This window comes from Phyllobates terribilis, unplaced genomic scaffold (assembly GCF_046119375.1).
Source record: "Phyllobates terribilis strain yellow unplaced genomic scaffold, ASM4611937v1 Scaffold_13__5_contigs__length_258822181, whole genome shotgun sequence".
NCBI classification, from domain to species: Eukaryota; Metazoa; Chordata; class Amphibia; order Anura; family Dendrobatidae; genus Phyllobates; species Phyllobates terribilis.
Genome location: NW_027362773.1, coordinates 113215278 through 113346616, shown reverse-complemented (window position 1 = coordinate 113346616; position 131339 = coordinate 113215278). Strand labels below are relative to the sequence as shown.

At 41.9% G+C, this 131339-nt stretch overlaps 2 protein-coding genes and 4 non-coding genes across 7 annotated transcripts; 1 reads left to right on the top strand and 5 right to left on the bottom strand.

Moving 5' to 3' along the window:
- The first annotated feature begins 3649 nt into the window (after positions 1-3649).
- On the top strand, positions 3650-11572 carry RCE1 (Ras converting CAAX endopeptidase 1). Its single transcript, XM_073658462.1, has 8 exons — positions 3650-3829; positions 3914-4016; positions 5137-5220; positions 5303-5381; positions 5483-5650; positions 7704-7775; positions 7922-7984; positions 10587-11572. The coding sequence occupies exons 1-8, from the start codon at positions 3708-3710 to the stop codon at positions 10820-10822; spliced, it is 927 nt and encodes a 308-aa protein (XP_073514563.1). The 5' UTR covers positions 3650-3707; the 3' UTR covers positions 10823-11572.
- Positions 11573-21796: 10224 nt separating this feature from the next.
- Positions 21797-21869, bottom strand: TRNAV-UAC (transfer RNA valine (anticodon UAC)). The gene has a single exon. It is a non-coding gene; the product is annotated as a tRNA-Val (tRNA).
- A 797-nt stretch (positions 21870-22666) lies between these two features.
- Positions 22667-22739, bottom strand: TRNAV-UAC (transfer RNA valine (anticodon UAC)). The gene has a single exon. It is a non-coding gene; the product is annotated as a tRNA-Val (tRNA).
- A 1931-nt stretch (positions 22740-24670) lies between these two features.
- TRNAV-UAC (transfer RNA valine (anticodon UAC)) lies at positions 24671-24743 on the bottom strand. The gene has a single exon. It is a non-coding gene; the product is annotated as a tRNA-Val (tRNA).
- Positions 24744-33566: 8823 nt separating this feature from the next.
- TRNAV-UAC (transfer RNA valine (anticodon UAC)) lies at positions 33567-33639 on the bottom strand. Its single transcript has one exon. It is a non-coding gene; the product is annotated as a tRNA-Val (tRNA).
- Positions 33640-39865: 6226 nt separating this feature from the next.
- LOC141173913 (serine/threonine-protein kinase D3-like) lies at positions 39866-124107 on the bottom strand. Of its 2 annotated transcripts, XM_073658460.1 has the most exons (19): positions 123895-124107; positions 107984-108612; positions 80433-80571; positions 78564-78692; positions 74366-74550; positions 72047-72230; positions 70211-70294; positions 66985-67120; positions 65863-65974; positions 65362-65439; positions 63434-63677; positions 61078-61106; positions 60427-60499; positions 59346-59452; positions 58559-58720; positions 52301-52399; positions 48683-48950; positions 43767-43852; positions 39866-43394 (listed from the first exon to the last, which is right to left on the bottom strand). In XM_073658460.1, the coding sequence occupies exons 2-19, from the start codon at positions 108122-108124 to the stop codon at positions 43215-43217; spliced, it is 2436 nt and encodes an 811-aa protein (XP_073514561.1). In that variant the 5' UTR covers positions 108125-108612; positions 123895-124107; the 3' UTR covers positions 39866-43214. The 2 variants fall into 2 exon arrangements, with proteins under 2 accessions (XP_073514561.1, XP_073514562.1); XM_073658461.1 differs by lacking the exons at positions 107984-108612; positions 123895-124107 and adding an exon at positions 87182-87299.
- Between the last annotated feature and the right edge of the window lie 7232 nt (positions 124108-131339).

The following is a 131339-nucleotide window of genomic DNA, read 5'->3' as shown; positions in this document are numbered from 1 at the left end:
ATTCTATGTAGAGACTGAAGATCCAACAGGAACCTTCAGGTTACGCGACATGAGACCGGGCAACACTCATGAATATATGTAAAGCCTTTTTCAATCAGTTTGGAAAACACTTTGGTTTTAAGCTGAAACGCGTCATATATCTGATGTTTTGAAGATTCTATGGAATAAAGTCCTGAATTGATTGCAGTATATGTGAGTATGTGAGTGCCGGTCTTTACATACAGCGCTGGCCAAAAGTATTGGCACCCCTGCAATTCTGTCAGATAATACTCAGTTTCTTCCTGAAAATGATTGCAATCACAAATTCTTTGGTATTATTTTCTTCATTTAATTTGTCTTCAATGAAAAAAACACAAAAATAATTGTCCTAAAACCAAATTGGATATAATTCCACACCAAACCTAAAAAAGGGGGTGGACAAAAGTATTGACACCCTTTGAAAAATCATGTGATGCTTCTCTAATTCGTGTAATTAACAGCACCTGTAACTTACCTGTGGCACCTAACAGGTGTTGGCAATAACTAAATCACACTTGCAGCCAGTTAACATGGATTAAAGTTGACTCAACCTCTGTCCTGTATCCTTGTGTGTACAACATTGAGCATGGAGAAAAGAAAGAAGACCACAGAACTGTCTGAGGACTTGAGAAACCAAATTATGAGGAACCATGAGCAATCTCAAGGCTACAAGTCCATCTCCAAAGACCTGAATGTTCCTGTGTCTTCCGTGCGCAGTGTCATCAAGAAGTTTAAAGCCCATGGCACTGTGGCTAACCTCCCTAGATGTGGACGGAAAAGAAAAATTGACGAGAGATTTAAACGCAAGATTGTGCGGATGGTGGATAAAAAACCGGGTACAACAGTGTCAACCCGTACTATCCGTCGGCGTCTGAATGAAAAGGGACTGTATGGTAGGATACCCAGGAAGACCCCACTTCTTACCCCGAGACATAAAAAAGCCAGGCTGTAGTTTGCCAAAACTTACCTGAGAAAGCCTAAAACGTTTTGGAAGAATGTTCTCTGGTCAGATGAGACAAAAGTAGAGCTTTTTGGCAAAAAGCATCAACATAGAGTGTACAGGAAAAAAAAGAGGCATTCAAAGAAAAGAACACGGTCCCTACAGTCAAACATGGCGGAGGTTCCCTGATGTTTTGGGGTTGCTTTGCTGCCTCTGGCACTGGACTGCTTGACCGTGTGCATGGCATTATGAAGTCTGAAGACTACCAACAAATTTTGCAGCATAATGTAGGGCCCAGTGTGAGAAAGCTGGGTCTCCCTCAGAGGTCATGGGTCTTCCAGCAGGACAATGACCCAAAACACACTTCCAAAAGCACTATAAAATGGTTTGAGAGAAAGCACTGGAGACTTCTAAGGTGGCCAGCAATGAGTCCAGACCTGAATCCCATAGAACACCTGTGGAGAGATCTCAAAATGGCAGTTTGGAGAAGGCACCCTTCAAATATCAGGGACCTGGAGCAGTTTGCCAAAGTAGAATGGTCTACAATTCCAGCAGAGCATTGTAAGAAACTCATTGATGGTTACCGGAAGTGGTTGTTCGCAGTTATTTTGGCTAAAGGTTTTGCAACCAAGTATTAGGCTGAGGGTGCCAATACTTTTGTCTGGCCCATTTTTGGAGTTTTGTGTGAAATGATCAATGATTTGATTTTTGCTTCATTCTCTTTTGTTTTTTTCCTTGCAAGCAAATTAAATGAAGAGAATAATACCAAAGAATTTGTGATTGCAATCATTTTCAGGAAGAAACTGAGTATTATCTGACAGAATTGCAGGGGTGCCAATACTTTTGGCCAGCACTGTATATTTATGAGTGGGAAATGAGCACCACCATTTCTCTAAGTGCCGACTGGAAATATATGTGAAATGTGACCGGGCAACACAGACCAGGGTATGCAGGCAAGAGTGATGCCATTACACTGTGTTTGGGGCACTGTGGGTGCATCATACTGTGTATAGAGAGCTGTGAAGGCATCATACTGTGTATGTGGTGACATTAGAATGTGTGTGCAGCACGGTGGGGGCATCATACTGTGTATAGAGAGTTGTAGGAGCATCATACTGTGTATAGAGAGCTGTAGGGGCATCACACTGTGTATAGAGAGCTGGGGGGAATCATACTGTGTGTAGAGAGCTGTGGGGGCATCATACTGTGTATAGAGAGCTGTGGGGGCATCATACTGTGTGTAGAGAGCTGTGGGGGCATCATACTGTGTATAGAGAGCTGTGGGGGCATCATACTGTGTGTAGAGAGCTGTGGGGGCATCATACTGTGTGTAGAGAGCTGTGGGGGCATCATACTGTGTGTAGATAGCTGTGGAGGCATCATGCTATGTATAGAGCGCTCTGGGGACATCATACTGTGTATAAAGAGCTGTGGGGGCATCATACTGTGTGTAGAGAGCTGTGGGGGCATCATACTGTGTGTAGAGAGCTGTGGAGGCATCATACTGTGTGTAGAGCGCTGTGGGGGCATCATACTGTGTGTAGATAGCTGTGGAGGCATCATATGGTGTATAGAGAGCTCTGGGGACATCATATTGTGTATAGAGAGCTGTGGTGACATCATACTGTGTGTGGTACTGTGGGGGCATAATACTGTGTACAGAGAGCTGTAGGGGCATCATACTGTGTATAGAGAGCTGTGGGGTCGTCATACTGTGTGCGGTGACATTAGACTGTGTGCACGGCACTGTGGGGGCATCATACTGTGTAAAGAGAGCTGTGGGGGCATCATACTATCCATAGACAGCTGTGTGGGCATCATACTGTGTATAGAGAGCTGTGGGGACATCATACTCTTCGGGCATCATACTGGTTTTAAAGAGCTGTGGAGGCATCATACTGTGTATAGAGAGCTGTAGGGGCATCATACTGTGTATAGAGCTGTGGGGGCAACATACTGTGTATAAAAAGCTGTGGGGGCACCATACTGCGTATGGAGAGCTGGGGAGGCACCATACTGCATATGGAGAGCTGTGGGGGCATCATACTGCGTATGGAGAGCTGTGGGGACATCATACTGTGTATAGAGAGCTCTGGGGACATCATACTGTGTGTGGTGACATTAGACTGTGTGTGCAGCATCATACTGTGTATAGAGAGCTGTGGGGGCATAATGCTGTGTATAGAGAGCTGTGGGGGCATCATACTGTGTGTAGATAGCTGTGGAGGCATCATATGGTGTATAGAGAGCTGTGGGGGCATCATATTGTGAATAGAGCGCTGTGGAGGATGTCATACTCTGGTGAGGTGTCTGTGGTTCTGTATACCGTGTGTAGGGGCTGGAGGACAGTATATTGTGTGTGGGATGCTGTGAGAACATCATTCTGTATGGTGAGCACTGTGGAGGCCATGAAAACTGTGTACTGTGTGGGAACACTAATTGTCCTCACTAGCAGCTATATCTCGGTGTGGGCGCACATAACCGTTAGGGCTTAGTGTACACTAGACGTTGCTGCGGCTCTCTGCCGCCTCCGCCTTTCACACTCGGGGTCTGTAGATCACACCGGGCTCCGGGCACAGCGGCTCCAGCCTCCTCTGCTCGCTTTGCTCAGGCTCACACGGGTCTCTCTCTTCTTCCGGGCGCTCATCATGCAGTATAAGTACACTGCCTGGCTCCTCCCTCACACGTGACTGGGCACATGGTCATGACATCAGCAAAGGTCCTTTCCCTCTACCATCTCTAACCTGCCATGTCTGAGGCTCACGCTGCGGTGTCAGCCTCGGGGCTGTGCGCGGTGTCCGTTCTCTGCTGCCTCACCCTGGCGTGTTCTTACGTGGGCAGCTTGTATGTGTGGAAGAGCGAGCTGTCCAGGTAGAGTAGCGGGTCCGGCGGTGGAGCCGCCTCCCCGGGTGAAGCACCTGCTGTGTGTGATACCTGTCTGTTTCCTGTCCCCAGAGATCACCCTGCGGTCATTAAGAGGAGGTTCACCAGTGTGCTCATCGTGTCCTCCCTGTCACCTCTGTTTCTATGGGTTTGGAAAGAGTTAACGGGCATTAAGGTAAGTACAATAGTGTGGAGTCCTCACCTCTGTTATCCGCCCCTGCCGGAGCGCCGTTGTCGCCCCCTCTGCCGTTATCCGCCCCTGCCGGAGCGCCGTTGTCGCCCCCTCTGCCGTTATCCGCCCCTGCCGGAGCGCCGTTGTCGCCCCCTCTGCCGTTATCCGCCCCTGCCGGAGCGCCGTTGTCGCCCCCTCTGCCGTTATCCGCCCCTGCCGGAGCGCCGTTGTCGCCCCCTCTGCCGTTATCCGCCCCTGCCGGAGCGCCGTTGTCGCCCCCTCTGCCGTTATCCGCCCCTGCCGGAGCGCCGTTGTCGCCCCCTCTGCCGTTATCCGCCCCTGCCGGAGCGCCGTTGTCGCCCCCTCTGCCGTTATCCGCCCCTGCCGGAGCGCCGTTGTCGCCCCCTCTGCCGTTATCCGCCCCTGCCGGAGCGCCGTTGTCGCCGCCCCTGCCGGAGCGCCGTCGTCGCCCCCTCTGCCGTTATCCGCCCCTGCCGGAGCGCCGTCGTCGCCCCCTCTGCCGTTATCCGCCCCTGCCGGAGCGCCGTCGTCGCCCCCTCTGCCGTTATCCGCCCCTGCCGGAGCGCCGTCGTCGCCCCCTCTGCCGTTATCCGCCCCTGCCGGAGCGCCGTTGTCGCCCCCTCTGCCGTTATCCGCCCCTGCCGGAGCGCCGTTGTCGCCCCCTCTGCCGTTATCCGCCCCTGCCGGAGCGCCGTTGTCGCCGCCCCTGCCGGAGCGCCGTCGTCGCCCCCTCTGCCGTTATCCGCCCCTGCCGGAGCGCCGTCGTCGCCCCCTCTGCCGTTATCCGCCCCTGCCGGAGCGCCGTCGTCGCCCCCTCTGCCGTTATCCGCCCCTGCCGGAGCGCCGTCGTCGCCCCCTCTGCCGTTATCCGCCCCTGCCGGAGCGCCGTCGTCGCCCCCTCTGCCGTTATCCGCCCTGCCGGAGCGCCGTCGTCGCCCCCTCTGCCGGAGCACAAAGATGTCAGATCTTTTCTTCCTACAGGATTCTTTTCTTCTGTTTCTACTATTTAGGGAGTTTGTTTATTCAACCTTTTCCAAAAAATTGCTCCATTTTCTCCTACGTTAGAGACTCAGTGTGTGCCATTCTGTGTCCTCCTCTCTAGACAGAGGCGGCCATCCTTTCTCTCATGGGTTTCCGCTTAGACGGGATCTTCACAGCGACCGTGTTACCGCTGCTCCTTACCATGGTAAGATGACATCTTGGTACTCGGCAGCCTCACGCTTCACCTTCATGTTGCATTTAATACATTTTCTTGTCTTCACATGCAGGTTTTGTTCCTTGGCCCTCTGGTCCAGCTGTCCCTGGATTGCCCATGGGGTCTTCTGGATGGCTTGAAAGTTGCTTTTGGTGAGTAATCCTCACTGAGTGTGAACGTGGCTCTAATGTAGGAACACACTGTTCTGTGAATGGCTCTTTCATCCTAGGTCTTTTTTGTTTACAACCTGCAGATCCCCGTTTCTGGATGCTTTGTATCACTGACATGCGATGGCTTCGTAACCAGGTGATCGCCCCTCTTACAGAGGAGTTGGTCTTTAGAGCCTGCATGTTGCCCATGTTGGTACCATGTACTAGTCCAGGCACAGCTATTTTTACGTGTCCGCTATTTTTTGGCATTGGTAAGAATTTTATATAATTCTATAATGTAGTTGCAGATTTTACCTGTTGCAAATTTTCAGATTTTTCCTGCAACACATTTTACACTGATTTTAAAGGGAATTTGCATGTAGGTCATAGGAAGCTGAATAATATGATACCTTGATATCTGTCATCTTTTTTTTTCCCAGGTAAATCAATGTTCTTTTTAATATGTAAATGATCTGTTAAGATCTATGGGCTGGACATAGATCTCCCTGAGAATCTGCCTCCAGAGATTATTCTAAATGAAAGGAGGAGTTACCAGTGTGAGACATGTAATGACTGACAGTCGGCTCTCCTGATCTACATGTCTCACACTGGTAACACCGCCTTTCATTTACAATAATCTCTGGAGGCAGATTCTCAGGAAGATCTATGTCCGGCCCATAGATCTTAGCAGCTCATTTACATATTAAGAAAAAGATGGATTTCTCTGTAATAAGACATCGGATCGCAGATATCAAGGTGTCATATTATTCAACTTCCTATGACCTACATGCCCATATAGACGGCTTAGGAGGGTGGATCCTATTGACAGATTCCCTTTAAAGAGTGACTGAACTAACTATTTTTTTTTTTTTTTTTTTCAGTTTTGTCCTAGCATGGAAAGTTCTGAAACTTTCCAAAACGCTTTATTAGAGAATTTGTCTTCATTTCTGTTAAAACAAACAAAACCCCACCTGTAAGTAGCTTACAAACACTTACTTTTTCCCAAACTCTTTGTCTGCCTTCAGCTACATTGCTACCAGAACATACTTATTTGGAGCACAGATGATGGCAGTGATGGATCAGCGCCAGACTCCTCAAGAGTGCTGTTCTTATCAGAGTGACCTCCTGCAGCAGCTTATCACCAGAGTCAGTGACACAGGCGCTGACCCATCACTGCCATCATCTGTACTCCAAATGAGTATGTTCTGGTAGCAATGTAGCTGAAGGCAGGGAAATAGACTGGGGAAAGCCGGGGTTTGGCAGCCGCTTCCAGGTGGCGAAAGCCGGGGTTTGGCAGCCGCTTCCAGGTGGCGAAAGCCGGGGTTTGGCAGCCGCTTCCAGGTGGCGAAAGCCGGGGTTTGGCAGCCGCTTCCAGGTGGCGAAAGCCGGGGTTTGGCAGCCGCTTCCAGGTGGCGAAAGCCGGGGTTTGGCAGCCGCTTCCAGGTGGCGAAAGCCGGGGTTTGGCAGCCGCTTCCAGGTGGCGAAAGCCGGGGTTTGGCAGCCGCTTCCAGGTGGCGAAAGCCGGGGTTTGGCAGCCGCTTCCAGGTGGCGAAAGCCGGGGTTTGGCAGCCACTAGCATGCCGTTTTTTACAGGAATGAAGACTAATCCCTCTAAAAAAAAAAGTGACTTGCTAAGTTTTATAACTTTTTTTTTTTCTCCCCCGATGTTAGCCCATGTGCTAGTGCACAGGCCAATACTGATCTAAGTGCAGTCTGTTGCACACACGGACCAAAGATAAGTTTCTCTGAACTGTCAGGGTAATTTCAGGGAATTATTTTTCCAGTCTGTGTGCCGTCATTATTATCCTGTGTGCTAGTGCACATGGGTGACTTTCCACAAGAATCTTCAGTCTGCGTGGGAAAAAAAATCGCTACTATTGTTTGTTTGATTTTTGCACCATCTCATGTGCAGCCGCTCACACAGACCAGCCACCTTCTCAATTTGCGGATGATGGACCGCAAAGTTGATTGCTTGTCTGAATTAAACCTAAATGGCAGGAAAACACCTGCATAATGTAAAATCCGCTACTAAGAATGATAATGCATTTTAAAACCCCGACTGAGGCCTTAGACTAGTTCCCACGATGAGTTTTTGGAGAGTTTTTACGCTGCATATTTTTGAAAAAATGCAAGTAACCTATTTTACTTAATGGACGCAGAAAATCTGCAACATCAAAAACTCATCGTGGGAACGTGGCCTAACAAATATTTGCACGCACCTTCTGTGAACCCGGTTATTGTCCTTCTTGGGTCCGTTCAGGGCAGGATAATTGCTTTGCTTAATTCTTGAATGTATAATTGACTATTTTTTTTTTTTTTTTCCAGCTCATTTTCATCATGTCATTGAGCAGCTGAGGTTTCGGCAAGGAACCGTTCTGAGCATATTTCTGTCTGCCGGTATGTAATGTTGCATTTTCAGACTATCCATAGAATTTATTTATTTTTTTATCTACTTTTTGATTTGTTTTGCATGTCTTTGTTTTTTATTTTTTTTATCTTGTTTCATTTGCACAATTGAGGCCATTTTATTTGTTTTCTTGTAGCTTTTCAGTTTTCATATACTGCTGTGTTTGGAGCATACACCGCATTTATCTTCATAAGAACAGGTGAGAACGTGTGGCTTTTAGGCCTGATCCATACTTTGTCTTTCAATGTCATTTTTTTTTAAATATTATCCCATAGCTAGTAATGGATTAAAAAATAATGAATATACCATATTTCTTCAGATTATAAGACTCACTTTTTTCCCCCCAAATTTGGGGGAAATAGGGGTGCGTTTTGTAATCTGAAATGTAGCAGCTCTGGAGCTTACTGGCTGCGGTGGAGTGGGGTCCCAGGGCCCTGGCGGAGGTGCAGGCTGGAGTGGGGCGATGCTGCGGACCCCAGCCCAGTAGGATGAGGTGTTCGGCTGTGGGTTCGCCGACATTTTATGAAAGCCCAGAGCCCAGCACTCTCCATACTCTTCAATACGATGGACTTGGGGAAAATGGCCACCGGAGACGGCGCATGCACAATTGAGATCTCGGTGCCGAGAACTCATTCTGCACATGCACCACCTCTGGCAGCCATTTTTCCGGAGTCCCCTGCATTGAAGAGTATGGAGAGTGCTGGGCTCCGGGCTTTCACAAAATGTCAGCAGAGCCACCCACGGCCGAACACCCCATCCTACCAGCCTCGGGCCCGCAGCATCACCCCACTACTTCCCCTGGCGAACACCTCGTCTTACCTGCCTGGTGCCCACAGCATCTTCTGCCTCTGCCAGCTGCGACCCTGCCAACTGGGACCCTGCTCCGCCACCCCCCAGGTAAGCTACTGTAAAAGCGGATTATAACACGCACCACCATATTATTAAAAAAACCATTTTTTTTTCCTGTTTTCCTTCCCAAAATTTGGGGTGCGTCTTATTATCCGCAAAATACGGTAAATGGGAAAAACCTTCAGTTACTTATCTTCTCTTTTAAGCTTTGTTCACATAAGGGCAAGAATCCAAGATTGAAACTCTTGATTTCTGTCGGACATGCACCAGTGACTCAGTGGGGCTGATCCACCGCTGTTGTGACAGTAAGACTTTGTGCACACAGCATCTTTTAGACGTCAATTTAAAAATCTGCAGCATGCTCAATTTTATTTATTTTTTCTGGATTTTCCCGGGGAGCATGTGCTAAAATACTCAGTTCTCTTACATTTCCGGCAGAATTTCAGCTGTTTTGGTAAAGATTTTATGCGGAGAATCCATGCTTAAGTCCTGAAAATGTGAGCACGTCCCTAGGCTTCTCAGAACTTCTTATAAAACTGCTCCATAGTGCAAAGTGTGAACTGACCCCCTGGATTGTTATTTTTTATATATTGTCGTTTTATGTTAATTTGAACTTCAAGTGAGATTTATCACAACGTGTGTGTTGTGGTTGACAAGCAAATGGCAAAAATTCAGATACAGTTGGATATTTTTATTTTTTTTTGTGTCGTGGTACCTTAGCTGCAATGCAACCTCATTCACTTGTATTGTGCCACAAAACAGTAGCAGCAGCAGCATATTGTGATCTTTGGGCTTGCAATGAATATCGCAGCCAAAGCCGCTGTGTAGTTCCACCCTAAGTGTATGCAAAAGGTGTTTGTAGTCAGGCTGTGGGATTTCCCCCACCAATTCACAGCTTTAAAATATATTATATATATTTTCCTGTCAAATTTAGTGATCACTCCAATCCTTTTAGAAAAGAGACCATCAGTCGAAAGATTTTGGTCTCTTTTCACATCATGAAGTTTTCCAGGGGTCAGACTTGGGTTCTCTTTTAAAATCTATAGCCCAGACCAAAATGACCAAATTCAGGGTGTGTTTCCAGAATAGCCCATTAGTTTTCCCGGGCAGCTGTACATGTAAATCATAGAGGGTTTTAAAGATCTATGTAAATGAAGAGTGCTACCTTCTTCAAGGATTCACAGCCTGAGAGAAAATCAAAAGATGAAAGTTGGGCTGGTTCCACATTAGTACGGACCGGCTGCCGGTCTCCTGACCCAAACGTGAGAGCCTCCTATATGTCTGAGGATGTTGATTTTTGGATCAGAAGATCTGCAGTCGGCTCCATATTTGGATCTAGAAACACAGATGTGTAAAACCAGCCTGAGGGTAGTGTGCACACGACACAAAAGAACCCCATAACATGAACATAGTTCACCGCAATGTCAAAAAGATTGCTGTGCACATGCTCTGTCTTTTAACTGCTTTAGGATTCGGAAACCTTGAAGTGGTTAAAGGGAATGTGTCACCAGATTTTTGCAATGTAAACTGAGAGCACCCTGATGTAGGGACAGAGACCCTGATGTAGGGACAGAGACCCTGATGTAGGGACAGAGACCCTGATGTAGGGACAGAGACCCTGATGTATCACTTGCTTTACTCGGTACAGCAATTGTGATACAAAGTTTGTAGATGTAGCAGAGCTGAGAAAGCTAACCCTGCCCATACCACAACTCTTTATGTACATTGTATAGTGACAATAAGCTGCTGATCAGTGGTTGGGCCGTGGATGGACCAGGAACCATGATGTCTGGCAGTGATAATCTTCTGCTGATAAAACTCTCATTGTAATGAAACAGCAACACAGCCTAATAAGTGACACATTGCTGGAAGATGTTTACTTTATTTTTTTTCTACTTTCTTTTTGCATAGATTATATCTTTAATGATTGGCCTGTCTGGTTTCTTTTCTAGGACACTTCATCGGACCCGTTCTGTGCCATTCCTTCTGCAATTACATTGGATTCCCAGCCATTTTTACAGCTTTGGATCACCCGCAACGTGCAACTATTGTCTTCTTCTATGTGCTGGGGGTCGTCATGTTTTTCCTGCTGCTATATCCCATGACGGATCCCACCTTGTACGGGGACATCCCTATCTGCTATATACTGGACAAGAGCTCCACAGATCATCGCTCGCTCTGTCTATGACCATAAACACTGTCTTTGAACTCTACGGCCGTGATAATCATGGCTGGGAAAAAAAAAAAAAAAAGAACGAACGGGTCTATTTTGGTGAACATATTTCATTTATTGGTAATATTTTTGCACCGAGCGAACATACCTGATACCTGATCGGCAGTGGTTAAGAAGAACAACTGTTTTGTGTGAGACGTCTTTATATTATTAAAAGAAAAGCTCTTATTTTTGGAAGACGCACTTGTCCCCCCCCCCCCCCCATTCAAGCAAATAACTGAACTTGCCTAACTATTAACATTTTTAGGACTAGGTGTTTGTTTGCCACCAGAATATCGTATATTTTTGGATGTAAATTTATTTCATATTGTTCTATTTTTTTACATTAGACATTTACCCAGATGTAAAATTATCAGCTTTTTTTGGTGAATAGGGGGGGAGAAAAAACAACAAAAAAAAAGACCAGCTGTTGACTTTACACCACTACTTCTTTCTGGTTATTACAGGAGACCTCGTATTTGTACTTGATCTAAACTTTTAATGATGTTGGGAGTAAGTTTATTGAAGAAGAAAGTTGACTTATATTTTTATGCAAATGTTTAAAAGCTGCTACAGGATCTCGCAAACTAAAGGGATAATGCATTTTTAGCTCAACATTTGGTTGTAGACATTGAAAACGGTGCATCTGCTGCTACTAAATGTCTTTTTTAACCTTTGTCTAGTGGAACTGCATTGACATAAAAGCAATATTCTGTTTTGTTTTTATGCATTTATCACTTTTGTTACTTCATCCAAATATCTCAGATTTATGTTTGGTGTCTTCTCATGCACTGTCTGTGCCGTAAATGTATGGCTTGGTGAGTGGGTGCTTGCTATTACATGCTGTGTTAAAAGTGTTCGGGGCGCTAGCTGTGGCCGAGGTACTCTTCTTCCATCCCCTTGTTCCCTACAAGGAAATTGGGGTCATGTGCGTGTGCTCTTGCTACCTGGGTGGTACAACTCTGCAGCCTGTATGGTGCTGCTTCAGGTACATCTCACTAAATTAGAATATCATCAAAAAGTTAATTTATTTCAGTTCTTTAATCCAAAAAGTGAAACTCATATATTATATAGAGTCATTACAAACAGAGTGGTTTATTTCTGTTAATGTTGATGATTATGGCTTACAGCCAATGAAAACACAAAAGTCATTATCTCAGTAAATTAGAATACTGGTACCCGGCTGCGCTGACTTTGGTGTTGATAAAACACAGTGGACCTACACCAGCAGATGACATGGCTCCCCAAACCATCACTGATTGTGGAAACTTCACACTAGACCCCAAGCTGCTTGGATTGTGGCCTCTCCACTCTTCCTCCAGACTCTGGAATGCAAAATTTACTTTGAATTTACTTTGTGTCAATGACTGCCTTCTGGACATCTGTCAAGTCAGCAGTCTTCCCTATGATTGTGGAACCTACTGAAACAGACTAAAGCACCCTTTTAAACGCTTAGGAAGCCTTTGCAGGTGTTTTTTGTTAATTATTTTAATTTACTGAGATAATGACTTTTGTGTTTTCATTGGCTGTAAGCCATAATCATCAACATTAACAGAAATAAACACTTGAAATAGATCACTCTGTTTGTAATGACTCTGTATAATATGAGTTTCACTTTTTAGATTGAAGAACTGAAATAAATTAACTTTTTGATGATATTCTAATTTTGTGAGATGCACCTGTATATCAGGCAGGCCAGGACCAGATGTTAAGGTATGCCTTTGCAGACTGCATGGTGCTGCTGTAGCGGGCAGGCCAGGACCAGATGTTAGAAAACTAATTGAGGGAGACCAAAGTCCAAAAATAAACTTTTTTTTTTTTTATTAAACATGAAGTTGATAAGAACTATCAAATAATAGGTACATTTCTTCATAAAGGTTTCTCTTGCTATAAGCAGACATGGGCACTTCTGGTTACATTTAATACTTCATTTCTCTTGCATCTCATGACAATTCAGCAAACTATTATGGGAGACTTTGTCTTCCCTGGAGATGGCTGCATGGGTCGAGGTGTAACTTTGGCTTCTGCCAGCTACTCTCTGTTCTCAACTTACTAATGAGAGGACCCTACTGCTTGGGGTATGTCGGTACAACTACTCACTAGAACCATGAAAGTCCACTGCTCCCTGTAGGAGAATTGAAGTCCCAATATGGTGACCAATTAGTCCTTTCAATACGCACAGTTGAGCTTCCTTTCACTGTCGATAACTATTCACAATCCCCTTTTAATCCCCTTTTTCTGCTTTCAGTCCCCCTTTTCAGTGGGCCTTCTACTTCTTTTTGGGCAAGGTTCTGTACCGTTTAGATGGCCTCTCTGCCCTGGGTTCCAATCTGGCAAATGTGTCGTACGTTTCCTTGGTCCTTATGATGTATTTTATCTGATGTCCTGTGGTCCTCCCTCTTCACATAGCACACTGACATGTCAGTCTGCCAACTGTCACACTTTAGGTCTGTCTCTACTGAACACTGGGCTCTAACTGACTCACTATCAGGAAGTCATCTTCTGTCTTCACACATAGCCCCTTCCCAGTCTGGGCTAGTCCCAACTATTATCTCTATCTGTACCCAACTAAGTGCATGCAAACTACTAAACAGACAAACTCACATTTAAAACCGTACAATGCTTTATATCACAGCACATCTCTCCAAGGGGGGGGATGTGGGCAGCACATCCACTTACTTACAGTTGCACAGTTCCCTTTCCCTGCCCGGCAATGAATTACTATGGATTATAAAGACCCACTGTGTTTTCAGATGATATATTAAAGGGGTTGTTCTTTCACTAAACTTCTGCCTGCAGCCTCGGGTGTAAGAGGAAAAAAACAAAGCACCTCAAGCTTTACTTGCTCTCCCCAGGTCCAGCGCTTTGTCTGTGCTATTGCCCCAGACTGGTATTTGCCTGCAAAACCTACAAAAGACAAAAAATATATCTCATACCCTACCATCATAATATATAAATGTAAAGCAAAGTTGCATATTAAATATAGGGTACTTGGTGAACTATTTTTGATCAAAAAAAGTATACAAGCCGTCCCACCAGCGACAAGGTGACCCTAAATTGGGACGGTACCTATACTGCCTATATTAAAAACCTTACTGTATATCAAAGTTGAAGTAATGCATATAAAAGGGTAGACAAATAGGACCGGGTCCCAACTCCAGACCACCTAGGCCCGTGTTAAGCTACATATATACTAACCAGCTCAACAAAGGGGATGCCACACCCTTAATTTGCACAGAATGCAAACAAGACAAAAAACCAAGCAATGTGAACTGAGGTCTAAGATGGTACACATGCGAGAAATAGGAGCATGTTCACACTAGCAAAAAGAAGCAAAACCTACAAAAGACAAAAAATATCTCATACCCTACCATCATAATATATAAATGTAAAGCAAAGTTGCATATTAAATATAGGGTCCTATTTGTCTACCCTTTTATATGCATTACCTCAACTTTGATATACAGTAAGGTTTTTAATATAGACCGTGTAGGTACCGTCCCAATTTAGGGTCACCTTGTCGCTGGTGGGACGGCTTGTATACTAAGTACCCTATATTTAATATGCAACTTTGCTTTACATTTATATATAATGATGGTAGGGTATGAGATATATTTTTTTGTCTTTTGTAGGTTTTGCTTCTTTTTGCTAGTGCGAACATGCTCCTATTTCTTGCATGTCTACCATCTTAGACCTCAGTTCACATTGCTTGGTATTTGCCTGCAGTAGTGACGTCACAACCTCACCGCTGCAGCCAATAGTTGATTTCACTGACTTGTTCTGCATACATGGTCAGAACAGATGAGTTCAGTGATGGGCTGCAGCGCTGAAACCAAGCAGAAATTGGAGTAGCGGCAGAGACATAGCGCCGGACCTAGGGACAGTAAGTAAAGCTCAGATTATTTCTTACACCTAACTGAGCCTGTAGGCAGCAGATTGCCGAAATTAGACAACCACTTTAAGGGTATTTTTTTTTTTGCGTTTGGTAAAAAAAAATTGTTTTTAAGGCATAAAACACTATTGGGGTTATTTTTTTTCTTTACAGTTTTGAAACCTTGAAGTGTTATGTTTTTATGTGAATTAAGCATCTTTTGAGCATTTCCTAAGAGCTTTTTTTGTCATTTTACTTCCTACTGGTTTTATTTAGGTTTTTGGGTGTTTTTTAGTGTTTTATGGCATTTTTTTATTCCATTTTTAAGCAAAACATGTTGTTAAAACACTCCAAAAAGATGCTTCTTCAGTCTTCCCATTTACTTCTATTGTAAAGTATTGTGCTTCTTGCTATCCGAAAACCCCAGAAGAATGGAGTAGTGCTTCCTTTTAAATGCTTGGCGTCGTTTGAAAGCCTGAACATATGAACAGCAAGTTTATACATAGAAATGAATCAGTCTATTCTTTTTAATGTGCTTGGAGCTGCATTTTCTGTTCCAAAAACACTGTCCAGAGCCGCAGTGTGAACATAGTCTAAGGCTGCATCAACAAGCTCTTCCTTCCAAGCTCTTTTGTGGTTATGGACTGGTGAATCTTAAATGGATTTGTCCACCAAATCCCATTACTGCACCTCAGGAAGTGAGCGGTGATTGCGTATTGTCTGCAGGATAACTTCCGATCATGCACAGATTCCAGTAGGTTCTACCAGAGCTTTAACCAGAACCCAAAACTCCATAGAAGTCAATGGGGACCTGAACTTTAGTGTTGTAAAATGCTTGTAGGAAGTCTTCCGGGAGAAGTCTGTGGTCGGAGTTCAGCACTGGGCACTAGCTGTCCTGTCCGAACCCTGAACTTTAATATTCAGCTATGCTCATCTCTAGACATAAGTTGAACTTGATGGACCTTTCGTGAAATCGACGGAAAAAATAAGTGGACTTCTCAAAGAACCAAAAATTCAGCCTATACTGGTTGATAAACTTACAGTGTGAGCTCAAGCTTAGGACAGATATGATCCGGCAAGATCTGACTTATTTTAATCAAGAAGACACAACACTATAGAGGCTCCAAAAGGTTTAGGTGGATTAGAGATCTGCACAATACACCGCGTGCAGAATTATTAGGCAAATGAGTATTTTGATCACATGATACTTTTTATACATGTTGTCCTACTCCAAGCTGCATAGACTTGAGAGCCAACTACCAATTAAGTAAATCTGGGGATGTGCATCTCTGTAATGAGGAGGGGTGTTGACTAATGACATCAACACCCTATATAAGGTGTGCTTAATTATTAGGCAACTTCCTTTCCTTTGGCAAAATGGGTCAGAAGAGAGTTTTGACGGGCTCTGAAAAGTCCAAAATTGTGAGATGAACAAATAAAGTAGCACACTGTAACACTGAGTATATAGATATGAAATATGAATAGCATAACTGCTGTAGAAAATAGAAATAAATGAAAAAAAAAATTTGAAATTTTTTTTAGCGCATGTAAATATGAAGTATGGAAAATGAATAGCATTACTGCTGTAAACAAATGAGAAATCTTAGCGCATAAATTGGCCAATTCATGTGTACCTGACAGCCACGGTAAGGCGTTTCTCGATGTCAGGACCTATCAATGTGAATACCTCTCTAAGAGACCTCCGTCTGCTTATGTGTGGGAAAGACAGATCCTGATGCATTTAAAACCACCTGCGGCATGGGGGTAGGGGTGGAGTGCTCAGTCATCGCTGAATCTAGTAACAAAGAAAATGACGGCACTTCCACTACAAAAACTAGGTGTGAACAGGTGCTTACTAAGAGCAGCTACCTCCATATATAATGACAGGATTTTCAAAAATTTTTTTTCATTTATTTCTATTTTCTACAGCAGTTATGCTATTCATATTTCATATCTATATACTCAGTGTTACAGTGTGCTACATTATTTGTTCATTATATATGGAGGTAGCTGCTCTTAGTAAGCACCTGTTCACACCTAGTTTTTGTAGTGGAAGTGCCGTCATTTTCAAAATTGTGAGATGTCTTGCAGAGGGATGCAGCAGTCTTGAAATTTCCAAACTTTTGAAGCGTGTTCACCGAACAATCAAGCGTTTCATGGCAAATAGACTACAGGGTCGCAAGAAGCGTGTTGGCCAAAAAAGGCGCAAAATAACTGCCCATGAATTGAGGAAAATCAAGCGTGAAGCTGTCAAGATGCCATTTGCCACCAGTTTTGCCATATTTCAGAGCTGCAACGTTACTGGAGTATCAAAAAGCACAAGGTGTGCGATACTCAGGGACATGGCCAAGGTAAGGTAGGCTGAAAAACGACCACCTTTGAACAAGAAACATAAGATAAAACGTCAAGAATGGGACAAGAAATATCTTAAGACTGATTTTTCAAAGGTTTTATGGACTGATGAAATGAGAATGACTCTTGATGGGCCAGAGGCTGGATCAATAAAGGGCAGAGAGCTCCACTCCGACTCAGACGCCAGCAAGGTGTAGGTGGGGTACTGGTATGGGCTGGTATCATCAAAGATGAACTTGTGGGACCTTTTCGGGTTGAGGATGGAGTGAAGTTCAACTCCCAGACCTACTGCCAGTTTCTGGAAGACAACTTCTTCAAGCAGTGGTACAGGAAGAAGTCGGTATCGTTCAAGAAAAACATGATTTTCATGCAGGACAATGCTCCATCACATGCATCCAACTACTCCACAGCGTGGCTGGCCAGTAAAGGTCTAAAAGAAGAAAAAATAATGACATGGCCCCCTTGTTCACCTGATCTGAACCCCATAGAGAACCTGTGGTCCATCATAAAATGTGAGATCTACAGGGAGGGAAAACAGTACACCTCTCGGAACAGTGTCTGGGAGGCTGTGGTGGCTGCTGCACGCAATGTTGATCGAAAACAGATCAAGCAACTGACAGAATCTATGGATGGAAGGCTGTTGAGTGTCGTCATAAAGAAAGGTGGCTATATTGATCATTAATTTTTTTGGTTTTGCATGTCAGAAATGTTTATTTCTAAATTTTGTGCACTGATATTGGTTTACCTGGTGAAAATAAACAAGTGAGATGGGATTATATTTGGTTTTTATTAAGTTGCCTAATAATTCGGCACAGTAATAGTTACCTGCACAAACAGATATCCTCCTAAGATAGCCAAATCTAAAAAAACCCACTCCAACTTCCAAAAATATTAAGCTTGAATATTTATGAGTCTTTTGGGTTGATTGAGAACATAGTTGTTGATCAATAATAAAAATAATCCTCTAAAATACAACTTGCCTAATAATTCTGCACACAGTATAATAGTCTAATGGCCCTATTTAATCCAACTATCCAAGATACATTGGATGGATCCTTAACTTTTGTTTCTACATGGACAAAGTTAATAAATTCTCAACCTTTCTGATCTCCAAGTTAATAGATCTCAAGACGACAAGATAGATTGAGAAAAAGAGATTTTCTCATGAGTAGAACATTCAGGACATAAAACACTGGAAGGAGATGAATTGATTAAGATTACAAATGTTGGAACTTTGGCTAAAAATTTGGCAGTAGCTTAGTAAGACTATGTCAATATGGAAGCTGAAGATCAGAGCATGGAGTTCCCCTTATAGACCTGGCAGATGTTATGGCATATTTTTGTGGGACCTCTTCCATAGGTTTGAAGGAAAATCATAAATCTTAGTTTACTAGGAGGGGAAAGGGGGAGGATGGTGACTCTCATATTAGCAGACTGTTTCAAGACCTCTTACCAAGGGTTGTAATGTTAAGATTTGTTTTGTTACAAGACTGATGATGGTACAGGTGCATCTCGCAAAATTAGAATATCATCAAAAAGTTAATTTATTTAAGTTCTTCAATACAAAAAGTGAAACTCATATTATATAGAGTCATTACACACAGAGTGATCTATTTAATGTGTTTATTTCTGTTAATGTTGATGATTATGGCTTACAGCCAATGAAAACACAAAAGTCGTTATCTCAGTAAATTAGAATACTTTATAACAACAGTTTGAAAAATGTTTTTAAAATCTGAAATGTTGGCCTACTGAAATGTATGTTCAGTAAAGGCACTCAATACTTGGTCGGGGCTCCTTTTGCATCAATTACTGCCTCAATACAGCGTGGCATGGAGGCGATCAGCCTGTGGCACTGCTGAGGTGTTATGGAAGCCAGGTGGCTTTGATAGCAGCCTTCAGCTCGTCTGCATTGTTGGGTCTGGTGTCTCTCATCTTCCTCTTGACAATACCCTATAGATTCTCTATAATAGATTCTCTATGGGGCTAAGGTCAGGCGAGTTTGCTGCCAATCAAGCACAGTGATACTGTTGTGTGTAAACCAGATATTGGTACTTTTGGCAGTGTGGACAGGGGCCAAGTCCTGCTGGAGAATGACATTTCCATCCCCAAAAAGCTTGTCGGCAGAGGGAAGCATGAAGTGCTCTAAAATTTCCTGGTAGACTGCTGCGCTGACTTTGGTCTTGGTAAAACACAGTGGACCTCCACCAGCAGATGACATGGTTCCCCAAACCATCACTGATTGTGGAAACTTCACACTAGACCTCAAGCAGCTTGGATTGTGGCCTCTCCACTCTTCCTCCAGACTCTGGGACCTTGTGGAGTGTGTCAATGACTGCCTTCTGGACATCTGTCAAGTCAGCAGTCTTCCTCATGATTGTGAAGCCTACTGAAACAGACTAAGGGACATTTTTAAATGCTTAGGAAGCCTTTGCAGATGTTTTTTGTTAATTATTTTAATTTACTGAGATAATGACTTGTGTTTTCATTGGCTGTAAGCCATAATCATCAACATTAACAGAAATGAACACTTCAAATAGATCACTCTGTTTCTAATAACGCTATATAATATATGAGTTTCACTTTTTGTATTGAAGAACTGAAATAAATTAACTTTTTGATGATTTTCTAATTTTGTGAGATGCACCTGTAGGTCCATGCCAGCCGTCTTCTCCCGAAAGCTAAGATGGAGAGCATACATTCCTTAGGACCGAAGAGACATTTGCACTGCACAAATATTGATATCGAGCAGGAATCTAGCGCCAATCAAGCAGCAATGGAAGGCGTAATGAGTGGACCTGAGCTGGGGAGGCAGAGGATCGAAAAATGCTCATGCCCAGAGCAATTGCAGCCTGCTGTCCATGCTGAAAAAAAAACTGACAGCCAAGCTCCTCTTGTAGCTCCTGAGATCTTCACCCACTATGATCCGACTCTTTAACCGCTTTATACGCCGTAGTCAATAGCCAAGAAGTTTGACAGCCAGAAAGCCCTCAAATTATTTTGACCTGGAAAGAAAAAAAAGACAGAGAAAGTACTTTGTATATAGAATTTCCGATGTCCAGGTGCTTGGTAGACTAGCAGCTCTTTATAGGACTTCCACCGACAGGCTTTGTGTTAGCTTCTCTGTCAAGCAAATCCCAGGGACCTGACCTTCAACTTTAAACCCTGTATAGGCGTCTGAACTTACATGGGGCACCCTGGGTGGGGTCCAAGGAGTGGCTGCTGGACGGTAGAGCAAAATGGCAGAGGATTATCAGAAAGCCAAGTCAGTACCAAGAGAACAGGAACAGAATCGTCAGGCAGCCGAGTAGTAACAACATGGGCGGAGGTCAGAAAGAAGAATCAAACTAGGGCTGGGTAGTGGCAGAGAAACACATTAACCAGAGTAAGTTAATTCATAACTGGCAACTAGCCAGGTGTTTATATAGTGTGAGCCCTGCAAAGGAGGGAGGTAATTAGCTGACCAAGATCATGAGTTAACTCCCAAGCTTCTTGCCTTGACAGCACCATTAGCCCCACAATATTAACCCAAACCGCTGCTTTGTTACCGAGCTTCAAGACAGCGCAGACAAGTGACAGTGCCACTGTATTACTCTTGCCTACTTATTTTACAGATGCAGTGAAGTATGTTCAATGCTCATGAAAAGATATGTCATTGGACATTATCAGGCCTTGCTCCTTTTCTGAAGTCTATTTTATGTGTTATTTTTTTTTTATGTTCGTCAATATGGACACTGATTTTGTTTTCCAGAAGTTTGCAGCCAATTAATCCATTGTGACTTTTTAAACTGTCTCAAACTTTTTTTACGCAAATATACTCCACTCCAGTCTGCCCCAAAGGGATTTTATGTGCGTCTCAAATGTTTGCATGAATTTTAATGGAATCATGCAATTTTTTCTTTTTAGGCCCAAAAAGGTAAAAGACCGAATTAAATAGCATTTTTGATTTTGTGCAAAATTCATGAACCATGTTCGCCATTTTTAATAATTTGGGACAAAAAATGTAAACGAATACCACAAGGGTAAAAAAAAAAAAGAATAACGACTTAAAAGAAAAATGCAAATAAAGTATGAGGCCTTGTGTGTCCTCAGAGGGCCAAAAGTTTTGTACTTTCTTTTAGTCTTCATAAAAAGAAAATTTTCCCATGTAGACGTCAATGCCTAGTTACTCTGGAAGTCCCGGCCCAGAGTTAATCAGGTGGAAGAGGATGCATGTGACGCGGGAAGACAAAAAGAAGAGACGCGGAGGACCGACAGTGAACTGCAGGGGCGGTGGGACAGGTTAGTGGTAAGGTGAGGATTTATTTTTTTTATATACCTTTTGCTGGCTCTGTTTATCCAGAATTTGAGGAGCATTCACTTATACTTGAATAAATTTGCTCATTTCAAGTTAAAACATTACATTCAAACAATTTAGAGTTTTTTATAGAGCTAAATTACAAACCTTATTTTTTATCAATTTCTTCACTTAAAAAAAACAAAAACTACTATATATTCCCTAGAACAAATCTTTATTGATATGGATGATACATTTTTAACATCGTTTGGTAGTGAAAACGATAACACAGGCAATATATCATATTGGAAAAAAAGTTGTGAGATACAAATTTGACTGCCATCGACAATTTTACACCTAGTTGAAGATATATATCGCCAGTGTAAATCACTTTTCCTTCGTTACGTACATAACAGGTCCATAGGAAATAATTTGAAAATATAAAACTTAATGGTTTCACTGGGGATCGAACCCAGAACCTTCTGCGTGTAAAGCAGATGTGATGACCATTACACTATGAAACCTGATGGAGCTCTGCAGAGTGTTGGCTGTTGGAGCAGAATGTTGGCTGCTAGGGACAGTTTTATACTGGAAGTGATTAAAGTTTGGTTAATGACAAGTTCACTATTTCTTGTTATTACATGAACAACAGCTTCACATGAGTGATTTTGCTTGAAATTAAGTTAATATTGAATGTGTTACTTTGGTTTCTACCTAGTTTGTTCTTTCTGTAAATCAGTTGTGACTATTTTGCCATGGAATTGGTTTTGTTTTTTGAGGAACGATATATTTTGAGAATGAATTCAACACGATTGTTGTAATATCGGGTGATTTTTTTTCTTCTAAAATGTTTTGAAAAATCAAGTTCATGGTTTCATTGGTGATTGAAGCAAGGACTTTGTCTATCCGGCAGCTATAAATGTGACCACAGTATAAAAAACTCAAAGGTGAGAAAGTGACATTGTTTTGTTTTGCCAAAAAAAAGAGACTGCTACAGACAATTTTACACAGGGAGTAATTTATGTTTGGAAAGTAACAAAGTATTTCTCTGCTTCATGTGAATAGCAGGTTCTTGTGAAATGTAATAAAAACATTGTTTGGTTTTACTTGGATTTGAACCGAGGACTTTCTGCATTTAACGTCAACAATATGATGAGAACATAAAACCTGAAACAATGTGATAGAATTAAAGTTGTTGATATAAATCACTAGATTACCAAGGAAAACTTATTCTAAGTTATTTATGACCAGTATTAAATATTTTACCTTCGTTACATATATAGCAGCTTCATAGGAAATAATTGAAAAACCTAAAAGTTAATGGTTTCACTGGGGATCGAACCCAGGACCTTCTGCGTGTAAAGCAGATGTGATGACCACTACACTATGAAACCTGACGGAGCTCTGTAGAGTGTTGGCTATTGGAGCAGAATGTTGGCTGCTAGGGACAATTTTATATTGGAAGTAACTACAGTTTGTTTAATGACAAGTTCACTATTTCTTTTTATTACACATTTTACCAGTTGTATTCCAACAGAGATTTTGCTTAAAGAGAAGCTGTCATCACTATTTTGCATGTAAAGGCATGGCCACAATGGTGCTGTTATACAGATTCAATAGATGCCTTTAGTGAAGAAATTCACATCCTGGTTGTTGTTTATTCCGCATTTGCACTTTTGGTTTCATAAGTTTTTGGTGCACAGGGGTGAGACTGTGTAGGGTCAGAGGCGTATCTAGGGATTCAGCTCAGGTGGGGAACATCTGAGTGGGCCCCTAACCAGATAACCGCGTGGACATCTACAGTGGTAGACGCTAATCATAGGTATAGAGAACCTCAGCAGATGACCGCGCTGTTACTGAATATCTCTATACTATACATGTCAAACTCTCGCCCGCAGAGTGGTTTTATTTAGCCCGTGACACCAGAACCACCACCCCTATGTGGGGGCCATTATTCTGTATGAAAGACTATGTGGGGGCCATTATTCTGTATGAAAGACTATGTGGGGGCCATTATTCTGTATTGAGGACTATGTGGGGCCCATTATACTGTATGGAGCACTATGTGGGGCCCATTATACTGTATGGAAGACTTTGTGGAGCCATTATACTGTTTGGAGGACTATGTGGGGCCATTATACTGTATGGAGGACTATGTGAGGCCATTATACTGTATGGAGGACTATGTGGGGCTATTATTCTGTATGGAGGAGTATGTGGGGCCCATTATTCTGTATGGAGGAATATGTGGGGCCATTCTTTATGGAGGGCTGTGTGGGGCGATTATTCTGTATGGAGGACTATGTGGGGCCATTATTCTGTATGGAGGACTATGTGGGGCCATTATTCTGTATGGAGGACTATGTGGGGCCCGTTATTCTGTATGGAGGACTACGTGGGGCCATTATTCTGTATGGAGGACTATGTGGGGCCGTTATTCTGTATGGAGGACTATGTGGGGCCATTCTTTATGGAGGGCTGTGTGGGGCGATTATTCTGTATGGAGGACTATGTGGGGCCTTTATTCTGTATGGAGGACTATGTGGGGCCATTCTTTATGGAGGGCTGTGTGGGGCGATTATTCTGTATGGAGGACTATGTGGGGCCATTATTCTGTATGGAGGACTATGTGGGGCCATTATTCTGTATGGAGGACTATGTGGGGCCCGATATTCTGTATGGAGGACTATGTGGGGCCATTATTCTGTATGGAGGACTATGTGGGGCCATTATTCTGTATGGAGGACTATGTGGGGCCATTATTCTGTATGGAGGACTATGTGGGGCCCCTTATTCTGTATGGAGGACTATGTGGGGCCATTATTCTGTATGGAGGACTATGTGGGGCCATTATTCTTTATGGAGGACTATGTGGGGCCATTATTCTGTATGGAGGACTATGTGGTGCCCATTATTCTGTATGGAGGACTATGTGGGACCATTATTCTGTATGGAGGACTATGTGGGGCCATTATACTGTATGGAGGACTATGTGAAGCCCATTATACTGTATGGAGGACTATGTGGAGCCCATTATACTGATACTGATTGGCCCGCAACTTTGTCCAAGTTTTTCATTTTGGCCCTCTGTTGTTTGAGTTTGACATCCCTGTACTATTCAAAGACCAACACTGATATTACCGCCATATAGTGACCATATATTGGTAGATACCAGTGTTGCAGAACATACAATTGATGACTTACACTTGACTGCCATTGGCAACAAAACACCCAAGTGAAGCTATATCTTGTCAGTAGAAATTACTTTTCCTTTGTTGCACATATAGCAGGTTCATATGATATAATCTGGAAACATAAAATGTTATGGTTTCACCGGGGGTCGAACCCAGGACCTTCTGCGTGTAAAGCAGATGTGATGATCACTACACTATGAAACCTGATGGAGCTCTGCAGATTGTTGGCTGTTGGAGCAGAATGTTGGCTGCTAGGGACAGTTTTATACTGGAAATTTGGTTAATGACAAGTTCACCGTTTCTTTTTATTTCACATTTTACCAGTTATTAGCTCAAAGTCCCACAACGGTATCCTATATATAGTGATTTGATCACAAAAACTCAAACAGCAATTAACAACAATTTTCTAAAGGAAAATAATCCACAGAAAAAAATGAGTATATTAGATCAATAAAAATAACTTGTTAGAGAAAGATCATGATTAAAAACATTAAAACACCAGAAGCTTCACAAAAATGGCGGGTATCGTCAATTCCTACATGGATCACACACATCATCAGGAAAATGATATAAAGTAAATGAGAAATTTTAAGGATTAAAGATGTAGACTGGGTAAAGTGGCTATATAAAACCAATATAAGAGTATGCACACAATGTGTAATCTTTGAATAAAATAGCACACTTATTCCTCAGGAAACCAAATCCTAACAAAGTGCAATGATGAACATACCCCTAAGCACCATATGAAATATATAGGGATAAGTAGGGATGAATACGAGTGAGCATTACCTGATGAAGTAAATGAGTGAACCCACAGTACGACCCACCGCCCCGACGCGCGTTTCGTCAACTTTCCTCAGGGTGCGCCTACATTTTACAAGTTGTTTTCCAACAGAATGTTTTTTCTTAAAGGTTTCATGGTGTAGTGGTCATGAAGTCTGCTTTACATACAGAAAGAAGGTCCTGGGTTTGATCCTCAGCAAGTCTGTTTACTTTTATGTTTTCAAATAATTTCCTATGAACTTGCTACATATGTAACAAAGGAAAAGTAATAGATACTGGCGACATATATCTTCACTTAGGTGTTACATTGTTGATGACAGACAAGTGATTTGACATCTATACGTTTAATTCTATTATGTCCTTCGGTTTCCATATCAATGTTTTCAGTACATTACAGAAGAACCTGCTGTTCACAAAGTAAATACTTTCTTACTGTCCAAACATTAATTACTCCCTGTGTAAAATACCACGAAACCTGATGAATCTCTGCACAGTGTTGGCTGTTGGAGCAGGGACAGGAGTGTTGGCTGCCAGGGACAATTGCAGACTGGAAGTAATTAACGTTTAGCAAATGACAAGTTCACTGTTTTTATTACACATTTTACCAACTGCTTAACAGGCAATGCCATACACCAAAGACAACTGCTTAAAGGGCAATGCCATACAGCAAAGACAACTGCTTAAAGGGCAATGCCATACACCAAAGACAACTGCTTAAAGGGCAATGCCATACACCAAAGACAACTGCTTAAAGGGCAATGCCATACACCAAAGACAACTGCTTAAAGGGCAATGCCATACACCAAAAACAACTGCTTAAAGGGCAATATCATACACCAAAGACAACTGCTTAAAGGGCAATGTCATACACCAAAGACAACTGCTTAAAGGGCAATGCCATACACCAAAGAAAACTGCTTTACAGGCAATGCCATACACCAAAGACAACTGCTTTACAGGCAATGCCATACACCAAAGACAACTGCTTAAAGGGCAATGTCATATACCAAAGACAACTGCTTAAAGGGCAATGCCTTACATCAAAGACAACTGTTTAAAGGGCAATGCCATACACCAACGACAGCTGCTTTACAGGCAATGCCATACACCAAAGACAACTGCTTAACAGGCAATGCCATACACCAAAGACAACTGCTTAACAGGCAATGCCATACACCAAAGACAACTGCTTAACAGGCAATGCCATACACCAAAGACAACTGCTTTACAGGCAATGCCATACACCAAAGACAACTGCTTAATAGGCAATGCCATACACCAAAGACAACTGCTTAAAGGGCAATGTCATACACCAAAGACAACTGCTTAAAGGGCAATGCCTTACATCAAAGACAACTGCTTAAAGGGCAATGCCATACACCAACGACAGCTGCTTTACAGGCAATGCCATACACCAAAGACAACTGCTTAACAGGCAATGCCATACACCAAAGACAACTGTTTAAAGGGCAATGCCATATACCAACGACAGCTGCTTTACAGGCTATGCCATACACCAAAGACAACTGCTTAAAGGGCAATGCCATACACCAACGACAGCTGCTTTACAGTGAATGCATACACCAAAGACAACTGCTTAAAGGGCAATGCCATACACCAAAGACAACTGCTTAAAGGGCAATGCCATACACCAAAGACAACTGCTTAAAGAGCAATGCCATACACCAAAGACAACTGCTTGAAGGGCAATGCCATACACCAAAGACAACTGCTTAAAGGGCAATGCCATACACCAAAGATAACTGCTTAAAGGGCAATGCCATACACCAAAGACAACTGCTTTACAGGCAATGCCATACACCAAAGACAACTGCTTTACAGGCAATGCCATACACCAAAGACAACTGCTTAAAGGGCAATGCCATACACCAAAGACAACTGCTTAAAGGGCAATGCCATACACCAAAGACAACTGCTTAAAGGGCAATGCCATACACCAAAGACAACTGCTTAAAGGGCAATGCCATACACCAAAGACAACTGCTTAACAGGCAATGCCATACAGCAAAGACAACTACTTAAAGGGCAATGCCATACACCAAAGACAACTGCTTAAAGGGCAATGCCATACACCAAAGATAACTGCTTAAAGGGCAATGCCATACACCAAAGACAACTGCTTAAAGGGCAATGCCATACACCAAAGACAACTGCTTTACAGGCAATGCCATACACCAAAGACAACTGCTTTACAGGCAATGCCATACACCAAAGACAACTGCTTAAAGGGCAATGCCATACACCAAAGACAACTGCTTAAAGGGCAATGCCATACACCAAAGACAACTGCTTAAAGGGCAATGCCATACACCAAAGACAACTGCTTAAAGGGCAATCCATAAACCAAGGACAACTGCTTTACAGGCAATGCCATACACCAAAGACATCTGCTTTACAGGCAATGCCATACATCAAAGACAACTGCTTAAAGGGCAATGCCATACAACAAGGACAACTGCTTAAAGGGGAATGCCATACACCAAAGACAACTGCTTAACCCCTTAAGCCCCGGAGCATTTTTCGTTTTTGCATTTTCGTTTTTGCTCCCCTTGTTCCCAGAGCCATAGCGTTTTTATTTTTTGGTCAATATGGCCATGTGAGGGCTTATTTTTTGCGGGACGAGTTGTACTTTTCAACGCCATTACTAATTTTATCATATCCTGTACGGGAAAACGGGAAAAAAATTCCAAGTGCGGTAAAATTGCAAAAAAAGTGCAATACCACAGTTGTTTTTTATTTATTTTTTTTACCATGTTCACTGAATTCTAAAACTGACCTGCCCTTCTTATTCTACAGGTCACTACGAGTTCATAGACACCAAACATGTATAGGTTCTTTTATATTTAAGAGAGACAGAAAACACTGAATCTTAAAGCACAGGACACAGACCATACTATCACCTGTAGGCTGGCCTGGTCAAACTTATGTCAAGTGCTTAGTGTATGGACCAATAAGGAATGGCAGACCATTCGGTAACACACATGGAAAAAAGAGAACCACCGAATGATAGGTCCAATCATACAAAGGATTAAATAAATCACTTTATTTATGTAAGGGTAACAAGTGGCACTACATGCAAAGAGAAAGCCGCATTGTAGAGTCCAAAACACAGAAATAAATACAGAGTAAAATTACATGATGAGCTGCATAATAAACATAATGATAATGCAACAGGTACAAGTATTAGAAATATATATATATATAGAACGAGTCCCCCAAGCATCCCCTAAGAATCTAGGAGAAAGAGCAGAAGTATGCTCAAGGATACAGAGCAAGAAAATGGACAACCAATATATATAGAAGTACTATGTGTACTGTAATACTGACCATATCTATATCAAATATCCAATATATACGTACAAGCAATACCAAAGGGACAACATACAATCAATTAGAAGAATATGTGTGGGAGAAAGGTGTGTAGCGTACCTGTGTAAACAGCAGCTAGTGTGAGTGGCACTCCGCGGCAAACCCCGACGCGCGTTTCGGACACCACGTCCTTCGTCAGGGGGTACCGTCCATATGAACCACCATGTATTTAAGGGGGATGTGACCAATTGTGAGTCATGACATATTTGATTAATGTGACCCGTAATCGGAATCACATGGGGACGCGTGCGCCCGGCTGTATGCCGGTGGATGGAGACAGGAGGCGTTAGTGATGCGCGCATGCGTCGTCAGGAGGAACTGGAAGCCGCGGGCGCCGCGTCATGCATCAGCTGACACCGGGTCAAAAAAGGCCCGAGTCACATGATACATAGAGACGCGCGCACCACAGCTACCCGGAACACAGACAGGGCATGCGCGCGACGCCGGCCAGATCCCCATAGCAACTAACACGTCATGAAAGGAAGCTACCGTATGGGATACACAGTGACTGGAGACGAACCAGACCAGCGTAAGAAAGATCAAAAAGCGGCGTTGTGATGCAGGAGATCCACCAGAAAAAGGAAAAGGGAAAGTATGGAATAACACAGAGGAAATGAGCAGGGGGAATGAAAGGTATGGACAAGATAAATAACACAATGAATAAGGAGAGATAGCAAAAATGTGAGTAAGATGCGCACAAGCAATGACAGAAGAATGAGCAACGTGAAGATAAGGAAGGTGAAGATAAATTAGTGGTGTATATGAATGTATGTGAATAATAAGGATGGGAAGAAAGGGAAGGAAGGAAGGGGGAGAAGAAAAAGAGAGAAGGAAAAGAAGAATAACACGATCGATAATAATATAAATAAAAAGCAACGTACACGTATAAATAAGGTGTATGAGTGTAAATAAAAGACCACTCAAAAGAGTGGAATGATTAGTGACAAATGTGACGTGAGAAAATATATATATATAAGCCACAGGATTAAATATATAAATAAATACAATATATCAATATAACACTAAATAATTACATATCATATGTTAAAAACGTAAAATGTTAAAATATATTGTACATTTTATATACTGTGACAATGTGTAGGATCATGTGAAAGTGAACATTAAAAAGAGGACAGAAGAAAACCAGAAAAAGGGAATAGAAGGAAGAGAGGGAGAAGGGGAGGGGGGGGGAAGGGGGGAAGAGGGGAAAATATTAATTATTTAGTGTTATATTGATATATTGTATTTATTTATATATTTAATCCTGTGGCTTATATATATATATTTTCTCACGTCACATTTGTCACTAATCATTCCACTCTTTTGAGTGGTCTTTTATTTACACTCATACACCTTATTTATACGTGTACGTTGCTTTTTATTTATATTATTATCGATCGTGTTATTCTTCTTTTCCTTCTCTCTTTTTCTTCTCCCCCTTCCTTCCTTCCCTTTCTTCCCATCCTTATTATTCACATACATTCATATACACCACTAATTTATCTTCACCTTCCTTATCTTCACGTTGCTCATTCTTCTGTCATTGCTTGTGCGCATCTTACTCACATTTTTGCTATCTCTCCTTATTCATTGTGTTATTTATCTTGTCCATACCTTTCATTCCCCCTGCTCATTTCCTCTGTGTTATTCCATACTTTCCCTTTTCCTTTTTCTGGTGGATCTCCTGCATCACAACGCCGCTTTTTGATCTTTCTTACGCTGGTCTGGTTCGTCTCCAGTCACTGTGTATCCCATACGGTAGCTTCCTTTCATGACGTGTTAGTTGCTATGGGGATCTGGCCGGCGTCGCGCGCATGCCCTGTCTGTGTTCCGGGTAGCTGTGGTGCGCGCGTCTCTATGTATCATGTGACTCGGGCCTTTTTTGACCCGGTGTCAGCTGATGCATGACGCGGCGCCCGCGGCTTCCAGTTCCTCCTGACGACGCATGCGCGCATCACTAACGCCTCCTGTCTCCATCCACCGGCATACAGCCGGGCGCACGCGTCCCCATGTGATTCCGATTACGGGTCACATTAATCAAATATGTCATGACTCACAATTGGTCACATCCCCCTTAAATACATGGTGGTTCATATGGACGGTACCCCCTGACGAAGGACGTGGTGTCCGAAACGCGCGTCGGGGTTTGCCGCGGAGTGCCACTCACACTAGCTGCTGTTTACACAGGTACGCTACACACCTTTCTCCCACACATATTCTTCTAATTGATTGTATGTTGTCCCTTTGGTATTGCTTGTACGTATATATTGGATATTTGATATAGATATGGTCAGTATTACAGTACACATAGTACTTCTATATATATTGGTTGTCCATTTTCTTGCTCTGTATCCTTGAGCATACTTCTGCTCTTTCTCCTAGATTCTTAGGGGATGCTTGGGGGACTCGTTCTATATATATATATATTTCTAATACTTGTACCTGTTGCATTACCATTATGTTTATTATGCAGCTCATCATGTAATTTTACTCTGTATTTATTTCTGTGTTTTGGACTCTACAATGCGGCTTTCTCTTTGCATGTAGTGCCACTTGTTAACCTTACATAAATAAAGTGATTTATTTAATCCTTTGTATGATTGGACCTATCATTCGGTGGTTCTCTTTTTTCCATCTTTTATATTTAAGTGGTGAAAAAAAATTCCAAAATTTGGTAAAAAAAAAAATAAAAAAATAGCGCCATTTTCTAAGACCCGTAGCGTCTCCATTTTTCGTGATCTGGGGCTGGTTGATGGCTTATTTTTTGTGTGCCAGGCTGACGTTTTTATTGATAACATTTGGGATAGATCCGATGTTTTGATCGCCCGTTATTGCATTTTATTGCAATTTTGCGGCGACCAAAAAACGTAATTCTGCCGTTTAGAATTTTTTTCTCGCTACGCCGTTTACCGATCGGAATAATTCTTTTTTTATATTGATAGATCGGGCGATTCTGAACGCGGCGATACCAAATATGTGTATGTGGGGTTTTTTTTTATATATTTTATTTTGAATGGGGCGAAAGGGGGGTGATTTAAACTTTTATATTTTTTTTTATATTTTTAAAAACTTTTTTTTTTTACTTTTTGCATGCTTCTATAGTCTCCATAGGAGACTAGAAGCAGCAACTGTCCGATCGCCTCTGCTACATACAGGGGACGAGCAGGTCCCCTGCATGCAGCAGAAATGGTCCTGTGCTATGAGCGCCGACCACTAGGTGGCGCTCATAGCGACAAGATCATGACAACCGCAGGCGTCTGCTGCAGACCCTGGGTTGTCATGCACGCCCATCGGCGACCCGCGATCACGTGACGGGGTCGCCGGTGGGCGGGGCTTATGACGCGCTACCCGGAAGCGCGCGTTAAATGCTGCTGTCGGAGATTGACAGCAGCATTTAACTGGTTAACAGCCGCGGGTGGATCGCGATTCCACCCGCGGCTGTTGCGGGCACATGTCAGCTGTAAGAATCAGCTGACATGTGCTCCGTTCAGTGAGGGCTCAGCGCAGCAGCCCTCACTGAACGGAGGGTACGCAAATATGCGTACTAATACGTCCCCGGGGGTTAAGTGGTTTGCCATACACCAAAGACAACTGCTTAAAGGGCAATGCCATACACCAAAGACAACTGCTTAAAGGGCAATGACATACAACTGCATAAAGGGGAATGCCATACACCAAAGACAACTGCTTAAAGGGCAATGCCATAAACCAAGGACAACTGCTTAAAGGGCAATGCCATAAACCAAGGACAACTGCTTAAAGGGCAATGCCATACACCAAAGACAACTACTTAAAGGGCAATGACTTACACCAAAGACAACTACTTAAAGGGCAATGACATACAACTGCATAAAGGGGAATGCCATACACCAAAGACAACTGCTTAAAGGGCAATGCCATAAACCAAGGACAACTGCTTAAAGGGCAATGCCATACACCAAGGTCAACTGCTTAAAAGGCAATGCCATACAGCAAGGACAACTGCTTAAAGGGCAATGACATACACCAAAGACAACTGCTTAAAAGGCAATGTCATACACCAAAGACAATTGCTTAACAGGCAATGCCATACACCAAGGATAACTGCTTAACAGGGCAATGCCATACACCAAAGACAACTGCTTAACAGGCAATGCCATACACCAAGGATAACTGCTTAACAGGGCAATGCCATACACCAAGGATAACTGCTTAACAGGGCAATGCCATACACCAAGGATAACTGCTTAACAGGGCAATGCCATACACCAAAGACAACTGCTTAACAGGGCAATGCCATACACCAAGGATAACTGCTTAAAGGGCAATGCCATACACCAAAGACAACTGCTTAACAGGCAATGCCATACACCAAAGACAACTGTTTAAAAAGCCCCTTACTGTCCAAACATATATTACTTAATTGGTAAAATTGTCTATAACGATCGCCTTTTTTGACACAAACAAAACAATGTCACTTTCTCGCCTTTGTGTTTTTATACTGTGGTCACATTTATAGCTGCTGGATAGACAAAGTCCTGGCTACAATCACCAATGAAACCATGAACTTGATTTTTCAAAACATTTTAGAAGAAACTAAATCACCCGATATTACAACAATCGTGTTGAATTCATTCTCAAAATATATCGTTCCTCAAAAAACAAGACCAATTTCATTGCGAAATAATCAGATCTGATTTACACAAAGAACAAACTAGGTAGAAACCAACGTAACTCGTTCAGCATCTACTTCATCCTTATTTTAGAGAGAACTAAAGGTTGAACTTGATGGACACTGGTCTTTTTTCAACCTTTGTAACTATGTAACTATATATATAGCAGGTTCATAGGAAATAATTTCAAAAGCATAAAACTTGGCTTCACTGGGGATCGAACCCAGGACCTTCTGCGTGTAAAGCAGACGTGATGACCACTACACTATGAAACCTGATGAAACTCTACACAGTGTTGGCTGTTGGAGCAGAATGTTGGCTGCTAGGGACACTTATACTGGAAGTATTTTACCATTACTACTATGGAATTACTTTGTTGGTATTATTTTGGTATTGTATTATTGTATTATAATAATAATAATTTTTATTTTTATAGTATCAACATATTCTGCAGCACTTTATGCTTTATTTTGCTGGTATTATTTGGGCATTCTATGGTGGTATTTATTTTGTTGTTATTATATGTACATCAGTATTATTTTGTTTGTAATATTTGAGCACTGTACATAGGTATATCTTGGTATTATTTGGACACTGTATGTTGGTATTTGGCTGGTATTTGAGCACTGTAAATCAGTATTTGGTTTGTATTATATAGACACTGTATGTTAGTTTCATTTTGCTAGCATTATTTGTCCACTGTATATTGTTAATTAATAATAATTGTAATTATTATCATTGTTATAGATGGCGAATGCCCTCTGATAGATCACGCCCTAGATTTCGGAATAATTCCTTTTCTCACTCGAGATTGACATCAATCGCTTCAACTGCTTCAAATGGGGACCATGCACCATCGGATAACCCCGGCGCCCGGTACGGACTGGAGAATCAGCTATTACCAAGAGTCCAGACGAGACCTACTAATAGGAGAAAGCGTACCACTCCTTATCAGGTTACTGATCCCTGGGGAGGGCTCCGTGTCGTGAACTTATCCACCCATGTACTAACCAAGGCACAGATGGAGGTCCTAAGTTTAGGTCTATCCTTTGCACCCACCTATGCATTTAATTTTTTCATTACCTTGAAGGACCTCCATCTGTTCGCATGGAAACTCATTCTTAAGAAACTTTATTCCAGTTGTTTAACAAAAAAGTGTGAAACAACTGAGAATATGTCTTATATTCTAGGTTCTTCAAAGTAGCCACCTTTTGCTTTGATGACTGCTTTGCACACTCTTGGCATTCTCTTGATGAGCTTCAAGAGGTAGTCACCGGAAATGGTTTTCACTTCACAGGTGTGCCCTGGCAGGTTTAATAAGTGGGATTTCTTGCCTTATAAATGGGGTTGGGACCATCAGTTGTGTTGTGCAGAAGTCTGGTGGATACACAGCTGATAGTCCTACTGAATAGACTGTTAGAATTTGTATTATGGCAAGAAAAAAGCAGCTGAGTAAAGAAAAACAAGTGGCCATCATTACTTTAAGAAATGAAGGTCAGTCAGTGCGAAAAATTGGCAAAAAACTTTGAAAGTGTCCGCAAGTGCAGTTGCAAAAACCATCAAGCGCTATAAAGAAACTGGCTCACATGAGGACCGCCCCAGGAAAGGAAGATCAAGAGTCACCTCTGCTTCTGAGGATAAGTTTATCCGAGTCACCAGCCTCAGAAATCGCAGGTTAACAGCAGCTCAGATTAGAGACCAGGTCAATGCCACACAGAGTTTTAGCAGCAGACACATCTCTTCAACAACTGTTAAGAGGAGACTTTGTGCAGCAGGCCTTCATGGTAAAATAGCTGCTAGGAAACCACTGCTAAGGACATGCAACAAGCAGAAGAGACTTGTTTGGGCTAAAGAACACAAGGAATGGACATTAGACCAGTGGAAATCTGTGCTTTGGTCTGATGAGTCCAAATTTGAGATCTTTGGTTCCAACCACCGTGTCTTTGTTTGACGCAGAAAAGGTGAACGGATGGACTCTACATGCCTGGTTCCCACCGTGAAGCATGGAGGAGGAGGTGTGATGGTGTGGAGGTGCTTTGCTGGTGACACTGTTGGGGATATATTCAAAATTGAAGGCATACTGAACCAGCATGGCTACCACAGCATCTTGCAGCGGCATGCTATTCCATCCGGTTTGCATTTAGTTGTACCATCATTTATTTTTCAACAGGACAATGACCTCAAACACACCTCCAGGCTGTGTAAGGGCTATTTGACCAAGAAGAAGAGTGATGGGGTGCTACGCCAGATGACCTGGCCTCCACAGTCACCAGACCTGAACCCAATGGAGATGGTTTGGGGTGAGCTGGACCGCTGAGTGAAGGCAAAAGGGCCAACAAGTGCTAAGCATCTCTGAGAACTCCTTCAAGATTGTTGGAAGACCATTTCTGGTGACTACCTCTTTAAGCTCATCAAGAGAATGCGCAAAGCAGTCATCAAAGCAAAACGTGGCTACTTTGAAGAACCTATAATATAAGACATATTTTCAGTTGTTTCACACTTTTTTGTTAAGTATATAATTCCACATGTGTTAATTCATAGTTTTGATGCCTTCAGTGTGAATGTACAATTTTCATAGTCATGAAAATACAGAAAAATCTTTAAATGAGAAGGTGTGTCCAAACTTTTGGTCTGTACTGTATATATATATATATAATATATATATATATATATATATATATATACTGTATATATACTGCTCAAAAAATAAATGAAATACTCAAATAACACATCCTAGATCTGAATGAATGAAATATTCTCATTGAATACTTTGTTCTGTATAAAGTTGAATGTGCTGACAACAAAATCACACAAAAATCATCAATGGAAATCAAATTTATTAACCAATGGAGGCCTGGATTTGGAGTCACCCCCAAAATTAAAGTGGAAAAACACACTACAGGCTGATCCAACTGTGATGTAATGAGGCTCAGTATCGTGTGTGGCCTCCACGTGCCTGTATGGCCTCCCTACAACGCCTGGGCATGCTCCTGATGAGGTTGCGGATGGTCTCCTGTGGGATTTCCTCCCAGACCTGGACTAAAGCATCCGCCAACTCCTGGACAGTCTGTGGTGCAACGTGACGTTGGTGGATGGAGCGAGACATGATGTCCCAGATGTGCTCAATTGGATTCAGGTCTGGGGAACGCCCATAGCTTCAATGCCTTCATCTTGCAGGAACTGCTGACACGCTCCAGCCACATGAGGTCTGGCATTGTCCTGCATTAGGAGGAACCCAGGGCCAACCACACCAGCATATGGTCTCACAAGGGGTCTGATGATCTCATCTCGGTACCTAATGGCAGTCAGGCTACCTCTGGGGAGCACATGGAGGGCTGTGCGGCCTTCCAAAGAAATGCCACCCCATACCACTACTGACCCACTGCCAAACCGGTCATGCTGAAGGATGTTGCAAGAGCAGATCGCTCTCCACGGCGTCTCCAGACTCTGTCACGTCTGTCACATGTGCTCAGTGTGAACCTGCTTTCATCTGTGAAGAGCACAGGGCGCCAGTGGTGACTTTGCCAATCCTGGTGTTCTGTGGCAAATGCCAAGCGTCCTGCATGGTGTTGGGCTGTGAGCACAAACCCCATCTGTGGACGTCGGGCCCTCATACCACCCTCATGGAGTCGGTTTCTAACCGTTTGTGCAGACACATGCACATTTGTGGCCTGCTGGAGTTCATTTTGCAGGTCTTTGGCAGTGCTCCTCCTGTTCCTCCTTGCACAAATGCGCAGGTAGCGGTCCTGCTGCTGAGTTGTTGTCCTCCTACGGCCCCCTCCACGTCTCCTGGTGTACTGGCATGTCTCCTGGTAGCGCCTCCAGACTCTGGACACTACACTGACAGACACAGCAAACCTTCTTGCCACAGCTCGCATTGATGTGCCATCCTGGATGAGCTGCACTACCTGAGCAACTTCTGTGGGTTGTAGATTCCGTCTCATGCTGCCACGAGTGTGAAAGCACAACCAACATTCAAAAGTGACCAAAACATCAGCCAGAAAGCATTGGTACTGAGATGTGGTCTGTGGTCCCCACCTGTAGAACCACTCCTTTATTGAGGGTGTCTTGATAATTGCCAATAATTTCTATCTATTGACTATTCCATTTGCACAACAGCATGTGAAATTGATTGTCAATCAGTGTCACTTCCTAAGTGTACAGTTTGATTTCACAGAAGTATGATTTACTTGGAGTTATAGTCTGTTGTTTAAGTGTTCCCTTTATTTTTTTGAGAAGTGTATATATATCTATGTGCATGTATAGGTGTATGGATATATGTATTGAGTGCATGTATGTGTGTATATATATGTATATTAGACATCCTTTGCCCCCTGGTTCCCTCCGGATGTGGTTTTCTTGCCCTAGGATGGGTGTTTGCTTTATTTTCAGGTTTTCTTTCCTGTGTTTTTTTTCTGTGCTTCATGCTGCAGTAAATTTGTTTTTGAGGCATGACTTACATTAATGTCTCTTCTCCAGGATATTAGGATAACACCTTGTGTTCATTGTTCTGTAGGGGGCGATTGTTTAGCAACTTGGACAAACACATTGTTAAAGTTTGCCTGTAGAATCAATTGTCCATTTGAAACAATTTTTTTTTCTACAAATGTCACCTTTTCTTTTCACCAATTAAAAAAGAACCTATACATTTTTGGTATCTGTGAACTTGTACTGACCTGAGGAATCACATTGTCAGGTCAATTTTAGCATTTAGTGAACATGGTAAATAAAAAAATCCCACAAAGTGGAATTGCACTTTTTTGCAATTTCACCGCTCTTGGAATTTGTTTCCCGTTTTTCAGTACATTATACGGTAAAATCAATGGTGTCATTCAAAAGTACAACTCGTCTTGCAAAAAACAAGCTCTCACATGGCCATATTGACAGAAAAATTTAATTTAAGTTTAATATTTCTGCAAATGTTAAAAGCTTAATGGTACTTAGCTAGCGTTTTTTGATCAAAGAGAGCAAAAGGTGTGCGGGCCCTATTTTTTCTTTATTGTTCTCTGCATGTCGGGGGGGGGGTGTGGCCCCCTCCAGGGCTCAGCACCCTTATCCACCAATCTTTCCCACATAAGGTTGTAATTGCGAGCTACTCATGGTTTTATTTCACTCTCCATTCACATGAAGCTGTTTTGGCACATGGAGAGGTAGGACATATAGTGGTTAGAGACCATCCATATTAAAAGGTCACCTTGACGTGGTTGAATGGCTTTTGCACTCTTTGATGAGAAAAAGTTAACTAAGTAGCTTTATGTTTTTAATATTTACAGCAATATTGTTATTCATCAATCGCAGTGTGCCGACGCATCGTGTATGTAACCGTATATGTCTGTATATTGGCCACATAGAGTATTTATGAACATGTACATTAATTTAACAGGTGTGCATGTCCTATTTTTTCTATTTTTTTTCTCCCGGCGACTTCTGGGAGAAAATTTTTTTTTTCCTGGTGCCGCACTTTCAGTACAGTAACCAGCATCCTCCATAATGCTAATAACCTGCCAATTAACCCTACATCTGCAGGTTAATAGTGTTATTGGACCTGTCAGGTTCCCTTTAATCCATAGTGTTTCTTCATTATAGTTGTTACACAAAGGTCCCAGCTATCTCGGGCTCTGCTTCCTTCACCTCGGTCCGATGCCCCCTGTTGTGCTCCACATTGGGTTTTGCAGGTTGCCTGGCATTGCTCAGTGATGTAATCTCTCTAATCCTATTTAAGACCCATTAAGACTCACACCCATGTTTTAGGATTAAGACTCTAGAGTCCTGTGTTCGGTGTTCTCCGCAGTTTTTGCTCCAACTTTTTGGTCCAGCATACCCCCAGTGCAACATTTTAACCCTCATTCTGCCATCGCTGCATTCATGCACTGCACCTGTACTTCTGGTCCTGAATCTCCTGATTGTACCAAGTCCTCACTTCCCTTGTGCCTTCCCACCTGCTGAACCAACGCACGGGCCATGTGTGCCCACCCGGATTTGAGGCTTAGGGGGTCCACTTCCATAAATGTATCAACCAGAAGATGCTTTTACTAATCTATGCACACATCATGGAAACTATTAAAACTCTTGCTCTTTTCTTTCCCCCAAAGAGTTTGCATCAGATTTACTAACAGGACACGCAGAAGCCAAATGTGGAAAAGTTTTGCGAAATTAAGTTTATCTCACTTTTTCAAAAAGTTGATATTTCCGGATGATCGGTATGTAATCGTATAGTTTCTGAAGTTGGACAGAGTAAACTAACGGACTTTAGGATCTCCGTAAAAACATGATATTGCTAGAGAAATTCCAGAAACTATTTTACTAGATGACACGGACACCTGAATGTCGTCATAACTGAGGATTGGCTCCTAAGATCCTCTGGACACTCCTGCTGGAATTGGGGATTTATTCAAATCAAGAGATATAGGAATCCGTTGCAGATTGTCTTATTACTTACATCTGAAAACCATTTTTTATCTCTTTCTTTGAACTGACATTAATGTTGGAAATAAAAAAAGATTTGCGAAAAAAAAAAGGCTTTTATTAAGTAGTTAAACATTCAACTGTAAGAACAATGGGACAAACAATGGGAGAAATAAAGCTGAGCACAAGTGAGCGGACACTAATAACATTGTGACAATGCAGATCCCAACAACAGACAGACAACAGTAAACGTATATTATTGCTTCACGTGTATTTATGAGATGGTTGTGTGGTTCGATCTTATGGTAGGTAGTTGATCATATGTGAAATCGAAGGCTATGGGGTTATAAAGTTTCTAAAGAGAACCCACAGGGACTACAATTTCATGACGCCGGTGCTTTCTGACTTCCCACCTGACTGGTTCTTTTATCCTATATAGTTGAACAATTTTCTTAGGGCAGGTGCAGACGACCATATTTTTGGTCCAAGTGTGATCCATCGGCTCACACTTGGACCAATGTTTTTCTATGGGGCAGTACACATGCTTGATTTGCATTCGATATTCGGATTGCTATCGACCATGCAAGTCAATGCAAGAGGAAAAAAAAAAAAGGACTGCACTTAGATGACATCTGAGTGCAATCCAATTTTCATGGACTGACACTATGGAGAAGATGGAGAATTTTTTTTCCTTCTTCTGAGAAAATCGGATCTCCCTCTAATCACACTCTGATGAGTGTATGATCAGTACTATCGGCCTGATTCTATCAGATGAGAGAAAATACGCCAGTGTGATCCTAGTCTTAGTCTACATGTAGGCCAGTCGGTTGCTCTCCATAACTGAGGAAGCTGCTGTGATAAGGGTGGTTTTGATTTTGGCGGAAGGGACCCAACTGAGTATCAACTGGGTAGTCAATTTGATTTTATTCTTTCTATCTGGGAGGCTGGGACCGGAAACTTTTTGGATGTTTTGCCAACTATACTTTTGTATTTCCAGCACAAATCATCCCTAAGAAAGTTTATTTTTAAGTGCCATCATCTAGTCAAGGTTTCAAAGAAATTGTATTGTATCTGGATCAATCTTGAAAACCCACGAAATTGCCCTTTCTTTAACCCAATTGGCACACTGGCATCTTGATCGTGTGGTCCTGATGTTTGCCATGGCAGTTCATAGCCAAATAAAGGCCTTAGAGTCTGCCGGCTATAGTGACCTGCTCATAAGTTCTCAAAATTTAGGTGGTAAAAATAAACTTTTTCATTCCTTTCATGTCACTTTGCATTAATTCCTGAAAAGCATCTGAAGGGTTAATGACCTAACTGAAAGCAATTTTGAATACGTTGAGGGGTGCGGTTTTTAAAATGGTATGACTTTTGGGTGGTTTCCAATATATAGGACCCCCAAAGTCACTTCAAAACTGAACAGGTCCCTAAAAAAAAAATATGTTTTGTAAATTTTCTTGAAAAATTAAAAAATTACTGCTACATTTTTAAACCTTCTAAAATGTTAACAAAATAAAACAACATTTTACAAATGGTGCTGATGTAAAGCAGACATGAGGGAAAAGTTATTCATTGATGTTTTTGTGTGGTATGACTAGCTGGATTAAAGGGAGAGTCATTCAAAGTTTCCAAAAATTTAATTTTTTTTTTTTTTAAATATTTGTCAAATTTCTGATATTTTTATAAGTAAACTCAAAACCTATCAACCTAAATTTACCATTATCATAAAGTATAATGTGTCATGAAAAAAAAACAATCTCAAAATCATTGGGATATGTTGAAGCGTTCCAGAGTTATTACTACATAAAGGGACACTGGTCAGATTTTAAAAAATTGGTCCGGTCACTAAAGAGTTCCCTTCCATGGCAAGTAAGAAGCCGGGCTAGTTAGGAGAATTTTTGAGGATGATGTTGTGTTATATTTTTGAAAGAAGTTCTCTCTTGGGGAAAATCCATCCATTTTGTTTAAATGGCCAGATATAGCACTAAAATACCTATTTCCTCCAACCTTTCCCTACTGTATACGGTAAGTATAATTCCTCTTTTAAATAAGCTTCAGAAACAACTCCAAAGCTTCTCGTTCCTTGCCCATGGCTTCATGGATGGGCAGGAAAAACTATCTAGAGATGTTTTATCTGTTCCCAACTGCTTTACATACTTTAGGCAGTACCGATTTTTCTACCTAAACAATTCTGTAATAAATTCATAGAATCTTTCACTACTTTTTCTGGGGAACTAAACACCCAAAACTCTCACCCGGACAACTTATTATTAAAAGAGGTTTTTCCCAGTAGAAAGTAGGTAGATGGACCCTAGTGGCCAGGAAAGACCATCTAACAGCTCACATAGATATTGAAAGACAAATACTAGGGTTGTCCAATCTTGACCTATTATGTTACCCACCATTCCCAGACTGTAATAATCCCATTCATTAAAAGTCTACTCTTATTAATACACAAAAACTCAATCATGGATTTTCCCTTTTGTGCCTCCATTATTTTCTCCTTCTGGTCTAGATTCCATCATCTCACTATCGTAGAGCCCTTTGCTAGAGCCAAGATCCCCCAAACATCAATTCTATCCTTCCCAAAATTTACCAAACAAATCTTTCATTCATACATTAGAATTTCTCAGATGTGTGTTAATCTGTCAGTGGGATTTTGCTATGTAATCTGAGAGAACAGCATGATGTAGGGGCTGAGACCCTGATTCCAACAATGTGTCACTTACTAGACTGTGTGTTGCTGTTTCAATAAAATCAGTGTTTTATCAGCAGGAGATTATTACTAGAGGACTAGGTGTCTGGTACCTCCTAGTCCAACCACTCCCCCACCACTGATTGTACACAGAAAGCAGCCAATCAGGAGTGTGGGTAGGGTTATACATAGCTCAGTATTCAGAGCTCTGCTAGATCTGAAGCAGAGAAAACATTGATTGGAACAATATAACAGCAAGCAGGCCAATAAGTGATACATCGTTGGAATCAGGGTCTCATTCCCTACATCATACTACTCCCAGATTAATAAAAAAAACAGGTGACAGATTCCCTTTAAAATATTCTCTTCAAATTTAACTCTAAACATGACCCTTATTGGTTGGAGGCATTTTCGGCTACTCTAACTACATTTTAGTCTGATCTTATTCTTTGTTGAAAGTTTTTAGATCTAGAAGATGAAATTTGGGTAGAGTGAATTTTAGAACATGAACTTAGATGAAAATATGGTTTTGGATTTAATAAAATGAATATTAAACCTTTTATGGTTGCAAATATAATTTTATATATAATGAGAAATATATTACTGTCCATTACAGCTCCTTATCTAACAAACCTTCCATGGCACTGAACAGTAGAAAACTGTGACATACGAAGCATTAAATCTATTGCCCGGAGTGCGAAGTCTTTGGCTTGACCAAGAAATAATATTAAAAGATCCAGAAAAAAACATTTATTCTTCATCTTCCTCTTCGGTTTCGTCATACTGAGGTCCCATGACAAAATGTTGTGGATATTGAATACCACAATCCTCTGCAAATCGCTGCCAGCGCGCGTCATCACTCTCATGAGTAATGTACCTTTGCCCAACTTTGGTCTCTAACTCTCGAAGGTCCAACCATGTCTGAAAATCCTGAAATTGAGAAAATATATGGGTTTTTTTTTTTGGTAAAGTAGCAAAGAAATATTGGCTTCCTTTTCAACTTGGATGGTACATTTCATGATCGATAAATTTATAAGGTTGTGCATTACGAATGAAAAATGACCGAGAAAACAGACGAATTAGCTGGGTAGAAAGGCAAAAGGAGCAATTGTAAGAACACAGAGTTATATAATATGATGATTGCAATATATTAAGAGGATAAAAATTTGGATGGGAGGAGTAGTAGTTTGGTTTTTTTTCAACCGCAGAATCACTTTTGAATATTGGTCACAATCAAGTGATGGGCGGATCATACTATTGTACTCACAAGGATAAACCAAGAAAATGAAGAAAAACCTGTACCTGCATCCACGGGTGACTCAACGCCTTGTCCACACTGAATCTTCTTCTGATTTGTACTTGTAACAAGCTGCTAATAAGGGCGATTGCTAAGGAGAGAAACAAACAAAAGAAATGTTCCATACTTGCATGACAGCATGTTCAAAGAATGTAAAGACACATTTCAGATAACACCTGTGACTTTTAATCTGAGGAAATTGTTGCAAAATTTATTTTTCAGAGGCATAAATATGCAAATTGTCTCTTCAGAGAGGAAGAGGACTAGAACTCTAGCGCCACCTACAGGAAGTAGCGATCCTAAAAGTCAATAACGACTCATTAACGAGCCTTGCAATATGACTTAGGATAAAAGCCAAACCAGAATCTCAATTTGCAAACACGATGTTTCAGGGTTTTGCCCCCTCATCAGTGCAAAATTTGAGATCTAATTTGGTTAGAAGGGGGACCCTGGACTGGGATGTAAGGGTTAACTTCTCTCCTTGTGGAGAGTGAAAAGCCAAGCCTGGCATGTCAGAGTGAGGAGACTTATAAGCCATGCATGCTGAGCATACATGGTTTATAAGTCTCCTCACTGATATGCCAGGCCTGGCTTTTCACTCTCCACAAGGAGAAACGTTACCCCTTAGACCTCAGTCCAAAGCCTCTCACCTACCCAAATCAGATCTCATACTTTGCACTGATGAGGGTTAACACACAGAAACACCGTGTCTGCAAATTGAGATTCTGGTTTGGTTTTTATCCTAAGTCATATTGCAAGGCTCGTTAATGAGTCGATATTGACTATTAGAATCTTTGCTTCCAATAGGTGGCGCTAGAGTTCTAGTCCTCTTCCTCTCTGAAAAGATAATTTGCATATTTAGTTTCCTAGAGGAGCATGCATGGCTTTTAAGTCTCCGCACTCTCACATGCCAGGCTTGGCTTGTCACACTCCACAAGGAGAAACGTTACCCCTTTTTTCAGAGGCAGAATGATTAGATTTCCACTTAGTCTACTTAGAATAGTCCGTTCAAGTATTGCATTTTTCTTCCTAATATTATAGTACACTGTGTGCAGAATTATTAGGCAAATGCGTATTTTGATCACATGATACTTTTTATACATGTTGTCCTACTCCAAGCTGCATAGGCTTGAGAGCCAACTCCCAATTAAGTAAATCTGGTGATGTGCATCTCTGTAATGAGGAGGGGTGTTGTCTAATGACATCAACACCCTATATAAGGTGTGCTTAATTATTAGGCAACTTCCTTTCCTTTGGCAAAATGGGTCAGAAGAGAGATTTGACGGGCTCTGAAAAGTCCAAAATTGTGAGATGTCTTGCAGAGGGAGGCAGCAGTCTTGAAATTTCCAAACTTTTGAAGCGTGATCACCGAACAATCAAGCGTTTCATGGCAAATAGACTACAGGGTCACAAGAAGCGTGTTGGCCAAAAAAGGCGTAAAATAACTGCCCATGAATTGAGGAAAATGAAGCGTGAAGCTGCCAAGATGCCATTCGCCACCAGTTTTGCCATATTTCAGAGCTGCAACGTTACTGGAGTATCAAAAAGCACAAGGTGTGCGATACTCAGGGACATGGCCAAGGTAAGGAAGGCTGAAAAACCACCACCTTTGAATAAGAAACATAAGATAAAACGTCAAGAATGGGACAAGAAATATCTTAAGACTGATTTTTCAAAGGTTTTATGGACTGATGAAATGAGAGTGACTCTTGATGGGCCAGATGGATGGGCCAGAGGCTGGATCAATAAAGGGCAGAGAGCTTCACTCCGACTCAGATGCCAGCAAGGTGGAGGTGGGGTACTGGTATGGGCTGGTATCATCAAAGATGAACATGTGGGACCTTTTCGGGTTGAGGATGGAGTGAAGATCAACTCCCAGACCTACTGCCAGTTTCTGGAAGACAACTTCTTCAAGCAGTGGTACAGGAAGAAGTCGGTATCGTTCAAGAAAAACATGATTTTCATGCAGGACAATGCTCCATCACATGCATCCAACTACTCCACAGCGTGGCTGGCCAGTAAAGGTCTAAAAGAAAAAAAAATAATGACATGGGCCCCTTGTTCACCTGATCTGAACCCCATAGAGAACCTGTGGTCCATCATAAAATGTGAGATCTACAGGGAGGGAAAACAGTACACCTCTCGGAACAGTGTCTGGGAGGCTGTGGTGGCTGCTGCACGCAATGTTGATTGAAAACAGATCAAGCAACTGACAGAATCTATGGATGGAAGGCTGTTAAGTGTCATCATAAAGAAAGGTGGCTATATTCATCACTAATTTTTTTGGTTTTTGTTTTTGCATGTCAGAAATGTTTATTTCTAAATTTTGTGCACTGATATTGGTTTACCTGGTGAAAATAAACAAGTGAGATGGGATTATATTTGGTTTTTATTAAGTTGCCTAATAATCTGGCACAGTAATAGTTACCTGCACAAACAGATATCCTCTTAAGATAGCCAAATCTAAAAAATAAACACTCCAACTTCCAAAAATATAAAGTTTGGATATTTATGAGTCTTTTGGGTTGATTGAGAACATAGTTGTTGATCAATAATAAAAATAATCCTCTAAAATACAACTTGCCTAATAATTCTGCACACAGTGCATATCCTAGTTGCAAAAAAAAATGGTTTCCCTACTTTCCTCACATATGATCTAAAACGATTTTTGGCAGAAAATAAATACTCCTTACAAAATCCATTCATTTGGAAGTTTAAGTACAGCTAGGGCAAGGTCAAGCACAATAATTATCTCTTTCGAACCAAAAAAACATTATCATGAATTTCTGATATTTATTTTGTACCAAGGACTAAAGTTAAACAAATCTCCTGAAAAACGTTTCAGGAAGGGTGCAAAAATAGAATAAAATGGTTAAAAAAATAAAGGGTTAAAAAATAATACAAGATTATACTCTCCTGTCCTAGGCCCACCACTCGCCTGTCCTAGGTCCACCGCTCAGCTGTCCTGCCGTCACACCTCGCCGCTCAGTACTCTGCTCACTCTGACTCAGTCTTTAGTTTGGTATTTGGATTGGTCTTTGGTCGGTCTTCTGGATCTTTTGCTGTTGAGAAGGCCTCATGTTTGGCACTACACAGGTCAATCCCCATGCTGTCAAATGGGGCGAAATGCACATTATTGTCAATTAATGACATGCATGAACACATGAGGTCTAGTCAACATCAGAAGAACCAGACCAAAGACCAAAAAGAAGACCAAACGGAAGACTGTTCCGAAGTGAGTGGAGGACCAGTTGGGGATCTGCAGTGGTAGGACAGGTGAGGGGTGAGGCTAGGAGAGGGGAGCATACTTTTTTTTATAATTTGTTAACAGCCTCCCAGCTTTTTTTGTTAAATCTTGAAAATTTCAATTCTTGGCAAATCAGAATTTTTGGGGGAAATTCATAACAAATTCAATTAGTTAGAAATTAAATATACTCACCAATCGCTGTTTTCTCCAGAATCCAGCGATGGTCAGCTCTTCTTCAGTGTCTGATATGTGACGCTCGCAGCCCTACCCTGGGAAGATGGGGGGTACTCGGAGCCGGGTCAGATGTTTGGTGGGCTGTAGCCGTGGCATGGACCCGTTCCGTGCCCAGGGCCGTCACATTTAAAAAAGGGTGTAATGGGCTGACAGGGTTAGTGTTCATCGAGTGGTGAAATTGACTACGCCACCTGTGGTGTCTGGTGATGGCCACTAGCGCTGCGGCAGTCCTCTGAGGCTGGATGTAGTGGCAGCAGGAGATGGTGCTACTCCCCACAGGCGGAGCAGGGCCTCAGGGCAGAGAGGGAGTTGTAGTGGAGGAGTTCTGGTGCTGTGCTGTGCGGTGCAGAAATAAAGAGACCGGAGGCCATAGGGGTAGACTTCCAGGGTTTTTTACTCATGGTGGAGCATGCAGCTGTAAGGCTTCTCCCTGCTCCTCACAGGGCTCTGCGGCCACCAGGACCGGGGGTCCGACAACCTCCGAGTAATTCAGGTGCTTTAGCCAGGACCCCGCACCAAAGTGTTCCTAGACTTCAAACTAAGTCCTCTCCTATCCGTGTGTGTAGAAAGGCCGGGTCTCCCTCTGGACTATGCACAGAACAAGGGTACGGGTGGCGACTCCGCTCCGTTACCCAGTGGGATCCACTGGGCCTCCGGGCTTGTCCGACTGAGACATAGAGTAACAAAGTCAGACATCGGGGGCCGGTACCCCTTTTGCAGCAGGAATCCCTCTGACTAGGCCAGAATAGCGAGGACAGGTGGCGTATGCCGCTCCATCTGCATCCTCCTAGGATCCTTTTGCGGTGGAGCAAGACTCCTCTGCTCCAGGCCTTCTTGGGTAGGGACCTTGACCGGGTAGAGACAGCCGTTAACTCTTGCCCGCTCCTCGACTCAAGGCCAGAGTACGAGGACCGTGTCCCCATCAACTGCAGGTTCACCCAGAAGCCACGTTCTGGCGATGGAGATCACAATCAAAAGACCATGAGCCCAAGATGGCTGTTTATTAAATATGAATTATTAAGTGTAACCTACATGTGCGTCCTCCACCCTCACCCACTACATGGTTCCCCCTATCTCTTGGTTCCCCCATCTCCACTTATCCCGGCTGGGGCAGCACACTGGTGCCTATTAGCCCCCTCTGCAGGTGGGAGAAGTGTAGTGTTGGGTGCGAAGGTGGGGTCCTGACAGTTGCACCATCCTTACCTCGAAGGAGAGATACCACACCCCATTAAAGAGGTGCAGTATCCCTGTGGCGATCGAACCCCCAGGGGCGCCACAGATACATGCTGCCTGTGGATCAGGCGGCATGTATCAGCTGTCTAGTTCCCTTACGACACTACCATTTACACGGGTTTAGGGACTAAAAAAAAATAACGGGAGTGGCGGGTGTTCAAATGCCCCTAAGGTTTTTCTCAATCTCTTTGTGAATTTGATTCTCACCATCATTCGAAATCTCATTCCATGGGTTCTTAGGATACATAAATGCTGCATTTCGTATCTGATCATTAATATCTTCATCCTCATTGAAGGGAAAGGTGCCACTAAGGCTGACATAGATGATCACTCCGACAGACCACATATCCAGTGACCGATTGTACCCGCTGTTCCTCAAAACTTCCGGGGCCAGATATGCCGGAGTTCCAACAACTGACCTTCGGAAAGACTTTTCACCGATGATGCGAGCAAAGCCAAAGTCACAAAGTTTTATCTAAACGGTAAATATAAGAGAATATTAACATTAAAAACATAAAATAAGTAATAATGATCAATCAGGAGAAACTGATCTACTTATAAATAGATTTATTTCGCATACAGTTGTGCTCAAAAGTTTACATTCCCCGGCAGAATTTTTCCTTTCTTGTCCTTGTTTCAGAGAACATGAATAATAACAAAAAAGCTTTTTCTCCCCTCATGGTTATTGGTTGGGTGAAGCCATTTATTGTCAAACTACTGTGTTTTCTCTTTTTAAATCTTAATAACAACCAAAAACATCCAAATGACCCTGATCAAAAGTTCACATACCCCAGTTCTTAATACCGTGTATTGCCCCCTCTAACATCAATGACAGCTTGAAGTCTTTTGTGGTAGTTGTGGATGAGGTTCTTTATTTTCTCGGATAGTAAAGCTGCCCATTCTTCTTTGCAAAAAGCCTCCAGTTCCTGTAAATTCCTGGGCTGTCTAACATGAACTGCACGCTTGAGATCTCCCCAGAGTGGCTCAATGATATTGAGGTCAGGAGACTGAGATGGCCACTCCAGAACCTTCACTTTGTTCTGCTGTAGCCAATGACAGGTTGAGTTGGCCTTGTGTTTTGGATAGTTGTCATGTTGGAACATTCAAGTACGTCCCATGCGCAGCTTCCGGGCTGATGAGTGCATATTTGCCTCCAGTATTTGCTGATAACGTGCTATATTCATCTTTCCTTCAACTTTTACCAAGTTTCCTGTGCCTTTGTAGCTCATACATCCCCAAAACATCTGCGATCCACCTCCGTGCTTTACTGTAGGAATGGTGTTCCTTTCATCATAGGCCATGTTGACCTCTCTCCAAATGTAACGTTTATGGTTGTAGCCAAAAAATTAAATTTTGGTCTCATCACTCCAAATTGCCTTATTCCAGAAGTTTTGAGGCTTGTCTCTGTGCTGTTTGGCGTATTATAGGCGAGATACTTTGTGGCATTTGCGCAGTAATGGCTTTCTTCTGGCGACTCGACCATGCAGCCCATTTTTCTTCAAGTGCCTCCTTATTGTGCATCTTGAAACAGCCACACCGCTAGTTTTCAGATAGTCCTGAATTTCAGCTGATGTTATTTGTGGGTTTTTATTTGCATCCCGAACAATTTTCCTGGCAGTTGTGGCTGAAATTTCTGTTGGTTTACCTGACCATGGTTGGGTTTTTACAGAGCCCCTGATTTTCCATTTGTTAATCACAGTTTGAACGCTGCTGACTGGCATTATCAATTCCTTGGATATTGTTTTGTATCCCTTTCCTGTGTTATACAATTCAACTACCTTTTCCCGTAGATCTGTTGACAATTCTTTTGCTTTCCCCATGACTTACAATCCAGAAACGTCAGTGTCTGGATGAAAGATGCAAGAGTCTGTCTGGATCCCAGAAACTCACTCAGCTTTTATGCACACGCACTGATTACAAGCAAACAAGTCACAGGTGAGGATGTTACCTTTAGTAGCCATTCAAACCCATTTGTGTCAAATTCTGTGCATGCTATCAGGCTAAAATGACCAGGGTATGTGAACTTTTGGTCAGGATCATTTGGATGTTTTTGGTTGTCATTAAGATTTAAAAAGAGAAAACAGTAGTTTGACAATAAATGGCTTCACCCAACCAATAACCATGAGTGGAGAAAAAGTTTTTTTGTTATCATTCATATTCTCTGAAACAAGGCCAAGAAAGCAAAAATTCTGTCAGGGAATGTAAACTTTTGAGCACAACTGTATAATACAGAATAAAAATGACCCAAAAGTTTAGGAATTTACAAAAAAAGTTTGTTTTGTCTCTTGCATTCAATTCAATTATATTTTTTTAGACTACTTACCGGTAACTATTTTTGGCGTAGTTTAGCTGTATATATTTTTTAGACATTATTTTCAGGTCAAGCTAGAGAAAAAAAATAGAATAGCGGAATTGCTCTCTTATGCATTTTCCTATAAAACAAACTTTAATTAATAAAGTAATTCCGTTATTTTTTTTTTTTTTTTCTTTTTAACAGCATTCACCATTAAACTGAATTGAGACGATAACTTTATTGTACCTGTTTAGACAAATGTGATATATTACAATGAAGTGTCTTGCCACTTTGATGAAATAAAATACATCTATAAAAAAAAAATTCATTGCATTGTAAACAACCGCTGATTAATGGGCCCAAGATGGAAAAAAATGATACCTTCTGGAGTAAACGGACCCCACTCCTCCATGCTTAGAATTGTGTCCCCTGCCAATCTGCTGGGATGAACATGTCGGTGGCATCACATGAGCACTGCTGTCATTCAGTAGCCACTGATCGTTTGCAGCGTTCACATTTCATTCGAATGGAGGAAACAGTGCTGAGTACAAATGAGGTGTACCAGTCCAGGAGTTGAGTGTCAATTTTTTTTCACCTTCTTGCGCAAATTAAAGGTTGTTCACCACCCAGACATATCCCTCTGAATCCCCCCAGTAAAATAATAACACTTATACTCACCCCTGGTGCCATTCCAGCGGTATAGGCACTTGCTCTCCCAGGGATTGTGTGACATTGTTATGTCATGCAATCCCTGCAGTCAATCAGTGCTGACTTCACTCTCCCCTCATTCGGAGATATGAAAACATCTGGAGGAAGTGAGAGCTGGTGATGTCATTTACGTTGGTAGGAGAGGAGAGTGAAGCCGGTACTGATTGGTCGCAGGGACATTAGTCTCTCTGGGAGAGCCAGTGCTGACAACGCTGGAACGGCACCGCCACTGATGGTGAGTATAAGTGTTGTTATTTTACTGGACAGAGTCTGCACTGCCCAAGGTTCAAAGATACTATCACACACGAAGGTAAAGCGTGAATGCCGTTTATTAGGTCAACGCGTCTTCATCAGGACCAAACCACAATTTGGTGCCTGCATAATCAGTGGTGGTGACATGACATACTGTATATGTATATCCTTGTGCGTGAACTACGTCTCGTTGATTACTTACATGTATGTTAAGTGGTTAAAAAATATTGCCTTTGTCAATACACTGATAAATGCGTCAAATGTGATGATCAGAATTTGACATATGTATGTGAGGTGTGATTTTTTTTGTAGACGATTGATCTATGAGCCCAACTGTGTGCAGATTCAGGACCACATGCGTGTACACTACAATACTATGACAACCATTAGGCTACGTTCCCAAGATGAGTTTTGGTGAGTTTTTGATACTGCAGATTTTATGCACCCATTAACTAAAATAAGTTACTTGCACTTTTTCTAAAATACGCAGTGGAAAAAACTCACCGAAAACTCATAGTGAGAAAATAGCCTTCCTTGGCAATCCTCTTTTTTTCATTTGCTCCGACTCTTACCTGTGGGAATGGATCTTCCGTGGCCAAGAGAACATTCTCCGGTTTGAGATCACAGTGTACAATACTCCTTGAATGAAGGTGGCGTAAAGCTACCAATATCTATTAAAAAAAAAGCAAATTTATTAAACTTTAAATGTATCATATACAGTGCCTACAAGTAGTATTCAACCCCCTGCAGATTTAGCTGGTTTGATAAGATGCAAATAAGTTAGAGCCTTCAAACTGCAAACGAGAGTAGGTTTTATGAACAGAAGCATAAATCTTACAAACCAAAAAGTTATGTTGCTCAGCTGAATTTTATTAAATTTTAAACATAAAAGTGTGGGTCAATTATTATACAACCCCTATGTTTAATATTTTGTGGAATAACCCTTGTTTGCAATTACAGCTAATAATCGTCTTTTATAAGACCTGATCAGGCCGGCTCAGGTCTGTGGAGTTATCTTGGCCCACTCCTCCATGCAGATCTTCTCCAAGTTATCTAGGTTCTTTGGGTGTCTCATGTGGACTTTATTCTTGAGCTCCTTCCACAAGTTTTCAATTGGGTTAAGGTCAGGAGACTGACTAGGCCACTCCAACACCTTGACTTTTTCCCTATTGAACCAGGCCTTGGTTTTCTTGGCTGTGTGCTTTGGGTTGTTGTCTTGTTGGAAGATGAAATTACGACCCATCTTAAGATCCTTGATGGAGGAGTGGAGGTTCTTGGCCAAAATCTCCAGGTAGGCCGTGCTATCCATCTTCCCATGGATGCGGACCAGATGGCCAGGCCCCTTGGCAGAGAAACAGCCCCACAGCATGATGCTGCCACCACCATGCTTGACTGTAGGGATGGTATTCTTGGGGTCGTATGCAGTGCCATCCAGTCTCCAAACGTCACGTGTGTGGTTGGCACCAAAGATCTCGATCTTGGTCTCATCAGACCATAGAACCTTGAACCAGTCTGTCTCAGAGTCCTCCAAGTGATCATGAGCAAACCGTAGACGAGCCTTGACATGACGCTTTGAAAGTAAAGGTACCTTACGGGCTCGTCTGGAACGGAGACCATTGCGGTGGAGTACGTTACTTATGGTATTGACTGAAACCAATGTCCCCACTGCCATGAGATCTTCCCGGAGCTCCTTCCTTGTTGTCCTTGGGTTAGCCTTGACTTTTCGGACAAGCCTGGCCTCGGCACGGGAGGACACTTTCAAAGGCTGTCCTGGCCGTGGAAGGCTAACAGTAGTTCCATAAGCCTTCCACTTACGGATGATGCTCCCAACAGTGGAGACAGGTAGGCCCAACTCCCTGGAAAGGGTTTTGTACCCCTTGCCAGCCTTGTGACCCTCCATGATCTTGTCTCTGATGGCCTTGGAATGCTCCTTTGTCTTTCCCATGTTGACCATGTCTGAGTGCTGTTCACAAGTTTGGGCAGGGTCTTAAATAGTCAGAAAAGGCTGGCAAAAGATCTTTAATCCACACATGTGAAGCTCATTATTCTTGGTGCCTGAACTACTTCTTAATACTTTTGGGGGACCAAACAGAATTCTTGTGGTTTGAGGGGTTGAATAATAAATGACACTCTGAATTAACTTTTAACGTTTTTTTAAAAAAAAAAAATTTGCTGCAGTGCATTTCCCACTTCCAGGCTGATCTACAGTAAAAATGTCACAATGCCAAGTTAATTCCGCATGTGTCAACCAGCTAAATCTGCAGGGGGTTGAATACTACTTGTAGGCACTGTATATAGGACTGTTCAAAAGTCTTAGGCAGGTGTGGCAAAGAACACTGAAAAGTAAGAATGCTTTAAAAAATAGAAGTGTTAATAGTTTATTTTTATCAATTAGCAAAATTCAAAGTGAATGAATAAAAGAGAAATGTAAATAAAATCAAAACCGCCCTTTGCCTTCAAATCAGCATCAATTCTTCTAGGTACTAGTACTTGCAGACAGTTTTTGAAAGAACTCGGCAGGGAGGTTGTTCCAAACATCTTGGAAAACTAACCACATATCTTCTGTGGATCCTTCTGTCTTTCCATGTAATCCCAGACAGACTGGATGATGTGAAATCAGGGCTCTGTGGGGTCCGGATCATCACTTACAGGACCCCTTGTCTTCTTTCCTCTGAAAATAGTTCTTAATAACATTTCTTTCATGTTTCCATTTGTGGACTACTTCGGATTCCCAGGACTACTTCGGATCTTAATTTTTTTTTATTTCTTAAATAAATTGGTGAAAGAGGGCTGCAGTCGAGGGGTGTTTTTTAAAATAAAATACTTGAGTGTTTTTTTTTCTTTTACCTGGTTAGTAATGCAGGTGTCTGATAGACACCTTTCCATTATTAACCCCTTGGCTTGATGCCAGCTGACATTATAAAGCTGACATCAACCCCATAAACCATTACACAGATTGCCACCGCACCAGGGCAATCAGGAAGAGCTGGACCAAGCATCAGAATTGGCGTATCTAAAGTGAAGTGCCAATTCTGGGGCGGCTGTGGGCTGGTATTTTTAGGTTGGGAAGGGCCCAATAACCAGGGACCTTCCCAGCCTGATAATATAAGCTCACAGCTGTCTGCTTTACCTTGGCTTATTATCAAAAATAGGGGGGGGACCCCATGTCATTTTTTAAATTATTTATTTAACCCCTTTCTGACCTTGTTAGTAATAGTACGTAGCTGTGCCCTGGGACTTATGGACCAGCTACGTACTATTACGCGCGCTGCAATCGCACCCGCACACAAGCGGGGTGATTGTCACAGCTGAAACCCGGTGCTATGTGCAGGGAGCGGTCCCGCACCGCTCCCGGCACATTAACCCCCATCGATCGCAGCATTGCGGTGGCAAGGGGAGGTGATCGTTATACTCACCTCTCCTGCCGGCGTCCAGCGATGTGTGCGTCAGCTTCCGGATGTTGTCATGATGACCTGATGTGATCATGACAACATCCGGGTCACCAGGAGGCAGGACGTTACTTTAGTCATGCACAGTGCGCGACCAAAGTAATGTCTCCCCTGTGTGCAGCGCTGACAGGCTGCATGACAATGGGAGCTGCTGCTCTCTATGCCATGCAGCCGATCAGGCTGCAAAAAGTGAAAGTCCCATAGTGGGACAATGTGTAAAAGTAAAAAAAAAAGTAGAAAAGTGAAAAAAAAAAAAAGTCAAAAAAGTTGTACAAATATAAAAAAAAAGAAAAAAAATAATCCCCAAAAAATAAAAATATATTGAACCCATAATATTTATTTATTATGAAAAAAAAAAATGAACCAATAAAAGTGCACATATTTTGTATCGCCGCGTCCGGAACAACCTGATCTATAAAACTGTCCCACTAGTTAACCCCTTTAGTGAACACGGTAAAAAAATAAATAAAAAACGAAGCAAAAAACAATGCTTTATCATCATACTGCCAAACAAAAAATGGAATAACATGCGATCAAAAAAAGGAATGTAAATAAAAATGGTACCGCTGAAAACGTCATCTTGTCCCGCAAAAAACAAGCCGCCATACAGCTCCGTCATCCGAGAAGTAAAAAAGTTATAGCTCTCAGAATAAAGAGATCCAAAAAAATTATTTTTTCTAGAAAATCGTTTTTATTGTGTAAAAGCGCCAAAACATAAAAAATATATAAATGCGGTACCGCTGTAAACGTACTGACCCGAAGAATAACGCTGCCTTATCAATTTTACCACACATGGAACGGCAAAAATAAAAAACAGTTCCTGAATTGTTGGTTTTTATTTATTCGGCCTCCCAAAAAACAGAATAGAAAGCGATCAAAAAATGTCACATGCCCGAAAATGGTACCAATAAAAACGGCAACTTGTACCGCAAAAAACAAGCCATCACATGACTCTGTCGGCCAAAATATGGAAAAATTATAGCTCTCAAAATATGGTGATGCAAAACTAGTCTTTGCAAAAAAAAAGCGTCTTTTAGTGTGTGACAGCTGTCAATTATAAAAACCTGAAATGAATCTGGCATCGCTACTCACTTATACCACAAGAGGAACGGTGTAAAAAAATAAACTATAGGGTTAGGGTTGTGCTAGGGTTAGGGGTTAGAGTTGGGCTAGGGTTAGGGTTGGGCTAGGGTTAGAGTTGGGCTAGGGTTAGAGTTGGGCTAGGGTTAGGGTTGGGGTTAGGGTTGGGCTAGGGTTAGGGTTGGGGCTAGGATTAGGGTTGGGGTTCGGCTAGGGTTGGGGTTGGGGTTAGGGTTGTATTAGAGTTGGGGTTGGGGTTGGGATTTTTTCAAAAGTAAAGAAAAAAAAAATGATGACAATATGGCGACCAGTGTTGAGCGCAAGTGCTCGCTACTTGAGTTTGCATCGGGTGCTCGGGTATGCACTGAGTATCGCGGGTGTTCGAGTGACATGCTCGAGTCTCTGCCCCATATGCTTCGCGGCCAAAAAAAACGTTGCTGGGATCAACTGCCATGCATGAGCGATCCCCACATGGTTTTTTTGGGTGTCTGATAACTGTGAAACATGTGGGGCGGGGACTTGAGCATGTCACTCGAGCACCCGCGATACATGGTGCATACCTGAGTAACCGATGCAAACTCAAGTAGCGAGCACTTGCGCTCAAGACTAATGACAACTTATTCAATATGATGACCTAATGTTATCAAATTCTGTCGTACCTTTGGGTTCAAAATGTACACTATACCCCTTGATAAAATCCTTGAGGGATCTAGTTTCCAAAATGGAGTCAATTGTGGGGGGTTTCCACTATTTCGGCACATCAGGGGCTCCCGAAATGCAACATGGCGTCCGCTCTTGATTTCAGGCAATTTTGCGTTCAAAAAGTCACACAGTGCTCCTTCCCTTTTGAACCATGACGTGCGCCCAAACAGTGTATTTTCCCCACATATGGGGTATTGGCGTACTCAGGAGAAATTGCACAACAGTTTTTAGGTTCCATTTTCTCCTCTTACCCTTGTGAAACTAAAAAAATTAGGGCGAAAAGATAATTTTTGTGGAAAGAGTTAGATTTTTTTTTTTCACAGCTTCATGTTCTAAACTTCTGTGAAGCACCAGGGGGTTAAGGGTGCTCACCACACATCAAGATAAGTTCCCTCAGGGGTCTAGTTTCCAAAATGGTGTCACTTGTGTTTTTTTTTCACTGTTTAGGCACATCAGGGGCACATCCGCTAATTATTCAAGCAAATTTTACATTCAAAAAGTCAAATGGTGCTCCTTCCCTTCCGAACCCTGCCGTATGCCCAAGCAATGGTTTTCCCCCACATATGGGTTATTGGCTTACTCAGGAGAGATTGCACAATAAGTTGCATGGTGCAATTTCTCCTGTTACCCTTATGAAAATGCAAAACTGGGGGCTGAAAAACATTTTTGTGGGAAAAATGTGAAAATTTTATTTTTACGGCTCAATGTTATAAACTTCTGTGAAGCACCTGGGGGGTTCAAGGTGCTCAATATACATCTAGATAAGTTCCCTGAGGGGTCTAGTTTACAAAATGGTGTCACTTGTGGGGGGTTTCCACTGTTTAGGCACATCAGGGGCTCTCCAAAAGCAACATGGCGTCCGCTAATTATTCAAGCAAATTTTACATTCAAAAAGTCAAATAGCGCTCCTTCCCTTCTGAGCCCTGCTGTGCACCCAAACAGTGTTTTTTTCCCAACATATGGGGTATTTGCGTGCTCAGGAGAAATTGCACAACAAATTTTGGGGTCCATTTTTTCCTGTTACCCCTGCAAAAAAAAAAAAATTGGGGTCTAAAGTAACATTTTTGTGAAAAAAAGTTAAATGTTCATTTTTTTCTTCCCCATTCCAAAAATTCCTGTGAAGCACCTGAAGGGTTAATAAACTTCTTAAATGTGGTTTTGAGCTCCTTGAGGGGTGCAGTTTTTATAATGGTGTCACTTTTGGGTATGCTCTGTCATGAAGGCACCTCAAAGTCACTTCAAATGTGATGTGGTCCCTAAAAAAATGGTTTTGTAAATTTTGCTGGAAAAATGAGAAATCGCTGATCAACTTTTAACCCTTATAGCGCACTAATAAAAAAAAAATTTTGGTTCCAAAATTGTGCTGATGTAAAGTAGACATGTGGGAAATGTTATTTATTAACTATTTTGTGTAACATATCTCTCTGATTTAACGGAATAAAAATTCAAATTTTGAAAATTGAGAAATTTTCAAAATTTTCATCAAATTTCCAGTGCTCGATCAATGCTATTTAACTCCCAAACATTTAAGGCTTTTGTGAGTTGACTTGATACTAAAATAACTCTTTATATTAATAATAAAAGTAATAAGTACTTTACCTGGGTGGCAATAAACCTTGTGATCCTTTCAGGAAGTCTACCTTTGTCACTTGACAGGATCATTTCCAGCATATCTCCATGCAATTTCTCCATAACCACATAAATACGTTCAGGGGTCTCACACATGGCTTCAAGGTCAACAACACCAGGACATCGCAAATTCTGAAAAATAAAAACAAGAAGTAATCCTACGAATTGTGGTAAATATGCATTGTCTTCTTACTGATATCAATATTATATATGAAAAAATATTGGTATATATTGGGACAAAGGCTGTCAATGTAGGGGTGCATATATCCTGACCACAATCAGACCCAGCCATGGAGCTGGAGAAGCAGGACCATAATGATCGCGGACCGCAATGCACGGACTGGCCGAAGGTCTCCCAAACGGAGCATGACAGTTTCATATATTTCTATGAGGCTGGGATCTAAGGAGTAAGGTTTCTCCTTGTGGAGAGTGACATGCCAGGTCTAGCATGCTAGTATAAGGAGACTTAAACGCTCCTCTGGGAAATTAAATATGCAAATTGTCTTTTCAGAGAGGAAGAGGACTTGAACTCTAGTGCCACCTATTGGAAGTAGCAATCCTATAAGTCAATATCGACCCTTTAACAAGCCTTGCAACATGAGGCTGTGACACTCGGATTGGGAGAACTGCAGCCAGTCTGTGCATTGCGGTCCGAGATAGAACCGATGTGTACAGACGTCTAGATGAGCCCTTACTTAGAGGATACATCCCAGTATATATGATAGTAACATACCATTGAGCGATCCTTATTTTTTACCTGCAATATGGCCACCTCGTTTCTGAGCTGATTTTCTTGCCTACTGGGAAATCTGAGTTTATCGATGATTTTTATTGCAACGTCTCTTCCGGTTTTCCGATGCTTTCCTGAAAGAACAAAATAAAGAGCTATATAATGAAAAACAGTGACAAAAATATAGAAAAGTAACATATAAATCTTACACCTTAATAGACCAGTAAGTCATCATCTAAGTGGAAATGTGCTTTTGCCTTTACCTTGGCAAAAAAATGATACTTCTTGCAGTAGAAATTTAATGACTACAACAACAAGTGGTAATTCAAAGAGGTTGGCCACTAGTGGGATATTGATAAGTCATCAATATCTGATCGCTAGGGGTGTGACAGCCGATCGGTGGGGGGTGTGACAGCCGATCGGTGGGGGTGTGACAGCCGATCGGTGGGGGTGTGACAGCCGATCGGTGGGGGTGTGACAGCCGATCGGTGGGGGTGTGACAGCCGATCGGTGGGGGTGTGACAGCCGATCGGTGGGGGTGAGACAGCCGATCGGTGGGGGTGAGACAGCCGATCGGTGGGGGTGAGACAGCCGATCGGTGGGGGTGTGACAGCCCATCGGTGGGGGTGTGACAGACGATCGGTGGGGGTGTGACAACCTATCAGTGGGGGTGTGACAGCCCATCAGTGGGGGTGTGACAGCCCATCGGTGGGGGTGTGACAGCCGATCAGCTGTTCCTGACTTCCTGGTGCTGGCGGCAGCCAGAAGTTCTTGGATGCTGCTGGAACGCAGCAGCTCCGTCATCTCCATAGTGGCTACTGCTGATCCACCCTTTGTTCAAATGAATAGGGCGTAGATCTGCAGTACCAGGCCGGGGCCACTATAGAAATTATGGAGCTGCTGTCTTCGGGCAGCATTAAAGAACTTCCTTCCCATTGCCAGCTGATCGGCGGAGTGCTGTGTCTCGAACCCCAACCGATTACATATTTAAGCCATCAATAAAATTTAGTGGCCAAACCCTTTAAGTTTTGGACAAAACATGAAAAAAACACAGAAAGAAAGACAAAAAAGTCACACAATCATACAAAATAATAAAATATTATAATACCTCCATAAACCGTGCCGAATTGTCCAGATCCTAGAACTTCATCTATGAAGATCTGATACATATGACTGATGTCCTAAAACGTAAGAAACATTTGCTTTGAGAATGTTTGTTGGAAGGAGGAATGTGGTAGTGATATTTATCCTGTATTACTGCCTAACCTTCCCCAATTGTTGTGGTCGATGAATAAAATGATTGGACATGCTGGATTTTAACAAGCCCAATGTTTTGTGCCCATTGGAGCGAATTGTTTGCCTGAAAAGACTTGTTTGGCCAACAGCTACTGAGTGTGTATGGCTGGTATAATCAGTAAATGAGGTATTGATTCAATCAAGTTTTTATAGTTTTTTTTCAAATGCTAGATAAGATATATATTTTTTAAGAATTAATGCTTATATTTTATGTATGCATGTTGTCTATATGGAAAAAAAAATCCGAAACTACAATTATTTTCACATTGCAACTGAGCTTCATAATGGACTGTCTAAAGGTAGAGAAAAAGAGAGGAAGAAGTGGCTCATAAGTGGAGAAAGAAGGTTTCTCTAATAGGATTTTGCCTAATGGCAAGCATGTGGTCTCACAAGTTGCCTGACTAGTCATTAACAATTCCAGACTACAATCCAAGTAAAGTGAAAAATTCAGCAATTCACTTACCAAATTATGCTGTGGTTCAAGAGAAGCTCCTAAAGAAAAGGAGGCATTTATTCAATATAAACTAAACGTATGCTAATTATTTAAATACAAAATATATACAAAGAAACTTATTTTATATTGTTATCCTGCCGGATTTGTCCATGTTTATGAATCTTTTCAAATACAGATAAATGAATCATATGATTGATCCAAAGAGTTGATAAGATTCCAGCACCTGGCGTAAAAATACATGTAGCCGTGTGCCGCGGTCATGAGTAGGGCCTACGCGTTTTGGGTGTGTCCATCCTTAATCAAAGCTACAAAACAAATGTTCCAACAAATATTTATAAAACAAAACAAATATTTGTTGTAACAATTGATCAATAACGAATTCTATGATAAAGGGTGGACACACCGAAACGCGTAGGCTCTGTTCATGGCTGCAAATGTTTTTTTTACTATGGTTCAATAATGGAACAAAATTTGTCTCCCACTCCCACTGGTCCCCTGCCATCTACATTCAAGGGAAGGGGGAAGGAACGTCGCATGACTGCTGCTGCCAATCAGTGGTCTCTGATTGACCACAGTCCTTGCATTAATTCCGAGCTTCATTCTTCTATGTGGACCTCATGGGAAGGCTGCAGCTAATCGGCATTGGATCATTGGCTGCAGTGGTCACCTGATGATCCTAGTAAATGTTGATGCCAGAGTGAGGAAGAGCGTCACCATTCTGGGAGGTCCACTAATATTACTCCAGCCTGGGTCCACTAATATTAGGTTTTTCAGTAATGGACAACCCTTTTAAGTCTACCTCAATTTTTTTTTCTTTCTTTTCTTTTTGCAGGACACATAGGATTTGTATTATTTCAAATTGGAGCTAAAATTAAATTTTGTAGGTCTTATTCAGAGAACACTAGAAACATTAAAAGACATATTTTTTGATAATTTTTTAAAGTTCAATCAAAAATATTTACTCGCAAAAAAAAAAATTGTCCAAGTATTAATCCCTCCGCGTCCATTCGTGTTCGCATTTTTCGTTTATTTCCTCTTCTTCTTCTTCCAAAATTTCATTTTTTCCCCCTCTTCTTCCAAGAGCCATAACTTTTTTTTTTATTGTTCCATCCACATAGACATATGAGGGCTTGTTTTTTTTTTTTTTTGCGAAACGAGTTGTACTTTTGAGTTGACACCATTCATTTTATCACATGATGTACTGGAAAGTGGGGGAAACGTTTCAAGTGTGGAAAAATTGTGATAACAGCACAATTCTGCAAATGTTTTTTTTTTTTTGGGGGGGGGGGGTTTATTTACGGTGTTCTTTATACAGTAAACTACCTGGCAATATGATTCTTCCGATTAATATGATCATGGAGATACCAAATATTAGTAATTTGGTTTTATTAAGTGGTGAAAATGAAATTTGGAAATTTGTAAAAAAAAATATTTAGCTTTTGTCACCTTGTGAGACAATCCTTTTAAGTAAATCATACAGTGCTAATAATACTTTTCCAGTGCTATGATATTGATGACCTATCCGTAGGTCATTAATATGATATCCGGCACCCCTCCAATCAGCTGTCACCAGCTCCAGCAGCGGCCAAATGTAGACTGTAGGGAGTGGACAGCACAGGTCTGTCACACTGTTTAGTGGTCACTGCTATTCAAATGAGGATTAGGTAATTATTTATTTAGAGCCCCCTGAGGAAGCTGAAACTCGGCGATACGCCTAGAGATTTTCCTGTTCCTCGCAGGGATTTTTTCTATTTCATATATTACTCTTCTTCCCTGGACTGGTATTTGTGCTTTGATTATGAGCTATGTTCTAAACAAACACAATATATATATATATATATATATATATATATATATATATATATATATATATATATATATATATATATATATATATATATATATATATATATATATATATATATATATATATATATATGTATATATTTATAATTTTTTCTTATTTGTTTACCATATGCTCTTTCTTTGTGGTCATAGTTTTTTTTCCGACAATTTTTTTATATAAGCAAACATATATATATATATTATATAGTGGCATATATCGTACCATTATTTGAGCTTAGACTTTTTTCCTATTGAGCACATTGTCTTTTGCACATTTTAATTTGTATGCAATTGTATGAAATATTTCTTTATAATAAAATGTTGATTTTATTTTTTTCATTTTTTGGCATTTGCCTTTTTCTAGCACAGTTTTTTTTCAATAATCCTTACCTCTTCCTATGCATAATGTGCAATGTGCTCCCCATTATATTGGTGTCCGCTATGTGCATTTTTTTTAACTTAGGGCAACATAACTAAGGGACAGATCTAGTGGAATACACTTATACTGACATTATCTTACCAGGAAGACTTGACTGCACTGAATGTTTGGTGGTCGCACTCTCATCCATACCCGGCATCAGGGCCTGGCGAATCATCCTGTACCAGGTATCTCCAGCGTGTGGGTGGGGGCGCTGCTCCCCAACATAATACACCAAGGTGTCAGTCAGCAGCTCAAAGCAGTGAGGGGTCTCCCCATCTTTTGTCAGACCATTGACATTTCTGTTAAAAACCTCAATGTGAAGGATATCAGAAAGGGGCAGTTCCTAAAATGTAATGTAAATGGTAAAAGTTACACATTTTTATTTATGATACATTTCTGTGTATTGTTACATTGTCTCATACAATAGGCTCTTTGATAAAAATAAATTGCATTTCTTTGTTGTTGTTTTTTCTGTCACTGTGTTTTGTGATGTCCCCAATTTCTATTTCTTCTTCCCATTATATTTTGGTTCTACTAATTCGTTTTATCTTCCCTTGTACATTTCTCTGATCTTTCTAATAAATCAATACATGAATAAAAAAAAAATTCTTAATAATATTCTATATAACTCTGTTGTATCCAGCAATATATTGGATGACTTTTTTTTTCCTTATCTTATGACATTTATATCTCATAAAGCCATTTGGGACTTTTTCATCAAATTTTTCATATTGAGCTGGACACATAATGTAACTGGCTGAGAACGAAATAATTTTTTTTTTTAATTTCGCCTCTCTGTTGTGGACATATTAGCAATAAAATTATTTGGCACCTAATGAGTTAACTTTAGTTAAGTCCAAGTGGGTGTTATCCCCTCCGGTGCTGATCCAGTGGTGTCAGCACTGCCTGTCCCAGGGCTCGCGTGACATTATGTTATGCAAACCCTGCTGCTAATCAGCAGCCATGTCACTCTCCTTTACTTTGGACATAATAGACATCCGAAGGGAGGGAGAGATCTGGCTTCTCTCTCACTTGCTCTGGACGTCTGATTTGTCTAAAGGAGAGGAGAGTGACATGGTGGCTGATTGGCCACAGGGATAGCGTGACATAATGGGAGATGATTTCAGCTACACATAGCAGGGTTGAAGCCCTGCTGTGTGTAGCACAAGCGATCGGAAGATCGCAGCTGGGGACTATCGAAGCAAGTAAAAAGCAGAAATAAAATGTTTTAAAAAATATAAAAGAAGTAAAAAAATATAAACATTCAAATCACCCCCCTTTTGCCTCATTCAAAATAAAACAATAAAAAAATGTGATACAAAAAATAAAAATACACATATTTGGAATCGCTGTGTTCAGAATCGCCCGATTTATATAAAAAAAATTAATCTGATCGATAAACAGCGTAACGAGAAAAAGAAATCAAAACGCCAGAATTACGTTTTCTTGGTGGCCGCAACATTGTGATAAAATGCAATAACAGGAGATCAAAACATCATATCTACCCCAAAATGGTATCAATAAAAATGTCAGGTCAGTACACAAAAAATAAGCCCTCACCCGGCCTCAGATCCCGAAAAATAGAGACGCTACGGTTCTCGGAAAATGGCGCAATTTTTTTTTTCTTACACACTTTGAATTTTTTTTTCACCACTTAAATAAAAAAGAACCTATACATGTTTGGTGTCTACGAACTCGTAATGACCTGGAGAATCATAATGGCAGGTCAGTTTAATCATTCAGTGAACGTGGTAAAAAAAAACCTCAAGAAACAACTGTGGAATTGCACTTTTTTTGTAATTTCACCGCACTTGGGTTTTTTTTCCAGTCTCAAAGTACACTATATGGTAAAATCAATGGTGTCATTCAAAATTACAACTCTTCCCACAAAAAATAAGTCCTCATATGGCCATATTGACTGAAAAATAAAATAGTTATGGCTCTGGGAAGAAGGGGAGCAAAAAATGTAAGGAGTGCAGTCAATTCACCTGACAATGCAGACACACAAACCCGCACAGTGAACTCACCTTGTAAAACTTGCCACCGGCTTCATTATGAAATAAGGTTATATATTTACTATCCAGTTGCCAGTAATGTTTTTTCCTCTGTAAAATTAATGAAAAACCACGTTACATATAAAATCTGAAATATTTTTTTTTAGAAATATATTAAATTAAGAAATATTAAAATGTTAATTTGACATTTCTTCTTTTTTTTTGTGGCTATGTATGATTCTATAGTACATGGTTCGATAACAGAATATTGACATCCGAGTGCAGTCCGATTTTCACAGAATGGAGAAAGATGTAGAATTTTTTTTTTTTAAATTTCTCCACGTATGAGAAAAACGGATGACACTCGGAGCACACTCTGATCAGAATAATCGGTCCATTTTTCTCATACTTGGAAAAAATCAGACGTGTGAATGAGGCCTTACAGATGTGCAATGTTTTGATGTAAAATGCAAAATGTAGTGCGATCAGGAAAAACAACTGTGTTTTCCAAAAAAAAAGTAATTTTCTACCAACCATACTGTCCTTGCTGGTAAAGTGGACAAGCCAGCCTTCCATCAGCACACAGCTGTTTTTCTTCTTGTTATACCGCACAGACTGTACGACTCTCATAAGTGGGATGAAGTTACTACTCAAAGGAAAAACAATGTTTATGTGTCATAGGTAGTCTGGCAACCGGCAGTTTTCTAATGCTAATAATCCGTGATTGTTAAAAGGTTGATTAAAAGAGGACTGTCTAAATGAAGCACTGGGCTTGGTGCACCCTTGGTGTGACCAAATAACTCCACTCAATTGTTTTCCATCTTACAAATCAATCCACCTTGGCACCTATTTGTTTTTTATCTATGTCCATCCTCCTTTTCTCTGATTGACAGCTTTGGTCATACAAGAGCAGAGATAGATAAAAAACAAGTAGGTGTCACGGGTGTGTCAGACAGTCATTCTGGATTCAGCTGTAGAAGGTCATTGCGCTTGGCTCTGCAGTTTCCTTCTTGATCCTTTCATCTCTGTAGTGTAGTGATATCTCTCTCCCTCTAGAACCTAGCAGTGACCTCCGCCTTCTGCTGCTAATTGACACACCCTTGCTAGATGTTTAAATACCTTCAGTCTCTCCAGAGAGTCGCCGGTGATAGCTCTATTTTCCTCTGTCCAGACTTGAAGCACTAGTAGTCGGCTAGTGTCTTCTTGGAGTTCCCTTGGAGGATAGTTGGCGTGATCTCTCTGGCGTCTTCTCAAACTAAGTGTATTCCCTTGTCTGTTTACCTCTTTGTCTTTAGTTGCAGTGGGGCTGACTAGTGCTCACCCCGTCCCCTCCTTATCCAGGGCCTATCGCTAGGGGCAGTCAGGGATTAGGTTTCCTGCTATGCGAAAGGTGCGGAACCTATTTAGGGGCTTTTAGGGGAGACAGGGTGTTGTCAAATCTGCCTAGGGGTCTCCACTCCCCCTTTCCCTAGTGTTTGGGCTTCCTCCCCCTCTTCCCATCATTGTGCACTTAGTCTTTCCCTCACCTTGTGTGACAGTAGGTGAGAAGGTGCATTGAACTGTTTGGCCGCGTCAAGGGTGCACTGAGCACCTGTGCTTGGTTTGAACAGTCCCTATAATTACATAGTTTAAAGAATGCAGCAGTGACATATTTACCTATCGAACATTGGGTTATCACATGGACAAACTGTGCTTTCAGTGCTTTTAACAGAAATCTCCTCCTCCTCTTGTGCGCTACTACTGAGCGGGAGTAGTCTCTCAGTCTCATCTTCTGTGCTACAATTTTCTCCATCTGTCAGATAAGGAACAACAACTTTAGCATTTTGGGTTGAAGCACATATTCTATTATCTATGGAACAATGCACTTATTTCATCATTTCATGATGATGTTCCCTTTACATATACAGTACTGTGCAAAAGTTTTAGGCACGTGGGGAAAAAAATGCTGCACAGTAAAAAGCTTTCAAAAATAGAACAAGTGTTAATAGTTTAGTTTTAGCAATTGAAATGCAAAGAAAATGAATAAAAAAGAAATCTAAATCAAATCCATATTTGGTTGGATCGTTCTGTGTCTTCAAAACGGCTTCAATTCTTCTAGGTGCACAGTTTTTGAAAGAACTCAGCAAGGAGTTATTTCTCAGCATTAAAGGTAATCTGTCACCAGTTTTTTTCCACTTAATCTGAAAACAGAATAATGTAGATACAGAGACCCTGATTCCAGCGATGTATCACTTACTGGGCTGTTTGCTGTAGTTTTGAGAAAATCATTGTTTTATTAGCAGGAGATTATCACTAGAAGATTAGTAAACCTGCTACCATGTAGACTTCCAAATTCATGACCTCTATATTGCCCCGACCCCACCACTGATTAACAGTCTTCTGCCTATGCACAGTGTACACAAAGAGCTGCCTATCAGTGGTGTGGTCGGGGTTATACAGAGCTCAGCATTCAGAGAACTGCTAGATCTGCAGCAGAGAAAACAGGGATTGTATCAAATTATAACCTCCTGCTGATATAAGTGATTTTATCAAAACTGCAGCAAGCAGCCCAGTAAGTGATACATAGCTGGAATCAGGGTCTCTGCCCTTAAATCATGCTGCTCTCAGATGGGCAGCAAAAACATGATGACAGACTCCCTTTAAACTTTACCTAATTCCTATCTCCGTTTGCTGAAATGCAGCCCCAAACTTGCAAGGGGCTTCCACCATTCTTCACTGTTGCATCTAAATAGTAAATACTCATTACTGCACCGCTCTCCAGCCCTATTGTAAACTCCTTGGTCCAGAGCACTTGATAGCATTTTTATGCACTCAAGGTCCTATGCTTTTGTGCATGATTGAGTCACTTGCCCTTGTCTCTATGTCAAATATATGGCTTTTTGGCTGCAATTCTTCCATGAAGACCACTTCTGGCCAAACTTCTCTGAACAGTAGATGGGTGTAACTGGTTGCTGACAGTTCTGAGCTCATGGCACTGCTGGACATAAGTATGTTGTGTCTTTCATCCCCTCCACTAAATTTCCTTGGCCAACCTTTGCATCTACAGTCCATAGTGTTTCTTCTTGGTGCTTCTTCAAAACGGCCTAAACAACACATCTTGAAACCTCAGTCTACTTTGAAATCTTTGCCTGAGAAAGACCTTGCTGATGCACTATAACTACCTTGTCTTTTGTGGATTTGCTCAGTCTTGCCATAGTCTATCACCTGTGACATGAAACAGTCTTCTACAACCTCACCTTAGTATCAGAGGTTGTCTGTTCCTCACCCAGTTTTTAGATTTCTACACAGTAGTTTCTGTTTCAGCTAATGATTTATTTCATATAAAATTGGCTGCATTTGTTAAATATGAAAACGATGATCATTTTGGCACAATTGCAATCTGCAATTTTTCATCCATTTTTGTGATATCCAGTTTGCAGTCTGCTCCTATTTTCAGACTTGGCTTTTACGGGTGTTTTCTTCCCAGTAATAAATGCTGGATATAAGTTTTGTGAATCCAAGAAAGCTGCTGCCCTCAATAACTCTCAACGTTAATCCATCAATGCTTTTCTTTTTTGTAAAAAGCGCTAAGGCATATAAAATTCAGCAATTACTACCTTTATTACAGTCCTTGCAAAAACGCAACGTGTTTCGACGACATGCAATGCATCTTTTAACATTTTTTTTACATTTATTAATTTTAAATTAAATATACATGCATGTGCACGCATGCGTGTGTTCATGTGTGTGCATGTATGTATATGTGTATGAATATATACTTTTATTTTTCAATTATTATTTCTTAAATAGAGGTGTTTTTTTTTGTGAAATATAATATGATTCATGGTATCCTATATGCTGGTTTGTGTTTTCACACGCTGGCTTGCAGACAATATTAGGGGCTTAAATTACTGATTGTTATTATGTCATTAATGAGCGGTCCAATCGGTTTGTTTTTTTGATCCTATATAACATTCCTGAGGTCATTTCCTTGTATCACCTGATGAAGACGGCTTGCATGCCCTCGAAATGCGTTGTGTTTTTACAAGGACTGTAATAAAGGTAGTAATTGCTGAATTTTATATGCCTTAGCGCTTTTTATCACCAGCTTTTACCTTTTGCATTTTCCACATTTCACCCCTTTGGGGTTACTGGTGAGCTGCTCATGGACTGTTTGCCCCTCATTTTGACATCCTAGCGCTTCTTACTACCAGCTTCAACCTCTTTTTTTCTTTTCTTTTTTGTGGACACTGATACAGCACCTTTGTGACCCCTCTATGCGCTGCAGACACTGCTGCTGCAGTCCAGGGGTGGATGTATCATTGATGCAACCTCTAGGGCCCAAGAAGTGGGGGGGGACAATTTCTACCTCTAATATAGGCGGAGTTTTGCATTATGATGAGATATTGGGCTGCAAAGGGTCCAAGTACTATTCTTCCACAAAGGCCCTTTCCTTTTCTCTCCTCTCTTCTCTGGGTCCGCCAGTGTGGTGATGCTTGTGATTCCCCTCATTTCTTTTAGACACCACCATGTGTACCTTCCTTCCTCCCTGAACTCTAATACAGCCTGTGTGATCCCTATCTTTTGCATGTCTGTATGTGGGTTCTTTCTCCCTTCCCAGTATTCAGTGTCCTGGAATTATCACCTTTGTTATCATTTAAAGCAGATAAATGACTTCAACCCTGATCAAACAGCAGCTAGGAGAAGTGTAACATCAGAACTAGCATCACAGCCAGCTATGTACAACAGTAGCACAGACTTTACAGCAACAATTTGATAAGAAATAGTTTTTGAAGTCTAAATAGAAGTTGCTTTATTTTGCATTTAGGAAGCAATAACATGAAAAAAAAAACTTTGTGGCAAAGGTGTAAAGGTGGAAGAATGTTTTATGCAACAAACATACCTTCTCCATCAATATTCGTTATCTCTCCCAGGCATTCATCTGGTACATCTGGTACACATCGTCTGTGGCAATTAAAGCGGCAGTCTGTAAAGAATAGATCTGCAGATTAGTACTTATTTTAGGTCTATGCGTGCACTCCTTGATGCAAATATGGAAGACAATGTTTTATGCTATCTTTTTACGCCTTAACTACAAAAATTAACATATGGGATCCGGATAGCAAATTTATGGCAACTGTAATGGTTGAACTCTCCATAATTTATCATTTCTTTTTGCAATTCTAAAAATATCACTTGGCTACTAAACATCACCTAAAAACTGAATTATATCTGTGTTTTATGCTTTTTTGGACATGGCCCCACTATCAGTATTTGGTCAGTATTCGCTCAGTATTTTTTCTCAAGAGTGGGAGCCAAAACCAGGTGAGAAACAATGAGAGAAAAGGTATAATAGAAACAAGTCACTAATTCTGCTGGGTTCTTGCAGAGTGCAGCGTGAGTACCGGAAGAAGCTGGAGATCATCGTGGGACCTCCATTTGGATTACGGTGGACCGGTGTGGATTATTATTTTTTAATAAATTCTTTGAAAGAAGGAAATTGTCGGGGAGTGATTTCTAAAATTTCTACAAATAAACGACTTTTGTGTATGTGTGTTTATTTCTTTTGACTATGGGGTTAGTAATGGGGGTGTCTGGCAGACACCTCTCCATTACTAACCCCAGGGCTTGATGTCAGCGCCAGCTGCTGACATCAACCCTACAATCCCATTACTCTGATTGCCACAGCACCAGGGCAATCGGGAAGAGCTGAGGGTAAAGCGCCATAATTGGCGCATCTAATGCATGTGCTATTTCTGGGGCGGCTGAGGGCTGGTCTTATTAGTCTGGGAAGGGGCCAGTATCCATGGACCTTCCCAGCCTATTAATATCAGCTCAAAACTGTTTGCTTTCCCTTAGATGGTTATTAAAAATAAGCAGAACCTCAAGCCATTTTTTCATTTATTTATTTATTTTTTAGCTAAATACATGTAGAGTAAACTACACACGCACCGCACTAATAATGTATCTCACGGATATCTTTCTTTCTATCTATCTATCTATCTATCTTTGCACATCTAACACCTAAACATGTCATTTCTATTCTGCATTCTATTCCGGTACGTGTCACATGGAAGGCACACGGATGACACACTTTATGTCATCCGTGTGCATGCGTGCAGGACATATTGAAGTCCGTGCTGCCAGAAAAAAATGGACATGTCCAGGTGTGGGTCACATGGATACACGGTCCATGTGAACAAACGGACATATGGCGCAGCCCCATATATTTAAATGGGTCTACGTGTGTCAGTGTCTCCAGTACATGTGAAAACTGTCACCACATGTACCAGAGACACTGACCTGTGAAGGAGGCCTTATTCCTCCTAGGAGCCACCGGCTTTCAGTTATAGAGGCGTGAACTGAGCGGGTACAGTCACTGCCCCAGCACTTTGATTGACAGCTCGCTCTGCCGCCCGGTGTGTGCCCTTTAATGTTGACTGGCTTCAAGTTGCAATGATCCAGAATATACCAATGCATTCTAAAATGATAGTAACATAAGTCCATTGTAACTTCAGAGATCTCTATACAGTGTCTTTTTCTTTTTTTTTCCTCATAAAGGATAAGCATATGTCTCAGAGTTCAAACCACAGCTGTTTATGAAACATAAAGCAGTCTGTTGTCGGCTTCAGAAAAATAAGTCACTGATCGTCCATTATGACTTGTCAGGTGTTTGCAAATACAGGGATAAATCTATAATTTAATGCGATCTATCAAAAATGGAATAACACACATTTACCTTTGCACTGCATGCCCTGTCTGAACAGCCCCTTAAGAAGACGTCGGCAGTGCTGACAAATTGTGGGACGTGTGTATGTGTGGACTTGGAATGTGTGGGGGACCTTCACTCTGTTCATGTCCTGCCAATCTTTCCATATAGGTCGCCCCTTGAAGGAGGGTACACGAGATTTCTTGGTGGTACCCTGTCGAAATCATATAATAGAGAAAAAAAAAGAATTATTGTAAGGAAATGTATCATGACAACAAATCTTGTATGTGCCTGTTTATAGAATGGTAGCTTTATAGCACAATGTAGATAGAAACAAGGCATAATTTTTTTAAAGGTATTAATTTTTCTTCTAAAACAGTAAGGGCCTGTGGACACGTTAAGTATTTGCCGCACTTTGGCACATTTTTTCCATGCAGTTTTTCCACAAAAGCAACTTCAAATCTGCAGTAAGAAAACACTGCAAAATTGCATATATTTTACACTGTCAAGAGATACGTTTTTGGTGCATAAATGCTGCAAACAGTTAGGGTCCGTGCCCACGATGCGTTTTTCAAGCGTTTTTGCTGCGGAATTTTTGCAGCGTAAATGCTTGGAAAACGCTTGGTAGTCCTTCCCCCATGGTCCCCAATGTAAATCCGCAATTTCAATGCCCATGCTGCGGAATTTTCTGCAGCGTTTTTGATGTGCGGAAAATTCCGCAGCATGTCCATTATTTGTGCGTTTACGCATGCGGAATTGCCTTCTCAATGCATTAGAAAACGCAAGGCAATTCCGCACGTCAAAAACGCGTGTCAAATTCCGCACGCGTTTTTCCGGGCAAGGACATGCAGAAATTTTCCGCTTCATTTCTGCATCGTGGGCACATAGCCTTAGCCTTTTCTTAAAAGAATTCCTTCATTGATCCAGTAGTATAAAATGCACAAAAATGGTTGGACACAACAACACAAAAATTAAAAAAGTAGAAAAAAATATCTGCTGCGCTTCGTGGGCCCTTCTATTTTGTTAGGTAACCTAATGTTAATAGGACGGGTGCCTTTCAGCATGTGCATAGGAAGAGGCGGCTCACACCCTGTCTTTCTAAATGCTTAGCGGCTGCTGTGACCTAGAGATAATCTAATAGTATAATTGGTGCCAAAGGCAGGAAAAGGATTTTATGAAGTATCAGAAGTCCTTTTCAAGAAAGCTATGTGCACACAAAGTTTTTTGAGGAGTTTTGAAGCTTAGCAGTAATGCTCCAAAATCCTCCTCCAAATCTCAGAAAGCCTTAAAAACGTTGAGTTTCTGCTCAGTTTCTGCTCCAAAAACTCAACAAAAAAAACTTTGTGTGCACATAGTCTGAGAAAGTTTTTCTTGGTCTTCCGGTATGGTTTCCTATCTCTCCTTACTACTAATTATTATGCATAAAACCATAATGAAGACATGAATATGACCCCTTAGTATGCTAAAACTAAAGCTTGCAGACAGTTCATATGAGCAATCATTGTATCAGTAATCAATCAGCCTAAGATGTTTTTAAAGTGTATATAAGGAACGCTAATGACTAAGGTTATACTGTGTACGATCAGCCACATAATCAGCTGTGACTGTGCTGACTCTGAAGTGAGCATGCTTCGCTTTCTGAGCAGCATTGCACGAGATGGTGATCAATATAGAAGTCAACAGGTGTTATGAAGGATCGCCACTTCACCTCATATGCCGATGAACAGTTGTTATGGTACTGGCGTAGTACTGCTGGAAACCAGTGGCCGAAGAAGCACAAGCAGGAACAGCAAGTAGTAGTAGAAGTTCTTGAAGTTAGCAAGGAGTAGATAAATTAGAACAGTCTGGGTAAAAATGTTCAGGAGCTGGAGACTGAAATCTAGGCTAATAGCTAGACACAATACTCAAGCAATGAGTGAGAGGTCCATGTGGCTTTAAGTAGGCCCAAACAGGAAACAAGATGGATTCCATAGATTCAGACCCCGCCATCTTGGTAAAGGCCAATTGCAGAACAAAACAGCAACCTCCAGTGGTAAGGAGTGAAACTGTAGCACAATTATCAAAGAGAACAATAGCGGCCACTAGTGGTCAAATTGTATAAGGCAACAGAAATCCTGACAGCAGTGCAGCTGGGTGTAGAATAAAGCGTGTACTGCTCTCTGAGGAGCGTTGCACACGATTGTGATACTTAGCAGGCACAGGCAATTTGAAAGAGCTACACCAGAGATGAGTAGTGCTGTGGTAGCTGTGCTGGGTGGGCCCACCAGAGAATTCTCTGCTTATCCGATGGGCCAGTCCAACCCTGATTATATGTTATAGCTGTGATGGCCATAAAACAGCACATTTTACCTGCGGCTCCGAGTTATGTCCTCCCAGGTCCTCCAGACTGCCTCCAGTTGGTAATGTCACAGCTCTTTGTTTAGTGATTGAACTTGCTCCTGTAAATGATCTGCTGGAAAGATGACTTCTTTTTACCCCTCTGCAATTGTTAGGTATCTTAAAAGCACATCTCTTGTGATAATTAAGACCACAGCCTGAAAAAATCAGAAAGTAAAAAAAATATATATCACAGATTAACCATCAATTATATTAATGATATTTATTTGAATAAAACTAAGAAATATAATTTCTGTCCTTTATCTTGCACCATTTCGCTTTCAGGCCTCAAATTTCGGAGAAACTGTAACCCTTATATAATCTCTGACCTCATCTAATCATTGAAGAACTAATCATGGTTGCACACACACATTTCTATAAAAATAGGAACAGACCTTTGTATCCGGTGTCAGACAAGGCTTCCTTGGAACCAAAAGAGAAAAGATCTTCAATGTACAGTACAGACCAAAAGTTTGGACACACCTTCTCATTTAAAGATTTTTCTGTATTTTCATGACTATGAAAATTGTACGTTCACACTGAAGGCATCAAAACTATGAATTAACACATGTGGAATTATATACTTAACAAAAAAGTGTGAAACAACTGAAAATATGTCTTATATTCCAGGTTCTTCAAAGTAGCCACCTTTTCATTTGATGACTGCTTTGCACACTCTTGGCATTCTTTTGATGAGCTTCAAGAGGTAGTCACCGGAAATGGTTTTCACTTCACAGGTGTGCCCTGTCAGGTTTAATAAGTGGGATTTCTTGCCTTATAAATGGGGTTGGGACCATCAGTTGTGTTGTGCAGAAGTCAGGTGGATACACAGCTGATAGTCCTACTGAATAGACTGTTAGAATTTGTATTATGGCAAGAAAAAAGCAGCTAAGTAAAGAAAAACAAGTGGCCATCATTACTTTAAGAAATGAAGGTCAGTCAGTGCGAAAAAATTGGGCAAACTTTGAAAGTGTCCCCAAGTGCAGTTGCAAAAACCATCAAGCGCTACAAAGAAACTGGCTCACATGAGGACCGCCCCAGGAAAGGAAGACCAAGAGTCACCTCTGCTTCTGAGGATAAGTTTATCCGAGTCACCAGCCTCAGAAATCGCAGGTTAACAGCAGTTCAGATTAGAGACCAGGTCAATGCCACACAGAGTTCTAGCAGCAGACACATCTCTTCAATAACTTCAAAGAGGAGACTTTGTGCAGCAGGCCTTCATGGTAAAATAGCTGCTAGGAAACCACTGCTAAGGACAGGCAACAAGCAGAAGAGACTTGTTTGGGCTAAAGAACACAAGGAATGGACATTAGACCAGTGGAAATCTGTGCTTTGGTCTGATGAGTCCAAATTTGAGATCTTTGGTTCCAACCACCGTGTCTTTGTGCGTCGCAGAAAAGGTGAACGGATGGATTCTACATGGCTGGTTCCCACCATGAAGCATGGAGGAGGAGGTGTGATGGTGTGGGGGTGCTTTGCTGGTGACACTGTTGGGGATTTATTCAAAATTGATGGCATACTGAACCAGCATGGCTACCACAGCATCTTGCAGCGGCATGCTATTCCATCTGGTTTGCGTTTAGTTGGGCCATCATTTATTTTTCAACAGGACAATGACCCCAAACACACCTCCAGGCTGTGTAAGGGCTATTTGACCAAGAAGGAGATTGATGGAGTGCTACGCCAGATGACCGGGCCTCCACAGTCACCAGACCTGAACCCAATCGAGATGGTTTGGGGTGAGCTGGACCGCAGAGTGAAGGCAAAATGGACAACAAGTGCTAAGCATCTCTGGGAACTCCTTCAAGATTGTTGGAAGTCCATTTCCGGTGACTACCTCTTGAAGCTCATCAAGAGAATGCCAAGAGTGTGCAAAGCAGTCATCATAGCAAAAGGTGGCTACTTTGAAGAACCTAGAATATAAGACATATTTTCAGTTGTTTAACACTGTTTTGTTAAGTATATAATTCCACATGTGTTAATTCATAGTTTTGATGCCTTCAGTGTGAATGTACAATTTTCATAGTCATGAAAATACAGAAAAATCTTTAAATGAGAAGGTGTGTCCAAATTTTTGGTCTGTACTGTATGTATATGGCTATTTCTCTGCTGGTATATATTTATGCAGCTTCTCTACTGTATACATATGTCTGTGGTTTATTCACTGGTGTTATTATTTTTTATGTATGCAGTTTAGTGTGGTATATTCAGTGCTGGTATGTTTGCAATTAATTTACTTATGTTATACATATATATATATATATATATATATATATGCTTTATTCACTGCTTTATGTATGGAGTTTATTCACTGCTGGTATATATTTATATGTGCGGTGTTTGTGTATATGTGTATATATATATATATATATATATATATATATACAGTACAGACCAAAAGTTTGGACACACCTTCTCATTTAAAGATTTTTCTGTATTTTCATGACTATGAAAATTGTACATTCACACTGAAGGCATCAAAACTATGAATTACCACATGTGGAATTATATACTTAACAAAAAAGTGTGAAACAACTGAAAATATGTCTTATATTCTAGGTTCTTCACAGTAGCCACCTTTTGCTTTGATGACTGCTTTGCACACTTGGCATTCTCTTGATGAGCTTCAAGAGGTAGTCAACGGAAATGGTCTTCCAACAATCTTGAAGGAGTTCCCAGAGATGCTTAGCACTTGTTGGCCCTTTTGCCCTCACTCTGCGGTCCAGCTCACCCCAAACCATCTCGATTAGGTTCAGGTCTGGTGACTGTGGAGGCTAGGTCATCTGGCATAGCCCCCCATCACTCTCCTCCTTGGTCAAATAGCCCTTACACAGCCTGGAGGTGTGTTTGGGGTCATTGTCCTGTTGACAAATAAATGATGGTCCAACTAAACGCAAACCGGATGGAATAGCATGCCGCTGCAAGATGCTGTGGTAGCCATACTGGTTTAGTATGCCTTCAATTTTGAATAAATCCCCAACAGTGTCACCAGCCGAGCACCCCCACACCATCACACCTCCTCCTCCATGCTTCACGGTGGGAACCAGGCATGTAGAGTCCATCCATTCACCTTTTCTGCGTCGCACAAAGACACGGTGGTTGGAACCAAAGATCTCAAATTTGGACTCATCAGACCAAAGCACAGATTTCCATTGGTCTAATGTCCATTCCTTGTGTTCTTTAGCCCAAACAAGTCTCTTCTGCTTGTTGCCTGTCCTTAGCAGTGGTTTCCTAGCAGCTATTTTACCATGAAAGCCTGCTGCACAAAGTCTCCTCTTAACAGTTGTTGTAGAGATGTGTCTGCTGCTAGAACTCTGTGTGGCATTGACCTGGTCTCTAATCTGAGCTGCTGTTAACCTGCGATTTCTGAGGCTGGTGACTCGGATAAACTTATCCTCAGAAGCAGAGGTGACTCTTGGTCTTCCTTTCCTGGGGCGGTCCTCATGTGAGCCAGTTTCTTTGTAGCGCTTGATGGCTTTTGCAACTGCACTTGGGGACACTTTCAAAGTTTGCCCAATTTTGAGCACTGACTGACCTTCATTTCTTAAAGTAATGATGGCCACTCGTTTTTCTTTACTTAGCTGCTTTTTTCTTGCCATAATACAAATTCTAACAGTCTATTCAGTAGGACTATCAGCTGTGTATCCACCTGACTTCTGCACAACACAACTGATGGTCCCAACCCCATTTATAAGGCAAGAAATCCCACTTATTAAACCTGACAGGGCACACCTGTTAAGTGAAGACCATTTCCGGTGACTACCTCTTGAAGCTCATCAAGAGAATGCCAAGAGTGTGCAAAGCAGTCATCAAAGCAAAAGGTGGCTACTTTGAAGAACCTAGAATATAAGACATATTTTCAGTTGTTTCACACTTTTTTGTTAAGTATATAATTCCACATGTGGTAATTCATAGTTTTGATGCCTTCAGTGTGAATGTACAATTTTCATAGTCATGAAAATACAGAAAAATCTTTAAATGAGAAGGTGTGTCCAAACTTTTGGTCTATACTGTATATATATATATACATACATACATATTTTAATTTTTTTTGTATCAATTATTTTTTTTGGGAGGGGGAAGGATGGGGGAAGTTATTTGAGTTTTTGTCTCTGGCATCAGAAAAGCTAAAATCATCCCTGGAAGGAGAGATATGATTTTTATAAATTACCTTGGCATTTTAGGCCTTGTCTCACCAAGCCAAACAACATTTCCCCGCAATAGTCACAAAAGGCTGGAGATTTGTAGGAGTGAACTAGTAGGATGTGAGGTCGGATCGAGAAGTCGAGGGACACAGACGCTGTATAAAAAGAAAATAATGACAGTTTATCACTTGGTAAAATATTAGGCAATGGACAAAGGTAAATTCTTAAAATTCAGCAAATGGCGGTTATAGTACATAACAGAGGATGTAGTCCAAGCAGAGAACATTATTGTGCATCTGTAAGATTGGGGAGAGCTTGGTGATGGCACTAGAGCACTAGCTTGGCATGGGAATGTCCACTGGGCACTTACAATTTAATTTGAAGTCAGTAAAGGTGTAGGTTCACAGCGTTACAATGCTGTCCGGCCACCTTACTGAAAGCACGGCTACTGGGAGAAAATGACTGTCCATGGTACTACTTACCTCATCTTAGGAGCTATGACACACAACCTTGGCTTGATTTACTTTGCTTCTGTTTAATTCATGATACTGCATTCTTTAACCACAATTACTGACCCCAGATCTTCTGACTACAAGAATTGTCCTGTTTTTTTGACAACCAGTATATATGTGTCATGGCTCAGTTTTAGGACTCGATCCAGTGAACTTTTGCTGTGTGGTCTGTTTCCCCCTCTGAGCCACAGCCCCATTTGTCTCTGTACAAATGCTGATGGTCCTTTTCTCATTGCTTTCCTTTTCTTGGTTTGCTTCACTTCAAGTGTTTTCCATTTTCTTTTTGGTTCTGTCCTATCACATTTTTTGATGGGCTTTATACAATCACCGCTCACTGACTTTCTTTGCTGGCTATACTTCAATGTAGATGATGTTAGGAATTCCAGCTCTTTAACTAGAGATTATCTTAACCAGTTGCCTTTCCTACGATTTGACTTTGTCCTCCTCCGCAGCATCCTTCACTTTCTTTTACGTTTGAGGGTCTGGGAGGTTTTTAACTTACTTTATTTTTTGGTTCTCTGTATTTTTCCCTGTCTATCCTGTGTGAATGTGTCTTAGTTTCTTACCCTGGGTTCTCGTGTCTCCCTGCATGCTCTCCTTTCTCTTTGTAGGATTTGTGTTGCGGCCTCCCCTCTGATTTCTCAGGAGATACAAGAAACCTCTTGGCGGCCTTTTAGGGAGTCATATCTAAGGATTTGTTTTTAGTTGTGTGTTTAGTGACTTTCCTAGTCTGTATAGGAACCAGTTGAGTGCAGGTACAGCGTCTCTCTTTGTAAGTCCTTCCCTTCTACCGTTACTCGTGTGAGTGTGTGAACACGTTCGTAACAATATGGTTGTCAACTGGTGGACTGGAAACGTACAGACCTCATATCGTATCTCAATTGAAGAAGCAAACTACCCCAGTGTCAGGCACACTAGGTCCTCACTTTAGCCGGCAGCAGGGTGATATGAGCCACAACATCTGGAAAGTGAAGAGGACCTGGGATTGGTAAGTATATATTTTTTCTTTTTGTGTGTGCTCTGGGCTTTTAATTAATTTAAGGGTCTATTTATGGGGTCTCAATACTTTCAATGGTCTGTTCTAGAGTCTAAAAAAGTTTAGAGATCTGGGATCTAATTGTTTTTTATTTAGTTATTGTAATAAGAAATATGGACAAAAAATGATTCTATGAGATGACACTCCTGAGGGGTCACTGCATTTTTATGCACTTTTTTTTCTAGCCAAAACCAAGAATTAGAAGTCCTTCCTTTTATATTTCCCATTTCTGGCTATGGCTGAAAATTCTGCATTGAAAACTACCCTTTTAAAAAAAAAAAAAAAAATGCTCTGGGTAAAAATAAATTTAAACCGATGTTAAAGTTACAAAATTTTCAGATACTCACCAGGAAGAATAACTTCAATCAAGTCTCCTTCTCTGATAAAATTGTTGGGTATAAGGCGCTCTAGGACATTTTCTGAGCTCAGGTTATGACGAAAGAGTTGAATCTTTTCGGAAACTCCCAAAAATCCATATTCAGGATACTAAAAATGTACAAAAAATAAAGTATTAATTATGGACAAGATGTTCTAAACGTATGGAAATGTCAACACAACATCCACATACAAAGTCATTGTATAAATATACCAAATATGGAAGTATATCAGAAGAATTCTACCTGTCTTCCAAAATATCTGCTTCCTAGATTATTGGGTGATGAGTCGGGGAACTGATTGGTGTAGAAACCAAAAAAACCTATCCATGGCTGTACTCGCATGCTTTGATAGAGCTAGCATAGGATGTACATGTAAATGACTTGATAAATTAGGAGATTGTGTGCTGGCTACTATTTTTTATTTAGCTCTAAATGATATTTAGTTTTTCCATATTCTATGATGACTGAACTCAGATTTAAAAATATACATAATGACTTTTGAATACATTCTTCACAATAAATATTTGTTCATATCAGTGTACAGGGATGTGGTAGAACTTGTTGTACAGGTCAAGACCGTTGTGCTCCGGTGCACCCAGGCAGGAAGGAACGGACCGGTTTGATTGTGCCAAATATTCCGCGTGAGCTTGTTACAGTTCTAACAGTGACACCTCACTCTTGCCTCAAATTTTTTAATCACTAATAATAAGAGAAACACTGAAAATAAGAGAAACACTGAAAATTCTAAAAAAAGAGAAAGAAAAGATAATTTCTAAATATCACACGTGCAACCAGTCATGATCCCGCCATTCGCTGTGCCCTAGGGATGCTGTGAGTGACAGTTCAGCCACCCTATCGATAGTAGGGGTGTGTCAGGCTGTCAGTGCTGGGAGTGACAGCTCAGCCGCCCTATGGATAGCAGGGGTGTGTCAGGCTGTCAGTGCTGGGAGTGACAGCTCAGCCGCCCTATGGATAGCAGGGGGGTGTCAGGCTGTCAGCGCTGGGAGTGACAGCTCAGCCGCCCTATGGATAGCAGGGGAGTATCAGGCTGTCAGTACTGTGAGTGACAGCTCAGCCGCCCTATGGCTAGCAGGGGCATGTCGGGCTGTCAGTGCTTTGAGTGACAGCTCAGCCGCCCTATGGCTAGCAGGGGCATGTCGGGCTGTCAGTGCTGTGAGTGACAGCTCAGCCGCCTTATGGATAGCAGGGGGGTGTCGGGCTGTCAATGCTGTGAGTGACAGCTCAGCTGCCCTATGGCTAGCAGGGGCTTGTCGGGCTGATAGTGCTGTGAGTGACAGCTCAACCGCCCTATGGACAGCAGGGGCGTATCGGACTGTCAGTGCTGTGAGTGACAGCTCAGCTGCCCTATGGATAGCAGGGGCTTGTTGGGCTGTCAGTCCTGTGAGCGACAGCTCAGCTGCCCTATGGATAGCAGGGGCGTATAGGCTGTCAGTGCTGTGAGTGACAGCTCAGCCGCCCTATGGATAGCAGGGGCGTATAGGCTGTCAGTGCTGTGAGTGACAGCTCAGCCACCCTATGGCTAGCAGAGGCTTGTCGGGCTGTCAGTGCTGTGAGTGACAGCTCAGCTGCCCCATGGATATCAGGGACGTATAGGCTGTCAGTGCTGTGAGTGACAGCTCAGCTGCCCTATGGATAGAGGGACGTGTCGGGCTGTCAGTGCTTTGAGTGACAGCTCAGCTGTCCTATGGATAGAGGGGCGTGTCGGCTGTCAGTGCTGTGAGTGACAGCTCAGCAGCCCTATGGATAGAGGGGCGTATCGGTGGTCAGTGTTGTGAGGGACAGCTCAGCTGCCCTATGGATAGCAGGGGCGTGTCAGGCTGTCAGTGTTGTGCTTGAGTTTCCTCCATGTGTTTTCCTTTCCAGATAATTGCCAGGCTACTTAACTGGCTGTTAATGTCAGATCATTGCCAATTGTAGCTTCAGTTCAGTGATGTGATTACTCTGTGCTCTTTATTTTGATATTCTGATCTTTTGTTGCCAGAAATTGGATTTGCCTTTCGACTACCCGTTTGTATAGCCCCTTTGCCTCTGATGTATTCTGACTTTAGTTACCAGACCCTGGACTTTGCCCCTGACTATCCCTTGGTCTTATCCCTCTGTCTTTGATCTACCTTCCCGGCTTCAGACCTTGGACCTCTTGACCCCTCTGCCTTCATGGCAAGTCAGTGAGTAGTGACTAGCGACATACAACCCTTGCAGCTAGTGTACTAATTGTATAACCAAAATTGAGGGCAAATTTATAGAATTTGCTATAGGGTTAAACTTGGCATTGGAAACTATACTAAGAGCAGGTGCAGGCGAGTTTATTTTCGGTCCGAGGGTAATCCAACAAAACCCGGACCAATGAAATTCTATGTGGCCGTGCACATGTCCACTGCATGCCCTCCTTGATCAGATATTTGTATCGCACTCGGCCATGCAAGTCAATGAGTCCGTGGAAAACATAGGATGCTTTCAGATGACATCTGAGTGCGATCTGATTTCTACAGACTGACAGAATCGAGAAGATGGAGACATTTTTTTCTCCATTTTCTCCTCATCCGAGAGAATCGTATCACACTCTGATCACGCTCTGCTCACACTCTGATCAGAGTGTCATTCGCATAATCGGCCCGATTTTCTTGGATGACAGAATCTACGGCAGTCTGCACTTAGCCTAAGGCCACGGCCCCACTATCAGTATTTGGTCAGTATTCGGTCAGTACTTTTTCTCAGGAGTGAAAAACTAAACCAGGTGAGGAACAATCAGAGAGAAGGTATAATAGACACAAGTCACCAATTCTGCATTTATCATCCACTCCTGGTTTTGGCTCCCACTCCTGAGAAAAAATACTGACCGAATACTGACCAAATACTGATAGTGGGGCCGTGGCCTAATAGTTATAGGTGGACTCGGAGGTAGAGAAACTCATTAAAGCAAGAAGTTTTTAGTGGTGATTCAAGCTGAGGGTTACACAATGATTTTGGTTGCGCAATTCTCAGCCAAATATATACATATATGACTTTGGTGAAATTTTATTGTGATTTGGTTGGTAAATCATGCGAGAGAAAAGTTGCACATTTCCTACAGTAAAACATGGTATTTAGCCATCACATGAGAAGGTTGTACATCAAAACTAAAGTCATCTGTAAATTTGGTGCAATCAGAAACATCAATTTGGAGAAATTGACTTACATATATACTTGTCTTACTAGTAAGTGTAATGAGATGGACAAAGGGAATATTTCCACAGTTAATGTATAACAGGATGTCTACAAGTGAGTGCCGCAATCTACTGGCCAAAGATCCAAAGATTGTAGGACAAAAAAAATTGGAAAGGATTGCATCAGCATGAACTACATAACAAAGCACCTGATTCCTGAGGGGAAGAGAATGGAGGAGACACCAGGTTATGTGACAGCTGTGGCTCAGTTAATAATTCTAAAAGGCCCAGGAGGACAGTGAAGGGGAGGAGTTGGCGCCTGAAACTGTAGCAGGACAGACGTGGGCTGCCGCGAGGTTGGCTTCTGGTCGCCAAATCAAGTGACCAGACCCGAGTGAAGAGTCGAAAATTATCCCCTAAGGAAATTCTGAAAACATGATCCATTGATGGCTCTTTAGAACTGAAGTTGGGGAACACTCATCTAGGGCAATCCAAAACATCCCTTTGGCCCAAATGTGAAGATCAATACCATCAAAGACCTTTACCCTTAAAAAGTAACCGTCAGTTTAATTTTTATTTAATAAATCAATAGCACATGTGAAAATAAGCAACTTTGCAATATATCTTATCAGATAAATTTCTTTATCCTCCTGGACTGATCTTTCACTCTCAACTCATGGGTAAAATTTGTAAAATCTTTGTTCAGTGAAGACAGATTTTCTCATTAATGAGATGATACTCGGAGCTTTTAAAATTCTATGGAGATGGAAAGGGGAGGAGCTAGAGGCCGACACAGACATTCTACTGCACGTTCCATGGAACTTTGAGCACCAACTGTCATCTCCTATCTCCGTAATGGGAAAATATGTATTTACTGAAGACAGATTTTACCCCTGGATTGAGAATTTTGAGATTGAATGATCAGTCCAGGAGGGGAAAGAAGAGGATCTCACTGATAAGATATATTATAAAGTTTCTTATTTTCATGTGTACTATTAATTTCTCAAAAAAAAAAAATTAAATAAATAAAATGACGGTAACAGTTGAAGACTATGGTCTACAGGTTATGTAGACCATGGAATATGCATGGCATTATCTAAATGTATTGTGGAGAGATTAAAGAAAAAAAAACATTTAACTTTGAACAATGCATTTCTAAAAGGTTTTAAAGGTGTGGTGTGAACTGTTACATCAGAAGCAACAGAAGACTTGGGTGTTGAGCAAAGCACTGAAGCAGCTGAAAAAAAAAACAATGTTGGGTGGTCACATTTTTCTGCAATACATGAAATCATCTAGTGAAAGGGCCATTGCTGCAGCTCACTACACAAAAATTTTGGAGGGGTCATGGTACAAAACCGGCACTGCAGACCCATTGATATTAGAATTGGTAGAGGTCAGGAGCATAACGATCGTGGCCCCAAAGGGTGTGACCGTAACTGGACCTGTGCGAATATTTCAGATAGATTTGCATCCGAGGACGCACATTCAGCTTGAGGGTATTGCGGCGCAGAGACTCGCTGGCTCCCTGCACTGCAATACACTCAACAAGCCAATCAGAGATCAGCAGTTGATCTTGGCATGCCCATCATGAACGGTGTATGGCAGTGACGTCATGTGCCACCCATGGCTGACATGTTGAAGTCAGCTGCTGGCTATAGAAGAGGACGCCGCACGTTGCGGGAGTGGAGGAAAAGAGCTGCAGAACGGACATTATAACAGGATGGCTGACATTATACCAGGCAGGAACCCAGGAAGAGGACATTATTACAGGATGGTGGCCAGGATGAGGACATTATTACAGAAAGAGGACAGGACTGGGGTCATTTTTACAGAAAGGGGCCAGGATGGGGGACGTTATTACAGAAAGGGGCCAGAATGGTACATTATTAAAGAAAGGAGCCCAGGATGGAAGACTTTATTAAAGGAAGGGGCCAGGATGGGGGACATTATTACAAAAAGGGGCCAAGACAGGGGACATTATTATAGAAAGGGTCAGGAGGGGGCACATTATTAGAGAAACGTGCCTGACCGGAAGGACATTGATAAAGAAGAGGGCCCAGCATGGGAGACATTTTTACAGGAAGGGGCCAGGACAGGGGACATTATTAATCTCCCATATCCTGGGCCCCTTTCTGTAATAATGGCCCCTGTCCTACCCCCTTCCTATAAAAATGTCCCCCATCCTGGGCTCCTTTCTTTAATACAGGAAGGGGCCAGGATGGGGGACATTATTACAGAAAGGGGCCAAGACAGGGGACATTATTATAGAAATGGGTCAGGAGGAAGGGGACATTATTAGAGAAAGGGGCAAAGATGGGGGACATTATTACAGAAGAGGGCCCAGGATAGGGAACATTATTACAGAAAGGGGTAGGATAGGGAACATTATCACAGAAAGCGGCCCAAGTTGGGGACATTATTACATGGAAGGTGAACACACATGTCTTTATAGGATCTAGAACATTACAAAGGCCCATACAAGGAGTTAGGGACCAAATTTTTCCCCGGGGCCCATTTGACTCTAGTTACGCCACTGGTAGAGATTACTATTTCTGGGAGTATTAGGATATATTCAAACAATGAAATAAAATCCTAAGTGTAACTTTGGCGGCACATCCGCATAAAAAAACCCAAAAGCTCAGCATTTGATTTCTGCTGGGGATTTTCAATTTGCTGCGGATCCACAAAAGGATGAGCCCATGGTCAAATTACTTATTTTTAATGGAGCACCAAAAATAATATCCAGTAATATATACAGGACTGATTTTATTGAAAATGGGGCCTTAAGCGTGATGCAAAGTACAGAACAATACCCCTTGCTGAACATCATACAGATGAGTGCAGGAGACAGAGAGGACCACGTGTCAGTTCATGGCTACTAAGAAAGAGGACAGTGGTGCCTGAAGGTACCATATGATGGCACAGAGATCTGTATTATGGAACTGTAAGGACCCTCTATGCCCCCCACAAGTTCTGTACACACAGCTGTACTTTAACTGAAACATCTTGCTAGTACAAAGGATTATCCAACTGGTTAATGAATGGCACTACAGTGAATGAATGACCCTCATATTGTCCATTAACAATCACCATGATTTTTTTAGCTGATACAAATTGTTACATTTGTATTGACAAACGAGAAAGGGACATATCAACACCAAACACATTAAACTAAATGGAATTTGTCAGCAGGGGTTTGTTATGTAATCCGAGAGCAGCGTGATATAGGGGCAGAGACCCTGAATCCAGCGATGTGTCACTTACTGGGCTGTGTTGTAGTTTCATTCAAATCAGTGTTTTATCAGCAGGAGATTATCACTACAGGACTAGGTGTCTCGTGCCTCCAGGTCCAACCACACCCCCACCACTGATTGGCTGCTTTTTATCAATATCCAGTGTACATAGAAAACAGCCAATCAGTGGTGTGGGAAGGGTTATATAGGGCTCAGCATTTAGAGAACTAGATCTGCAGTAGAGAAAACTGTGATTGTATCACAACTGCTGCACCCAGTAAACTAAATGATACATCCCTGGAATCAGGGTCTTTGTCCTTACCTCATGCTGCTGTCAGATTACATAGAACATCTGCATAATAACGAACAAGCTTCAGATTTGAAGTCCACACAATGTTTTCATTTTCTTGTCGATTTTTTCTTCCACAATGTGTGACTGGGATTTTGAAAAACCCATTGACTTGTACTGTAAATAGCTGAAAATCCGTGACAAATCTGTGACGTGTGAACTTGGCCTTAAGGAAAAAAAATAAAAGGTTTTTAAAACATTGAGAGGGGTCATAAATAGCCTTCCAGACGTACAAAGATCAGCCTTCCAGACGTACAAAAATCTCAATAGGATATGTAAAAATGAAATCAAGTTAGCAAAGTTAAGATGCGTTTACACTGAAAGATTATTGCGAACAAGCTCTCCTAGGATTGCTCATTTTAGATGATCTTACAGCAAAAACAGGCTGCCAATCACCTGATGTGTGAGCAAAATGATCGCTCATTGGCTCATTGAGGTACAACAGAATTTAGTTGGCAGAGGCACTACAGAGTTTAGTTGGCAGAGGTACGGCAGAGTTTAGTTGGCAGAGGTACGACAGAGTTTAGTTGGCAGAGGTACGACAGAGTTAATTCAATGATAGAGCAGAGTTGGGTTTGTGATGAGGTCCAAGTCAGAACTGGCCACTGGTATAGCAGAGTTACCCAGCAATGCATCAGAGCTGAATTTATCACAAGGACTGGAATAACTTTTCTGCCAAACGAATTTCCTGGGAAAAAAATGCGTAGACAGGTGAATTCGAATTTACCACTCTATAAATCACTTATAAGGCCGCATCTTAAAGGGGCTGTTCAGGCTTTGGGTACGAGTCTGCAGTCACTCCATGTGACTGTAGACTTGTGAATCCTCACAGCATGTACAGTGCACACTGTCAGGATTCTCCGATGCCGGGGAGAGTAGGCAGTCATATATGCGTTTTGCATACTTCCGGCCACATTTCAACTAGAGGTCTCCAACCTTGCTCAATTCACTTGTATTGAGTGATGCAGTGCACGTCTAGTCGGCATGTGACTGCATGTATGCAAATCACATATTTGCGGTCATGCACCCTCCTCTCCTGGCGTTGGCACCGGAGAATCCTGACAGTGCGCACTATGAGGATTCACAAGTCTGCAGTCACATGAAGTGACTGCAAACTTGCACTCTAAGTCCGAACAACCTCTTTAAATATAGGATTTAGTTTTGGGCTCCACATTCCAGAAAAAGGAAATTGTAATTAGTCAGACTGTGGAAAGCCCGACCCAAGAGGAAGTAGTGGCAGATACTGTATCAGAATGTAAAAAAGGTCTAGATGCTTATCTACTAACAAATGTCATTGTGGGTTTAGATTATACTCTAGCAGTAAAAATGCATAATTGGACAAGAAAAGTTAAATTTGATGGTTTTATGCAATTTTATGTAATAACCTAAGCTAAGATTCTATGGTTTGGACAGGATTGTCAAAACAAGCACAGTATGATCCTTTATCTAAAGTCCCCAAACTTGCAGCTCAAGGGCAAAGTTTTGACAATATATTTATTGTAAAACAGAAGGGGTTTATTTTTAGGGCAGCTTTTACTTTTTTTCTAGATCAACTTAAAAAACTGAAAGCTGAGCTCTGATTGGCTGATCCAAATGACTAAAAAGTCAAAACAAATGTGCATGGTAAATTCAGTATGAATAAAGTGTTAGAGAAATGTTTCCAAAACAATATCAGCTATGTTCAGTATATAGTGAGCTTTGTTTATAAAGTCACAATTTGGTTAAAAGGGAATATTTCTGGTGGCAACAAAGGGATGAACAAAGGGGCTACAAAACTTATTCCAGGGGTCATTTTCTTAGGTCAATCTGAGGTATGTGTACCCCGGGAAGGGCACGCTATTTCTTTAAGAGGAAGTTAACAACACCAGCAGTGGCGTAAGCGTAACTACAGTCCGATGGGCCCCGGTGCAAGATTTGGATCCGGTTCCCGCCAATCTTGTTATATATACAGTATATATATACAGTACAGACCAAAAGTTTGGACACACCTTCTCATTTAAAGATTTTTCTGTATTTTCATGACTATGAAAGTTGTACATTCACACTGAAGGCATCAAAACTATGAATTAACACATGTGGAATTATATACTTAACAAAAAAGTGTGAAACAACTGAAAACATGTCTTATATTCTAGGTTCTTCAAAGTAGCCACCTTTTGCTTTGATGACTGCTTTGCACACTCTTGGCATTCTCTTGATGAGCTTCAAGAGGTAGTCACCGGAAATGGTCTTCCAACAATCTTGAAGGAGTTCCCAGAGATGCTTAGCACTTGTTGGCCCTTTTGCCTTCACTCTGCGGTCCAGCTCACCCCAAACCATCTCGATTGGGATCAGGTCTGGTGACTGTGGAGGCCAGGTCATCTGGCGTAGCACTCCATCACTCTCCCTCTTGGTTAAATAGCCCTTACACAGCCTGGAGGTGTGTTTTGGGTCATTGTCCTGTTGAAAAATAAATGACGGTCCAACTAAACGCAAACCGGATGGAATAGCATGCCGCTGCAAGATTCTGTGGTAGCCATGCTGGTTCAGTTTGCCTTCAATTTTGAATAAATCCCCAACAGTGTCACCAGCAAAGCACCCCCACACCATCACACCTCCTCCTCCATGCTTCACGGTGGGAACCAGGCATGTAGAGTCCATCCGTTCACCTTTACTGCGTCGCACAAAGACACGGTGGTTGGAACCAAAGATCTCAAATTTGTACTCATCAGACCAAAGCACAGATTTCCACTGGTCTAATGTCCATTCCTTGTGTTCTTTAGTCCAAACAAGTCTCTTCTACTTGTTGCCTGTCCTTAGCAGTGGTTTCCTAGCAGCTATTTTACCATGAAGGCCTGCTGAACAAAGTCTCCTCTTAACAGTTCTTGAAGAGATGTGTCTGCTGCTAGAACTCTGTGTTGCATTGACCTGGTCTCTAATCTGAGCTGCTGTTAACCTGCTATTTCTGAGGCTGGTGACTCGGATAAACTTATCCTCAGAAGCAGAGGTGACTCTTGGTCTTCCTTTCCTGGGGCGGTCCTCATGTGAGCCAGTTTCTTTGTAGCGCTTGATGGTTTTTACAACTGCACTTGGGGACACTTTCAAAGTTTTCCCAATTTTTCGGACTGACTGACCTTCATTTCTTAAAGTAATGATGGCCACTCGTTTTTCTTTACTTAGCTGCTTTTTTCTTGCCATAATACAAATTCTAACAGTCTATTCAGTAGGACTATCAGCTGTGTATCCACCAGACTTCTGCACATCACAACTGATGGTCCCAATCCCATTTATAAGGCAAGAAATCCCACTTATTAAACCTGACAGGGCACACCTGTGAAGTGAAAACCATTTCCGGTGACTACCTCTTGAAGCTCATCAAGAGAATGCCTAGAGTGTGCAAAGCAGTCATCAAAGCAAAAGGTGGCTACTTTGAAGAACCTAGAATATAAGACATATTTTCAGTTGTTTCACACTTTTTTGTTAAGTATATAATTCCACATGTGTTAATTCATAGTTTTGATGCCTTCAGTGTGAATGTACAATTTTCATAGTCATGAAAATACAGAAAAATCTTTAAATGAGAAGGTGTGTCCAAACTTTTGGTCTGTACTGTATATATATATATATATATATATATATATCCTCCATCCTGGTGTAGATATCCCTCATCCTGCCTAGGCCTCATCCTGGTATATATCCTCCATCCTGGTAAAAATGTCTCTCATCCTGGGCCCCATCCTGATATATAATGTATATCCTCCATCCTGATATAAATGTCCCTCATCCTGGGCCCCATCCTGGTATATAATGTATATCCTCCATCCTGGTATAAATGTCCCTCATCCTGGGCCTCATCCTGGTATGTAATGTATATCCTCCATCCTGGTATAAATGTCCCTCATCCTGGGCCCCATCCTGGTATATATGTCCCTTATCTATATATATAATCATCTTATCCCGTCTGTCTGTCTGTCTGTCTGTGTGTCTGTGTGTCTGTCTGTCCAGGAAATCCCGCGTCACTCATTGGTCCGCCAGCGGCCAATCAGCGCCGCGGGATTTCTAAAAAAAGATGGCGGCCGTTAGCGGCTCATCTGCGGGACGGAGCTGAGCGGCGATGCAGCCGGGAGATGACCGGCGCGAGGCGCTCATCTCCCGGCCGGCAACAGCAGAAGGAACCCGACCGCCGGACCCATCTGTGGGACGGAGATGCAGCCGGGAGATGAGCGGCGCGAGGCGCTCATCTCCCGGCCGGTAGCAGCGGAAGGACCGCCGGCGCCGCTGACCTCCATGCGGAAGGGAGGACCGGGGAGCGGCGCTGCGGGTCCGGATACTTCTGCTGCGAGCGCCCGCTCATGTCCCAGGTTCTCGCGGCGGAAGTAGCCGCACAGGCAGCGCCGCTCCCCGGTCCTCACCAAGACGATTCGATGATTGCTCGCGGTCTTCGGACCCGACCAATCACTGATCTTAACGCAAAACTTAAACACCGCTGTGCTGATTGGTCGCCGACGCTGCCCGCGACCAATCACTGATTTGGGCGCCTAATTTAAATATTGGCCGCGACCAATCACCACAGCGGTGTTTAAATGTGGAGACAAGATCGGTGATTGGTCGCGGCCGATATTTAAATTTGGCGCCCAAATCGGTGATTGGTCGCGGTCAGCGTCCGCGACCAATCAGCACCGTAGTCTTTAACTTTTGCGGCAAGATCAGTCATTGGTCGTGGGCCAAGACAGCGACCAATCACCGATTTGTGCGGCACTTTTAAATAGCGTCCGCGACCAATTGGATGTCAGCGGCGCTGCCTGTGCGGATACTTCCGCTGCGAGAACCCGGGACATGAGCGGGCGCTCGCAGCAGAAGTATCCGGACTCGCAGCGCCGCTCCCCGGTCCTCCCTTCACACCCTAGCCGCTGATGTCCCCACTGTATCCGCATGGTGTTACAAAGGTCCGGAAATTTGTGTTAAAAATCGCTGATTGGTCGCTGGCGCTGCCCGCGACCAATCACCTATTTTGGCGCCAAATTTAAATATCGGCCGCGACCAATCAGCACAGCGGTGTTTAAATGTGGAGCCAAGATCGGTGATTGGTCGCGGCCGATATTTAAATTTGGCGCCCAAATCGGTGATTGGTCGCGAGCAGCGCCAGCGACCAATCAGCGATTTTTAACACAAATGTCCTGACCTTTGTAACACCATGCGGATACTGTGGGGACATCAGTGGCTAGGGTGTGAAGGGAGGACCGGGGAGCGGAGCTGCGGGGTCGGGATACTTCTGCTCCGAGCGCCCGCTCATGTCTCGGGTTCTCGGAGCGGAAGTATCCGCACAGGCAGCGCCGCTGACATCCATGCGGCTAGGGTGTGAAGGGAGGACCGGGGAGCGGCGCTGACATCCAATTGGTCGCGGACGCTATTTAAAAGTGCCGCACAAATCGGTGATTGGTCGCAGTCTTGGCCCACGACCAATCACGGATCTTGCCGCAAAAGTTAAACACTATGGTGCTGATTGGTCGCGGACGCTGCCTGCGACCACTCACCGATTTGGGCGCCACATTCAAATATCGGCCGCGACCAATCACCGATCTTGGCTCCACATTTAAACACCGCTGTGCGGATTGGTCGCGGACGCTATTTAAATGTGGCGCCAAAATCGGTAATTTGTCGCGCCCAGCGTCGGCGACCAATCAGCACAGCGGTGTTTAAATGTGGAGCCAAGATCGGTGATTGGTCGCGGCCGATATTTAAATTTGGTGCCCAAATCGGTGATTGGTCGCGGGCAACGTCCGCGACCAATCAGCACAGTACTGTTTAACTTTGGCCGCAAGATCAGTGATTGGTCGCGGGCTAAGTCAGCGACCAATCACCGATTTGTGCGGCACATTTAAATAGCGGCCGCGACCAATTGGATGTCAGCGTCGCTCCCCGGTCCTCCCTTCACGCCCTAGCCGCATGGATGTCAGCGGCGCTGCCTGTGCGGATAGTTCCACTGCGAGAACCCGGGACATGAGCGGGCGCTCGCAGCAGAAGTATCCTGACCCGCAGCGCCGCTCCCCGGTCCTCCCTTCACACCCTAGCCGCTGATGTCCCCACAGTATCCGCATGGTGTTACAAAGGTCCGGACATTTGTGTTAAAAATCGCTGATTGGTCGCTGGCGCTGCCCGCGACCAATCACCGATTTGGGTGCCAAATTTAAATATCGGTCTGCTGATTGCACCCGGTCGGCCGCATACCTATTCTAGAATACCCGATGCATTAGAATCGGGCCACCATCTAGTCCTGGTATATATGTCCCTTATCCTGGTATATATGTCGCTTATCCTGGTATATATGTCCTCCATCCTGGTATAAATGTCCCTCATCCTGGGCCCCATCCTGGTATATATGTCCCTTATCCTGGCATATATGTCCCTTATCCTAGTATATATGTCGCTTATCTTGGGCCCCATCCTGGTATATATGTCTCCCATCCTGGTATATATGTCCCCCATCCTGGTATATATGTCCCCCATCCTGGTATATATGTCCTCCATCCTGGTATAAATGTTCCTCATCCTGGGCCCCATCCTGGCTCGTATGTCCCTTATCCTGATACAGTGCCTACAAGTAGTATTCAACCCCCTGCAGATTTAGCTGGTTGACACATGCGGAATTAACTTGGCATTGTGACATTTGTACTGTAGATCAGTCTGGAAGTGGGAAATGCACTGCAGCAAATTTTTTTTTTTTTTTTTTTTTTTTTTAAAACGTTAAAAGTTAATTCAGAGTGTCATTTATTATTCAACCCCTCAAACCACAAGAATTCTGTTTGGTCCCCCTAAAGTATTAAGAAGTAGTTCAGGCACCAAGAATAATGAGCTTCACATGTGTGGATTAAAGATCTCTTTTGCCAGCCTTTTCTGACTATTTAAGACCCTCCCCAAACTTGTGAACAGCACTCAGACATGGTCAACATGGGAAAGACAAAGGAGCATTCCAAGGCCATCAGAGACAAGATCGTGGAGGGTCACAAGGCTGGCAAGGGGTACAAAACCCTTTCCAAGGAGTTGGGCCTACCTGTCTCCACTGTTGGGAGCATCATCCGTAAGTGGAAGGCTTATGGAACTACTGTTAGCCTTCCACGGCCTGGACAGCCTTTGAAAGTGTCCTCCCGTGCCGAGGCCAGGCTTGTCCGAAGAGTCAAGGCTAACCCAAGGACAACAAGGAAGGAGCTCCAGGAAGATCTCATGGCAGTGGGGACATTGGTTTCAGTCAATACCATAAGTAACGTACTCCACCGCAATGGTCTCCGTTCCAGAGTATGGTTTGGAGGACTCTGAGACAGACTGGTTCAAGGTTCTATGGTCTGATGAGACCAAGATCGAGATCTTTGGTGCCAACCACACACGTGACGTTTGGAGACTGGATGGCACTGCATACGACCCCAAGAATACCATCCCTACAGTCAAGCATGGTGGTGGCAGCATCATGCTGTGGGGCTGTTTCTCAGCCAAGGGGCCTGGCCATCTGGTCCGCATCCATGGGAAGATGGATAGCACGGCCTACCTGGAGATTTTGGCCAAGAACCTCCGCTCCTCCATCAAGGATCTTAAGATGGGTCGTAATTTCATCTTCCAACAAGACAACGACCCAAAGCACACAGCCAAGAAAACCAAGGCCTGGTTCAAGAGGGAAAAAGTCAAGGTGTTGGAGTGGCCTAGTCAGTCTCCTGACCTTAACCCAATTGAAAACTTGTGGAAGGAGCTCAAGAATAAAGTCCACATGAGACACCCAAAGAACCTAGATAACTTGGAGAAGATCTGCATGGAGGAGTGGGCCAAGATAACTCCACAGACCTGTGCCGGCCTGATCAGGTCTTATAAAAGACGATTATTAGCTGTAATTGCAAACAAGGGTTATTCCACAAAATATTAAACATAGGGGTTGTATAATAATTGACCCACACTTTTATGTTTAAAATTTAATAAAATTCAACTGAGCAACATAACTTTTTGGTTTGTAAGATTTATGCTTCTGTTCATAAAACCTACTCTCGTTTGCAGTTTGAAGGCTCTAACTTATTTGCATCTTATCAAACCAGCTAAATCTGCAGGGGGTTGAATACTACTTGTAGGCACTGTATATATGTCCCTTATCCTGGTATATATGTCGCTTATCCTGGGCCCCATCCTGGTATATATGTCTCCCATCCTGGTATATATGTCTCCCATCCTGGTATATATGTCCACCATCCTGGTATAAATTTCCCTTATCCTGGGCCCCATCCTGGTATATATATGTCACCCATCCTGGTATATATATCCTCCATCCTGGTATAAATTTCCCTTATCCTGGGCCCCATCCTGGTATATATATATGTCCCCCATCCTGGTATATATATCCTCCATCCTGGTATATATGTCCCCCATCCTGGTATATATATCCTCCATCCTGGTATATATATCCACCATCCTGGTATATATGTCCCTTATCCTGGGACCCATCCTGGTATATATATGTCCCCCATCCTGGTATATATATTCTTCATCCTGGTATATATGTCCCTTATCCTGATATATATGTCCCTTATTTTGGGCCTCATACTGTTATATACTGTATGTCCCCCATCCTGGTATATATGTCCCTTATCCTGGGAACCATCCTGGAATATATATTCCCCATCCTGGTATATATGTCCCCCTTCCTGATATATATTTCCCCCATCCTGGGACCCATCCTGGTTTATATGTCCCTCATCCTGGTATATATATTCCCCATCCTGGTATATGTTCCACATCCTGGTATATATATTCCCCATCTTGGTATATATGTTCCCCATCCTGGTATATGTTCCCCATCCTATTATATATATCCCCCATCCTGGTATATATATCCCCTATCCTGGTATATATATCCCCCATCTTGGTGTATATATATCCACCATCCTGGTATATGTTTCCCGTTCTGGCGCTGTTCTTTAATGCATAGAAAAAAATAAACAATTATACTCACCTTCCCTCCATTCCCCCACCACGCGACATCCTCTTCTGAAGCCGGCACCTGACTTCAGCGTGCAAGCGACGGGAGCGCATGACGTCACTGCCATGGACCCTAATCATGTACACGCCGACGTGAGGTGCTGGCATTTGATTGGCCGGCAGCGTGTATTGCCGCGCACGGTTCCAACAGGTCTCTGCACCGCAATACACTTCAACTGAATGTGCGTCCGAGGACATACATCCAGTTGAAGTTTGTGCTGGCATTGGCGGGCCCCTCATCCACACGGGCCACCACCTGCACGGGCCCGGTCGAAACCACGATTTCTGACACTGCGGTCGTTACGCCCCTAAGTACCAGTACTTCTCATGTGCAGCACAAGGTGAATTCCTGGAGACCTTTGAAGTAACTTGTTTGAGTAGAGGGTACGTAGTTTAAAGTTCATTATGCTGGGTGTTTCCTAATGATAATTTCCCAGCGTAAGATCTAAGAATTTTTTTTTTTTTTTAAAGATTCATCTACATCAATTGCTAGGTCCGTAAAAAGAAATTAAGTTCAGTAAATTTCCTTGAAAAATTGCTAGTGCATTTTTAAAGCTTCTAACATCCTAATAAAATGAAAGAACATTTTGCAGAAGGTGCTGATGTATAGCAGACATGAGGGAAATTACATTTATTAACTAATTTTGTGTGATATACGGTAACTATCTGGATTAAAGGGAAAATCATAATGACAGGTCAGTTTTACAAGATATTGAACATGGTAAATAAAAAAATAAAAAAACACAATTGTGGAATTGCACTTTTTTTTTTGCACTTGGATTTTTTTCCACTATATGGTAAAATCAATGGTGTCATTCAAAAATACAACTCACCTCACAAAAAACAAGCCTTCATACGGCCATATTGACAGAAAAATAAAAAAAAGTTATGGCTCTTTGTGGAAGGAGAGAAAAAAACGAAAAATGGAAAATCGCCCAGGTGTTGAACGGGTCTAAAGGGGTTCTGGTGAAAACAAGTCATCATCCATCCACAGGACCACCAGGACCAACATCATTTGGCAGAATGGGAATTTTTATTTCCGGCGGGACACTCTTAAACCCGCCCATAGGGAATTAATGGAGCAGCTGTGCACACCGTGGCACCATTCTAATGGGTGTAAAAGTGATCCGTTCTGCCGATCAGTGCGGGTCCCAGCGGTGGGACCTACACCAATCAACAAGTTATCATCTATATTACGGATAGGTAATAACTTATTTTCACTAGATAACATCTTTAAGAATAGAATTCGTATCCTATTCTTAGTGACAATAAGTTATCGCCTATGTCAGTATACAATGCACCTTTTAAGTATTGTGTGTACAGAGCCATAAGTAAAATTCCAATGATGCAAGAATAGAGAGTGCCATTATTTATTTATTTTTTTGTATTTGATCAAAATTTTAAATCCTAGTATAGAAGAATGCCACCGTTTGTAATAATATAGAGACACACGTAAGCAGTGCACTTTCATGGGTACCTTATTACAGCGCCCTACCCCACAACAGTGCTGTAATCCAGCCATGTGCATTGGATGGATTACAGTATAAAAGTTACATAAATGTTCTGCCTTGTCAATGTCCTGCATATTAAATATCTTGAGAAAGCCCGTATATCGGGGACATTTACTTTGCAGCTCCTTGTCAATTGCGTGCAGGAGAAATATTTTTTTAGAACTTCTGTGAACTCAAACCAAACTGCAGGAAACCTGAGCGGCGCTCTCTGTGGTTTTAAATATAGAAGAAGCATCTGACCAAAACACACAGAAATGTGTGCACCTTCACATACAAAGTCATACAAAGACACCGACTGTTATGACTGCCAAAGCACATTCATATGGGTAACGTACAAACTAGGAAGACAAATATCTGAACCTGACAGGTCCATGTAAAGACTAGGAAAAAGCACTTCTCTGACCCTGGCCTGTCCCTGCTTGACCAAGGAGGTTGGCACCCTAAGATAACGCAATGGTGCCCCCACTCGACGGCGGCTTACCCTTAATGTCCTTAGCAGCTCTTAGGATCGCTACAATAGCAATTCCCTAAGGAATAAAGAAATCACACAAAAAACAACTTCAACCAACACAAACTACAGCAAAGTAAATGAATCCAAGAAAGTCTATCACCAGCAGGAAACACAAGTAAGGGAATGTGTTTAAAGCTGCACCCGAAAGGTGATAGGAAAGGCAACAGTAGTTACCCAAATCCGACAGAAAGATAACAGAACTAATACACCCAAGGAAGAGGTGTATCTGCTGTGGCTCAGAGGAAAGAGACGCCGACCACAGAATCAAGAGTTCGAATCCAGAAGCAAAACACCGACTTCTTCCAAACTGGAAATAGTTTACAAAGCAGATACAATTCTCAATATGTATCTCAGCAGACGCAAACTTATGTACATTTCTCTACTTTTTTAGTATTTTTTAATACAAAGTTTAAATACAAATGTACATTACATTGACAGTTAAAAATTTTATATCCACAATTATTGTCTCTTAAAGGGAACCTGTCAACTAACAAAGGGTATTTACATCCAGAAATAGAGGTAATCTGCAAGTAAATACCATTTTAACCCCTTCAGGACACCCGCCGTACATGTTTGGTGCAAGTCTGAAGTGGATGTACGGAGCAGGCTCACCGTGTGCTCCCACCACATACTCGGCAGATGTGTTACACCCAAGACCTGCCTCTAACAATTCTTAATCTGTTAAATGCCACTGTCTGAATGCCTCTGTCATTCCATCAGTCCGCCCGTGATGTGATCGCGGGTCGCCGATGGGTTGCTATGAAAGCCAGGGATCTGTTGAAGACCTTCATGCTTGTCATTAACGAGCTCCCTTGAAACCCAGCCTGTGGCCGGGCTTCAAAGGAGACAGTGGTTTTCACTATATGTAGCAATACTGTAATGTTGCTTTATATAGCACAAGGGATTAGATGATCACAGCTTGAAGTCCCCAAAGGGGACTATTAACAACAGTGAAAAGTGAAAAAAAATGTTTAAAAAATATGAAGAAAGGTATAAAAATAGAGAATGAATCTTTTTCTGCACCGCCAAGGACACCAACATGATGATGAAAGAAATCCACGAGGCGATGTGTAGAGAATTTCAGTTTTAAGGCTATGTTCACACGAGTTTTTTTTTATGTGTTTTTTTAATGCAAATTTTCAGCTGTGTTTTACAGTACCAGCAAAGTCTATGAGATTTCAGAAATCTCATGCACACAGCTTGGTGCTTTGTATGTTTTTTTTGCACAATAGAGCGTGTCACCTCTTTCAGTGTTTTTCACCCATTGAAAGCAATGGGTGGTACAAAAAACGCTGAAAAAATGCCTAGTGTGAACGTTTTGCAGAGTTTTTAGTGAAAAAAAGCAAGTACAGCAGTATGTGAAACACATTTATTTTTGTGATTTTCCCAAGTTTACCATCTTGTCTTGGTCACCTGAGATGGCAGTTAGGATTAGTACAGTTTAATTAAATTAGTGATGCGTGCACGGTAAACACTGGCTGACCAAGGTGTGAGATTGAACAATACCTGTGGCTGACCAAAGTGTGAAAGTAAACGGTGTCCTACAAACTCAATGCTCTGCCAATGTGTTAGGTAAACTATTCCAGACCAATTCACCTCCCCATGCTTACATTTATAATGTGTATTTATTCATGAACATATGTCTTGCATTGGTGACCTCTGTTCATGCTTCTGTGGTGGAAGCAAAGCTGAACTTTGGGATCCTGAAAAACACACCAAAAACTGCCGAAAAAAAACCACACCAAAAACGCCCAGTGTGAACATACCCTAATAGTCAACGCGTTTCAAAGTTCACAGACTTCTTCATCAGGACAAACCACATTTGAATTGAATGCGGCTTGTCGTGATGAAGAAGTATGTGAACTTTGAAACGCGTTGACTATTAAAACTGCAGTTCTCCACACATCGCCTCATGGATTCCTTTCTTCATCGTACTTGTTTCCTCAGCAGCGAAGAAAAAGATGCAATCTCCATTTCTATCCCTTTCCTGTATGCATCCTTGGATCTACAGCAGCCGTTTTACTGAGCTTCGTATGGTGTTGTGGTCCCATAATTCTTCCAGATGAGCACATCCCTGCACCTACTGTTCTCCCATCCTCTATCCAGGTAAGACTCTATTTTGCACTATTGTCTTTCAGTTTTTTTTCCCCACTAAAAAAATATGAAAAAATGAAAAAAAAAAAAAAAAAGTTCAAATAACCCCCATTTCCCCTATTAAAAATAAATTATATATATATATATATATATATATATATATATATATATATATATATATATATATATATATACCCATATGTGGCATCCCCACATTCAGAGAAGTCCAGTCTATCAAAATATAGGAATAAATAACCCAATCGGTAAACACTGTAAACACAAAAAAATACAATAACACCAAAATTATGGGGTTTTTTTGGTCGCTGCAATACCGCGAGAAATGTTTTATAACCAATCAAAACATCATATCTATCCCAAAACGGCATGAATAAAAATGTCATCTCACCCCTCAAAAATTAAGCAGTCAATCAGCTCCATCAACCGCAAAATGAAAACGTTACGGGTCTCAGAAAATCGAGACTCAATAAAAAAATTTTTTTTTCAAACTTCTGATTTTTTTTCACTACTAAAATAATAAAACAACTGGACATGTTTGGTCTCGCCATAATCATACTGATGAGGAGAATCATATTGTAAGCAATCAATTTTCTCTATGTTAATAAAAAGAGGGGACAGAGGGAGTGAAGTAATAGGTGACTGCATACAACCATTATACAGAGGCAATATACATTTCAGTTGCATAACATCACCATTTAATTATTAGAGATGCAAATTGAATTCAAGTCAAATTGTAGGAAATTTGTTGGGCGCAGCGAATTTGAAAAGTTTGGGATTCGATCTGCGTGAATTGCCAAAAAAATCTCAACCAGCAGACGATTGCATAAACCAGAAAAGACTCAAGTGACAACAGGCTCAGCCAGACAGGCTTGCCCTTATCGCCTAGCAGCTATCAAATCACAAGTGATAGCACAGCCAATCATTAGGGACCATTAGAGTCTGTATAAAAGCAAAGGCAGGGAATGCAGCAGCCACTTTGCAGTGAATCTGGATAGTGAGAGCAAGTGCCAGCTCACAGTTTAGCAACAGAAAACACTAAATAAATATTAAAGATACCATCTGTTTACCCATAGCCATTTATAGTACTTTGAGGTCACTTTGACATTACTAAGTGTTTTGGCATTAAAGAGCTTGAAAAGTGTTCAAAACAGTCCCAGGAGACCTCTGAGTGTTACATATTAGTTTTCAGACCAATTGTTGGAGGAAGTTGGCGAATTTGAATTTCAAAAGATGCTTTTATCCCTAATTGTTCTAAAACTATAACAAAGTTGTTAACATATGAATGCAGATGTATTTCAGCACCTATCTACTATGGAACACGTTCAGAATCACTCCATTGTTCTATCTTGTAGACTCATGATATTATCATAGGCTCATGGAGTTATTGTTGCATGTGAGGTCACCGTCGCTTATCTCACATTTGGCCTCATAAATATGGCAAAGAACTTTCACAAGTTGCACAGGTAGAAACAAAGGTTCTACCTGTTGATAGGGTGATAGGGTTTTTAGGGGAATGTAACTGTTTGCTCTTTCCTGCATTTAATACAGGACATTATATCAGGCAGTGCATTTTGTGATCAATTTCTTCACCTAGTTCACCATAAAAGCATATACAATACTTTTTTGAACAGGGGCAGAAAAGTGGTCCAGGACCCTAAGCAATAATGGTAATTGTCCTCTTATGACCCATTAGGGTCTGTGCACACATTGCAGATTTATCACTTTTTCGTCTCGCTTTTTCTGCTCAGATTTGTCACCAAACCTGAAGAATTTCCTAGCACAAGCAAACTAAATGAGATCCCTGAAGTCTCATGCGCACATTGCTTATTTTTTTCCTTGCAGATTTAAACCTGCAGCATGTCAATTCTTTTAGTGTTTTCGCTGCAGATTTCACCCATACTAATGTATAAGAAAAACAGGTCAAAAAAGGTGTTAAAAAATCCATAAAAAACACAGACCCCTGATGAAGGCTGTTTATGGGCGAAACGTGTTGTTTTTTATATGTATTTTTAACATTTTATGAAAGAAATTGTTGTGAAGCAATGCTCTATTACGGTTCCTTTTCACTTTTATAAAAAAAATCTTAAATCATTTTACCGCCACTATCAAACCCCTCCTTGTGGATCACCTGGATCCTTGCTGATCTTTTGAGATCTCCAAACCCTAGACCTCACTAGGTGATTTTTATATATATATATATATATATATATATATATATATATATATTTATATATTTATATATGTATACACAGTTATATGAAAAAGTTTGGGCACCCCTATTAATCTTAAGCTTAATGTTTTTTAAAAATTGGTGTTTTTGCAAAAGCTATTTCAGTTTGATATATGTAATAACTGTTGGACACAGCAATGTTTCTGCCTTGAAATGAGGTTTATTGTACTAACAGAAAATGGGCAATCTGCATTCAAACAAAATTTGACAGGAGCATAAGTATGGGCACCTCACCAGAAAAGTAACATTAATATTTAGTAGATCCTCCTTTTGCAAAAATAACAGCCTCTAGTCGCTTCCTGTAGCATTTAATGATTTCCTGGATCCTGGATGAAGGTATTTTTGACCATTCCTCTTTACAAAACAATTCCAGTTCGGTTTGATGGTCGCCGAGCATGGACAGCCCTCTTCAAATGATCCCACAGATGTTCAATGATATTCAGGTCTGGGGACTGGGATGGCCATTCCAGAACATTGTAATTGTTCCTCTGCATGAATGCCTGAGTAGATTTGGAGCGGTGTTTTGGATCATTGTCTTGCTGAAAGATCCATCCCCTGCGTAACTTCAACTTTGTCACTGATTCTTGAACATTATTGTCAAGAATCTGCTGATACTGAGTGGAATCCATGCGTCCCTCAACTTTAACAAGATTCCCGGTGCCGGCATTGGCCACACAGCCCCAAAGCATGATGGAACCTCCACCAAATTTTACTGTGGGTAGCAAGTGTTTTTTCTTGGAATGCTGTGTTTTTTTGCCGCCATGCATAACGCCTTTTTGTATGACCAAACAACTCAATCTTGGTTTCATCAGTCCACAGGACCTTCTTCCAAAAAGAAATTGGCTTCTCCAAATGTGCTTTTGCATACCTCAGCCGACTCTGTTTGTGGCGTGCTTGCAGAAACGGCTTCTTTCGCATCACTCTCCCATACAGCTTCTCCTTGTGCAAAGTGCGTTGTTTAGTTGACCGATGCACAGTGACACCATCTGCAGCAAGTTGATGCTGCAGCTCTCTGGAGGTGGTCTGAGGATTGTCCTTGACTGATCTCACCATTCTTCTTCTCTGCTTTTCTGATGTTTTTCTTGGCCTGCCACTTCTGGCCTTAACAAGAACTGTCCCTGTGTTCTTCCATTTCCTTACTATGTTCCTCACAGTGGAAACTGACAGGTTAAATCTCTGAGACAGCTTTTTGTATCCTTCCCCTGAACAACTATGTTGAATAATCTTTGTTTTCAGATCATTTAACAGTTGTTTTGAGGAGCCCATGATGCCACTCTTCAGAGGAGATTCAAACAGGAGAACAACTTGCAAGTGGCCACTTTAAGTAGCTTTTCTCATGATTGCATACACCTGGCTATGAAGTTCAAAGCTCAATGAGGTTACAAAACCAAAAAAAGTGCTTTAGTAAGTCAGTAAAAAGTAGGAAGGAGTATTTAAAACAAGAAAATGATAAGGGTGCCCATACTTATGCACCTGTCAAATTTTGTTTGAATGCAGATTGCACATTTTCTGTTAGTACAATAAACCTCATTTCAAGGCAGAAACATTACTGTGTCCAACAGTTATTACATATATCAAACTGAAATAGCTGTTGCAAAAACACCAATTTTTATAAAACATTAAGCTTAAGATTAATAGGGGTGCCCAACCTTTTTCATATAACTGTATATATATATATATATATATATATATATATATATATATATATTTATATACACAACCCCTGGCAAAAATTATGGAATCACTGGGCTCGGAGGATGTTCATTCAGTTGTTTAATGTTGTTGAAAAAAAGCAGATCACAGACATGGCACAAAACTAAAGTAATTTCAAATGGCAACTTTAGGGCTTTAAGAAACACTAAAAATAAATCAAGATTAAAAATGTGGTACTCAGTAAGGGTAATTTTTTTCAGACCAAGCAGAGGGAAAAAATTATGGAATTACTCAATTCTGAGGAAAAAATGATGGAATCACCATGTAAATTTTCATTTCCAAAACTAACACCTGCATCAAATTAGATCTGCTCATTAGTCTGCATTTAAAAATGAGTGATCACACCTTGGAGAGCTGTTGCACCAAGTGGACTGACATGAATTATGGCTCCAACACGAGAGATGTCAATTGAAACAAAGGAGAGGATTATCAAACTCTTAAAAGAAGGTAAATCATCACGCAATGTTGCAAAAGATGTTGGTTGTTCACAGTCAGCTGTGTCTAAAATCTGGACCAAATACAAACAACATGGTAGACCAAGGAAGACATCAAAGCGTCAAGACCAGAAACTTAAAGCAATATGTCTCCAAAACAGGAAATGCACAACAAAACAAATGAGGAACGAGTGGGAGGAAACTGGAGTCAATGTCTGAGACCGAACTGTAAGAAACCGCCTAAAGGATATGGGATTTACATACAGAAAAGCTAAACAAAAGCCATCATTAACACCTAAACAGAAAAAAACAAGGTTACAATGGGCTAAGGAAAAGCAATCGTGGACTGTGGACGACTGGATGAAAGTCATATTCAGTGATGAATCGCGAATCTGCATTGTGCAAGGTGATGATGCTGGAACTTTTGTTTGGTGCCGTTCCAATGAGATTTATAAAGATGACTGCATGAAGAGAACATGCAAATTTCCACAGTCATTGATGATATGGGGCTGCATGTCAGGTAAAGGCACTGGGGAGATGGCTGTCATTACATCTTCAATAAATGCCCAAGTTTACATTGATATTTTGGACAGTTTTCTTATCCCATCAATTGAAAGGATGTTTGGGGATGATGACATCATTTTTCAAGATGAAAATGCATCCTGCCATAGAGCAAAAACTGTGAAGACACATTCGGTCAATGTCATGGCCTGCAAATAGTCCGGATCTCAATCCAATTGAAAATCTTTGGTGGAAGTTGAAGAAAATGGTCCATGACAAGGCTCCAACCTGCAAAGCTGATCTGGCAACAGCAATCAGAGAAAGTTGGAGCCAGATTGATGAAGAGTACTGTTTGTCACTCATTAAGTCCATGCCTCAGAGACTGCAAGCTGTTATTAAAGCCAGAGGTGGTGCAACAAAATACTAGTGATATATTGGAGTGTTATTTTGTGTGTTTGTTTTTCATGATTCCATAATTTTTTCCTCAGAATTGAGTGATTCCATAATTTTTTCCCTCTGCTTGGTCAGAAAAAAAATTACCCTTACCGAGTACCACATTTTTAATCTTGATTTCTTTTAGTGTTTCTTAAAGCCCTAAAGTTGCCGTTTGAAATGACTTTAGTTTTGTGCCATGTCTGTGATCTGCTTTTTTTCAACAACATTAAACAACTGAATGAACATCCTCCGAGCTTTTGCCACGGGTTGTATATATGATATAACTTATAGGTGAACAACTAAGTGCCAACAAATTGCTTTAAGTTGGCAAAATTCACTTTTTTTGGGACACTTCCATTTGCCTTTGGGAAAAACTTTCCTGATGTCACACAACAGGATGCAATCCAATCCGTGGCTATAAATATAGAAATGTCATGCCGAGAACTGTGATAGTGCCATCTGCACAAAGCCTTAGAGAAAGAACCATTTCTCTGCCAACATTTACATCTTGGCAACTTTACTAATGCGTGTTTGCATGCCCTGGGGAATAAAGGCTCATTTCTCTTTCTCAAAACAGTCCCCTGGTCTTTGTGGTTATTACTTTGATGTCATTGCATACACACGCGTAGCCACAACTATTCAAGCAAGTTCAGCAGTAGATACTGTTGTAGTTAGCAATTTGGGAAGTCTTAAAGAGAATCTGTTAGCAGGTTTTTGCTATGTAATCTGAGAGCAGCATGATGTAGGAACAGAGACCCTAATTCCAACAATGTATCACTTAATAGGCTGTGTGTTGTGTCAATGAAATCAGTGTTTTATCAGCAGCTGATTATCACTAGAGGACTAGGTGTCTCGTGCCTCCTAGTCCAACCACACCCCCACCACTGATTGGCAGCTTTCTGCCTATGCACAGTGTACACAGAAAGCAGCCAAAGAGGAAGAGGACTAGAACTCTAGTGCCACCTATTGGAAGTGACAATCCTAAAAGTCAATATCGACCCTTTTACAAGCCTTGTCACATGACTTAGGATAAAAGCCAAACCAGAATCTCAATTTGCAGACACTGTTTCAGGGTGCTGCCCCTCATCAGTGCAAAGTATGAGAACTGGTTTGGCTCACTGAGAGGGGTCTGACCAGGATCTAAGGGGTAACTTTTTTCCTTGGATTGCTACTTCCAATAGGTGGCACTAGAGTTCTAGTCCTCTTCTTTTCTGAAGAGGGAATTTGCATATTTAATTTCCCAGAGGAGCATTGCAAGGCTTAAAAGTCTCCTTACATTGGCAAGCCAGTCTTGGCATGTCACGCTACACAAGAGAAACGTTACCCCTTGGATTTAGGAATTTAGACTAAGTCACACGATGTAAGTTTTTTTTTAACATTGTTTTTTTCCATTTTCAATTACCGGTAAGTGCAAAAACCCCCACAATTTTAAAGAGGACACATCACCAGGTCAAAAGTGATCAGTTTTTGCTCTTATTTTATTCCCCTGACTATTCCGTTTTCTGTTTTTTTCTAAATCTGCCGTACGGTTCCAAAGATATGGGCTTTTATATTTGCTGCTAATTTTATGGTCTTTTCCAAAGGGGGCGTGGCTCACAGGGTAATTATGCAGATAAGCCTAAAGACACACCCCTGAGGATCCTGTGAGACACGCCATCTTAATAGAGACTATAAAAATTAGCACTAAATAAAAAGGTCCATATCTCTGGATCTCCGCCACTGCTTCCGGTGTCTGTTATTGTCTGCAATGATGATGTCATGTCTACAGCAAATGCACTATGTATGGGACACCTTCCCTTTTCAGGGCATCCTCTAAAAGTTAAGCGTGAAATAACCTGAGACCACATGGGCTATATTTCTTGGTACTAAATAGCATCAAAGCTTTAAAGGGAGTAAGAGTAATCCAGAACTATTTTTTTCTACTATGGGCCTAAAAACTAACAGGCAGGTAGCTACTAAGTACCTGCCTGTTCTACCCTGCGCCGGCTCAGAGTGATCACGGACTGCTCCTGACGTCATGTCAACATTGCAACAGAGAAGCTCTTCCATCTTCTGGGCTGTTTTGTTCATGGGGCATGACTGCCAATGTCATAGTGATTGAACGCTGGCTCCCCGCAGTTAGGTAGCAGGGAGCCAGATATCAATCAGCATGACGTTTGCAGTCACACCCCGTTAACAGAGCAGAGTGGAAGAGAAGTCAGTGCTCTGTCGATGTAACATCAGCTGCCGATCAGAGATTGGTGCCAGGCACAACAGGCAGGTAGTTAGTCCCATTGTATAGTAAAAAAAATAAAATAGTCCAGAAAAACCCCTTTAACAATGAAAGAAGGCACCTACCTTCTTTTCTACAAGGTCCATGGCAAGCCTCTTCAGTGTGACGTAATTGGTCTCACTTGGGTGTAGATGATAAGCCTCACGACATAGACCTATCTGGAGACGGACTGTTGTTTTCCCCTGAGAAACTTTATCCAAAGTCATTGTGAAAATCTACTTCGAATACCGGACTGGCACCAACTTGTACTAACTTCTAAGACGTTTATCGAATATTCATTTCCTTTTACCCCACAAATGGAAATAAACATTTATCGTCCAGTAAATTGCACATTATAATAACCCATCTCTCACTTCTGGTTGATAATAATCCAAAATTCTGTAACAGAAATCCTGTGTTTCTTGAACCGAATTAAGAAGAAGTAAACATAAGGATTGTTGAAATATACTGACTGGTAATCCAATAGTTACAAAAATCAAAGCAATCCGGCAAATAATAGTTTCACTGTGATGTTCTCCTCTGATGTTTAACTTTAGTCCTTTCCAGGAAGCCTGAAGAAATCCAAACAGGCATTACTCATTTTTCTTTAAGGCTTTCAAAAGATTAACACGTCCAGTGTTGATGCTAGCGGGGTAAGATTTCCAGCATTAAAGAGCGCGGTTAAGTAGTTGTCACTTGACTTTCAGTCTTCTTTCTGTACAACAAAGAAAACGAGCGGAATATTAATTATCAGCAGGATCATAAAAGGAACAGTAACATGGGGAAAATAATACAATCAGTGACAATACTTTAGCCTCGTGAAATCTGTAATATCCGTGCATCTTTTTGGGAAAAGTTTGGAAAACTGACATGCGAGAAGGTGCAATGAACTGCACGACCGCGCCAAGGATGCACCGAGCGGCTGTGTGTGCCGACAGTCTCAATTTAAAAGAGAACTGTTCTTTCAACAAACTTTGCATAAATCAATAGGACAAACATTTATAAGAAACTTCATAATATATCTTTCTGGATAATTCTGCTTCTTTCTCCATTTATGAGCTACTAAGCAGTAGCTCTTAAGTGGAGAAAGAAGCAGAATTTTCCAGTAAAGTATGTTACAAAGTTTCTATATAAATATTCTATAATATTGTTTCTTTTATTCTATAAAGTTACTATATATTACAGAATTTTGTTGTAAGATATGTTACAAAGCTATATGGAACCATATAATATTGTTTGAATACATTGAAAAGTTTATTATAGCAAAAATTACACACAACAACATCCCCATATAAAAACGCCCCTAAAAGCCCAATTTAAAAAGATTAGGCAGTGTGGCCCCACTTGAAAGTTATATAACATCTGGGCATGTAATTACAGCGGTTAATCAGTCCGTGAACATACTGTAATTCAAATATTATCACATGATCCGAGAAAATCACTAAACTATTAATATCAATCTTTCCCGAAGAATTACACCGATATTTCATATATATACACAACCTGATCTTAGTGATCATATATATATATATATATATATATATATATATATATATATATGTTATTTTGATATATTATTAATAGTAAAGATGACCATTAGTATGATTCCAGTTGTATTACATAAATATGGCTAAAGGTTTTATATCAATTAATCACCATATATTAGATCAAGTACATAATTATATTCTAATCTTAATTCATCATTTTGTATGCACCTATATTTTTTAGCCAAGTAGTCATGCTCATATTTACATACTTGTTTTATTATAACCTGTAGACACATTAATATCCATAGCCCAGAATGCCACAAGAAAAGTATAAAGATGCACAGAGTCCTTCAATGTAACGACATTACCCTCATATATATGCTGAGACCCTGATCACCTATGTGTGATATATACAATACATTACCAACCATGTGCCATTTCCAGAGACCACACTGCCTCATACCCCTACGCGCGTTTCGCGTTCTGCTTCTTCGGGGGTACAATAATAATAATGTAATATTCAAACAATATTATATGGTTCTATATAGCTTTATTTCTCAATGGTTTTATTAGTGTTAAAAGATGACTTTAAAGAGTCTAAATATCCTTTTTTGTATATTAACAGATATGTTACAAAGTTTATATATATTATTCTATAATATTATTTCTTTATTCTATAAGGTTTCTATATATTACATAATTTTCTAGTAAGATATATTACAAAGTTTCCTCCTGCCTCCTAAACTCACCATTTACTCTAAAGGAAAAGCCCAACTCAATTCCATGTTGTGTTGAGCAGTCACTGCCAGCACAGAGAGATGTCAGGTTACTTCTCTAATTACACTTTGTGCAGGAAGGAGGAGTGAGAAAAAGAGTGAGAAGGAGATACATAAAAAAGCTATTGAGCTTTCTAACAAGTCTCTTACCTCATCCTAGAGCTGGATTCATACCTACACTGATCACTACTGCTGGAGAATGTCATCAATGCTGCTGCTTCTCTCTGTGTGGTGATTAAAGGGGCTGTCCAGTCTTAAACTACAAGTCTGCCGTCATTGCAAGTGACGGCAAACTTGTGAATCCTTACATCGCGCTCAGTGCACATTGTGAGGATTCTTCGGAAAGGGAATAGACGGTCATGTGACAGCAAGTATGTAATATGCATACTCCGAGCCACATTCCGACTAGATGGGACCAGAAACAGTCTAATTGGAATGTGGCCGGAAGTTTGCATATCACATACTTGCAGCCATGTGACCATCGTTCCTGACACCGGAGAATCCTTACAGCACACAGTGAGTGCAATGTGAAGATTCACATGTCTGCAGTCACATAGGGTGACTGCAGACTTGTAGTTTAATACTGGACAGCCCTTTTAAGGAATGAAAAGCAGGAATCTATTCTTCTGTGCTGTGATAAGTATCAGAAACATCACAGCAGCAAGTCTCCCCCCACCAGCTCACAGAAAATAAAGGGTTCCTGGGTTTGAATCCTTGAGTCTATGTTTGGTTGTCTGCTTCTCTGTCCATCGAGCCACTGCAGACACTCCTTTTCCCCAAGTATTATGAGAAGTTGCTTTTTAACTGATTTACTTAAATGGAGAATCTTTTACAATTTATGATATGGATCCGTAAGCAACTTGATGCTTCCATGCACCAGCGGGAGACAATTTGTAAATGAGGTGATCTGATTTCTATCTTTGATTTTAATATGTATATGATGTTTTATTTGTGTCATTAGACACTCGTTTCTCCTCATAAAAAAACCTACATATAACTTTTTTACAAGGAATTGTTATAAAATAAAGAAATAAATGTTAGTTTCTGCTCCAATCGCTGGCTGCTTCACCAGAAGGGATGACGTCCCATCCATCAGTCACCTGAATACTGAGGCCAGTGATCGTCTGCAAGGGTCAAATGACTGGTGTATAGGGTGTCATCCTCCTGTAAGTCATGGCACTGTGAAAAACCCATTTAATGGGTTTTAGGAGGCAATATGGTTTAAAACTTGGCGAATTGGAAAAATGCTCCTGTCCTTACTCCTAGGGTCCACTTCCCATTCTTCTGCCAGGGCCCACCGGAGGATCCTCCGGTCCTCTGGTGGGCCAGTCCAATGCTGAAATTACCCCAACGTGTGTTTTACTAGTTTAATATAATAATAAATAATAATAATAATACAACATTCTTAGAAAAAGAATGTATTTGATCACAAGGCTGAAAGGCTCTTGAATTTTTGGCAGACACTTGGTTAACGCATTGTCCTATGGAATGAAGCGTTTAGTAAATGCTGTGGCTAGAAACTGGCAAACTATATTTTCCATTCCTTCTCTAGTAAATTTAATATATGAGAATATTTCTGAGCCAGCTATGGATATATAAGACAGTGTTTGCATGTAAGAGATGATTTATCAAAAGCCGCACTCACAATAGTTCCTTCCTCTGTCACGGATAATTCATTTATTTGAATGTATATCTGTAACGTGTGCGGAATAAACGGATGTATCTGGTTAATGTCTGCACCTCTCAGACATTCATATTGTGATGGGCTCAAAAAACAAAGCTCGGATATTACTGTGTGCGAAGAATTACTAGGAAAGTCTGTATTCTTATCTACTGGTATTGTAAGTGCATCTTTCCAACTTCAAATGAGTAAAAAAAAAGTGTATTTGACTTAAAGGGGTTGTCTGAGACTTTAACATTGATGGTCTATCTTTAGTATAGGTCATCAATGTCTGATCGGTGAGGGTGCGGCACCTGGCACCTTGGCCGATCACCTTTTCCCGGTGTCGGCCGAAACTGCTCAGCACAGCTCCATCGATGGAATAGTGGCCGCGGCTGGGTACTGCACATCCACCCCTTATTGATTTGAATAGGTAGCAGATGTGCAGTACCCGGCTGCGGCCACTAGCTGCGCATCTGAGCAGTTCCGGAAAAGCTAGGAGTTGCACCCCCAATGATCAAACATTGATGACCTATCCTAAGGATGGGCCATCAATGTTAAAGTCCCAGACAACCCCTCTAAAGGGATTCTTTAGATTAAAATAAACATTTTAGAGGTAAGTTGCATTTTTGGGATCCCTATGTATTTGGTTGAAAAATACTGCCTCTCATGCTAGCAGTCAATTGATTTCAATGGTAAATATGTACAATTTAAAGTGGTTTTCCGGATTCAGAAATCCCCTGTCCAACAGTTGCTGTTTTTTTTAAGTGCTTTTCTCACCCTCTCTGGGTCCAGCGCTGAGTCTCCGCCGTTCCTGGTGTCTGATATTGTCTGCAGTGGTTATGTCATGTTGACAGCACTGCAGCCGATCACTGAGATCATCTGATCTGCCCCAGTTGACGGCACAAGCCGCTCAGAGTTGTGGAGCTCACTGATTGACTGATGATGTGTCAACGTGACGTCAGCGCTGCAGACATACACATACAGGGAGCAGTGGAGGAAACAGCACTGGACCTGGCAATGGTGAGCAAACTTAAAAAATCTGCAGATGGTGGACAGGCAATTTCCAACTGGGAAAAAAAAATCTTTAATTTCACCTGTGGTTGCGCTACTGAGAAATGAAACAGTTGCTGCAGCTTCTCTCACTGGTTACAGCTTAAAGGGAATCTGTCAGCATAGAATGACTTCAGGCCAATCACAGGCGCTCAGTGCACCCCTGGTGTGGCCAAACATTTAAATATACCTTCCCATTACTTGTTTTCCATCTATCTCTGCCCTTCTATGACTCTATGAAGCCAGAGATGTTAATCAAAGAAGGGAGGGATAAAGAGAAAACAAGCAGGTGGGAATGTGCACTTAAATGTTTGGCCACACCAAGGGTGCACCAAGCGCCTGTACTTGGTTCGAAAAGTCACTCCCTTTAATTGATGGGAGTTTCAATAGTAAGCTACATTGTGATAACATTTTCATTGGTGGTCTTTTCTAACAAAACCGGATTGACACAGTAGGACAACCCCTTTAGAGTTGGCTTTTTTACTCCATGTTTTTAGTGGAGCGTCACCAGTTGTAGTCAAGTCACACAACTGGAATTTGATGATGCAAATGTTGTGTAACACAAGGCACGAAAAATGTTCCTACTTATATAAGAGTAAGTACAAAGTTGTGCAACAGTGGAGAGAGATTTATTTTACATTTACTTCTTTTAAATGCAAAATATGCAAAATTGTTAAGTTCCCACAATGAGTTTTGGGTGAGTTTTTGACGCTACGTATTGAAAAGAAAAATGCAGCATTTTACAAAATGAATGGGATTTGTAGAAATGTCATGCTCATGTCTTAAAATGAACTCAAAATGGTGTGTGACAATTGTCAGTACAGAGGGCGGTTTCTGTTTTTCTGGCGTTTTTCTGGTCTGTGCCGCTAGACATAACAATCAGTGAAAACCAGGAATGCGTTTCATCAGCTAACAGTGGATGTAACACGTCACTATAACCCCCTGTATACACCTATATACATCTATATACACCTATATACACATAACACAAAGGCAAACTCAGCATTTCATGAAAAAAAACATAATGAGCTTTAACTTTACACAAAAAAACCCTAAATTAACCAATTTCCCAATGAAGCAATCACCCCATGTTGTGCTTCCCGTGCTGTTTTCCTTCTTAGCTCACGTGTATGTACTTCCCTGCATTGTGATCATTCCCAACATTGTACGTATTAACCATTTCTTTGCTGCAATAAATTTTAGTGTAAAGGATCAGCTCCCCAAACAGCTGTGTGATATGATTCCGGCTCCTTTCACGCGAACGCTTAAAAAAAAAACGTGTGTTCCATCCGTGTGACACGCGCCGGAATAATACGCAGAATAGAAATTACAGATTTTTATGTGCTAACCATGTACAAAGATAGATAGATAGACAGACAAAAAAATTAAAGCAGCACTCCAAATTAAGTACAACAGGTGCATGATAGACACCTCTCCATTACTAACCCAGGGCTTGATGTCACCTGTGTTTTTGAACAATTCACACTTGACATCAACCCCAAGCTCCATTACCCCGTTTGCCACCGCACCGCATCAGGGCAATCGGGAAGAGCAGAGGCGAAATGCCATAATTGGAGCATCTCATGTGATGTGCCACTTCTGGGGAGGCTGTGAGTTGGTATTTTTAGGCTGGGAAGGGCCCAAAAAGCAGGGACCTTCCCAGCCTCATAATATCAGCTCACAGCTGTCTGCTTTACCTTTGCTGGTTACAAAAAATGGAGGGATCCCCAAGTAATTTTTTTTCCATTTATTTATTTATTAAGTTAATTCATGTACATAAGCAATACATGCATGGCAGAAAAGGAAAAATCTCACGGATATCTATGTATCTATGTATCTATCTATCATGCACATGTCCGATTTTTTCCTTGGGCAAAGTCTGTCCTAGGAAAAAAAATAAATAAAAAAAATCGCTGTATGCCCAAGTTTGATCCGATATTCGGCCATGCAAGTCAATGAGTCCATGAAAAACAGCAGACTGCACTCGGATGACATGTAACTTCAGTCCGATTTCCCCAGACGGACACAATGGAGAAGATGGAGGATTTTTTTTTTCCATCTTCTCATCTAAGAGAATTGGATCACACCTTGCCTTAGGGTAAGTAGTCAATAGGAGATCGGAAGGGGTTGATTCACAGCACTGAACAGCTGTTATCATCTCCATAAACACATAAGCCAGGAACACGGGATACTGCAAATCAGCTCCCATTCAATAGATACCTGCAGATCAGTGGGGAATGCTGGGTGTCAAATCTCCACCGATATGATATCAATGACCTTTCCTAACAATAGGTCATCAATAGTGAAGCAGTCGACAACCCCATTAAGTCTCTACACACACTGCCATGTAAAGAGAAGTTAAAGACTTTTTTTTATACCTTCCTTCCTATTTGGATCCATTCGTTCTTGTAGCTAAATAAAAATCTATTCGGTGTTGTTTTTTTGGTTTATTTTTTTGCCACTAGCATGCTGCATTTGTGGCAACCTGCCAGTCGCAAATCAATCACATTGTATTGCATTATGCTGCAATGTAGGATTGGCAGAATGTGATCTTTGCTGTTTGATATGTGACATTGCACATCCATTTTTTGCCGTTTTTTGTGAAAACCGGACCTATTATTTTTCAGTGTGCCGGATCCATTTTTGGTCCGTGTGTCAATAACTACAATTCGTGTGTCAACCATTTTTCTTGTCTGACAAAAAAAAAATAGTGAGGATTTTCAAAGCTTCTACAATCAACTGCTGAGCGAAAAAAATCAGACATCTCGCATTTTTTAACTTTTATCTAAAGTTTAAACGACCCCCAATGCTTGTTATGTATCATTTTTTAATTTTCAGAGCCAGGGCTCGTGAACATAACTGATTATATTGGATAAGTGTATTTTTCGGATCACACTCGTACCTATGATAGTCTATGGGGCTGTGCACATTTCCAATTTTTTCCTTGTCCTGGGTGGTCCAAGGAAAAAAATCGGAGACACGTCTGATCAAAATTGGCAATGCAAGTCTATGGGTCTGTGGAAAACATCAGTCCACACTCGGATGACATCTTGGTACTAAGAAAGTGCCTCTATCTAGGTACTGAAAAGCGACTATACATTTATCATATATAGTCATCCTACGACGACTTTTAGCTTTACTGACGACTTTTTGGACGTCTTTTGCAGTGACTTTTCTTTTTTTAGAATTCCATTTATAACATATTGGCGGATCCTAAGTCAAAACCGCCAGAAGAATGGATCGGTCACTTCTTTTAGCTGCTTCATGACTTTCGAAGCCTGAAGCAGTTACAAAAAAGTTACGTAACACGAAACATGTACACAGCAAGTGGTTTTCACATTGCAGTGCATGTGATCATTCTTTTTGACATATTGTTTAGTGTTTCTTCAGGCGAAACAAAGGTGGAATCCGCCTGAAAAAAAGATGCTGTGTGCACATACCGAACATGGTGCCCTCAATTTGCCTTTGAATGTCTCCTCCACTGAGAAAAGTGCTCCAGTCCTCCTGCATTAAAGATAGCTAACCCAGTAGCATACAGAGAAGTAGTAAGTCTAAACTATACCTCCACAGCACAGGATAGGCAAGGAAGGCATGGCTAATACTTACCATTGTGCACCTCGTGCCAAAGAGGTGGCCATATTTGATACAGGTGGACTGGAACACTTTTCTCAGTGGAGGAGGCAAATTGAGGGCACTAGGGAAGGTAACTATACATGACAATAAAGTGTCACATTTCAGTGCCAGCGTGGAGGGTTGCTTTTTTCTAAGCTGTGAGCTAGGACGTCCTCTCATGATCCAGATTCACTATAAAATGACTGCTGCATTCCCTGCCTCTGATTTTATACAGTTTATGATAGTCCCTTCTGATTGGCTGTGCTATGCCATGTGATATGATAAGGACAAGGCATTATGGGGAAGTCCACCCCGGGCTATGTCCAATGTCTTATGAGCCTTCTCTGGCTGACAATCTTCTGCAATGTGTAAAGAATTTCCTAAAATTCAAGACAAATTCAATTTGCATGAAATCGATTCGCTCATCTTTAAAAAATAGTTAAATTATAAATGTCACAGGTGTATCAGGTTTGACAGACAGTCATTCTGGATCCGGCTGTAGAAGGTCTCTGCGCTTGGCCTTGCAGACACCTTCTTGATCCTTTCATCATCCTGTCCTTTCTTGGACTACACAGTGATCTCCACCTTCTGCTGCTAATTAACACACCCTTGCTGGATCTTTAAATACCCTCAGTTTCTCCAGAGAATCACTGGTGATAGAGTAAATTCCTCTGTTCAGGTCTGGAGTTCTAGCAGTCGGCTAGATTCTTCTTGGAGTTCCTTTGTGGATTGTGGTTGTAATCTCTTTGGTGTCTTCTCAAAGCTAAGTGTATCCCCTTGTCTGTTTCCCTGGTTTGTCTTTAGTTGCAGTTGTGCTGACTAGTGCTCATCCCTCCTCCTCCCTACCTAGGGTCTAGCTCTAGGGACAGCCAGGGCTAAGGTATCCTGCTTGGCGCTAGGTACGGAACCTATTTAGGGACGATAGGGGAGTCAGGGTGATATTAAATCTGCCTAGGGTCTCCACTCTCCCTAGCTGCTGGGCTTCCCTCCTTTCCCATCGTTGTACGCTGGGTCCTTCCCATATCTAGCATGACAATAAATTAATTGTAATTGTTCTTAATTGTATATTAGGGAATTGATATTCTAACCTAATGATTGTCTTAACGATATATGACTGGCGAATAACAAAGGACAGTGATTGGCTACAGCATTCACTTGAGGTATACGGGACATCATTGCTGCAGCCATATAAACAGAAGGCTGGCGGGAGGACACGACTGGGCAGGAACGGCGATGCATAAAAAGATGAGTATACATTTTTTAGTTATTTTCTCACTGCTAGCAGTTGTGGCCACATTTTTTAATAACATGACTTGTATTATAGCACGAGACTCTTTTACTTTGCACTTGACATGTGACTTATTGTCCTCACTTGATCATTTTGTTTTGGAGATATTTGCCAACTTTCCTGGAACACCCGGGATGTTCCAGAGAAAAAAAAGGAGACGTTTCAGATTCTTGGAAGAGCTGGCAAATCTTGCATGCACCATAGATGCTTCCCAGAAAGCAGCACGTCATGAGTTTTCTGAGAGCGGCCCTAGGATGTTTTCAGATCAAACTGAGCTACAATGTCCAGATGCAGCAATCAGGTAGTAGGAAAGGGCCATGGCCAGTAAAAAGGGGCACGGTTATGTAAAACCATGTGAAGAAGTTAACCCCATTTATGGCTATGTACAAAAGGGAGGAGTAATATGGCTATGTACAAAAGGGAAGAGTAAGCATAAATCGGATGAGACTCTCCCATTCAAGTCTATAAGGGAGGCGTAATACAGCTATGTACAAAAGGGAGCAGTAATATGGCTATGTACAAAAGGGAGCAGTAATAAGGCTATGTACAAAAGGGAGGAGTAATATGGCTATGTACAAAAGGGAGGGGTAATGCAGCTATGTACAAAATGGAGGAGTAATATGGCTATACACAAAAGGGAGGAGTAATATGGCTATATACAAAAGGGAAGAGTAAGCATAAATCGGATGAGACTCTCCCATTCAAGTCTATAAGGGAGGCATAATACAGCTATGTACAAAAGGGAGCAGTAATATGGCTATGTACAAAAGGGAGCAGTAATAAGGCTATGTACAAAAGGGAGGAGTAATATGGCTATGTACAAAGGGGAGGGGTAATGCAGCTATGTACAAAATGGAGGAGTAATATGGCTATACACAAAAGGGAGGAGTAATATCGCTATGTACAAAAGGGAAGAGTAAGCATAAATCGGATGAGACTCTCCCATTCAAGTCTATAAGGGAGGAGTAATACAGCTATGTACAAAAGAGAGGAGTAATATGGCTATGTACAAAAGGGAGGAGCAATAAGGCTATGTACAAAATAAAGGAGTAATATGGCTATATCCAAAAGTGAGGAGTAATACAGACATGTACAAAAGGGAGGAGTAATATGGCTATGTACAAAAGGGAGGAGTAATACGGCTATGTACAAAAGGGAGGAGTAATACAGCCATGTACAAAAGGGAGGAGTAATATGGCTATGTACAAAAGGGAGGAGTAATGTAGCATCGGCGTCTCTGCCCTCTGCTAGGCAGAGACGTTGTTCCCCTTACCGCCGCGCTCCTGCTCTGGCGTCTTCCGGCCTCCCTGCTGCTGCTGCACGCAGCTTCTCGGGCACTGTGCTTAGGGAGCACGCTCCCTCCCTCTTAAAGGGGCCGAGCGAGCCATCCTTCGCAAATTATTACTGCCTCTTCATCCCTCATTTCTCTTCCCGGACCGCTCCCATCTCCGTGCTCACCCGTAAGGGAGTGGATCCCAAGGAGTGGACTCCCGAAGCGGAGGAGGCCTTCATCTCTCTAAAACAAGCCTTCTCCTCCGCCCCTGTGCTGCACCATAAGGACTGCAACAAGCCTGGAGGTTGATACTTCAGGCCCAGTGGTCTCTGTTCTTTGCCCGATTCTGTTTTACTCTACATTACCGCCCTGCGGACAAGAACGTTAAAGCCGACGCTCTGTCCCGCTCATTCCTGTCCTCCAACCAAGAAGAGGAGCCTCTGCATATCATCGACCCCTCCAGAATAATGACTGTGGCCCCGTTTGACCTGTCTCGTCTTCTACTTTTGTAGCTGTTACAGATCGTAAGAAGGTTCTTCTCTGGGGTCATTAGTCCAAATTAGCCGGCCATGCTGGCCAGAGGAAGACCTTCCTGCTCATCGCCCGGCATTACTGGTGGCCCTCTCTACGCAAGGATGTTGCGGATTTCGTTACAGCTTGTTCCTCCTGTGCCCGTAACAAAGTTTCCAGGCATCTTCCCGCTGGTCATCTCCTGCCCTTACCTGTACCTTCCGCCCCGTTGCAAAACATAGCTATGGACTTTATTAAGGATCTCCCTGTTTCTGCCGGTTGTACTGTCATTTGGGTGGTCACTGACCGCTTTTCTAAAATGGCTCACTTCATCCCTCTGCCTGGTCTCCCGTCCGCATCTGAGCTGGCCTTCCCCTCCACATTGTGTCTGATCGCGGAGTTCAGTTCACTTCGAGCTTCTGGAGAGCTACGTGCAAGCTGCTGGATGTCACCCTGGACTTCTCTTCTGCTTATCATCCCCAGTCCAATGGTCACGTGGAACGTATCAACCAGGTCCTCAGTCTCTGGTCAGCGAATTTTCTACCATTTGGGAGAACACTAGATCCACACTTCTTCTGTCCTCTGAGCGGATGAAGAAACATGCCGATAAGAGACGTCTTGATCCACCTCAATTCCGTCCGGGAGATAGGGTCTGGCTCTCCTCCAAAAATGTTCGGCTCAAAATACCATTGTATAAGTTGGGTCCGCAGTTCATCGGTCCATTTGAGGTTCTCAAGCAAATCAATCCCGTGGCTTACAAGCTAAAACTCTCGGCCACCACGGATTCCCAACTCCTTCCACGTATCTCTCCTCAAACCTGTTGTTCTTAATTCTTTTACTGACAATCCAGATACCACCCCAGCTCGGGTCTCCGCTGAGGACGTTTATGAGGTAGAGAACATTTTGGCCACCAAAAGGGTAAGAGGTAAAACCTTTTTCTGGTGGATTGGAAGGGGTTTGGCCCGGAGGAGAGGTCTTGGGAGCCCAGGGAGAACATCCATGCCCCCCTTCTTCTTAAAGAATTTCTTGCAAGCCTAAAAAAGAGGGGGCGTAAAGGGGGGGGGGTACTGTAGCATCGGCGTCTCTGCCCTCTGCTAGGCAGAGACGCTGTTCCCCTTTACCGCCGCGCTCCTGCTCCGGCGTCTTCCGGCCTCCCTGCTGCTGGTGCACGCAGCTTCCCGGGCACTGTGCTTAAGGCGTGCGCGTGCTCCCTCCCTCTTAAAGGGGCCGCGCATGCCGTCCTAAAAAGTCCCCAAGCCAATGGCCGGAGGACTCTCCCTATTTAAAGCACCTCCTCCAATATGGAGGTGCCCGTGCAAGGTTGTTGCTTTGTGATACTTACTTTGCTTCAGCCCTCAGGTCCTCTGCAAGTCAGTCTTGTCCGCCAGTCTGATCTTCAGTCCAGTCCGCCAGTCTGACTACTTTCCAGCCCGACAGTCTGCCTTCAGTCCAGTGCGCCAGTCTGTCTATGGGCTCTGCCAACCTGCTTACCTGGAAGCATCTGCCCGTTACCTGTCATGCCTGCCAGTCTGCTTACCTAGAAGCACCTGCCTGTTATCTGTTGTTTCCGTCAGCTTGCCTACCCGGAGCACCTGTCTGGCTATCAGCCGAATCAGCCTGCCTGACTACCTGGACCACCTGTCAGCCTGCCTGCCGTGCTCTTCCGCTGTACTGGTCAGTTACTGCCTTCAGACCCGTGGGAGTCACCTGCTCTCATACAAGGTCGGTCCCAGAGTGGCACCTCGTCCCTCTGCTCGGTCCCTCCCTGGTTCACGGAGTCGACTGAGCCGCCGTGCGACCTGGTCAGGCCGAGTAGATACTTAGTCACGCCCCTCTGGTCCCTCATTGCACCGCAGCACAGAGGTTCCACTACCCGGATCCGTAACAAGTAATATGGCTATGTATAAAAGGGAGGAGTAATATGGCTATGTACAAAATGGAGGAGTAATACGGCTATGTACAAAAGGGAGGAGTAAGCGTAAATCGGATGAGACTCTCTCATTCAAGTCTATAAGTGCGAGAAAAAAAATCAGATGCCGTATGGAGCCACAGTAAAGCATCCGATTTTTACGGATACATTGAAATTCTCTAACATAGGAAACTGTAAATGTAAAAAAACAGACTGCACATGGCTGACAATTGAAAAAAAAATTGTCCCACTTTTTTGGATGAAACTCTGAATGATTTTTTATACGCTCGCGTGAACCTACCCTTAAAGGGAGAGAATCTAACAGCTGATTCATGCCGCCCAAATTGCAGACAGCATGAATTGGAGTATACTTTTCTCTGAAACACTCTGGCATTTCACAGAACATATAGTTTAAAGATCCAACCAGGGACCATAGGGAGAGCAGACTCCTTTCAGTGCTGGTGCATGTGATTGAGAGGCCTCTCCCATGTGTGTACTTGGTGAGAGACCTGTCAATCAACTCTAGCAGCGCTGGGATTAGCTGGCCAAGGATGAGGTTGGAGGAGTCTTATGGTCCACATCCGGATCTTTAAACTATATTTCGTCTGAAATGCTGGAACGTTTCAAAGAAGAATTGAGTGCGTATTGAGTGCGTATATTACTGATCAACTGGGATATGTTGCACAATTAAACACAGGAGTGCACAATCTTTTTGGTCAGAGCCACATTAACGTTTTGTGCAACAATAACATTTGGATACAATATTTAAGTTATGAAACATAGAGCTTTATATACAGTTCAACTCCTTTTCGTCCATTATGAAGCTCTGGACAAGACTATAGTTCTCTTGGCAGTAAAGAAGCAACGTCAAAAAAGCAGATTTTGCTGAGTGTTTGCTGTGTTTTTTACAGCATTTTTGCAGCATTTTTGTGGGTACATTTGACTCTTGTGCATGCTGATAAAGTTTATTGCATAAAAAAAGAATACGTTTCAACTTCCTGGCACCAAAAGTGCAGCAAAACCTGATACCTGCGTTTTTTGCTACGTTTTTGCACTACCCATTGCTTTCTATGGGTGAAAAACGATGCAAAAACGCAGACAGAAGTGACATGATGCATTTTGCAAAAAAGCAGCTCTATGACAAAACAGTCAGGAAAAAAAGAAATATGTGTGCATGAGATTTCTGAAATCTCATAGACTTTGCTGGTACTGTAAAAGGCAGCTTAAATGTTGCATAAAAAGACACAGCAAAAAAAAAAGCTGCATAAAAGCAACATGTGATCATAGCCTGACAGAGCAATGTCACCCAATAATCTGAGCTTTTGGGAATTACTAGGATGTCCCAGAGAACTTTATGCATGACCATAGATCTCTCCAAAATACACATTTTTTAACTTTAATATTATAGGACAAATGCAGTGCCATTTTTTAGATTATGTTCACAGAACAGAAGATGGAAAAAAAAATTCTCCATCTTCTTCATTGTGTCAGTCCGTGATGTCATCCGAGTGTTGTCCGATTTTTTTTTCCATGGACTCATTGATTTGCATACAATGCAATCCGAATAACATATGCAATTTGTGCATGCTGCGATTGTTTTTCCTTGGACGGACTCAGTCCGAAGAAAAAATGTGACATGTGCACGGCCCCTTAGAACAACATTGGGCGGAAATTATGTTGTCTGCATGGACCCTTATCATTAAATATCATTGCTTTATCCTTCGTAATTTTAAGGCTGGAGGCACATGGCCATCTTTGGTCACGACACAGGTCGCATGGCTAAAGAGCGCTTTATGCTGCAGTGAATGTGGCACATTGCGATCTGCATGTAAAAGGCAAGTTGCAAAAAAAAAGATTTTGACATTCTTGCTTGTTGAGGTCGCGGTACAATGCATTTACTTGCACTTTGCTACAAAGTATCAGAGCCATAGAGCAATCTACAGCAGGTGAGCCCCAGACTAATAGTATAGAGATAGAGCTACATCTGAAACATAAACTAATGAAAAAATGTTTGATGGCTTCAAATAGCAAAATGATATAATGATTAAACAAGAAAGGTCTAGAAATCACCAAACTTACGTGTAGGACTAAACTCTGCAAAAAAGCTCATGAAAAAAAGTCTATATTTGTATTTGTACTTAGAAATCTAAATATAAGAACAGGCATGGAAGATGGAAAAGTGAAATATATCAAAGCAAAGATACATACGGGGTTAAACAAAATAAAAAAGAAAACCAAAGGGCGATGACAAATAATTGTGGGCAAGCGAAAGACATAATCACCGAGAGGATGACAACACGAAACCGCAACATGAAAGGGACTGAAAGAGCAGAAGGCAAAGGGGAAAAGTCCCAAAGTAAAAGGGAAAAGGGAAAGGATAGAAATGTAACAGTATAAAGAACAAAGTAACAATAAGAAAGTTTCCTTACCAGCGCTCAGAGCTGCTGGAGCTGCCGGTGACAGCTCGCTGGGCTGCCTGCGCTGCTTCGCTCAGCACAGCTTCCTCCCTGAACATCTCAAGTGTTCTTATATTTTCTGTGTACAACTTCAGAGACAGGAAATTGGTGAGCTGCTCTGTCCTGTCCGCCCCTCCCCTGCCTGCTTGGAAGTTCCTTAACTTCATACAGGAGATGAGGTTGTGACATGAAGGATGAGGCATCAGGGAGCCTGGCGCACTCATACACATGAAGAAAAAGCCTTGTGGCCAATTAGGAAATGGAAAAACTGGGCAGATAAGCCTCCCCGAACACGTCTCACCAATGTTTGCATCACTCAATTTACAGTTTTACATTTCCTGGAGTTTCTTTGACTTTAAAATATCCGAAAAAAAGTTTTTTCTTACTCCTAAAACAAAGTTAGATAGACAGTGACACTATGACTATTTGTGGCGACAAAACCTGTGCTTGCTCCAACGTCTCCGAGAGCTTTGTACATTGTGTGTCTCGTCTTCCTTTTTCTCATTATTTGTTGATGTTTGTTTTGTTATGTGTCTTATTCTGTAGTTTTGCATTCTTTTATATATGCATATAAATTTTATCTATACATAATATTAATTTTATTCATAAAGTGACAACATATTCCGCAGCACTTTACAATTTAGGGGGGACATGTACAGACAATAAATATACAAAGTAGCACATAGTTCAACAGTTACAGGAGGAGTGAGGGTCCTGCTTCTCTCAAGTGACGCGCCCCCGGGGCAATGGGGTACTCGGCGTCCGGGCCTATGGATGCTGGTGGGGGATACCACGGTGGCTGGCCCGGTCCGTGGCCCAGGGCGGTCAACCAAAAAGGGGGGTTTGTAACTTGGATAGGAAAAATAAAATAAATAGTTTGTGACGCCACCTGTGGTACCTGGTAAGGTTTACCAGCGCTGCTACAGACCTCCGGGGGGTGATGGGATGGCAGCTGAGGTGTTTCTTCTCCCCACAGGTGGAGCGGGCCCCTGGGGCAGTATGGAGTTTGATGGTGGTGATGCTGGGACTTGTAGTGCAGGCGGATGGCGCAGCAGGAGTAACTGACAGAGACAGGGGATCCGCTTCAATACCTTTACTAGTGCTGATGTCAGGTACGGTCCAGGGTACTCAGTAGGGTGGGTGCACTTCAGGACTTCTCCCCAGTGAGCGGGTATAAGGCCTCCTGGTCCGTGTCTGCCTCTCTGTATGCTCCTGGCCAGCCTGCAACTGGGCCTAGCTTATGTGTCGTGCTGTTCCTTCACCTGTCACTCGGTAGTAGGACCTTCTGCTGGTAACCACTCTCCCTGGACGCTGGGGCCTTGTGGTTCCTGGTCCTGTGTGGGTCTAGCTTCAGGTCTGCCAGGGACTTGTAGTCCTCCTGGGATGCCGGTTATCCCTACTGGGTATAAAGGGACCCTGTAGGCGCCGACCCGGTGTCCGGTTTGTATATCGGGGTGAGCCTATAATGCTCCTCTGCCCCCTCAACTCCTCTCTCCTCTCTCCTCTTGCCGTCGGCCACACTCGGGGCCCCCAGAACTCAGCAGCGGACGTGCTGCGTCTTCACTGGTCTCAGCGCCAGCACGCTCTCCAACAACTCACTCACTAAACTGAGCTGCCTGGCTCCACCTTCCATATATATATCCCTAACGGGCTCCCTCTGGTGGTATGAGGTGGACGGGTGGAGGTGTTTGTATGTAATGAGGGCCTCTTGTGGAGAAGTCCGTCCATGCACCCTGGGTCCTATGGTACCTGTGCGCAGCAGGGTGCCACACAAGCTTACAGACTATAAGGAAATAGGGGGGGGACACAATAGGTAAGAAGTGCTTGTCATGTACGGTCCAGCCATCATTATAAGAAATAAGGCATTTCAAATCAATTGCAGGATCCAGTATCAGCCAGTATCTGTGTAAGTGCAGTTACCAAGTGCTATTGAGTGCATGGAGGATGTGGAGACAGATAAATAGGAGGGAGCAGATTCTTAGAAAAATTTAGAACGAAGGAGCAAGGAAGAGTTAGGTTAGTGAGCTGAGGTGATAGGTCTGTCTAAAGAGATGTGTTTTTAAAACACGTTTAAAAATGTGGGAGCTAGGTATTAATTGGATTGTTCGGGGTAGTGCATTAGAGAAAACCCGTGCAGCAGGAGAGAAGTCATGGAGACGAAAGTTGGAGGTTTGGATTATGGAAGATGTTAGACTTAGATCAATTGCAGAATGGAGGGCACGGGTAGGGTGATAGACAGAGATGAGGGAGGAGATGTAGGGCGGTGCAGAACTGTGGAGACCTTTGTGGGTGAGAGCGATGAGTTTGTATTGTATTCTATAGTGGATGGGCAACGAGTGTAATGACTGGCACAGGGTGGAGGCATCGGTGAAGCGGCAGCATAGAAATACGACCCTGGCTGCTGCATTTAGGAGGGACTGGAGAGGAGAAGGTTTTGTTAGAGGGACACCGATCAGAAGAGAGTTGCAGTAGTCCAGACGAGAATGAATAAGAGCAACAGTAAGGCTATGTGCACATTTTGCATTTTTGGTGCGTTTCCGCAGTGTTTTTTTCCGAGCGGAAATGGGCCAAAAACGCTAGGGAATTCTTGTGCCAGCTAATGCAATGACAAGCCTGAAGTGCTGTGCATATGATCAGGAATTTTCCTTTCAGGATTTTATGTGTGTTTAAATCTGCAGCATGTCAATTCTTTGTGTGTTTCTGTACCGTTTTTCACCCATTGCCTTCTATTGAGTCAGTCAAAGTACTGAAGTTACACTGCTCAGTAATGCTGTAAATGTCCTCTATGCCTCTGCTGTTTCTGTCTCATGAGCAAAAGCGATGATCAGGAATCCCTCTCTCTGTGTGCTGTGTATAGAAGATATCATAGCAGGAAGTCTCCATCCACCAGCTCAGGGACAACTGAAAATAAAAATAAAGCCTGCAGAGGGGAAAACTGGGGAAAAATGCACAAAAAAAAAGTCATATAATGACCATAAATAGAGTAATTCATGAGGTACACACGTATGACAGCCTTTTCTGAAAAGTTACCTGAAATGACTTAGAATAGTTGTCTCTTATAAAGTGTTAGAGAGAACCTGTCTTGACATTTTACCACCCCAAATCGCCATCATGCCTTAATGAATTGAAAATCCTTCCCATTGTTTAAGATGCAACAAAAGTGATAAAATACAATTTTAAAATGCCCCTTTTTGTATGATAACAACCTCTGAGGAGTACGGTGGCCATTCACACCGTATGGAAAAGTCATGCAGTCCGGTGTCCAAACACACTTCCTCCAATCTTCATTGACATCTCCCTAGTTGCTGAAGTTAATAAATTAAAAAATTAATTACCTGCCCCATGCTGTGCGCTAATGCCCTGTAAGTAGTTAAGTGGGCATTCATACTGTGCAGAGTCAGTCAGGATGGGCTCACACATGGAGCTTGGCACCGAAGTGCATCTGATAAGAAGCCGTTTGCCCAATGTTGTAGCCGCTTTCCGCTGCATTATTAGAAGTTAATTGCTAATGTCTTGCCTATTCTTAATGGATGCTCGGTTTTGCAAAACATTTGCGTCAAGCTCTATATGTCACCCCAGTCTTATGCCTTGTGGTATTCACCTACATCCCTGTCGCATTGATTGTCATCTGCTGTAGTCACCTCCAGGATTTTCCAAATCTTGCACGTATGATGTCACCTTGTATTCCCCAGACATGCACAGCACAACAATGTTTACAGTGAAGAAGATGGGAACATTTCCAGGAGCAAAATGTTCCTAAAACTGTCTCTATGAGACCATAAGTGTGCATAAAAAAAACAGTGGTTGCATTTTTTTAAATAAAAAGGGTTGTCCGGCGTTAGGCTACAAGTCTGCAGACTTGTGAATCCTCACATTCCACGCACTGTGAGGATTTTACGGTGCCGGTGCCAGGTCATGTGACCGCAGGTATGTGATTTGCATACTTCTAGACACATTCCGACTAGACTGTATCTGACCTCACTCTATACATTTGCCACGCACGTCTAGTCGGCACGTGACCACATGTACGCAAATCACATGCTAGCGGTCACGTGCCCGGCGTCGGCACCGGAAAAATCCTGACGGTGCGGAATTTGAGGATTCACAAGTCTGTAGTCACATAGAGTGACTGCAGACTTGTAGCCTAAGGCCGGAGATTCCCTTTAATGTGGTTTTCCTACTGAAATCTTGGAGAAAACCTGTAAAATATCGAAAGAATAATCACAGCCAATAGTTTGTACTACAGTTTTTAAAAAGCACAGCATGCCCTGAAAACAAGACAGCATTCAGCTTCAGTGTATAAATGGAATTTCATGAATTCTTATTCACCACAGGGTAACGTGTCTGCAGGGGGGGAACGTACTTCAAGGCACCAAAGGACTAAAAATTCAGTAGTGTGTAAATATACCCTCTTTGGAAATCGCCTTAGGCTCATCTCAGCTTTTCAATCATCTTATTGACTGGACAGGTATGAAGACTATCAGTTGTTTCTTCTCACTGTAGAGAGAGTTATGCCATAAAAAAAAGATCCTTGTCCAGCCTCGTCTTCTCATACTCCATTTTGACTGCAAGAAGGAGCCGAGTCACCAGGATCTTCCTCTGCCATCTTATGATAAGTTTCTGCTCAGTGGCTGCTGACTGAAGTGTTGGATGCAAATGGCAGAGTAGAAATTCAGATATATTCAGATATATTCACATGCACATTGCAGCAGTAATTTCTACTGTCTCATTAATCTGAATGGAGCTTGCAGAAATCTATGCACATGTTGCAGAAAAAAAATCATATCATCTTCTGTGTGTTCACACTTGCATTTGCATTTGATTTTATTGCAGAAAGTTTCGCGACTGTCACATTCCTTCGAAACAACTCCAATCTGAAAACTGGTGTGAACAGGTGTATTCTCAGAGCAGCCATCTCCATATACAGTATATCTAACAAATAAAGCTGAACTCATGAAATATATGAAATTGGAATTGCATTACTGCTCTAGAAAACAGGGGAAAAAAACAAAGATACTTAGTGCATAAATTGGCCAATTCATGTATGCCCAGGAGCCACGTCAAGGTGACCTTCTTTGCTGGGAACCTAATCTAATATGACTCCTCTCATGGGCTGATAGTCTACATTTATATGGGTAGATAGGATCCTGCTGTGATTAAAACCGCCATAGGCTGATGGGTGGAGTGCTCGGTCAGAGAGGCCATGTATACAAATATCAAAAGACTGAACGTCACTTCCTATAGCCTATGGCGGTTTTAATCACAGCGGTATCCTGTCTACCCATATAAATGTAGGCTATCAGCCCATGAGAGGAGTCACATTAGATTAGGACTCCAGCAAAAAGGATCGCCTTGTTGTGGCTACTAGGCTGACATGAATTGGCCAATTTATGAGCTAAGTATCTTTGTTTTTTTCCTAATTTCTAGAGCAGTAATGCAATTCCAATTTCATTTATTTCCGACTTGCATGCTATAGCTTTACAGAGTACAACTTTATTTGTTACTTAATAGTTTAAAGTGGTTATTCCACCACCAGTAAGGAAAAATACAGATTAAAAATAAAAACGTGATGGACAGTGAAGCTCGTGTATACCCTGTCCAGTTTTTGCATGCATTTGGGAAACTGGTTTAAAAACAGGGAAGTACGACGCTTTCATTTGTACTTCTCCTCCTTTTAGGATGTTCTGCGTTTGGTGACTTAAAAAGAAACAAATACTGATCTGTCATTACTTGTGCTAAGTTTTCACCATATGTCATAGGAATCAGTAAAAAGATTTTCTTAACATTACAGGTGATGTAATATCATTAGGATTTGCCATCGCTTGCTAATCTGAAGAGATGTGGCTCGCACACCCTGTAACCCACAGAGTGCAACTACTTCAGTTTTTCCCTGTGCAACTGTTCATCCACTGTGCAATGAATTAAAACACAGCCCCATTCACCGCTCATGTATGTGTCCATTATACGGTACTGATAACAGTCAAAGAAACCCTACTATATACCTCTGGATTCAATACTGGCATGCTCCATAGTAAGAAAAAATCTAGGGTGAAATATCTTACTGAGGCACAATAGAACTATATACAAGTTCCATGTAAAGCCATACACGCTGGTATATACTGTTCTGCTATATGAAAGAGACCTAAATCTACCACAGTGGGTTAATTTTTTTGCAGTCTGCACAGTCGGGTCTGGGTCCTGTTCGGCACCCGTCTATTTTGAGGTCTGCTGACACATAGTGAGGTGAACTACAAGAGTTAGGTACCGTCCTGATTGGGTCACCTTGTGGTGGTGGTGGGATGGCTTTTACGCTCGTTTGATCAAAATAGTGTCAACTAAGTTACTCTATGTTATTTACATGTACTATTACTATTTCTTTACTTACTACAGGGTATTTGCTCATTTTGCTTTTATCCTAGGCTTTGTCTGTTAAAAGGCCACAGTGTGAACGTGTACCTACACATTTCACGTATACCAACATGTGTTCTGGCTCATTTCTTTGGTTTTGCTTTAGTTTTTTTGTACAAACAAGGGTGTGGCTCCCCATTTTTGGACTGTGCATTTTGGCTGTATAGATTTCCAGGGGCATGTAATTGAACAGTTGGGTCTGGTTCTTCCCTGTCTAATTTGAGGTCTGCTGACACATAGTGACATGAAAGTTAGGGTCTTGTCGCGGTGAGATGGCTTTTACGCTAAGTCCCCTATGTTATTTATATGTACTATTACTATTTATTTATCTATTTGCTTAATATATTTTTTTGCTGATTTTGTTTTTATCCTAGGTTCTAATTTTTTGCAGTGTCTGAAGTCTCTGACTTTTAATCTCTTTACAGCCTGGGGCGTATTAGTACGCACTAGGCTGTCACCCCCTGTTCAGTGCGGGCTCCGGCGGTGAGCCCACACTGAACCGGGCACATGTCAGCTGATTATTACAGCTGACATGTGCCCGCAACAGAAGCGGGTGGAATCGTGATCCATCCGCGGCTGTTAACATGTTAAATGCCGCTGTCAATCTCTGACAACGGCATTTAACAGCGCTGTACCGGAAGTGCGTCACTTACCCCGCCCATCGGTGACCCCGTCACGTGATCGCGGGTCACTGATGGGTGGGCATGACAACCCAGGCTCTGCAGCGGACCCTGGTGGTTGTCATGTACTGATCGCTATGAGCGCCACCTAGTGGTTGGCGCTCATAGCACAGGAGCATTTCTGCTACATAGAGGTGATCTGCTCATCACCTCTATGTAGCAGAGGTGATCAGACAAGTGCTGCTTCTAGTCTCCTATGGAGACTAAAGAAGCATGCAAAAAGTGTAAAAAAAAATGTTTTAAAAAATATAAAAAAAAAAAAATATATATAAAAGTTTAAATCATCCCCCTTTCGCCCCATTCAAAATAAAATAATAATAAAAAAAACCA

Bases quoted from the DNA above. Each gene is read 5' to 3' on its own strand.
- RCE1 (XM_073658462.1), top strand. From the start codon at position 3,708: ATGTCTGAGGCTCACGCTGCGGTGTCAGCCTCGGGGCTGTGCGCGGTG. The intron at 4,017-5,136 runs GTAAGTACAATA...CCTCCTCTCTAG, and splicing joins AAGAGTTAACGGGCATTAAG to ACAGAGGCGGCCATCCTTTC. The intron at 5,651-7,703 runs GTAAGAATTTTA...TTTTTTTTCCAG, and splicing joins TCCGCTATTTTTTGGCATTG to CTCATTTTCATCATGTCATT.
- LOC141173913 (XM_073658460.1), bottom strand. From the start codon at position 108,124: ATGACTTTGGATAAAGTTTCTCAGGGGAAAACAACAGTCCGTCTCCAG. The intron at 60,500-61,077 runs GTAAGTGAATTG...CTTACGTTTTAG, and splicing joins TTGAACCACAGCATAATTTG to GACATCAGTCATATGTATCA. The intron at 58,721-59,345 runs GTAAAAAATAAG...TTTATTTTTCAG, and splicing joins ACGAGGTGGCCATATTGCAG to AATTTGCGATGTCCTGGTGT.